Below are 144,179 nucleotides of genomic sequence, written 5' to 3'. Positions count from 1 at the left end.
ATCAGAAGCAGAACAGGAATAGATGCAATAAGTGTTCAGCAAGCACAAAATTTTTTTTTTTTTATTGCAAAAAAAACTCTATATTCTTAGTGTTGATAAGGAAATACATTAGAGTTCCTGTCAGGACAGTGTGAAATGCAAACATTTCTCTTATATATAGTCACAGCTCTTATTTCAAATGATGGAGAGATCTTGGTGAAAATTGTGGTGCCACAAAGTCCTTTTGTCTTGTTGATATAAGAACAGAGCCTAAGAACAAATACTAGCATCTAAAGATACACTTTTGTTATTTTCACCTGTATTTCTGGTCAAACAGGTGCCTCTTTGGGAAGCCATGAAAACACATGCATCCAGAGGTATAGACATAAATCCATACATATTTTTAACTTGTGTAAGATGTTTCTTCAGACAAACATGAGAGAACAGGAACTTTTCCTATTCATATTTTCAGGCAGCAGTTCTGTAAAACATAGGACTGCCTAAAAGTGAACACAGAAACCGATTTCATAAATATTTTCAGATCTGATTTAGAGATTGAAATTAAGAACAAAGTAGTGCAGTATGTAACTAGAGATTTAAGAATTGCTGATACCTTTTGTTTTCAAAGTGCAGTATTTAGTTTTTCTTTACTTCTTTGTATTTACCTGCAAAGAAGCAAATTCACATTTTCCCTGAAACAATTGACCACTGAGCCCTAAGACTCTATGTAAAATGGTAAAGGGAACTAAACCTCTTTATTCTTGTGTAACTCATTAGCTGAAATCAGACGATTAGAGCTAATGTTTCCATCTAAAACAATTCAAGTGCCTCATTAAGGGGGATAGATTTCCTTTGATCTAATTAATTCATGTCCCAGATATATGGGAAATTCAGAGATCAGTGCTGAGAAATCTCTGCAGGCCTGGTCACATCCAGAAACATGAATTTACATGTAGCCTTCAGAAATGTCATTTAAAATGTTAATGAGCCTTGTTTAGTCTGCTGGCAATGCTTGGCTAAATGCTTAATGAAATCACATTGATGATAGCCAGAGAATGAAGATGATGGCTGTTTGCTGAGTATGATTTAATCTCCATTATTATAGGCAAGTGGATTGCAAATTTCCATAATTAAACATCCAGTGCACTGGTCAGATTCTGTTGTAAAGTTTGGTAATTGCTGTTGTTGGGAAAACAGTCCAGCGGGGTGTTGCTGTCACATGATGAGCTTTTGAGGCTGAGCTAATGGGATGCCCTTTTAAAGTGTTCTCCATGTTTTCTGCTTTAGAGGCAGAGGATACCATCATGGAGGTTTCATCCAAGGAAAATACTCACTTTTTCTCAAACAACACAATCTTGCCCGTGGACCGATCTTCATTCAAATCCGAATCATCTGCATCCAAGGAAAAACAGTCATGTTGTGGAGGTATAAAGGTAGAGTAAGAGCTTTTGCATATTCCAGTAGGGACTTAGAAAATTTCTCTTTTTATTTTATTTTTTATTAATGATCCTGTTATAAATTCTGATTATGTCATGCTGAGTCAGGAGAAATTATTAGATACATTTCTAAGTCACAAAAAAATCTACAGATCTGTATTTGGCTAATGTTTGGCAATCATCAAATATTATTTTTTGGCTGAGACTTGCATATTGTGAGATCTTCAAGACCCATCCTAAAAAGTCCTTCTGTCTTCCTTATTGCTCCACCTGAAGTTGAGAGCAGGACAGATAGACAGCACAGGCAGCTGTCAGTGCAGATTGCTTTTTTAAGATAGTTGCTTTTTTAAAATAGTTGGTTTTTTAAGGTAGTAGCCATGGCAGTCTGCTGGGCTCTCCAAACTAATATTGTGTTATGGTCTGTGTGTTTTGAGTGCTGTATTATTAAAGCATGATTGTAATGCTCCTTGTTCAAGGGAACTCCTCATGAGGTGACTTTGAAATGAAACTGCAGAAGTGTTACTTCTTTTTTACCACTTTTTCCACACCTCTCTCACCCCCAAGAAGTTTTTCCTGCTCTGAGCCTCGGGATGTGGCTGTGCCTGCCTGGTGGGAGCTGCTTGGGACAGGGGGGCACAGCAGCCAGCACAAAGCTCTGCCTGCTGCCTCTGCCTCTTTTCCTGACACTCTCCTGGGTGAGGTCTCAACATCACCATGCAATGGTGAGATGATTTGAGTTACATGGAAAATGAGTCTTTGGCCTTGGCCCATTCTTTTCATGGTGCACGGTCTTTGTTTCTGTTGTTTTTTCCACTCACTCAAACACACGTCTACTTTCAGGAGTTAATCCAGCTCCAGCCAGTGAAATGAGCAATAGTTACCCTGAAGTCTATAAATTTTGAATGGTTTTGTTTTGAAATGGAAGATGAGTTGTTATTAAATAAATTTTGTACCATTCTATTGCTTCTCCATTTGCTACAATGATAATCCAATCCCCTCAATGAATAAAACTTCAGTCACACATTAGCCAGTCAGGAATCAGTTTATTAGCTCCGGAAAGAGAAAAGCAATATTATTTCAGCTCAGTTTCTTTCTCCTTAAAGTTGTGTCTTCTAGGAACCCAGACTGATATTACTAATGTATTTCTGTAGGAACTTAGAAAACCTCTCTCTTTTTTTGGTGAACTAACCCTTTTTAAGTTCTGATTAGGTCTTGCTGAGTCAAAATGAAATTACTAAAGATATCTCAGAGTCATAAAAAAGTCTGCTTTGGGTTTTGCCTAAAGTGTTGAAAAAACAATATACAGATACAACAGGTTGTTTTTACCAATTATCAACCTTCCTATGTCTTAAAATTGCCTTCATTAACCAGAAAGATGTGGTGAAATATCTGTTTACAAGCACTGACAAACCAGAGAAGAATGTGAAATCATGTGTACCCTCCTGTCCCAGCTCTAGCTGAGGAGTGTCTTTCCACTACTGCACACCTGGGACAGAAGCAAACCCAGTAAAAAAATTTGTTCCAAAGACATTTAGAAGCATTTCAAGTTGTAGTTTACCTATGCAATTTTCCTGTAAAAAAACCCAAAACTATGTGCTGTCACATTGCTTTTTAAAATCCAAGGGCATAAAAACACGGAAAATGTAAAGTATTATGATAATATTTGTACTGGAGAGTCTTTTGAGAGATGCTGCTGTAGGAAAAAAAGACCCAGAGAGGGTTTGTAAATGTTTATTTACCCACAACTGTTTCTGAAGGAGGGATAACCAGCCCTGGATAAAGTGACACAGAGATATCTTTGAATATACGTGAATTTGCATCCAGCAGTGATGTTGTTGCCACTGTGCCTTGTCAAATGAGATGTTGTGAGATTTGCACTGGAGGTGAGTACATTGCTCAGAACACCTGGTTGCTGGGAGTGTGATTGTCAGAGAGGATTGAGGAGCTGCACAATGTTCTAGACTCCTATTCAAATAAAACCTTAATGTATCTCTTAACTTCTGGGACTGGGTTTTATACAAAGCATCCATATTTGTATTCATTTTGGGTCAACACCACAAAATTAACCTGGAAGATGAGGGCTGGTCTGAAGGTAGAAACCAAAGTTATGGTTTTCATGACCAATTCCACTGTGTGTGATTATCTATGGAGCACACAAATTCAACTGGGCTGCATTCAGTGAGGGCAGATTTAGGCAATAGATCTGCGGGAACAGAGTTCACTCTGAGGACCCTGCATTCCCACCACAGGCACTTCAGACCAGCCCTCATCTTCCAGGTTAATTTTGTGGGAAAGGGGCTCAGTCTGTACCTTTGAAGTACAAACCAAAACACTGTGAAGGGAGATGGAGTTTAATTTCCAAAGCCCACTCCTGATTCAGAAGGACATACTAAATCAGATGCAGTGATAGCCAAGAGAAAACTGTCTCTGCAAAATAAAGGGAGGGGAGAAGATGCAAAATGCAGGGTGCACTCTGAGAAAAATGCATGTATTAGTAGAAGAGAGTTGCCTGGCAGGTTCATCTTACAGAACATGTAACATTTAAAAATGTTCAAAAACTCACCTCCCCACCAAGCCACACTTAGCATTTACCCATATGGTCACTGTGTAAGAAAAAAAATCACAGGTTTCTGTCTTTCAACAGAGCAGTAGCTTTGGCATCTACCTGAAATTAGCAATGGTTGAGGGTCAATTCAGTTTTTATCAATATTGCTTATAAGAGATTAACAAATCAGCAATCTAGCATTTACTAAGAAGTAGGAGGAATATTGGTTTGGCTACTTGGCAAAAGAAGAAGTAGGAATGCAGAACATCTTTAAAAATAATTCATATATCTTCTGTACTGCCTGATTTTAATCACTGTCTTTTTTTTTCCCAGATATTTCTTGGCGCATTGTCTTTTGTTTATTTTGCTAAAGCACTGTCAGGAAGTTATCTAAAAAGTACTATCACACAAATAGAAAGAAGATTTGACATCCCTTCCTCTTTGGTTGGTGTTATTGATGGAAGTTTTGAAATTGGTATGTGCTGTAGAAACACATTTTTATTTTCAGAAAAAAAAAAAAAGAGTGATGCAGTTTGTTCTGAAGAATGATTGCATGAATCTCCTTGAAACTTAAAACTGAGCAAGATTCACCTGGTAAAAATAAGTGGGGCTATCAGTATGATTGTGTTCAATAGGATAAGGTTGCTAATACAAGCAATCAGCATAGACATAAAAAAAAAATTGATAAGTTAAGCGCGTGGCTAATTCATACTAATAGATATTTTGAGTGTTGAATGAGAATTTTCCTGCACGGATTTCTGCAGGCAGAAATCCACCTCCCCCACAGGTGTTTGTCCTTTGTGATCTCCATTATTATTGGAGCATGTTATTAAGGACTATTAAGCATTATTTTTATTAAGCATTATTATTATTAAGCATTATGGCTATTACTAAAGAGCAGGAGGACAAACCTCTAACAGTAATCTACATTTCCTGTCCAGTCCCTCTCCTTCCCTCTTACACTAAGGTTTCCAGCATGTCATTGTCTCTTACAATTTCAGGTTACTGAATTTGTCTCATGGATGTTCTGTGGACTGTGACACTCACAGGAATGAAATCTTAGCCTAAGTGTGTACAACTCAGTTTGATTCCTCCTTTTTCTGCCTTTCTGGTTATTTGCTCTCTTCAGCTGGCACAGGCTTTCTCCTCTTTTCCAGCTGTTTATCCACAGCTTTATAGTTTTCCTAGCACAGGAGGCATTGGGCTCCTGCAGAATGCCTGGAAAAGGGAGAAAGTCCAACCCCACCAGCCCTGTCTCCCTGAAATCTGTGCCTGTGTTACATACTGGGAATTGTGATTTTAGGGGATCTCTTATCAACAAGCAGTAAAACTCAGTTTTCCTTTTCTACTCTCAAAGGGAACCTCCTAATCATAATTCTAGTGAGCTACTTTGGAGCAAAGCTTCACAGGCCAAGGATAATTGGAGCAGGCTGCTTAATTATGTCAGCTGGAACATTCCTAATTGCAATGCCCCAGTTCTTCATGGGAAGGTAAGTGCAGAGTGATCCCTGTTTTCCAGCTGGGCTGTGCTCACTGAATGGCACTCACTAAAACATTTAGGCATTGGTTATGATGATATAAATAGGCATATGGGGATGTGGTTCCTTAATTTAATTTTTTTTTGGTGAAAAGATTTATTACTGTAGAGCAAATAATTATTTCTTTTATAATTTTTAAAAATATTGTTTATCATTAAAAATAATTCTTTATTTTATAATTTATTACTGTAGAGCAAATAATTTAACATGTATACTCTTTTCAGTTGTAATCAGCTTTTTTTAAAATTAGTCTCTGATTTTGACTGGCCACATTTTGTTGTGGTTTAGGAATTGTTGAAATGACAGTAAAGAAGTCATGACTAAACTCAGAAAGACAATCTCAGCACAAGCCAGAGTATACACCAGTGTTTGATAATCTCTTAGTCCAAATTCATGTATCATAGTAGAGCAAAGTGCCTGTTAAACTGAAATTAATCACTGATGCAAAAAGAACCAACAGGACAATATTCATGTACAGCTGCAGTACAAATAGAGCTCTGTTCATCCCTTGAAAAGCACCACTGGCAATGGATCCAGATGGATTCTTATGGATGCAGATGAAATTTGCATTTAAGTGCTATAGGCCTATCTGGTAGTTACAGATCTGCTTGCTTTTTCTTATCAGTACTTACGGATAAATACAACTTTGTTTTCCAAACAGATACAGGTATGAAAGATTCCCTTCCACCATAAATTCCACTGTCAGCCTCTCTCCATGTCTGCAGGATAAAAGCCAAACTCCACTCTCAGCCCTGGAGAAATCTCAAGCAAAAATAAATGCAGGTGAGAATTGTCTCTGTTAAATCCTGGGGCTGGTAGTGCTTGCTGTCATTAATGGTCCCCAAATCCTTCTGTCAGGAGATCCCAGTTTTGATTAGTAGGAAGTGAAAGACTTTTCTAAAAAGAGTTGTGGTGGCAAATTTATAAAACCAGCAAAATTGTCCTGTCTTTGAGGCAGCTCATGCTAAAAATTTTTCTACCTTAAGCTATTTCACAGTTTTCCTACTGTTTCTCCCACAACAGAAGTATTTTAGGAGCCCTGGGCTTTCAGTGTCAAACTGCTACTACAAACACATGGTTGCTGTCTCTTGCTGTGCCCACAGGGTGTGAGAAGGAAGCAGGCTCTTCCATGTGGATCTATGTTTTACTTGGAAACCTCCTGCGTGGAATAGGTGAAACCCCCATCCAGCCCCTGGGAATTGCATACATTGATGATTATGCTGTTGAAGAGAATGCTGCCTTATATATTGGTAAAATAAATATAATTTCTTTTTCCTCATAGATTTCTCCCCAGAGGAGAGAACTGAATAGTTTTGAATAATGGAATGAATGTTATTGAATTAACTTGCCCTCATTGTTTTGTGTGCATGATTTCCAATATTAAAGTTTATTTAACAGTCATGTACACCCAAGGGACCAAGTTCCCATTTAATTATACCAGCACAGTTCCATTATCTTAATTTGGTGAAAGAATTTGACCTTGGGTTCCTGCTGTTACCCTAATCTTCCTAATTCTTCTGGATGTGGGCTGCTGAGCCTCTGTGCACATTCAGTTCTCTGGAAAGTGATACAAGCAGGCTCTCTTTTAAGCATTTAAAATAGAATTTCAGTGGGCACGCAAAACATTCCTCCAGATTCATGTAGGATTATAAACAATAGTACTGAAGCTTTAGGAAGTTGGGATCACCCTTTTTTTGTGTTCATTGTCTGATGGCTGTACCTGAAATATTACCAAAAAGTCCTATCTCACCTGCTCTTGACAAGTTTCCAATCAGGCAAAAGGCAAAAAATCGGATTCTCTCTGTAGAAGATTCCCTCTTCCCAGATTTCCAGGTGAATTTTTCAAATTCAAAGTATTCAGAAAGTTTGGCTCAGGGTATAGTGAAACATATTAACAGTGGAAACCAAAGTAAAGGGATTTCTCAGCCTGTTCAAGGCCAACCTCAACTAAAAGTGATCAGTTAACTTAAAAAAAATTACATTTGCTCCCCAGTTACTGTGATCCTGTCAGCTAAAGCATTTCTAGCAATTGTAGGTTGATGCTGCTGTTGAGTTCAGGCCATTCCATTTGGTGACATTTTTTCCTTCAGGCTGAATGTAACTCTTTAATTGGATAACAATAAAAAGTGTCATCATAGTGGGGAAAATGACTTTTTTTCTTCTTGGAAATATTTCAATTTGTGTAACTGTATCTTTCAACACTTCAATGTGTGTCTCCTGCTGCCTATCACATTCCATAATCTGCTGTCAGATGCAGAAGAACCAGTGCCCTTTTTTAGCTCAGGAATGTAACAGTGCCCTGTTTTCCCTTCCAGGCTGTGTGCAGACAGTGGCAATTATAGGGCCAATATTTGGCTTTCTCCTGGGATCCCTGTGTGCCAAACTTTACGTTGACATTGGCTTTGTGGATCTGGGTAAGTCAGAACACTCAGGCTTTAAAAACCCAGTCAGGGTTTTTAAACATAGGCTCCAAAATGCCTAAAAATAGGCTCCAAAATGCCTATTTTTGGCCAAGAACTCTCTGGTTATCCTCTAGGCATGAGGGGCTAGCAGGGGTAGAGTGAGCACTCTGTGAAATGAGAAGGATGACAGCAGTGTAGGGGACAGATGACAGCAGAATAGGCTGGCAAGGAGGATGGGGGTTGAGGAAGAAGGAGCTCTGACTCTTCCTCAGCCCCAGCAGATCTGCAGCTGGTGCATTCAAGAGATGCTCTGCTAAGAGGTTCTGGGGAGATCATAGGAGCCAGGAGGAAAGAGGACTGAGGCTCAGGATCCTGCATGTGCCTTTTTAATATTTATTGCCTAGAAACGTGGTTTGGCAGGGGGCACCACCTGATTGCTCTTCTTCAGAGAAAGCAATAATAAAAAAATAGGAGGAAAACAAGTTTTTTCCTGAGGTTTTTGTGAAGAACAGCCTGGCTGGGAGCAGGTGAGTGGCCACCTGGACTGCCACAAGTGCTGGTGCTGGCAGCATCTCTGGGGAGGTGCAGGTGGCACAGCAGTGTCAGGGCCAGACTGCTGCTCTGCCCCAGCAATTAGTGAGTCCTCAGCATGTCCCCACAGCTGCTCCTGTAAAACACCCACAGTGACACAGAGCACAGCTGGACCTGGATGGAAAAGCCACCCTGCAAACCCACCTTCCTTATCAGCAGCACATATCCTCCAGATGCGTTTATTTGATATAAAGTTCTCCTCGAGCCAGGTCTCATAAGCTCTTGGAGATCTATGTCACACCCAAGATAGCTCAGCCACCTCAGATGGCATAAAATCAGCTGGATGGCTTCTGTGGCAGTGTTGGCAACAGAAAAATTTTAATAAAAGGCAAAATAACAAAGTTCTTTACAGAGAAAAACCGAGCCTGGTGCAAGAGGTTCTTGCTCCTGGTAAAACACCTCACAAAAGCCATTAGTTTCTTTGTTTTCTTCTTTTTCTAGTGAATTGCTTAGGCAGGACTTTTTGGTTTCTGTCCAGTTGGCTATCCTTAATTTTGAGGTGACTCCCAGGTGCTATGATTGTCTTATTTACCCAATTGAGGAGAGAAACTTCTGGGCTTTTTTTCCTTTTTTAGGAGACAAAGGGCAGTTTTGTCACTCCATAAACTGGGTGCACATTCCTACATTTATTTGTTTCTTCTCTTCCCCTTTTGCAGACAGCGTCACCATCAGCCCCAAGGACGTGCAGTGGGTGGGAGCGTGGTGGCTGGGCTACCTGATAGCTGGGCTGATCAGCATCCTGGCTGGCATCCCCTTCTGGTTCCTGCCCAGGCACCTCCCCAAGCCCGAGGGCAGGAAGGACTCCAGCACCTCCTCTGAGCACTCCAGGTTCATCACTGAGGACAACAAGGACCAAGGCACATCCTCCTGGCAGCAGGCGAAGATTGCAGAGATGGCAAAAGGCAATTCACTTGATTTTCTTGCTGATTGATCTGTTTTTCTCTCAGAGGCTTTTAGACTTAAAAATTTTATACTTTCTGAGTCCTTATTTTAATGGTCTCAGAATTCTATTTTTCCCCTTTCACTCTCCAACTCCATAGTACACACAAAAAGGTCTTGTCAATGTTCCCTGGATTTGCTATTGCATGAGAAATGGCTGAGATTCGTAAAATTACAATAGTGGCCCAGCACATATCATGAAGCTCTGCAAAAATGTTAGTGATTGTTGCAGAAGCGGTGCTCAAAAAAACCCATCCCTTTTTTTTTTGCTAATTATTTTTTTCCTGTAAGTTCATGCGTTAGGAAAACAAGTACAATATCTGACTGGAATATAGATGGGCACAGAGCAGCTACAGTTTTAGAGGAGGCTGTCTGGATTTAGACAGGAGCTGGTTTGCACAATTGCATTTGCTTGGCCATGCTTTGCCAAATGCATTTTCCCTCAGAACTTGAATCTGCACCTCAATATTTCTGTGCTTACTGTCAGCTGTGCTGAGCACTCTTTGCCCCAAATTAAGCTAAACACTGCTGTGGCTGTTGAGGACACAGAGGAACCAAATCATTCCTGGTTTATGGTGGAAAGAAGGTATTTAAAACAAGATATCTCTTCTGGGGAATTGATGCTTAGTGTTTTGCTCCACTGTTCCTCCGTCCAGAAATGAGGGAGCTGTTAGGAGCATCAGGGAACTTAACAGATTCCCTCTGAAATGTTTTGCAGTTTTGGGGTTTTTTGGAAGGGGCACACATGTTACAAAGCATTATTCCAGCAGTTATTCTCTCTCTGGCCTGCTTGTTATTTCTGCTCTTTTGTCTTGCAGACTTCTTGCCATCACTGAAGAACCTCTTTGGGAATCCAGTTTACATTCTGTATTTGTGTGCAAGTATTATTCAGTTCAATTCTTTGATTGGCATGGTGACATATAAGCCAAAGTATATTGAGCAACAGTATGGGCAGACATCTTCAAAAACTAACTTTGTTATAGGTAATGCTCTATCTGCATCTTGATATCTTTAAAATGGACATTTTAGGAGTGGCATATACATATAGGAAAAATCATATTTGTTTTAGGGTATGATCATTTCTTCTTCCTTGTCTGACTTTAAGTAATAGTTCATAGAAGGTAAGTTATTTCATTTCTGCTTCAGCACCAATTAACTCTGAGTTTATCTATGCAAGAGTTACTGTAAAAGTTTACATGATTTGATCTTAATTCCCATTTCACTGGAAATTTGAAAAGTCCTTCCCCTTCCTTTCCCTTCCCCTTTCCCTCTACATCATATGTACATACATAATGTATGTACAATGCAAGAAAATAACGAGGAAATAATTTTAAAACAGTTTACATAAATTTATCAGAGAGATCTACTGCCTTGGTGGCTTCCCATTTATTTCAACAAAACAAAGATCTGTTCAGTGAGTGCTATGGATGACACTCTGAAGAGATTTGTGTTAAATGAAAGGAAGACAAGTCATATCCCTTAGAGCACAAGAGAGAGAAGCTTCTTCAGCCTTTGGGTACAGAAATCAACATTTTTATAGCTGACTTCAAGAGGGTGGACTGGACTGCCCAGCTGCTGAACCTGCATGTGGGGTTCAGCTCCAGAAGTCCAGGGCTTCAATAGCATTAGCAGCAAAGAGGTTTACATCTCCCCAGCCCAGAGGGAACTGCCTTGTTCCAGAGCAGCATTAGTTGCGCAGCAACAGAGGTCTATATGTGCAGAAAAGCTGATATGATCCATTGTGCTATGTTAATTCCATTCAACATAGAAGCTGGAATTTCTGGCACCAAACTCGTCAAAGCAAGGAGAAATCTTCAAATATAGTTGATGGCCAAAGAAAGTCCAGAAAACAATCCCTACATTCAGTGTAGTACTTCTCTTTGTATTTAAAGATTTTCTGGAGCTAAGCTTTCAGGTATGTGCAGAGTGAGGATTAAGAACCATTGGATTTCTCTGAGCGCAGGGACTATATCCAACAGGGAGTGTGTGATGGCTTGGTTAGGGGAGGATCCTGCTGAGTAGCTGTCCCTGCAATAAGGTGATTTTAATTCCTCCTTCTTCTTTCTCTCCAAATCCACCCCTCCTAAGGAGCCTGAGGGCTGACTCAAACTCACAGTGCTTATTTCTTTTTCAAACATCTTTTACTCTTTCTTCTTCTTTTTTAAAAAACAGTTTCTGTCACAATCTCTGATAGATATCAAAAATTTCAGAGCAATTTGAAGCACTGAAAAAAATTTAAAAGGCAGATCTTGCTCTGGCTTTTGTAACATTAGATAAAACTAAATTTGTCCTCTAGGAATCAGCAGATGACTCCACTGACAAACTAATTGTGGAAAAAAACACCTAGCTTAAGGAATTGGAAGAGCATTATCTAAACTTTAGCCATAATCTCTCTGTCAACAAACCGGCAAAGAAGCATGTCCTTGAGAGTAAGTTTTTCAAAGCTGTCCCAGCACCTTTGTAAGACTCCAAGGATCAGTCTAAGTCTGGACAAAATAAAATGCCCTGACTGACGATCTTTTATGTTTTGTTCCTTCATCTGATTGCTGCAGCTGTTTTTGTGGCTGACAAGGTTTGTCCATCAAGCTGGGGTCTTCATTAATACAGATTTTTCTGTTTGATTTCAGGTCTTATTAACATTCCTGCTGTAGCCTTTGGCATATTCTCTGGAGGACTGATCATGAAGAGATTTGGAGTCGGTGTTGTGGGGGCTGCAAAGCTTTCCCTGGGATCATCTTTCTTTGGTTACCTTTTGCTGCTCTCCTTGTTTGCCATGGGCTGTGGGAACTCGGAGGTGGCTGGACTGACTGTGTCCTACCATGGGTACGCTGGCAGGGAAGAAAGGGCTTCTGCAAACCCAACTCCTTCCTCATTTTGTTTCACAAAGCAGATCTTGTTGAAAAGAGAGTGGCTGACCTGAATGTGCTTCCCAAAAATTTGATTCAAATCAATGGAAACCACTCCATTCCAGTGGGTGTTGTGTCATGACCCTCTCATGATTGTGGCATAAACCAGTGGGGCTTTTGTCACAAGTGCACAATTTTTCTGATTACTTTTTAATTATTATTGCCATGGGACCCATCCTATTAGCCCAGTGATTCCTGGAAATGTGAGTAGCTCAGTAGGGGGGGAAGAGATTCAATTAATTGTTTCTTGCCTTTGTGTGCCACTGAACAATGAATGGCATTTAAGAGCCTTTGAACTCAAAACTTAAGGATTCATGGATTAATCATAAGGTACACCTGAGGCTAGCATTTTACCCATGCTATTACTCTGTAAAACTAACTTTTTGGGAGGAGTTTCCAGCACTGACTCACAGCAGCTGCTCCACTAGTGTCTGATGACTGAATTTGACAGAGAGCTGTCATGCAAGGTATCAGACACTCAGTTTGGATGAATCCCATTCTGATCAGCTCCTTATTAACTTCTACAGAGACCATTTCCCCTGAGTAACTCACTCCCTTCTGTGCCACTTGGGTAGTTGTGTTAAAGCTGCACAACCAAAACCTTAGAAAATCTGAGAAAATGTGTGAATATAAATTGGTAGCTGTCCCTGTAATGAAGTACATACTGTCTCACAGTAGGTGGTGAGATAGTGTGAAAACCTTTGGATAACAGAGAAATGAGGATTTACACTGCCGTGTGGGTGTGAAGAGATAACCTTTAATGGGCTACAGAGGGAAGGGGTGGCCAGGTGCTCCTGGCAGAGAGCATCACCCCGCAGGTGATTGTGGTTTCCTCCACATCTGCTGGGCAGCTCCTCTGCAGCTTCTCTTTTTTCCACAGAGCTAAACCAATGAGTGACCACGAGCAAGCCCTGTTTTCAGAGTGCAACTCAGGCTGCTCCTGTTCCAGGAACGACTGGGACCCCATCTGTGGGGAGAATGGAGTTACCTACGTGTCCCCCTGCCTGGCCGGCTGCCGCGCGTCCAGCGGCACCGGGAAAAACACCGTAAGGCAACCCTGCATTGCTGTGTGGGGTGGGATCTTTATATCTGATACAGGGTGTGAGAAAATCCTTCATTTCTGTGTGACATGGGGTCTTTAAATCTGATACAGGGTGTGAGAAAATCCTTCATTTATGTGTGAGGTGGGATCTTTGTATCTGATAGAGGGAGTAAGGCAACCTTCCATTTCTGTGTGAGGTGGGATCTTTATTTCTGATACAGGGTGTAAGACAATCCTTCATTTCCATGTAAGGTGGGACCTTTCTTTCTGATACAAGGCACCGGGAAAAATACCATAAAATCCTTCATTTCTGTGTGAGGTGGGATCATTCTTTCTGATATAACCAGGTCAGTCAAAGTGGATTTAAACTGAGCACAGCACATCCTCTTCAGCCCTGAACTCCTTTTTAGCAATCTGGCACTTACATTTAAAAGTTTTTCACTTTGCTGTTGCCAGCAGAAATCACAAGCAGAGAATGTTGGAGGCTTTTTTTTTTTTTTTTGAGCTTTTGGCTACCAAGACTGTTGGAAGAAACCCTAATAACTAGATTCATCAACAGTAGATACTTTATAATTTTCTCCTTCATTGCATATGCCTTTTCCTTTCGTAAAATATTTCCCACTTTGGACTTAAACTTTCAGCCATCCAGAATGTGCAATTCCTGAACATCCACTTCCCCACCATTTAGGTTTTAATACACTTTTGCCTGCTCTCTTCCAGGTATTTTTTAACTGCAGCTGTGTGGTGGGAACCTTTGAATCTTCACAAAGCTCCTCAGCTGTGGTGGGACCGTGTCAAAAAGGAAATGAGTGCCCCAAAATGTTTCTGTATTTTCTAGTAATATCAGTTATCACTTCATACACTTTGTCAGTAGGTGGCACACCTGGATACATACTGCTCCTAAGGTAAGGAATAATTCCTGCTGGCATTGCAAAGTGTTTTCAAAGTGTTTTGACACGTCACTGGTACTCCCTCCCCTCCTGCTATTCCTAGTATTGGGAAATGTTTTGCAGCTATGCAAGATGGCATATTCCATATAATTGTAGCTCCCAGATTTTTCTCCTTGTTTTAACAATTGTTTTAGCATGAGATTTTTTTTTTCCTATTTCCCAATCACAGATTTATTGAATGCTTGTCCCAGTGCATATTTAACTGCTGGAACTATTTGTCCATCACTGTAAGCTTTGAAGCTAATTTTAGCAAGTGCAAAAAGCATTTAATACTACAAGTGCCTAATCTGGATTTTTGTCAGCTACTTGCAATGTTTGGATTCCAAGTCCTGCTTTGCTCTGTTTTGGAAACCTTTTTTTCTCAGTTCCTTTTTCCAAATTATTTCCAGATGGGCACATTCTACTTCTCAAACAAAACAAAGAGTAAATCCAGTTTAACTAATCTTTAATATTATAGCTGTGTTTTCTTGCTCCCAAATTCTCCTTGGTTTTGAATTCAATTTTCTGGACCAGGCCCTGTCTCATTGCTGGTATCTTTATAGCATATGGACAATGCCAGTATTAGAACTGGTTGAACATAAGCTTTGTGGAAAAACCTAAATAAAGAAATGTGACTTCAGCTAGGGTTCCATCACAGTCCTTGAAGCAGAATAAATATTCACACAGAGACTTTCAGAAATGGCTGAGGTGAGGATCCTTCTCCACTGCCCTGCACAAACCCTGCCAGTGAGGTGTGCAGAAGCTGCACAGCTTTCCTCACACAACTTGCAGGGTTACCACTGAGTGCTGCAAAACCTCACAGCATCTCTCTCTCTCCCCAAGGTCTCTCTCCAAGAACAATCACACTGTAATCCATTTGACACCATTTTTATTGAAGCTCCTGCATAGCTGAGCTGTCCCTGTGCCAGGATGAGGATGATTCATTGTGGTGGTGTTCACAGGGGTCCCAGGACGAGGGAAGAGATGAGAATCTTGACTCCATGTTTCAGAAGGCTGATTAATTATTTTATTATATATATTGTATGAAAAGAAAATTATATATTAAAACTGTACTAAAGAAAGAGAAAGAAGGCATCAGAAGGCTAGCAAAGAAAAGAATGGAATGATAATAAAATCTTGTGACTGACCAGAGTCCCAACACAGCTGGACTTGTGATTGGTCATCAAGTAGAAACAACTCACATGAGACCAATCAAAGATGCACCTGTTGCATTCCACAGCAGCAGATAATTACTGTTTTTCTTTTCCTCTGAGGCTTCTCAGCTTCTCAGGAGAAAAAATCCTAGCAAAGGATTTTTCAGAAAATATGTCTGTGACAGTTCATGAGTGGAGGGCTTGCAGCAAAGCCTTCAGGATTTGTGCCAGATTTCTCTCTGTGGTTGCTTCTGCCATGTTGGATAAATATGGGCATAAGGCTGCGCAGGAGTGCAGTTCCTTTCCCCTTTCCCTCCACATGAAATCTTCCTTCTATCCATAAGGCACATAGTGGAAAATGTGCAAATCTGGTACCACACAGGGCCTCAAAATTGTGGTAGTGAAGCTCAACCTTCTGCTTTCTTCTTGTCTCCACTGCATAAAAAATGGAGTGTTTGGGAGATGTTAATTACTGAGCACATGCAAGCTCAAATCTCACAGAGCTGCCCGCCCTTCTCAGCCATAAGAACCTGCTCTTGGGGATCTTACTGCTTAATCAATTCAGTCAGAAAAGCTTAGAAAGATTTTCAGTTACAATACTACACCACATTGTTATATGAAATCAGTAAAACAGTTTATTGGTTCTGCTTCAATGCTTTTATTGCTGTTGAAAATCATTTTACTTTGAGAGACATTTAAGAGAAACTGAGAAGTGATGTGTTTTCCTGCTGGATTGGAGGCATCCACCTTTGATGTGCAGCTAAGTTTCAATTTCAGTAAGTTCAATCCTTTTTTTACTTTTTTTTTTCTGCACTGCAAATGACCTGTGGGCACAACTCCACTTTAAGCTCATGCTTACTTTTGTCTTTTTTGAAATCCATCACTGACTGTCTTTCTCAAAAAATCTGGCTGAATTGAAAGTGTGCTTCTGTTACCAGAAGGAAAATAAATTTTCCTTGACACAAATAGTCCCAAGGTCAAGTTGCAGGCTTCATTAAGTATTTTTTTCCAATGATCACTTTTAAAAATTATTCAGCATTCAGTCATCTCTGTTAAGATTCCAGCACTTAAGCAAGCTGATGTTTTCAGATGAGCAGCTATCACTGCACCTGCCATGGAGGACAAATACAGCTAAATCCCTAAATGCCTGTAAGATTTAGTGACATTTACTCTGATGGTTTGCACACTGAAGTCATTGAAACATGCTTACAGCTGGTGACCAAGTCATTTCTGAAATGTCATTTTGGTGATATTAGTGTAATTACAGCAGCCAGGGAATTTGGAAAGCCCTGAGGTTTTTGGGAAAAAAGCCCTGCAGTTCAGATAGCTGTTGTTCAAGCACCAGCTATTAATAGCAGGACATTAGGCAGTGAAAAGGAAGTCTCAGATCTCCCTAAGAGGTCTGGCTATCACTCAGCTTCACAAAGAGCTCCTGTTTCCTTGCAAAGACAATACAAAGAATAAAATAATTTTTTTTCATCTGAGAGTGAATATTTTTTTGCAGGATATAAATCCTGTGAAACACATATCAAATATCCAGTTATTGGTTTTATTTTCCACTTTTTGCTTTCTATGCCCTCAGATTAGTTTAGGAGGACTCTAGGCTGAGGAGTGCTTGTGTAGCAGGTGTCTAGTAGGGGAGCAAGACACTGTTCTTCCAGCTCAAAATCATTTTACAGGCATGCCCTCATAGATAGCAGTGCTTGTATAAACCACAATCAACAGACTGTGTGATGACAATCCATGGCCAGGGCATTAGAGAATAATGTGTGGAAAACCACCCCTGGTGAGAAGCAATAAAGTTTGTTCTGAAATGTCTTTATTTTTTTTTATACATATTCCAAATTACATTAATTTTTGCAGGAGCTGAGACTGTATCTCCAGAGTGCTATGTTCATCCACAGTGACAAATTGAATTTCAGCCCAGTTCATTTTTTATTATTTGAATATTTATTTAAATATATTTATTATTGAATAGAATGACTGTGACAGAAGTTTTATTAATCACCATATTGATGTACATGTTACCTCACATACCAAGAATTCCTTGTTTGACCATGTGACTCGCACTACCCACTTGCCAAAATCAAACATATATCCCGATTTGTGCTGTAATAGTCAGTCTGGTAGGTGCAGGAGGAGCAGCAGGTTTGAGCAGCTGCTGGGGCAGAGGTGATTCCTACAAATCTGAGAGGCTCCATACACACCCTGCTGCCAGCGGGGTGGGAAAGGCAGCTTTTCCCCTGCCCATCACCTCTCCCTCCCTCCAGGAGCCAGGATGATGATCCAAGGCTGGAGCAAGGCTCATCTGGAGCCAGAAGAGTTGGATGTGTGTGTAGGACTCACCCTGCAATCTCAGCAGGCTCCAAATGCAGATGGTCTGCCCTGTGAGAGAGTGGCCTGGAGGATTTGCCTTTCCAGGAGGTGTGATCCTCATCTAGAAAGGGTGCAAGGAAAAGTGAGTGCCTGAGTACCTTAGACTAGCCTGGGACTTGATCCTGAATTTCAGGGAGTGTCTAACTGAATAAAGCCATCCAGTGGATGCATATTTCACTAGCAGTTTTCTTGTCAACTGTGTTAGTAACACCTAAGTGCTGATATCATCTGAAAATCCACAACCATCTTAAAATGTGATGTTGAATATAGATGTTCAGAATTCCTAGATGCTGTTCTGGTTTTATCACCTTTTTTACATATTTCTGCAGTTTGCTCAAAGTCCATGACATGAAGGAGGAAAAGGTCACATTTCTTTCCTTTCTCTTGCTTTCGATTTGTGTTCTAATTAGATACACCTGATGCTTTATTTCTAGTTAACACCTCTTTTATTATTATTATTTTCAGGTGTATTAAACCCCACTTGAAATCATTTGCACTTGGTATCTATACCCTGGCAATAAGAGTACTTGGTAAGTCCATTTGTACTCCTGAGTCAGTTTTAATTCACTCCTCACTAATCATTTATCTTAGAATTAAACTTTGGTTGTTGGAAAGAACAATGTCTATCTGCAAATAGATATCATATGTTTTTTTTAAAAAAGTTGGAAAAAGGAAACTGCTTTGTACTTCATAAATCAGATTATTATATCTTAGGTATAATTAAAATACACAAGGACAATATTTATAGAGATGTGATCCTGTAGACTATGAAGCCAACATTAAAATTACATCTTGTCTCCTTACTCAGCAACAAGTGTAATAGAACAGCTGTGGCTGAGAATTTGTGATTGCTTTTCAGGAATACATTCATAAGTTTCTAAGGGAATTAATGTTACTGACTACAGGTGTGCCTGGGGGTGGGGTTCACTGCAGCCTTGCGGCAGAGCCATCTGAAATCAAGGGTAACATGAGATGCCAATGAAATGGAAATTCTAAAATCCTCTAGGTCTTCATGAAAAAAAAAAATCAGCAAGAAGCAGGTCACCTATTTACATGAGCAGAGTTAGATGAACTGGAAATTATATCAAAGCAAGCTGTTGGCTTCTTTCTTACACCTTTGCAGGCCAGGATTTTCTCTCCAGGGTTACATTCTCCTCCAGCACCCCAAGTGACACAGAATGCAGGGTGTCCCCATCAGACATGAAAAAGGCTTTTCATTTCCATCAGCCCCAAGAACTGCAGTAGGTTTGCCCCTGCCACAGTAGGATCTCAAGATACTTGGGGGATTCCTGCAGCCCTACTGCAGGCTCCAAACCCCACTGTCTCTGTCCCTTCTCATCCCCACCCTACACCTAGGCTGAACAGGCTCCATTGCTCTCAAGAAAGGAGAATTATCTCCTACTTTTTTTCCCCAGAGATGTCCCGCAGGGTGAGGAAACCAAACCGTGGCCAGAACTCCTTCCAGGGACTTCCAGAGGCTTTTTGATGTTTTGTCATGTTTTCCTGGCTTCCCACAGGGAGGAAAGGGTGGTGTGTGCCTGGGCAGCATAAGGCACGTCTTCCCCAGCCAGCGTGCAACTGTCCTTGCTGTTGGAATATACTATTGAATGTTCTGTGTGAACCTGCTTCTAGATCGAAACTGATCACCCTGGACAGTAAATTTCTCACCTCTGTTTGTTTGTTCAATACACCCAGCGGGTATTCCAGCCCCAGTGTATTTTGGAGTAGCCATAGACACCACTTGCCTGAAATGGGGCAGCAAAAGATGTGGGGGAAGAGGAGCGTGCAGACTCTATGATGCCAGTGCACTCAGGTAATGCTCTTTTCCATTCCTTCCTTACCTTTTGTTCTTAAAGTACATCTAAACCTGGCACTGGTAGCAGAATTTCTGTTGGAAAATTTGAGTGAAAGATCTGAAACTGAATGAAAAATTCTGACTAACAATATTAACAATAATGCTCACATTTCGCTCCTTTGATTCAATCTCTTTTTGGATAGAAGGGGTGGATCATCTTGTTTCAGTATCAGCTGTAAATAATTGTCTTTTAATAATTCACAAAAAAAAAGTTGTGTTGAAACCTCAGTTTTATGCTAAAGCTTCCCTCGGCTTTCAATATCTCTGCTGTCATAGTGTATGTGTAAATAAGTTATTAAAGCTAATTTTTCTCCATGCTGGAGCTGGATCTAAAAATGGAAGGCAAAGGTGCCACAAAACATGCTTGGCTTATCTAGAGGCTTAAGTGCAGAATTATCTTTATCAATTTATTGTTAGAGGAAAGTAATTGCCTAAACTGCATTTGTGAAAGGTTTCTCCAGAAATGAAGAATGGAATAACAGTGGTTAGAGGAAAATGGGAGAACAGGTTGTCCCTTCTCCCACCACAAGGAAAATAAACATGAGAGAAGGGTACATCTTGTTTTGAAAACTTGAAGGAAAGAGCAAAATCTCAGCTGGGACTCTTTTTGCTAATAAAACATTATGATGCTATTGTTGCTGCTGTTGTTGCTGTCATTATGCCTGCAAAGCAAAAATGCCATCAAATGGTCTTGTCATCACTGGTACTGTTTATATATTAAAAAATAGAGTAACTACCCCAAAAATATTAGTGCTATTCTTACTGAGGCACATTGGGGTGGAGGTCAGTCAATGCCTGAGATGCTTTCTGGAGCACAGAGCACTCTCCACCTGACCTGGGTGAGCTGACAAACTCCCCTCTCCAGGGTCATCCCCTTGACTGAAGTGTCCTTACCCAGCCTTACCTGATGAAAAGATGAATGTGTCCTTGATGCCTTCTGGTCGTGTGCTGGCTCTGATCAATCATTTCTCTCTCAGGTATGTGTACCTGGGGCTGACTTTGGTCTTGGGCACGGTGTCCATTTTCTTCAGTGTTGCTGTCCTTTGGGTTCTCCGAAAAAAGTCATCTCCACAAGATGAGACCCTCTCAGCCAACGGGGAGAGAGGCGCCTGTGGGACAAAGAGCAGAAAAGATAATTTTGTCAATAGTGACCAGTTTATTCAGTCAACCTACTGGCCAGAAAAGGAGACCAGGCTTTAGGAAAACTCGGATCTCCACCGTGCTTTTACCCAGTGAGTGGTGTTCCGGGCAAAAATCCATCATCAGTGAAGCAGTATCTTAGTAGCCGCCCTGAAAATGTTCACCCTCTTGAAATTTTCACTGTGAACCCCAAAAGCAAAGAGCACCAATATTTTTTAGCACGTGAACAGCTCTGAAAACACTGCTCACCCTTTTTTTTCTGCTGAGTGTGGGGATTTCCTACGGCTGGGGAGGTGCATTGTGCCTTCCCCCAGACCCAGTTTTTGCAGCTGCCCCTCAGCTCCCTCCCTCCTCGGGAAGCTGCCAGAGCTGCTGCTGCCCCTCGGTGTCCCCCTGGGTGTGAGGGGCAGTGGGGAGGCTGCCCTGCAGCTCCCTCTGCCATGGCACCAGCCAAGGGGGGCACAAAACCTGACTTGGCCGCCTGGAAGGTGCAGGGATCTCCGGCACAGAGCCTGTCCTGGCCAGCAGCAAGGCATGGGGCAGGAGGAAGGTTTGCTGGGAGGAAAAATCAGCCACGGGCTCTGGGCACCTCATGGGTTCCATCCATAACACCTGGGATGTCAGTGTTGTGGTTAGGAATCCATTTTCCAGTAGCTTTTGTTGCAGCACAATGATCGGCAATAGAAGTTGTGGTTAACCATCAGCAATAGCAGTTGTCCTTACAAAGAGGCCACAAGAGTACCATCCAAAGGAAACTGGGATGAAAATACAGCTTTTTTTAGATCTCCAGCAGTTTCTTGCTACTTGCTAGTACTCAGTGTACTAAATAATTCCATGCACTTTATGATGTAATAACAAAATTATGCAAGATACGTATGATTTATATTTTAAAAAGCTATGACAAGACAGCTTGGGAAAAATAAAATTAAATTTAATTAAAAGACCAGGTGACTTGGGGCTTTTCCTTTTAATTTATTGTATTTTCCAGCTGAAACTAAGACATTTTTGGGGCTTTGTCAATATATGATATTAATTATATTTGGGGTGGAGAGTGCAAAGGATAGCTGTTTAATGTGAAAAAAATCTCAGGAAAGCTTGCACTGGAAAAGATGATGGTGGGTCCACAGGGATATCCTTTAAAGCAACCAGAATTTTTGAGCACATGGTGAAAGGTAGGCTTCATCCTTCACCACAATATTGGCCGAACAAACCCTCATCCCATCATTTGTGTCCAAGCAGTGACTGTAGGTACCCTGCTGCCTCTCCTATGGGGTGCATGAGGAGGGGCACTGCATAAGAGTGGGATTCACTGGGCTTTATCAATGATCAGTCATCAATGTCTGTCCTGTGCCATCAGGGACCTACCTAATCCACTCAATAGCAGCACCAAGAAGGATGGTGCTTAAGCACCAAAAATCTGCAGAAGGTAAGGCTTTAAACCCATTACTGGGGAAAATGCATTTGTCAGAGGAAAAGCCAATGTCACCCAGATTTGCCTCATGGGTGAGTGTTTGACAGTGGCCTGGAATTTGGAGAGCCAGTCTCCTGTCCCAGATCTTTGTCCTCCCAGGTGAGTATCAGAGGTTATGGGCACTGAGGTCCTGCACATTTGTGGCTGTTCACACTGGGCTCAATACCACTGGATATTGAACTAAACATAATTAAAATAATCTGAAGATTTATGAATATGGGACTAAGGCAAGAGTTGTGGTTGGGGTGAATCACAAAGAATGGCATTCCTATCTCAGGTGTCATTCATATTACATCATCATAAAAAGAGCACAAAATGTCAAACTGCACCAGCGCCCAGGAGTAAAAACAATGCTGGGAGCCTCCCTTAGCCCCCCAAGGAGGGCACTTCTCATAGAACTGAGCTGTCACATCCCATGAGAGAAAGGAGGAACCCATCTAAAGTGCACACTGGGGTAAAAAAGGAGAGATATCTGCATTTCACTCAGTGCTTAATGTTGTATGAGTGTCAAAGCAATGGGGACAATTCCTGCTTTGTGGATCAGTGCTGGTGAGGACACTGCCACTCACCATCTATGAAGCTGTCACAGGGCCAGGAAAATTCATTGATTTCACCTGGGAGAGAGAAAATTTTCTTCTCAGGAGCTGGAAAAGTGCTGTGTGTGGATTCAGTAGGAGAATGATGTTGATAACACACTGTTGTTTTGATTGTTGCTGAATTGTGTTTACCCCAAGTCAAGGACTTTCCAGCTTCCCATTCTCTGCCAGTGAGAAGCTGCACAAGAACTGGGAGGGAGCATGGTCAGGGCAGCTGGCCCAGACTAGCCAAAGGGATATTCCCTACCCTGGAATGCCATTTCCAGTGTATAAACTGGAGGGAATTGGCCAGGAGGAACCAGTGGTTGTTAAGGAACAGACTGGATATCAGTCAGCAACCATATCAGGCATCAAAAAGTTGTCTTTCTGAGGTTTTGTTTCTCTTTCTTTTTTTCTCCGTTTTCATTGCAATTATTATTATTCTATTTTATTTTATTCTAATTATTAAACTGTTCTTAACCCGTAGGGTTTACCTTTCTTTTTTTTCTTTTCAATTTTTTCAATTTTTTTCAATTCTCCTTCTCTGTGAGGGCAGGATAAGCAAGCAGCTGCATGATATTTAATTGTTGGCTGGGGTTAAATCACAACAGGAAAATAAAGAAATTAAGATAATAAACATATTCTACTCTAGTTCAGAAAGAAACAAGGACAGAAAAAATCAGCTTCATAGGTTATTTCCTAAGGCCATATATTAAGCCTGTAGTTGGTGAGTAATTCTATAAAATACGGGCTTTCTTTCTAGAACCCATTTTCTTTACACATAAGAATACCAGAAAATAATTTGTTTCAGTAACTCTTATTTGCATTATATTTTGAAAATGTCCATTTTTCTCCTCCCTTCCTTCAGCTATGATAATCCTGTAAATTAGCAAGCTAATAAGAAACCATTCCCACTTTGAACTATTTTCAAGTCTTTCTGTAAATTAGCAAGCTAATTTTCAAGTCTGCTGCTTTATTTTAGTGCTTTAAGTAGTAGCATGGATGCCTGGATGAGGGTCTGACCACAGATACACATTCTGGACTTGTTATAATACTTGAAAAAATGATCTCAGCACTATTTGGATCTGTGAGCATCTTCCTACCAGAATTCTTCATCTTAAACTGTATCTGCAACTTGGTGCTGTCTCACCAAAGTCCACAAACCTGGATCTTTTCTTTTCTTTTTAGAGCTAGAGACGCTAAATCACAGCCAAGAGACTTCAAAGAAGCAAACACCTTTCACTTTCAGAGGTGGGACTGTTAAAAGAGTTAGCTGAGGGGATTTCCCAACCTTTGCTATCAGCCTCAGAGGCCAGAGTGGGACTCACCCCCTTTTTAATAAGTTTTGTGTGCCATGTAAACGTGGGACATTATGGCAAGGTCCCCAGCTGTCACAGGCAGGATGAGGCTGGGGTAACCAGGCCATGCCACATAATAAAATCCCACAAGCCAAAAGCACATTTCCGCTCCTACCTCCCAGCAAAAAATGCAACTCTCAAATGAAATTACATGTCTTAGTTATAGGCACCCCATTTTTAACCATGTCAGGAGGGAATCTTCAAGAACTTCTAAAGGATAAAAAGGCAAAAAGGTGAGATCAGAAGACTGAGGGAACAATGCATTTTATATGGATATATATAAAAAACATATAAAATATAGCTAATACAGCTATATTAGCTATAGCTGATATATTAAATATAGTTATGGACCTCATGCCATCCCAGCATCAGAGGGAATTACCAAAAAACAGAGAGCAAGGGGTGTGGATATCTCACAAAGAGTAAACAGGCTGAATAAATATAGATTGCCTCATTGAAATGCTCAAAATAATGAGGAAGGTTGATGTATGAAAGCACTATTGCAATATTTTGAAATAACAGCACAATCGGTACAATCCGAGAGAAAACACTGACAGCACAACTTTGGCTGATGATGACACAACATGCAGCCTAATTCTGCAAAACATTAAAAGTTACTTAAAATTCTAGAAGCTCTGAAGTGCATAGACTTGCAAGCAGCTAGGTTGCAGGGGTATTTTAAAAGCACTTGCAAATAGATAAACATTATTAATAATTATTAATAATCTAGCCCAAAGGCTGTTGCTTAGAGGGATCACAGATCTGAAAACCAGTCTGGTTACCTTTTTTTGTGCCCTGGAGCATCAGGAAGCAGGTGGTGCATGAGGCAATTCCTCCTCCAGTGCTAGTCAACCCCTAGATGGCAAAAAGTCCATAACTGCTGTAAAAATGATGAGGGGCAATTTAAATGTGGGGCCCTTTAATGGTGATTTGAAGGGCACATTAAAAGGACCTTACTTAAGCAACATGTGGCTAATATCAGCAGGTTAGTTAACCAACAGCTCATCCCAGATTATTGCAGTTCATTGAATTTTGAAGAGAGTAAATAAGGAAAGGATTTAGTGGGCAGCACATGGAGCACATTCTCACAGCTGGATGGTGACCAGGCCAGGAAGCTCTCTCTCATGGCTGTTGAGCATGGTAAGTTTGAAAGGTTGTTGTGCACAACCAGAGCCCTCTTGTTGATCCTGTGATGTTGGCACTTCTAAAATAAGATGTGGGAAAACACAAACTTGTTTAAGTAAAAACCAACACGTGGTAAGATTATACAGTCAGCAAAAATCTGTTTATCTAACTGTGCAGACAAACTGTTTTTCAGTGTCTGGAAATCAAGCAGGATAAAACTATAATAGAAATATGTTTTTTTCCACTAGAACAGTCTATGGGCTGTTTCTGACATCTGATAGATTTTTCTGTCAGGAAAAATTAAAGACTCACCCATTCTTGTAAAAGATCTGCTCTAGTGTAACAAAACAGATGAGCAGTTTATGACAGTGGTTTTGTATATAATAACAGGTATTTAATTATGTGAGTCATATTAATTTTTTCAGTCCTGTTAGCTCAGTTAATATCCCAGACCATGTGAAGGTGTTGGGGGGTTTGTCCTGGGGTTTCACCTGAAGTCAGCATGGTTATTGTTTCTGCTGTTCTGTGATGCTGCTCACATTTGGATGAGTTACTAAAAAGGTCTAAGCACTCTCACCTGCCAGTGATTTACACTTAATTAATTCTGTGTCTGTAGTAACAGCTCCAGTCCAAGCTGCAGGGTAAGGTTGAATGCAAAGAGAAGCTGTACAACCAGCATCAATATCTACTCTTTATATTTTAAATAGGAAAAAAAAAAAAAGAAAAAATATCATTAAAACAGCATATCATGATCTACTTTTCCCCAGATAGATGCATGAGGCAAATCAATGAGAAAATTGTCAAGTTCTTTTGAAAGACAAATGCTCCACTGTGCGGTGGAAGGATAAATTCCCAGACACTGCCTAAGATGGAGACCACAGATCAGCTGTTTTCCTCACTTGTTAGCTCAACAGCACTAAAGAGAAACTAGACACAGGGACAGGAGCACCAAATAACCTTTTTCTGTTGTGGAAAAGTCTATTTTCACCCTCAGAGGATTCCTGTAGTAGCTTAACTACAGGAGTATTTGCTAACACTTGCTGTACACTGTCCCTTTTATTTAGTTTGTTAACAAAGAGTTAAATTTTAAAATACATCGATTTTCTGTATCTGGGGATTAGCATCCTGAGAATAAGAAGGGCTCTGATCAAAGCTGCCTGCTCCAGCTGGCCCCTGCCTGGGAGCAGCTCCTGCTCCTGCTGCCTGCCCCTACCAACTGTGCCTTGTCAGCTGCTCCTGGTGGGATCTGCTGCCACCCTCTGCCTGGAGGAGTCTGCAGCCAGCTAAAGGTGACTCAGGGAGCTAAAGGTGCTAAAAGTGACTCACTGTGGCTTTTGTAAGGACTGCTTTTAACCCTCAGCAGGAATCAGAAATTACTGATAGCTCAGTGTTCTTATTAAGGGGATGTTTTACTATCATAATCCTTTTTATTTATATTTTTCCTGCAAGTGTGAGTAATATAGAGGGGGGTCTGGGATGGAAAAAGAGATATTTTTCATTTTTTTAGGTGTAAGACCACAGTCTAATTTTACTTCAGTAGTTTCCCATTCTGGCAGTTTTAATCAACAGTTCAAGAGGTCAGCTTTGATTTCTGCTTTCACAGACAGCTTGGACAGCAGCAGTCTGAAGATAGAAAAATTCTTCTCAGTCATACTGAAAGCAAAGTATAAAAGATATTTTAATCTTGGAAAGTTATACATTAATGGTATATACAGGGCTAGGAAAAAATAGGAAGAAACTGATTTGTATTCACTTGTCAGAATGATGAAAACAAGGAAATGTTCTTTATCATATAAGGGAAACAAAGAATGTTTCCCTTTTATGAAAAAGAAAGTAGCATCTTTTTCTACAGGTTCTACTGCTCCAAAGTAAGAGAGTAATTTTTGCTCTATCCCTTTCCAGATGTTTAGGATTAAAAGGCCAAAAACCCACTTGGGTAGGTCTGTTAATACATCTGAAGACAACCTGAAAATGAAACCTTGGGAATGCAAAGCTTCACCATAAAACTTTGTAAAACAGGGAATACATGCTTGTCTTGGGACTAGAAGTGGGTAGTTGGTGTTTTATGCCACAGCAGGACATGAAGGATCACTAACTGAAAAAAAGAGGCCCATGAATTTCCACTTCTTGCATGTATTTAATGCTCAGTAATGCTCTGACTGTGAGGACAACTCTTTTAGAAAAATTGCAGTGATGGCAATGTTGGTTGTGTTAGGTTTTTATTCATTCAGACTTAAATATAATGGATGCAATCGTAACCTAACACCATGGATTTTCTCTGCACTGATGAATGAAGTGATCACATTATTGATCACTTAGTCATGGAAAACTAAAAATTGTTCTGCACAAAAAGTTACAGCCAAAATGAATCAATAAAATAGCAGCAGAGGTTTATGGAAGATTATAGAGCAAGTTAAGTGGCCTTGAAGCCACTATAGGACACAATGGGCTGTGATTTGGAAGAGTCAGCATGGATTTATCAAGGGTACATCAAGGTCTGACTGAGCTGGTTGATTTCTGTGAGGAAATCACACTGGGGACGTGGTGAGAGTGCTGGCAGGGAAGGGACAGGAGCTACCAGGAATGGGATATTTTGGTGTAACATCCAGGCAGACACCTGCCTCAAGAGTAACTTACCTTTTAAGTACAATTACTCTCAGGAATCAGGCAGAAGGCACAGCAGGGACACAACCAAATAAACCTGTCTGGGTTTCCTTGAACTAGGACTGTAAGTGATAAAGGGCTGCTCCAAAGTACACAGAGCCCTAATAAACGTTCATATTTCACCTGCCTCTGCTGCTAATAGCAATAAACAATAAATATGAACAATCTTCTAAGTGTAAATGATTATTGAACACCCTCTTTATTCCATATATCCAAGGCATTACATTTTCTCTTCCTGCAAGTTGGCTGGCTCTAGCGGATCTGAACTGAATAGATTTTAGCCACAGACTATGAAAATAAGCCTTCATAACAAAATGCATTAGAAAAAGGAATATTTCTAAAGTTGGGACACCATATTTTTAAACACCAGGAAGGTGTGAACCATTATAATCTAGACAATTTCAGGAAAAAAAAAAAAAGATGCTTCACAAAAATTTACAAAAGGAGCACACTTGCACGTCTTCTTCCTAATTAACTTTTGACCTCTGTGGACAAACATGGATTTTGGGACCTTTAACAGAGGGCAGAACTGGGAGGAGACAAGATTAAAACATTGGTTTGAGTTGGAAGTTAATGATTCTTCTACCATATACCAGCAGAGCTTTGCTTAAGGAGAGAATTCTCAGACTTTTGAGCATTTGTCTAGTAGCATAACTGCTGTTGTTGTGGATGCAGAACCTAGGTAGGAACCTCTTCAATACTCTTTCTGTTTAGGAACCTCTTCAATACTCTTTCTGTTTGTCTTTAAAATGTTGTTAGTGATTGCAGCTATCAAAAAGGACCTGTGTGGTTTCCAGTAGCTGTAATTTGCTGTAATTGGCAGCAGCAGAACCAGTCCTGGTGGAAGTGTCAGTGCTTTAATGGTGGCATCCTGCACTGTGTGTGTGTCTCTGAGCTGTCAGCATGGTGTGTCTTGAGCAATGAGCATTGGGGTCTGCACAGCTCTCTGATACTCATTTTTCATGTTAGCTGAACTTCAAAGGTGTATTTAAAAATCAGACAGTTGGATTAGCACTGCAGTTAGTGTAAATCATTGCAGTTCCATAAATTACTGGAGGAAATGTGGCTCTTGATTTGTGATTTGCTCTTCTGATGGGTGATGGCAAGTCTCTGAGAGTGCAACTGTGGTGACAATCAGCCCAAAGACCTAAAGTGTCTTTGCTGCCTTCTCAAAAGTCCTCAAATATCACTATATTTCTCTTTTGTAAGACTCTACAAGGCCTGCAGCAAACCATTGTCTTGACCTTTGTAAACTTATTACCCGTTATTCATGTGGAGGTTTTTTTTAGTTGATGTTCTTATTCATTATAATTTGATTGTAATTACAGGGTATAAAACAAAGCTGTTTTTTTTCTTATCCAATAAGGAACATATCTACTAGAGTTAGGCTGTGGCCCCTATCAGATCATGTCCCCTGAAGCACTGAAGAGATCTCTCCTTTGCAGGGCTGACTGCATTCCCTCTGCAACTGAGCTGCAATTGCTGCATGAATTCCTGTGGTGTCCTGGAAGCTGTCAGCTCCCAGCAGCACAAACAATGCACAAACTATAACAAATAACATAACAAACTAACTGATTGTTAGTTGGGAGCCTTGCTTTGCTCCCATCCAAAGTGGTTCTCAGAAGAGACTGTACTGAGCATAAAATCTAGTGAATTTTTCAGATGTTCCAAAAAGTGAACTGAGTGTTAAATTTCATCTGTCTGTACTGCTTAGAACTTTTTAGTGGATTTTTTTCCCTTGGTTTTTTGGGAAAGGTCTGTTTTCTTCCCCTAGGAAGAAAGATGGGTTAATTTATGTTTAGGCTCATTGACTACCTAAACAATACCAATTATTTACTTGCCTCATCCTGTCTTTCTGCAAATGCAACTCTCTCTTATCACCATTACAAAAGAGTAGCTTGTGCAGGCCAAGAGTGATAGTTTTAGAGAACTCATATTAGTGAAAGGACACATTTGGTGCAGAAAGCTTCCTACTTTTGCTTTCATACTTCATATTTTTAACCAGACCCTTTATTTATTAAACATGAAAAAAATGCTAATGAAAAAAATCTAAAATAACGACTTTATCAATACTTATAATTACTAGGCTCAGCAGCTACTGTATGTTGTCATCAATTGTCAATTGACCTTTTATCATTTTTTTCCTAATGTTCTTGTGGCCTGGAATTTCCCCAGCCTTCATCTCTTCCATCTGCAGCTGATATCTGTGTAGGTCAGGGTCATCTGAGGGTGGGAGGACATACTGTCACCAGATTCTAAGGCATGTTGTACCTTTAAACTCTCAAAAAAAAAAATCCACTTCTCCAATCCTGCAATGATATGCTCCCCCAGCATATTATTGTGGTCATCAATGTATCATAATTTCAAGGAGAAGTTTGTATCTTCAGGCTGCACAAAGACAGGTGAATTTCAGAGGAGAAGCTGCTCAGAAGTATTTGTGTACTAGCTTTTCCTGAGCATCAGGAATTTTATTTCATAACATTTTTGTTCTAGCTGTGCAGTCTTGGAGAAATACTTTCTCTACTTCTTGTTCCTATCTGTCTGAGTAGCCAAGAGGAAGGAGAAGCCAATTCTTTTGTCCTAGTACATGTGCTGACCCAGCCTCATAGCATAGCCACAAAAGTGTTTGGGAAGTAGATATTAGCAGTGGGAAAGAAGATGGCCCTTTTCCAGCATTGGAAAAGTTCATCCAACTTTTTTCAGCTGCATTCAAGCATATAAAACCTCTCTTTGTGTGATTTGTTTCCCCTCTCTCTCTTTTTCGCTGTTTTCTCAAATGAGGAGAGTATTGTGAAAGGTGAAACAAATCAGATCATGTGAGCTGTGATTTCTGAGTTCTGATTTGAGGGCATTAATTGCAATACTCTTATCTGCAGATCTGAACATGCCTTGTTTCAAGTGACCCATTTTTTTCTGAGGGGCTCTGCAGTGGCTTCTGGATCGTCCTTGAGAAATCTGTTCTGATTGTAGAGGGAGTTGCACAAACAGGCAAGTGTTTTCATTCTTTAAATAAACTTTGGAAACAGATATATAGGCTTCCTTTACAGCTTTTCTCTCAAGTTTCCTTTTGTAGCTGTTGTCCATCTCTCAGATACAGAGTTTTAAAAAGCGGAGGAAAAAAAAAGGTGAAGTATTGAACTATCCATTGCAATAAACCAAAATACAACTTAATAACCAAACAAGGCTTTCAGCACTAAAACATTATGATGTGTCAAAGGATATACATTGTCTATGGCCACAGGATGTTCCTGGGGGAACTGGAGCATTTCTGCTGATCATTTCAAGCATTTGGGCATATAGACAGCAGTCTGCAAACAGAAAGAGATCGGGGATACCCTGCATATTATTGCAAGGAAAAAAAAAAAGTAATATCCTTACAGAAGGTCAGCTAGGTGAAAGAATAAACTCTTTTGTCACTAAGAATTGTTTCCAACAAGCCAGTGTAAAGGAATAAATTGGATGTCACAGTGTTGCTACAGATTTTACCAAATCAAAGCCTGAGTGGTAAGCCACATGACCTGCAAATTTAGAGCTTCCTGGGACTCCCTGTGCTTCAGCACTACTGCTTTGTTAACCCTTGTAGTTTATTTTTGGACAGAAACTTTTTCTCTTACTCCTCCATCCAAACTGCCTTTTTAGCACTAAAGGACAGGACAAGGTAGAAAGGTGGGTGTTCATGTCTTTTAAAAAAACAAAAGTTGTCAAAACTAGATGTTTCAGAATTTAAACAAATATACGCTTTGAAACATGCAAGTCATGCCACATTGTTTTAAGTAGCAAGGTTCAGTTTCAACATCTCAGCATTTTCCTGTAATTAGTTTCACCAGATTCACCAGAGAGGTTCTTGAGCAACTCCATGGTGGCAAATGTGCTTTGCTGTTTTCTCTTGAGTTCAGATCACTCAGTAAAGAAATCAGCCATGACTGTGGAAACCAAACCCAGCAACACCAGTGACTCAAACCAGGAGGCAGAGCCTGACCAGCTTTTGGATGATGAAGGAAACAAAAACCCACCAGTCAAAAAGACTTCCTCTCGCACTGGATTGAAGGTTTGGTGCCTTAGGAATATCACCATGAATTACCTTTTTTTGGTTTTTTTTGTTAAGAAATATTGTTCAGATGTGACATTTGTGACATGCCAAATTCCTTCATTCCTATCCCTATCCTTGGAGGAGCTGGATATGCACTACAGGTCCAGGGGACAGTCAGATATTATATTTTCCCCAAAGAAAATAAAAATTCACGATCTACCATATTTATTCACAAGTTACTTGTAGGTGAATCCTCTTCTTGGTCATTAAAAAGAGGCAGCAGCTTCAAGTGGAAAACTTGAAGCAGCCTCAGTTGGGTGCCTACAATGCATTTGTCTGGAGGTTGTTGTCTCATAGGGTCAGAACAAGGTGAGGTGAACCACATTTCATTAAATGTTTTGTCACTGACTTGAGGATTGCATTGTAAACCCCAAACGACCCCAGTGATTTTTGTTGTTGTTTTCATGCTTATCAGCAGGTTGAGATTTCAGCCAAACCCTCTGAGAATACTGCTGGCATCTGGCAAAATGGTGATTCTCAGAAATTTTGCCAGTCAAGCTCAGAAAATATAGAACATACCAGGACAAACCCCAGACTTGGAAGATTTTTCTCTTCCTTCCTGACAAAAAGAGAGTAAATATACCAATTTTCAAGCTTTTGCTTCCTGGATTGGCTTCATTTCTTATAGTAGATAGCATTGCGGTGTCTAAACCTATATTTACTTTATTTATTTACCCAAGTTTCTGTTGTATTAGAACTCTTGCCCAGTGAGCAAGAAATCTATTTGGTTTTTAGACTATGTGGAAATCACTGGATAATTTTTAAACAAACTTAAATATTTTTCCAAATCTATCTCTATTTGCAAAAGCCACCAGTTGTGTTGGTGGAAGCAACAGTCAAACTACAAAAGACTATTAAGCTTTTCCTTGTGAGATATATGGTATACAAGCAACATTTCAGATTATATTGTATGACACAGAGATGAGCTCAACCTGTTACATCAGTATGAGGAATGTGGTACTATTATAAAAGCTTGCTTAAAGCATCAAAATGGTGCCATATGATTGAGTTAGAAGCAGTTATGAATTGGCCTAAAATAAGGGACATGTGACCCAAGCAAGAGGTAATTTGGGTTCAGATTAACTTTGCCACTCCAATTCAAATCACAAATGTGTCATGATGATGATGGCTCTGCACCATTTTAAACATGTTTGATCCCTCTGTGACCAGTTCTCCTGCCTGTCCCTCCCCTTTCTCGTCTGAATCTTTCCCCAGGTGTTTCTGGCTGCTCTGTCCTTCAGCTACTTCAGTAAAGCCCTGTGTGGGACCATAATGAAGAGCTCCATCACTCAGATTGAGAGGAGGTTTGACCTGACCTCCTCTGTTGCAGGGCTCGTCGACGGGAGCTTTGAGATGGGTAATGGATGTTCCCTGACACACAGAGAGCTGCTCAGAGAGAGCACCTGGCACTCATTCTGGTTCTTTACCTTGCAGGCAACCTGCTGGTGATTGCATTTGTAAGCTATTTTGGAGCTAAGCTGCACAGGCCCAAAGTAATAGCTGTGGGATCCTTTGCAATGGCTTTGGGATGCTTTTTGTCAGCCATGCCTCATTTCTTCATGGGATAGTAAGTACTGATTGTGGTTTATTTGGGTGACCTCACGCTGGAGTTGCATTGTGCTTTCTGGTTTTTAAATGAAACTTGTTGTATATTTAGCCTTAGACTTCCAAAGGCCTGTGGAATCTCACTTCCAAGTGCAACAAACCCCACGTGACACACACACACCACTGTTGCGACAAAGAATGTTGATTTAAAAAATACAGCTGTTCTTAAGTGGAAGTTTAACTCCTCAAAAAAATGACAACATCCCAGTGCTTTAGTTTCCACTCAGGCTTGTTCAGAAAGGAGCCAAAGAATGCAATGGTGCTGGAGCCTGCAAATGGATGAGTGCTGGTAGAACTCATAACAGAATTTTTCTGTTCCAAATGCAGATGCCTTGTTAAACTGATTTTCTGTGTCTTGTTTATTTTTATTCACCTTCTCCAGGCTCAGGGAATTACTGCATTGTGCTTATGTGTGATAATGTTTCTAGCCATAGCTTGAGCACAGGGATGACCAATAGAGTAAGACATATTTCTGTTGATTCCTTAAATATATTAGAATAATTTTAGGTATACTACTGCAAAAAGAAAACTGAGGAATGCTTTCTTTCATGTTAGTGGATCTCACACTAGAACCAGATGTATTATCAGTTTTTCACTCTTTAAGACAGACCATGGATCATCCTCACCTACACTGGGCAACTCAAGAACCTGAGCCTGAGCATTTGTAAGGGAACTGCTCAGCACTGATGAGTGCTCTTTGTTCCAACCTGAAAAATAAGCCTGCCTGGTCTGACAGAGCCAGGGCAGTTCCTTGAAGCAGAATGTGTGCTTTGCCATGTTATTCTGCTAAAGCTAATTGTACTTTGCCCCTCAGCAGCACTCGTTTCTGGGAGAGGGATCATGTTGGAGCAGCTGAACAGACCAAACACATGTCTAAGACGGAAAGGGGTCCTTTGCTCAGACTCAAGACACTCATCTTTTTCTCCTTGGCTGTGGGGTCAACACAGGGAGATCACTTGGACCTGACCCTCAATTTAGATGCCAAAAATTCAATCCTATCTGAAATATTTTCACAATCCCTTTTGAATTTTCCAGCTTAAACCATTATGCCTTCCAGACAGAGAATTCCAAGTTTTATTTGTTCTTAACTTCAGGATTTTTGTTTTCTAGGATGTTCTTTAACAATCTTATTTGCTCCTTTGAACTGATATTTAACCAAAGATACCTTTCTCTTTAAGGAAACAGCAGCCAAGGTGGTTCCAGCCCTACCAAACTGGTGTTTCCCTAGTGAGCACTGCTTCTAAACCTCCTGTTGTGTGTTTGCAGCTACAAGTATGAGACAACATCACACACAGCTGCTTCAGCCAGCCTAAATTCCAGCATAAATCCCTGCTCCTTGCATCAGGATGTGAATGACACTGTCCATGAACTCTCACGAGCAGGTATGGAACTGGAAATGATACAGGAGCTTGTTTTGTCCTTGGTTGCAAGGACTCAGTTACCTGGACCTGGAGTTGGGGACAGGACAAGAAACTGTATGGAGATTAACAGAAGTAAATGATGATTGCTCTAATCCTCCTTAAAATATGGAATACAACTGTTTCATGTGTTGTTTGTATGGGACACAGGTAGAGAAGAGCCAAGCTCTGCACCAAAAACCATCTGAAACTTCTCACATTAAAGACACATGATATATTCCAAGTAATATATTTATGAAAATAGCAGTAAGTTATTTTTTTAATGAGCTTTTTTTCTGATGGGTGATACTTACCTGTGCTTTTAGAAATCAAATGCAATGGAGGTGGAAGAACGTGTTATTAAAAGATCATAAAAATTTATAATGGGATTGACAGCGTTTCATTTATCTTCTATAAGGAAATGTTCTTAATACCTTGATTTCTAATCTATAATCATTTAATGTGCTATATTTCCTGTGGTTTTTCCCCAGTTTCCCATTCAAATATTTTATTACAAAATAATATGGGGGGTTTTTTTGTTTTTGTTTTTGGGGTTTTTTTATTTTATATATAATATTATATCCTCTGCAGGCTGTGAGAAGGAGCCAACATCATATATGTGGATCTATATTTTACTGGGGAACATGTTACGTGGGATTGGTGAGACACCAATAACACCCCTGGGCATCTCTTACCTCGATGATTTTGCTAAAGAAGAGAATGTTCCTCTGTATGTAGGTAATCTCAACATGAATAAACTGAGACATTCCCAGTGTGGGAGGTGGAGCACCCTCTGCAGAAGACAGCATTCAGCCATCAGAGGGTACTAGCACGTGCATCATTGTATTTTCAGGCTTTTTGCACACCATAGCCATGATGGGCCCCATGTTTGGCTTCCTGCTGGGATCTCTGTGTGCAAAGCTGTACGTGGATATTGGATTTGTGGATCCAGGTAAGCAAAAGAGAGGAAAAGTGAAAGTGAGCTGATGCTTGTTCACAAGAATTGCCTATAAATGGTTTCATATGTATGCATTATATTAATTATATTATATATGTTATGTTTGAATTATATTTATTTGGTTTTAGTGTAGAATTGATTGATTTTTTTATTTTAATTGAATTATAAATATTATTAGATATATAACATACATAATATATATTATGTATACTATAATTATAATTATATGTATTATTATAATATATAATATTATATTATGTATAATATATATTATATTATTCTGTATATAATACATATCATATATTATATATAATGTATACCATAACATATATAGTATATATACCATATATGTTGTATATATACTATATATGTTATATATATAATATATAACATATATAGTATATATACAACATATATAGTATATATATGTTGTATATAATTGTATATATAAATGTATATAGTATATAATATATAATTATATACATTATATATAATGTATATAATATTATATATTATTATGGTTTATTATAAGTAAATTATTTCAATTAGAATAATAAATTATTATTGAAATAAATTATTAATTTTTATTTATTGAATTACTGAAAGCTTTTAGAGTAAAAGCAGAGTTAGACTGGGAGAATATTTTAGAACTGTGCTTTAATATTAAAGGGTTGTAATACACACTTAAGCCTAAGAATTAGTACCAAGAACTCTCACAGAACCAAGATTTTTTCTAAACTGGAATTTTAACAAAAAAAATTCTGCTAGTACAGCAGGTTTACACTTTGGGGGAATGACCCACCCTTTCCACTGAGTATTTTACATTACATTACATTTCACATAATTTTGCAGCACAAAATACATATTTTCTCAGCCCTTGCTTATTCAGATGAAATGAAAACACATGTATGTGCTCACATCTGCACAATGCCAGAGGGGACACAATCCCTGTAAGTGGTGGCTGTTCCTTGTTTTTCTAGCAGGACAGAGAAGTTTTCAGATCTTCAGAATTCTGTAGCTAGATAGGTGAACTATTTTGTCTTTGCCCTTTGTTAAGCCAATGTTTGATTTTATTTAGGAGTAAAGACACTGAGCCAATTCTGGTCATGCAGTGAAAAGTCTTAAAATCTTGCTTACCCACCAAACATGCCAGAATTAAAAACCATAAAGATAGAACTAGCTACTCTCATCTCCCTTGCAGTACATTTAAAGCCATAGGTAATTTCACTGACAGAGAATTGGACATTCACTACAGAGAATGTCCAATTGCTTAATAGCAATCTACACAATTTAGGAAAGCAGAGCAAGGTCTCAGGAGCCAAAAAGCACACCACGCTTGAAGCCTGTGTGGTTTCCCATGTGCTGGGGAAGGACCTTGGTGTTGCTGTGTCTGCCACAAAACATCAGTCAGTGGAAGGTGTAGAATGGCAGATAAAATAACACTGGACAAACAGGAATGGCTTCAAACCAAAAGAGAGTAAGGTTGGATTAGACGTTAGGAAGAAGTTCTTCCGTGCAAGGATGGTAAGGCATGGGAACCAGTTGTCCAGAGAAGCTGTGGGTGCCCCATCCCTGGAAGTGTCCAAGGCCAGGCTGGAGGGTCTCAGACCATCCTGGTCACCCCTGAGGTGTCCCTGCCCACAGGACACCTTCCAATCCGAAGCAATCCATGATTCTATAACACAATCCAGGGTATGATTCCTGATGCCTTCACTGCATGGATGGCCCCTCACTAGATGTTTATTGCTGGAAGTCAGGCACTATAAAATGTAGCAGAAAAAGGCTGGGAAGGTTCAGCTTCTCCACTGGGGTGACTTGTGCCTGTTTCCCTCATTTCCAGGGAGCATCACCATCACCCCACAGGATTCCCGCTGGGTGGGTGCATGGTGGCTTGGCTTTTTGATAGGTGGAGCAGCCAGTTTCCTATCTGCTATTCCATTTTGCTTCCTGCCAAAGAGCCTGAAAAAGCCAGAGGGAGCCAAGAAGGACAAAGCTTCACATGGGCTCTTGGAAAACATGGGTGCCATGGGGAATAAACTTTCTCCTGAAAAAACCAAGCCAAGGAAGTGGTCAGTGATGCTGAAAGGCAAGTGTTTCTCATGTCGTATAAATGTGAAAAGCAATAGGCACAGCACACATAGGAAATGTAACAGTTCTGCAAAATATTTTGCCTCCCTGCACTTCCATCTAAACCAGGCAGCTATCCCCAGGAAAGAAAGGTCCACCAAAAATTATTAGAAGTATTCAGGACTCTGAGGTTCTGCATGCATCACCTGAAATAAATCATCACCTGAGTGGCACCTACCTCTAACATTTTGCACTGGAAGAAATTTGAACAGTGGAAAAGTGTTCCTGTATCTGAATCTAAAGGAAATATTCAAAGGCTCCCTTTGCCACATGGAAAGACAAATTATTTATTTGAGAGAGTTCATGGAGACTCTGAAGTACATTGGTGCCTGATGAAAATACTTTGGTCTTGAATAGTTCTGGTTGTGCAGTCCTTAGGCCAAAAAAAGTGATGGAAAGGTGATGGAAAGAAGTGGCTTTGCTTCATTTGTCAAATTTTTTGTTCAGATCCCAGTGGAAGACACTGAGACAACCCCACTGAGGCAGCTCTCACTTAGCCTTGAACCTGTGATAATATTCATGCAAGCTGAACAAAGTCTGGGCTATGTGGAGCCCCTTAGTCTTCATGTGCATATCTCAACAGAGCAGCCAGACCTTAACCCATACTTCTGTCTCCTTTTAGGATTCTCTTCCTGTATCTCAACCTTTGGTGTTTTTCAAGAACCTGATTTTGCTTTCAGGTACCCTCATGCAAATGAAGATCAGTACAGCTTGCCCTTGGACAGCTGAGAGCAGGACCTTGCCCTAAGTTTTGCAGGTTACTCACCAGTAATTATGCCATGCATCTTTCAATGCCAATTCATATGTCCCTTTCTTTCAGATTTCTATAACTCCCTGAAAAAGGTATTGGGTAATCGAATGTACTTTACATTTTTGTGTTGCTCACTGTTACAGTTCAGTAGTTTTATTGGTTTCGTGACTTACAAACCAAAGTACATGGAACAGCAGTATGGACAATCTACATCCAAATCCAACTTCCTAATAGGTGAGAAGAGCTGCTTCTGCTGCCAGCAGTCCATGGGGATAGGTTCTGGTGGGCTTTATCTGGGGCTCAATTCCATGCAGAGCAGGTGGATGTAAATGGTGGTCTGACCTGAACCTGAATTATTAAAAATACGGGGTTTGTGCCTATGGGACCATAAGAAATTTTAAGGTTGTATTAAATTACATTGCATTTATATTATATTTATAGGAAGGGCACCCCAAATATGCAATGAGTGGGGAGTGGAAGTTTTAGTTGCTGCAGCATCTGGCAAGTTGCTTGCAATGGGAGTGGATTTGGAGGGTTAGGCACTTCACAAACAGCAACCCCCAGGGGTTGGAGTGAACACAAACCGACCATAAAGCTGACAGGAACAAAAAACTAAGGACAGACTTTGGCTCTTAGGACTATAATGATCCTTGAATTCTAACATTCCCCTTCTATAATCTCTTTCAGGAATTACAACCTTACCTCCTGTAGGTCTTGGGATTTTCCTAGGAGGGCTTATAATGAAAAAGTATAAAATGGGCATCATTGCAGCGACCAAGTTTTCATTTATCATGTCATTTTTGTCCTATGCCATGAGCTTGTTACACTTTTTTGTTGGCTGTGATAACTACATGGTGGCAGGAATGACAGTGTCCTATGAAGGGTGAGTATAAAACAGAAAAAAAGATTGTTTTTTTCTCCATAGTTCTCAAAAAAATGTACTGTGGCATCAAGGCTAAAGGAGAAACATGCTTTTGCAATGCTTGAGAGAAAGTGAGCACTGCCACATGTCACTGGGGTAGTTTTGTTGGTCAGCCTGACAAAACCCAAGGCTGGTTAAAGATTAATTAGGAATTGCTTCATTAGCAATGCAGGTTGTTTTGCTGGGGGAGGGTGGGAATATTGCTGTGCAAGGTTTTCACTAGGAATGTAAATGGTGGACCAGGGAATATGCTAAGGGAGCACTGGGATGAAAAAATGGCAAGCACATCAGTTTCATTTTCCTAGGAAGGAGAAGATGAGTGAAGACATATCTTTTTGTTCAATACACAGGGGATGTCTGAAAGCAAAAGATAATACTGCATTCTTCATATCCTTGATGAAAAGTTAGGCTAGGCTTTAACAGAGGAGTATTTTTTAACTACAGATAGCAGGAGATTTGGTTTCTGCCACTCGTGCATTTTTACCAACTGATATATTGATAAGACTGTGATAACTCCTGCCAGCTCTAAATTCAGTTAGGGGTGAGCCCAAATGACCTCTCCCTCCTTTCTCTTTTCTGTCTACATCTGTGAAATCAGTAGCAAGGCTTAATTTGTTTTAAATTTCACTGTAATCTATCAATGGCTTTAATATCAGTGCAAGTAGGATGGAATCTCAAACAGACCAATAGAGATGTGGAAACTCAGTTGTAAAACATGTTCTGGGCGTGTGAGGTGGGGTTCAGAGCAGCAACACTGTCACACAGAAGGGACTTCACTGACTCCAACACTGAATTAAAAATGCCTTACACTTGTCTGAATTTAATTTCCAAGCAACCCCATTCCGTACCACAACAATTCCCTATTTTCGGAATGCAACTCTCACTGCAAGTGTGCCTCCAACGTGTGGGATCCTGTGTGTGGAGCCAATGGCATCACCTACGTCTCTGCATGTCTGGCTGGCTGTGGCACTTCTGTGGGACATGGAAAGAACACAGTAAGAGACTCTGCTTTGGTTCCCTACCAGCCTATTTGCCATGTACCATCAGGGATTTGGTAGGATAAAGCATTTCAGGAAAGCCAATGTTACTGGGGACTGGTCAGTAAGGGATTTTTGATTTCTGGCTACTTACAGCACAGAAAAGAGAGATTTCTCTGAGTTATTGCACAATAGGCAAAAGGCCCTAGGTCCCTGTTCTAGATATTAACTTTCGTCTTCTGTAGGTTGAGCACAAAAGGGGGAAACACACAAATCAAATTGGTTTCATGTTGCCTGAAGGTTTTCCACAGGCTTTGCCTTTCACAAATGTCATTTTGGCTGCTCTGAGGCTTTACCTGACAATTGACATACACTAAGATAGAGTAGTATCTTCCCTGCTAGTTATCATTAATGTTTAAATATGAAAAATGGATTAAGGCAAGGCAGCTTGTTTCCTCCATGTGAGGGATGTCAGAAACTGCTTGTTTCTCTGGGTGACTGATTTTTGCTTGGCATGGAGATAATGCCCAGAGTTCCAGAGACAAATCTCCAGTCCATGGATGTAAACCTTCATTGGGCTGTGCCTTTTGCATGTTTCCTGATCACTCCAGAATATAAATGGTCTGGAGCCATCTCTTTACTCTGTTTTCTCTCCTCCAGAATCTCCATTTCATGAGCAGTGTCCTACCAAACCTGTTTTGTGTCTTCCAGGTCTTCCATAACTGCAGATGTCTTGAAATCAGCAGTTCATGGACAGGAAACAATTCTGCCACCTTGGGGCAATGTCCAAAAAGTGATGATTGCTCGAGGAATTTCATTTATTACACAGTAATACAAGTCATAGGTGGATTTTTCTATGCCCTGGGAGCCACTCCTTCATACATGCTGACGTTTAGGTGAGTACAGCTGGCTGCTGTCCAAAGGCTCTCTAGGGAGGGTTTCAAAGTCATGTTTGGTTTCTTATCTTAGAAAAGAAAGGAGTTTCTTGCTGATCAGGAGCTGTAGTGGTAGGACAAGGAGTAATGGGTTCAGACTGAAGAGAGAAAGTTTAGGTTAGAGGAAATTCCTCCCTGTGAGGGCGCTGAGGCCCTGGCCCAGAGAAGCTGTGGCTGCCCCTGGATTCCTGGAAATGTCCAAGGCCAGGCTGGATGGGGCTTGGAGCAACCTGGGACAGAGAAAGGTGTCCCTGCCCATGGTTTTGGAACAAGACAATTCTTTAACATCCCTTCCAAACCAAACCATTTTGTGATTCTCTGGTTCTGTAATCAGGTTTTCCAGAACATGTCCTCTTTTCTGCTTGGATTTTGAAAGTGCCATGCAGTTGCCAGGATTTCTGGATGTGCAAGGAGATGGCAGAGGCTGGAGATAGAATGAATTCAAGACCAGTGCCCATTTCTGATGCCTGCAGTACAATTCCCCAGAAAACAGATGAGCCAAGAGGCTTTGTGAGGTCCAAGATGTGTCCTTGCACAGAGGAATTCTGTTCAAGCACAGAAAGATGCTGCACTGACCCTTCTACCTGCAACTCTTTTGTCTTAAGGCAGTAGGATATTTCCCATGAAATATTCCATCAAGTAGGGAAATGTATGCCCAAGAGGGAAGTTGGAGAGCTCATTTCCAAAAGGTCAGGACGCATCTGGTTATGGCTTTAAAACTTCAATTCCTCAGTTATGCATAGGGAATGGAATTACCAGGAGCTATTTGATGAAAATCAGTAGATTAATTCACCTTTTTCATACCACTGAACACACCTCAGCAGATGAAGGAAGCACTCTTCTTCCAACAAGGATATTAAATTCAGGTTATTTAACAGCATTTAATAGGCATGTCTAAGCACTAAATAAGCCATCACTTCTTACTTATCCCTCTTTTTTGCAGATGTGTCCAGCCAGAGCTCAAAGCTCTTGCAGTTGGTCTCTTCACACTGGTTATGAGAATGCTGGGTAAGAGAAACCATTGCAGGGTCCAGCCCCCCTGGTGCTGCTCTGGGAGCCTGTAACCAGCCCTAAGGGAATATAAATCTGATTTCTAAGAGGATGTCCTCTCCTGTGAAGCCCTGTCCTATTTTCTGCTGTCTCCTTGCAGCTGGGATCCCAGCACCAGTTTATTTTGGTGCAGCCATTGACAGGACCTGCCTGAAGTGGGGCAGCACCAGCTGTGGGAAGAGAGGGGCTTGCAGGCTCTACGACTCCAATGCAAACAGGTAAAGAAAATTAGGCCAAAAAACACCTCCCTGTGGAAATGTGGTGGTGTTTGTGGGTCCCCAGGACTGAGGACAATCTGATTGTCTGATGACAATCTGATTGAAATTAAACTACTGATAAATTTGTGACAATATGAGGTATTCTGAATCCAAGCTTAAACTCTCACATGCACATGAGAAAGCAAAATAATAGCTGAAGAATTTTGGAGGGAACGAAGTGGAAATTTATTTACTGAAAATTAAATCCTGACTAACATTGTTTATTTGCCTTATGTGGTGAAATGCTGCTTATGTGCTAAGAGAGCACATAGAGAGCACTAGAAAGAGAGGGAGGATAAAACAGATGCATGTACAGCAATGGACACAAAAGGAGGCACAGGAGAGATGAGAATCTTGACTCCATGTTTCAGAAGGCTGATATATTATATTATATTATATTATATTATATTATATTATATTATATTATATTATATTATATTATATTATATTATATTATATTATATTATATTATATTATATTATATTATATTATATTATATTATATTATATTATATTATATTATGGAAATACTAAAACTACGCTAAAGAATAGAAGAATGGAGACATTAGAAGGCTAGAAAAGAATGAAAATAAAAAACCTGTGACAGACTCAGAGCCTCCACAGAGTGGACCACGGTTGGTCAACAAGTGAAAACAATCCACCTGTGACCAGTCAAAGATGGTAAACCATCTCCAGACCACATTCCACAAGATAATTATTGTTTACATTTCTTTTCTGAGGCTTCTCAGGAGAAAAATCCTAGTGAAAGGATTTCGATAAAATATGTCAGTGAAATGGAAAGGCATGCTCTGTTCTCTTACACTGAAGGGTGTGATCCAAAATCATGGTCAGATATTAACTCTGGGCTCAGCTTAAAGTCGGTCCAGAATTTCTGAAACTGAAAAATCTTGAGATCAAATGTTAAGCTCCCAATTTTTAGTCAGTTTTAATGTTGTAAAAAAGAAATTTAATATCCATGACAGGGATTTCTGGAATGAATTGTGTATTTTTAATATACTTATATTAAAATTATTTATTATTTTATTTTTAAAATTTATTTATTATTTATTTATTTTATTTATACTTATGTAACATTTTTATTGAAATTTTTAATATACTTATATTAAAAATACACAATATTATACTTATACTAAAATATATATTATATACTTTTATATATAGTACTTTATTATATACTTTATATATATACTTTTATTATAGTATTATATTTTTAGTATACTTATATTAAAAATACCTCAGACCTTAGGGCTTTAAAGAGGAAAGTTACCCAAATTTACCTTATTTGCAGGTAGTTTCTTCACACTGGCAATAAAGTTAACTCTGTGCATTGGCCACTTTTGAGGAAAAGTCCATGGAGAATATTGTACTGAGTAGCTGGAGGTGTTGAGGAAACTCAAACACTATCAGTCTCCTGGAGGAATGCTCCATAGATTTTTCTCAATTTCACTCAAATCTTGGCTACTTCTGACGTGTTTTTTATTTTTAATTCCAATAGACCACTGTGGTGGTGACCATAATATATTTCTAGCCCTAAAGAGTCTAAAGGCTTAAAGTGATCCAAAAATCTTGGGAAAAAAAAAAAGGCAAGATGATGGAAGTTTCACTTTGAAATTATCTTCATAAGCAAAAAGAATATTACCAGTTCTTTAAGAGAAGTTTTTGCAAGGAAAAATGTCCAGTTTTTGGTATCATTCACAAACAATGTGTTTTAATGTCTTCCCCTAAGTTGGTTTTTTTTTGGTTTTTTTTTTGGGGTTTGTTTTTTTTTTTTTTTTTGGTATATATGAGAGCCTTAAAAGCCATTAAAGTGATTTTCTTTAGTGTTTTTGAAAAATTCAACACCTGGCCTAATTTTCTGTGCTCTGTCCCAGAGGTATGTCTACCTTGGTTTAGGAGCACTTTTAAGAGGTCCTTCCTTTTTGGTTGCAATAATTTTTTATACATTGATAAAGAAACACTTTCAAAATAAGAACTCCAGGCCTGTAGAGAATGGACAAGAAGATGCTGCTGTGAATAAAGAAGACAACTGCAAGATCAAAGAACGTTTGCCAGGTTCTTCTGATGCAGAGAATGAATCCTCTATTTAGAAAGAAATTTAGACATGTGAATCAGGTCAGCTTCTTTTAGAAACACCATTCAAAACGCTGTGAGTAACTAAAAAATAAATATGTACAGAGAGCATAACTAATAAATAATAAATATGTACAGAAAGCATAACTAATATAAAAACTGCAAACAACAGCAATAAACACTAACAAACAAGAATGAAAGTGCCTGATGTGTACCTGATTAACAGTAATAACAGAATGAGTTACACAACTGAAAAATTAAAACCTCCTTGGCAGTTCTGACAGAGCCAGTCTGGGGTTTTTTTGTGGGATCAAAGAGCTGCCAAAACATCCACGTGCCAAAGGCTCACAAAAAGTGATCCTGACCCCTCCAGGGGATTAACACAGCAGAGACAAGCTCAAGGCTGGGACAGGCTTTCTGACTCCATCAAATTCAACCAAAATTCACGATAAGCCAAAGCATTTAAGCCAAACACCTCACCTAATTGCATCATTGCACCTGGTTTTTATCTCAAAATGGGCAAAAGCAGTATTTTTCCAAGAAGCATTTTGTCTTACCTCAGCTGAAAATGTTACACCTGCTTAAAAATACACCCACGTTTTCATAAAGACAATTATGGGCTTTTTTAAAGTCCTCGAGTCATGGAATTTTATTCAAAAATACTTTTTTTTTTTTTTTTTTTTTTTTTTTTTTTTAAAGAGATTCTGAAGCACAGGAAATACTCGTGGCTGGGTTGCGATGCCCTCAGTGTCCGGCAGAGGACACCCAAACGCCAGCGTTACTCCCCATTGCCATGACAATTATCGATCTTTTATTATCAGCTTTGGTTTTCCCGGGAAAAATTCATCAGCAGCCAGAAAAAACACTCATCCCTGTTCCCACACACCTTAACATTCCCTCAGCTCGTACACCTCGGCTCGTATACTCAAAGCTGCCTCTGTGTATTTGTTGGTTTGCCTTCACTGTGTTCGCCTCACTTGGAGCTTGACAACTTGTTATGACTTTAAATAAAAAGAAGAGCACTTGAGAACCATTTCACAACAGGAAGGTTGACACTTTAAAATAGATGCTCAAGGCTCAGTGGGAGATGTTTAATAGACATATTAGATATAAAAATATATATATATATGTGTTGAGCAAAATGCTGAATTGTTCTGAAATGTGTTGTCTGTCACGACAGTCACTTAGCAGTGATGTAGCAGCTGAAGGGAGAAAAATGGGACTTTTTTTCCAAATAAAGTGATATTTACTGAAGGTAGAGATTCTCCATCCATCAAAACTAGAGAAGTTCTTTATACTTCTTTAGCCTGGGGAAAATGAGGCTCAGGGAACCCGGTGGCTCTCTACCACTCCCTGCCAGGATCCAGGGGGGGTCAGGCTCTTCTCCTGGGTTATCAGCAAGAGGAGAGGGGAAAAGGCCTCAAGCTGGGCTAGGAGAGGCTCAGCTTGGCCATCAGGAATATTTTCTTGACAGAAATGCTTGGAATAGAGTGCCCAGAGAAGTGGTGGAGTCACCACTCCAGAAGAAACACACCAAAGGTGACATGATGCGAACTGCAAAATAAATTTACATTGTTCAGTGCATGCACAATGGGCAGGAGAAAAACATAGGAAAAGAAGAAAAGTCTTTTCCCATCTTGCTACTTTCTGTGCCTAAAGCAGGTGAGGGAATTATTTTTGTCTTTTTTATTAGTGCTCAGGAAAATAACTGTGCGGAATCTTTCCCCCTTTTTAAGAAGTACCTGATGTCCAAAATCAATACAGAAATACTTTTTAGCAAAGCATGCTTTGCTTAAGATGTTTCCACTTTTTTTTTTTTTGAGTATCTCCTCTTCAAGACAAAGCTGGAACACCTTAAAAAAAAAAGAAGTGTTTTTCCAAGTCTGTGTGCAAAGCTTTATGTCTGAACCAATGCAAGACATGAGAAAGGCTCATTCTGTTTTTATGTGGTGCACACCATCCCATGGATGCTGCTACAGGTTTATTCTGTAGTAGAGTCTACAGGCAATAAAATGCATCACAGACATATGACACAAAGACAAAAAAATCTTTCAGTTTTATTTTGGTGACAACGGCCTCTACTGATGCAAATCCAGCAGGTGTGAATAATTTCACATTGTTCAAACTGGGAGGTGTCATCTAAAGCAGTGTTAAATGTTATCACTATTCTTTTTTTGAATTTCAGAATTTATCAAATCAATTTTTGGCAAAATGCCCATCTGAAAAGCATTATATCTATATCTATATCTATATCTATATCTATATCTATATCTATATCTATATCTATATCTATATTATCTATCTTTATCTCTATAAATCCATATATCTATGTCTATATATCTAGATATCTAGATATATAGATATAGATGGATAGATAGATATAGATATAGATTAGATATCTAGATATATATTAGATATAGATAGATTAGATATAGATATAGGTATAGATTTAGATATAGATAGAGATTATATAGATGATATAGATATCTCCAGTGCAGCAGAACAACAGAACTGACTTTAGTTTCAAACAAACATATGCATTTTCCTTTCTAATAAAACTCTTGGGATTTGAGAGAAAACATAAATTTAATGCGTCAGTGTGAAATATGAAAATATAAGGGGAAGCCTGGAGTTCTGTGCAGGCCCACCCTGAGTGGGATTAGGGTCACAGACTGACCAGAGATGGATTCTGTGTTCAACTCCCTTCAAGGATAAATGTCCTACATGCAGTCAGATCTCTCGAGTCTTTCAAAATGTCAAATTGTTTGCTGCATTCACCTGAAATCCTGGCAGTTATCAATTATTTTTAAAAGGTACCTGCAGTAAGAGCACTGGTTTGTTTTCTTGGTGTTCCTTCTTGTGTATGCTTTCTGGAATTCCTTAGTTACACTAAGTAGCTGCAAGTATTTACTTGGAAAAGCTCCTTAGTTTCCAATTATTCATACTATTCTTTTTTTTTCCCCTTCTTGAAAACAGATTTTTGAAGGAGAATTCAATAGCTGACTCACTTCTGAATCATCATTAATTTCAGCCCACCAGTCTTTTTTTAATCCTCATTTTAATACACAGGATTTAAAGTTGTTTGTTGTTTTCCTTGGCTTCAGGAATGCATTGAGTTGGTTAAAAAGAAGCATTATGGAGAGCAAGAAATGCTTTTGCCATCCAGGTCTCACAAATGCCCTCATTCCTGCCCTGTTTGACAAATCCTCCAGCGATATAGGAATTCAACAGCTACTTCTTAAGGTCACCCGAGAATTAGTAGGGCTGGAAAACCTCGTTTTGGGTCAGTTTTTTACCTCTATATTAATGACACTGATGGGATGCACTTAGCGATCAATTTGAACTTGCAAAAAATGTCAATACTGGCATGGAAAGAAACAGCAGGCAATTTATTGAACAAATACACTCCTGTTGATCCTTAAAATGTTCGGGAGGACGGAACATTTCAACAAATGTGGAACTGCAGAAAACTGATGTGGCAGCACGTACGTAAGGAGGTATGGATGGGCCAAAAATCAAAATAAAAATGTGTCACCTAAATTATTCTAAAAAGAGATGAAATGGTGAAAACAGTTATCAAAACAGTGCAGAGAGCACACGTGGGCAGTCTCTGCAAGACATCAGCTCTCAGGTGTTATTTTGAAAGCCAAATTAAGAGAGCAAGGAAAAAGGACTAGAAATACAAGAAACAGAACTGATTACAGCAACGAGACGAAATTAGCCCAAAGTTTGGTATTAACAATGAAAATCTGCAAATAATCCAGGCCAGCTGATTCAAAAAAAGAGAACCTCTGGGTAGGGACTGCAGGGTTGTTTGTGTTGCTGCTGGAGTGAGCTCCTGCACACTGCAGCTTGAAGGGAAAACCCTGGGAAGGAATTACTGCTCTGCTTGTGATCATTTCTTTCTAAATTGCTGCCACTTACCCTCTGCAGTGATCAGCATCAACTATTTGTGTTCCTTTCTGCTCCTCAGTTTTTATCTCAGAGGATGTCTTCTAGGATATATAAAAAAAAACCAAACCATAGAAGTGGAAATCATGGTATTTCCACCAAACTTTCCATTTGTATCTTTAGGTCTGAGGTCTCCATCAACAGTATGGAGTCAGAGAAGAGAGAAAAACTGAGCTGGAAATAGCAATTATATATTACATAAACTTTTATATAGTACCTAAACAATTATATCCATGTATAAAAATTATAAAATATATAACAATTAGAACAATATATAAATATAAACATAGTTATATAATTTATAATATATAATATTTTAACAAAGTATTTATACATATAATATTTTATAATATATTATATTATAATAATATATAAATATATAACAACATAACAACATATAAATGTAAAGCAATTATATATTACATAACCATTTATATTTTACATAAGCAATTATATGTATACATAACAATCATAAAACATATAACAATTATAACAATATATAAACATTATATATAATTTATAACATATAACATTAAAACAAAGTATTTACATAAATGAAAAAATTTATAATATACAATATCATAGGAATATATAAATATATAACAATATTGCAATATATAAAATATATAACAATTATATGTTACATAAACATTTATATTTTATGTAAACAATTATATGTATATATAAAAATTATAAAACATATAAAAATTATAACAATATATAAACATTTTATATATAATTTATATAATATTATAACAAAGTGTTTATATATAATAATTTATAATATATACATATATAACAATATATAAATATATAACAATATATAAAATATAAGACAATTATATATTACAAAAGCATTTATATTTTACATAAACAATTATATATATAAAAATTATAAAACATATAACATATATGTAATATATAATGTTTAATATTATAACAAAGTATTTGTATATAATATTTCTAATATATAATATTATAACACTATATAAATATATAGAATATAACAATAAATAAAATATATAAGAATTCTATATTACATAAGCATTTGAATTATCTGACATGAGCTTCAAAAATCAGGATGTTATGTGATTTATTAATAATTATTGATATTCTATAGATCAATATTAAATATTATATTTAATATAATATAAAATGATATAATTATTATATTAATATTACAATTATTTATTGAAATATTATTATTGTTATAAAATTTTATATATAACTATATATAATATGGTAATCTTAGTCCTATCTATAATATAATAATAGAAAAATATTTTATATTAAATATTATATTAATATTTATTCTGAGTGAGCTTTGCATGTCTGAAAAATTGTACTACACATAGCTCATAAGTATTTTAGAAACATTCTTTTATCTGAAGCTCCCACCCTTTCATTTCTTGACCAAAGAGGAATTTTGCCTGGAGAGATCAGTTCTGGAGCTGAAGTTTGCTTTGATTCCTTTAGCTTCCAATAACAGGAGTTATGAACACGCCTTTGCCTTTCCAGCACAGGGTTTGGTTTTTGTGCCATCACTTCCCAGGATGTGCAGCAGGTGTAGCTGGGCTCAGCAGGGCCAGCTCACCCAGCTCTGAGCACACCTTTGGCTGCAGTGTAAATCTCCTCATATATTCGTTTATAATTTTATGATCCAGCCATTTTTCCAACCAAAAGAAGGGCAGGTCTTGGCAGGCTACAGCAAATATGAGATTGGAATTGTCAGGGATTGGCAAACATTCCTTATCTTCAGGAAGGTTGGACCTGTTTGTGTGCTTGCTCTGAAATTAGTCCCCAAAAACACCCTGAAAATGAAAGTTAAAATGTTTTGGGGGTGTCCTGATTTTTTTTAAGAAATATTTATTCAGTTACCCTGGTACTAGATTTTTTCAGACTTCTGAGTACTAATGATTTTAAATTCAAAATCCTTATCCAAATTACCTAAAATAGGACACCTAAAAATGAAAACCTTCCTCTAAACTCATTATCATATTTTTAAGATGCAGATCCACCCTTATAGTCATTGATGGGAAAATTTTATGTCTCCTAAATTCTTCTCTTCATTTGCAATTTTATTTGTGTGCTCATGTGTTCGACTCTGCAAAGGGGGTACCCTCATGAGCCATTCTCCAAATGAGATACTGACATTATATTTGGCAAAATATTATATATATAAAATGTTATAGATATATGATATATATTATATGTAATATTAAATTTAATATCTTATATATAAATAAAATAATAATATATTATTGTATATTATGAGATAATTATTATATTAATTATATTATAAAAATTATCATATCCATTATTATTAAATTATATATATAATATATATATACTTATATATGTAGCTAAAATATAAAATGTATTATATATCATATATATTACAATTACTTATAAATCTTCAGGCAATTATAACTTATTCATGATTGTAATTATTAAATTATAATATTGTTATAATTATATCTTATATATAATACATAATATAATGTATATAACTATATTCTAAAATTAATATATAATTTTATAATATTTTTAAATTGTATACTAATATATAATTATTACACTTGTAATATATAAGAAATAATTATATTATAAATAACAAAATCATATATAAGATAAAATAATTATGTCTAATATAATTATATGCATATTTTACATATTATATATTATATATTATATATATTATATAATAATATATTCAAAATAATTTAAATGTCTAATATATGTGATAATACTTATAATAATAATATTATAATAATATTATAATATATAATAATATCATTATAACAATTATATTCATATTATATAAATATTAACTATAGTATCATAATAAAATAGTATATTTAATATATTATATTATTACAATACATAAAATTAAATATATACTATAGTACACATATATAATAAAAGTATAAATAATAAAATATTAATATAGAAAATAGTATTATATTAATATATTATTAATATATACTATTATATACAATGTTACAGATATATTTTCTATAAACTATATATAATATATATTGGTACTATTATACTATATGTAATGAATATATTTATTTCAATTATGTTCTCCTATTATATAATTATTATAATTATTACAATATCTATTATGAATATAAATTATTATTATATGTGTTATATTATTTTGTATATATAATTATTAAATATAGCATATATTATACATTACATATTATTATTAATTGGGTATTTATTATTATAGTAATAACTATGATAAATAAAATATATAATATCTAATATAATCAGATATATTTTAATGTAATAATATTACATATAATATTATATATATGACATATAATACATAAATACTCTATATTATAACATATATTATTATATAGAATATATATAATGTATTATATATATTAAATAGGAATTTATTAGCTGATATCTTAATAAGTAATATTATAAAAATATCATAATCGCGTAATAATTATAGAATAACATTATATTTTGGATAGTTATAGTAATTATATTAATAATATATAAAATCTAATTCTAATATTGTAGTACTTTATTATACTCGTATAATATTGCACTATAAAATACAATAGGTATTATAGCGAATAAAATAGTATAACATATATAATAATGCTATCTATCACATTATATAATAATATATACAATGTTATATCAACATTGTATATGATATGTAATATTTTTATTGTATTATATTATATTATATTATATTATATTATATTATATTATATTATATTATATTATATTATATTATATATAATAATATAGTTATTACAATTATATTACACTATTATGTATTATTGTATGATTATTATAATAATCATTATATATGTTATAAATGAAAAATAATTATTGTATTATTGTGATATTATTACTTTATTGATAATAATTAATATTTAATAATAAGTATAATATACATTATATGTATTATAGAAGTATATATTATATAATAATTTTAATAACAATTAGAATATATAAATGTATATAATACAAATATATATTATATAATATTTATAGATAACATATTATATATCTCTATAATATTATACATGTATCATAATATCTTAATATAATACCTATATTTACTTATATTAATTAGAAATATATAACAGTTATCTATTATATGATGATTATTTTATCATTATATATTTTATATTTATTTAGGTTTATTGTATTTATTATGGTACATATGCTATAAATATTATATATATTATTTTAGATATATAATAAAATATCATATATGTCTAGTTTAATCTTCTACTTGGCCATTATAATCTTGTGATTCATACCTTGTGAAGAATAACATTTTATATAATAATCTATTTATGTGTTATGTTTAGGAGATGATTTGTGACTCATGTACCTGTTGCTTTAAGAAAAATGTTGAAGGAATCAATACAGAAAACCTGGCAGGACCTCTGAACTATTTCAGATCATAATATTGTCATTATTATTATTATTCTAATTACTATAACCTGTTATTAGTAGAGGAATAATATCTCAAGTTTCATTGATCTTGTCAGCTAAGTCTGTGATGATGTGACCCACGTAATACTAATTTTAGAGTTAATAATATGGAACATCAGTGTTGCAGTGATAAGATTATATTAAAATAAATATGCATTTCAGTGAGATAGAGTCATTTATGGTTTTTGCAGATAACAAGAGCACTCATTTATTTGGCAGCAATATTTCCTTCTGAGAAACGTGAAACTCTTCTGATTATTTCCTGCCTGCTGACTTCAGAGAAGGAAATGCTGCATTTTATAGAAACGCCTCATAGTGAGACACAGCTGAGGAGAGGAATTATTAAGGTTTGACATCACTGCCTCAGAATATCTCTGGTTTAAGATGCAGATCTATAATAAGAATTTCAGTAATACTTCCCAGGGTTTTTTTCCTGCAAAATGCAATTTGTTTTTCTGAGCAAATCTCAAGGATTCCAACAGAATATTTTGTAAAGACCTGTATTTCTCCTGTAACAATATCTTATTAAAGGTCAATTACTCTTTATAAAGTTCAATTATAAACATATACAATATATTCAATTCAAATTCAATTATATACATACAATTACTCATTAATTGACCTGTTGCTTTCTGATATTCTCAATCAAGACTTGCTTAGTTTTTCACTAAAAGTGGTAATCACATTACAGCATGTTTAGAACTAACTAAAAAAAAAACCCAGCATTTAGTCCCATTGCAAAAAAATCCTCAGCTTGAACTGTGTTTAGGTACTTCAGAATAAATACATTAATTAAATAGAAATTAACACTGGAAAAAGAGTTATATTTTTCAGATCTTTATTAAGAGTTTCAGCTGGAAAAAACTTTCAGCATATTTCAAACTTGAGGAAGGCAAAATGGCAATATACTCCACAGTGAAAACTGGTAGACTAAATCTAATGTTACCTACGTTAGAAAAACATTTTGAATGCTTTAAATTTAAGTTGACAGCCTGAGGTATTTTCTGTTTATTCTACAACAACTAGTACTTTATTCCCAATTTATTTTAGTGCCAGGATAGACAGGAGTTGTTGATAATAGGGACACAAAATCCATAGGAGGGCTTGGTTTTTGTAGACTACATGATCCTAATGCATATAGAAAACTGTGGGTTTAGGGATGCTGGGTTTTCCGGTTTTTTTTTGGTTTTTTTTTTGGTAAAGAGCTAAAAAACATCACAAAACCAGGTAATCAGAGGTCATTATGTCTGCTCAATTGTATATTTAAAAGCAAAGAAATGCCAGATAACTGAGCTGTCTCCTGTCTTGTGTAGTTATTCTGGCAGAAGGACTTTGAAAATGCCATTAAAGAGCTTTTTGATATCCTCAAGGAAGAGTTGGGTAAACACAAGGCTCATGCCCTTAAATCTCCCACAGTCTGATGAAAACTCACTGCCTTTTTTATTTGTTTATTTTGATTTCACTGGACTTACCATGATTTCTATATAAGGATCTCTAAACTGTAAGTTTGTAGTCTCTATTTGAAAGCACGCCTGCCTTGGAAGAGTTGTAAATTTGCCTCCAAAATGGCTTTCTTGGTTAACAATTTCTCTTATGAACTTGGAAAACAACAGGTTTTTCTTCTTTCCTGGAGGATTTTCCCAGTGATGGGGCTCAGACACAGGATGCCAGTTTTAATCGCAGAGTCAGTAATGTGATTTTGCAATGAAACCAGAGCCCCAGGGCCCCCTCTGCCTCTCAGGCTGGCCTTTGGAGCAGGAGGAATTAAAAGGGAGAGTGTCTACTTCTTCTCTGGTATGAGAAGCAAGGAGATAAAAAACTTTTGCAAAAATCCCACTTGGTTGATCACCTCTTTAATTTTTTCATGTTCTGTACTAGCTGGTTGTTGAAATACAAGCTGTAACCTTGATGAAACTTCTACTTTCTGAATGATGTTAATTCTTATTTGTTTGAAAAACCTCGCTTTACTTTCATCTGGGGTAAATGTCTGGGCATGAATCATCAGACCTGACCAGAATTTCATTTCCAGTCTGACATCAATTATCAAAGCACCTTTGCTAAAACATGGGAAAATCAAGATGCTCCCATCAAAAAACACCCTATAATATAAAAAAAACCAAACCCCAGTGTACAGAAATAAATACCCAAACAACAGAAGTAAAGGGAAATGATGTTAGTATGAGTCACCTGACTGACTCTGTGTCTGGCGTAGATCAGGAGTGTTTCTAGAGCTGCCAGGGCATTTATTTAATGTTAAAATTCTCCTTACAGAAGGAGAATGACACACCATTATTTTCTCCGTGTACAGTTCCTGAGGTTTCTGGAACTTGGATTTTTCTTTAATAATTTCCAGACCTAGATGTACTACTGATATCTTCTGTATTAGAGAAGTTTATTATCAGAATTTATAATCAGTTTATAGTCAGAGCTGTAAATGGAAAAAACATGTGCTGCTCATTGTCTTTAAGCAATAAAATGCAATCAAATCCACCCCCAAAGGCCAGGATGTGAGGAGCTTCCTTTCAGTGAGTATCCAACCCTTTCCCCATCCCATCTGGGGCAGATGGTAGAAGAAAGGTCAGAAAATCATTTAATACAAACAATCTCTTTAGCCCTCTGATCTGCTCCTTTCTCAGCTAAAGTGTGCTAGATTTTCTTTATGTCCATTGTCTCTATTCCATATCCTAAGCAAGTTTAAAATTTGGAAAGAAATTTGGTTTCCTAGATTTAGGTTTCTGTACAGCACTGCAGAAGAAGAAAATAAAGCAAAATTGTCAGCATCACCACAAAATGTGTGTGGTGATGGAGAAAAAATCTACAGTGATCTTCCTAAGTAGGTTTGATCCTATTGCAAAGGTACTTTCTGAGAGCTGTCAACAAAAAAATCACACTAGTAATATTTTTAGAGATTTCTTTCCTCTTTTAATAACTGTTGGGATCGTCCTTTAATAAAGCTTTTATCTGGACAAGGGTGCCTGTGGAAAGCTGTGAATTTTCAAGTATTCAGTGTTTCAAGGTTTACTGAAGGCTCCTTCAACAAGGAAGGAAATTTATATATATGTGGTACAAAAACAGGGGTCCTTTGGATAAAAATGCCCTCCCTTCCCTCCACACAAACACCAAAAAAAACCCCAAATCAAACAAACCTTAACACCTATCACTTTATTGCATCAATTCAGAGTAATCTTTCTCAAATCCATTACTGAGATGTGCTGCAAAAATGAATACACACTTTCTTCATTTGCTCTCCACTTTGACTGTTGAACACATTCTGCTTCAAGACTTCATTTGCAAACTTCATTTCCTCTCCACTTTGACTATTTTTCAAGCCAAACCCCAGAGTTGCAGTGCAGTTTGAGTTCTGAGGGTGCTCAGTGACAGCCCTGGGGTCTCACCTGGCCATGGCTCAGAGGACCAAGCCTGGAACAATGAGCTCAGCTCATGAAAGGCCATCAGAGAAGCCCAAGTGAAACTTGATTGTCCATGTAGAGCTGTAGGACTAAATACAGAGCAAGAGGACTTGAAAATAAAGTCAGTGAAAAATGTCAAAGCAGCTTATTGTGGATTTCTTCTTCTTAATTTTTCAATCATAATCAAATTTAAGACAAAATTGCAAAATTTTGGCTTGTCCTACTGTTGGTCTAGAGAAGGACTGAGAGCAAGAGGATGGGAGAGTTCCCCAAAATTTTGAACACCTTTTCCCCTTATTGTTGTTTCAGATGAGGAAAGGAAGAAGATAGGGTAAAGCAAATAAAAGCCAATGATCAAAGACACTTTTTTGAACTCCCAAAATGTAAACTAGTTGTTGAAGTCTAATTAGACCCCTTTTGTGCTCAGAAAAACAGGAGCACAGGCAAAGTTACAAAAGACCTGGGGGTTTTTTTACATATAAGTTTCCTCACTCTCCTCTGAGGTTCTTAAACCAGGAAGAATTTCTCTCTTGTTGGCAGTTTCTGGTTCTTTGCTGGTGGATCTTTCTGCATTTTTAATATCTGTCATCTCTTTGCCATCTGGTTTGAAGCGTTTGATAATTAAAACAGAGAGTACTATGTACAAGAGACAGCATCCTGCCCGTAGTCCTGCAATGAGGCCAAGATATACATTCCTGGGGAAATAAAAGGGACAAAATGCATTTATATTAATAAAACTTTCCAATTCTGTATGGAACCAAGTAGGATATAAAGAGCAGTTTGACAAAACCATCTATTCTCAGCTAGGTATTGCTTCACATTTGAAAATAAGAAATAACGGGCAGAAAGTAAACGACCTTGTGATATTTAGCCCCAGACAGGCTCTAATCAGGTATCAGACTCACAGCAGAAATGTCTGGAGTGTGCTGCCATCCAGCAGACTCTATTTTAGGGCTGACAAAAGAGGAGCTGCACCTGCTGGGCCTTTTTGCCTGTTGTCCCTGCCCTTCCCCAGCAGAGTCAGTGCTCCTGGCCACAGCTCCCCAGTCACTTGTATCCTCCCTCCAAGGGGATTTTGTGAAATTTCTTACACAATAAGAAGGAAATAAATGAGGGAGAGAATCTGCAGAGCTACACACATTCCACAGTTTTTCAGCACCCCACAAAGCCAAAGTGTCACAGAGTTACTCAGTGCATTTATTTCATTATTCAGTGCAGACTACAACCAAAGAACCAATTCTAATGACTTCAGGCAGTACCCTGCAATTTTAGATGTCAGACTGAATAAAAATTATTTGGTTTATTTACCTATTAAGGTCTAGTAAGGAAGAGTGGTGCTGTCAGACCCTAATCAGACAGCAGGCATGAGGAAAGCCCACCCTGGTTACTGCTCCCAGATGGCCAAACCCCAAAGAGGATTACCTGAACTCTTTTGTGTCGTACACTCTGCAGGACCCTGATCCCCCACAGCTTTTTGTCCCCCATTTCAAGCAGGTCTCATCTATCAAGGCACCAAAATAAATAGGGGCTGGGAGTCCTCCTGCAAAGAAAATTCTCATTACATGATCTCAAACATGGAGATCCCATTATTTAACTTCACGTAAAGAAATGAGGAAGTCAATCTATGCCTGTATAGAATGGGACTAAACATCCAGTTCCAGCTTTGAGATGACAAGATTTACTTAAGTAAAAGTACTTAAAGGGAGTTGAAACAATGGACTTAAAACAATAGCTTAAAAATATCCAGAAGGGAAACGTTAGCAATTCTCTTTAATGGTATTTTTCTTAGAAGTTTAACTTCCTTTGTTTAAAGAAATAATATAACCAACATTTCGTTTACAATCCCTGGTGTGGAATTACATGCCATGACATATGAATATTTATGTATGTTGATGTCTATATTCCGGTCTTGCTGTTAAAAGGGGATTAGTGCAGTGCAAAGGGATGAAATTAAGCACTTGCTCCATAGAAACTGCGTAATAAGTGTACTATTTATGTAGTACTGGAAGAATTTCTTTTAGACAGACAATTATGTTTTAATAGCATCAGTATGAGGGAGATTATGCAATTTTCTGAAGTTAACTGTCCTATAAAAATAGAAGATTGATTCTCTGCAAAATATGGACATTGAAAAAGAGATCCAAATAAATGACTACTTGGGCTTTCCTGAAAGGCAGAGTTTTCAAAATCAGCAAACAAGGGAAGATGAGGAGAGGTTCATTTGAGGCAGGGCAGATTATGTATCTGAACAATTAAATTATTATTTATTGCAGATAAACTCAAGAAACAAAAACATAGGCAAAGTACATGGGAACTTTAGGGGAATAATGGTCAGCAAAAGGGAGGATGGGTGTTAGGGCTATGCAGACTGATCAAGCTCAGGTACTTGTGTCCACAATAAAAAAAAAGAGAAACTCAAAAGTAAAATGAAATTTCCTTCCTTTGCCTCATTTATTTTCAGTGTAGAGAAAAAATCTGAAGAGATAATCATAATATGTAAATACATAATAATAATATGTAAATACCAGGTAATCATCATATGTAAATAGCAGGAAATATGTAGTAAGCTCCTCCAAACATTTTGAAATGTATAGTCTGCTTACAAAGAACAATTTTGGAAAATTTCTTTTGTTTTTCTCTGGAGCAAGGGCACTGCAATGGCTACCTCTGGTCTACCTCTTTGGCTTCTTTGTCTACCCACTTGAAAATCCCAAAGAAATTCAATCTTACCTAGTACTCTACCACCCAAAGCTTCTATCCCAACAGCAAAGGATTTCAGGTCTGGTGAAACAGATCTGGAAAAGAAATAAAAAGAGTGTTGAGGAGCAGAGAAATGGATCTGCAACCATGCTGAGAACACCTGCCCTTGCCTCACTGCAGCAGTGCTGTGGCTTACCCAGCACAGCCCCCTGGAACCCTGACTGAAAACATCCACCAAGTTAAAATTCACATGTAGAGTCTCCTTCCACAGAACAACACCCACTGAATTAAATGCAAGAATCTACAGAAACTCATCTTGAACCAAAGTTCCGGTTGTGAATACTTCTGGGAGATGATGCACAGGGATATGAAAGTGAACCCACCAAAAGAAGGCAGTTCAGGCCCATAAATTAAGCTCAAGCCTGGCTTTATTCACTGTGCAGTGATGACCAGAGGGAACAAGGGTGTGCAGTCCTTGTTGACTTAACCACCTCTGCCTCGAGCATTTTACAGAGAGACAGCAAATGTGAGTGACCTGGCTGTAAAAACACCTCATTGCCACCAGTGGAAAGCAGCCTGTGTCCATCAGGTGAGCTGGAGAATTGACAAAACCCAGGGGGGAGCACTGAGCTGGCACAGGGGCGGGAGGGAGCCTGGCTGTGCCCAGCCTGCCCTGCTCTGCAGTTTGTACACCGTGCTGTCTCTTCAGCAGCACCACCCAAGGCTTCTCACCACACAAATTAGGGCTCTGAAAACTGGCCAACAATTTTTATGCACACCTGTCCATAACCCAGGTGTGCCCTGCACTTAGAAGGAACTCAGCACTGCAGGAAATCAGCAGCTTAGCCAAGTTATTTAGTCATGTACAGTGACATTGTGATTCACCCATGAGCAGGAGGAGAACGACACTTCCATGTGACAGGCACAAAACATTGTCTTTTCTTCTGAATGTAAAATGCTTTCCAACTGAAGGAATGAAAATTTTAAAAAATATTGCTGCTATAATTCTGTGCCTATCAGCTGACCAAAAAAATGTGAGTATCAGACTTCTCCCAACACAGAAGATATTGTGAGGCCACAAGGCTTAACAAAGGTACCTGTTTTTCTCTGAGTAATGTGAACAGCACTGGCTATGGCTTAGCAATGCATCTCATTTCAAGTCCAATGCTTTGGTAAAAACATCCCTATCACTGGAATTGAAACCCAGCATTCAGGATCAGCATAATGCCCCCCCTTTCATCACCAAAGTATCCACTCAACATCAAACTAGAATTAAATTTCTGGACAGATATTTTGCTCTGCCTCTGAAAAGAGTTGGATTTCAGAGCACAGGTAAATAAATCCTCAGGAGTACAATTTGATCCACATGCCATTCCTCACAGCAGGAATGAAATAGTAGATGGCATTTTCTGTTTCTCTTTCCCCAAGCGTTATGGTCAAGGTAAGGTAAAGTATTTCACCTAAACATAATCATGTACGTAGGAGTGCCTCCTAAGGCTAAAATAAATGCACATGCAGTCTGTAATGCTAAAAAATAGGGAAAGGCTTTGGCACAGCTTTCTCTTTGGCACTGTCCCAAAACTGCAGAGGAATTGCCAAGCCCGAGCCCTTGTCCTTCCACACAGCTGCAGTTGTGAAACACCTGAAAGGAGAAGATGAGAAGAAGAATTTATATATTCAGAATTCAGCATCAATAAACAACTAGCTAGATTTTTCACTCCCCACACCAGCCAGGCTGTTGTTGATGCTGAAAAATCCTCTGCAATCATCTCTGCAGACTGATTGCCAGGTCACTGATATGCTCCAGCCTCTCTGAGCTGCTCCAGAGACACAAAGCAGCTGGAGTTCTAGTTTCAGCCATGCCACTGCTAGAACACAAGGTGCTCTGTGTGGGTTTAAAGTGGGTCAAAACTAAAAAAATCAGATGTGAACTGCTATCCAGCCATTCTGCTCAGGTATGCCATGAAGAATATGTGTAACAACAAGAAAAAATAGAGGTGTGGACCAAATATGCATCATTCACATAGGTCATTATGTGCTTAAACAGCATTTGGATTGATAATGGGCTTTGAAGTCAGCAGGACACATGGGTTTGGAGGCAAATTTTCCTGAAGTGAAGCCAGACAATATTGATGGGATGTTTAAATACAAGCCTGATAATGCTGCTTGTCTTTTTCAGTATTGTCAGTGAAGACAATTCTGCTTCTGCCAGAAGATATAAGCATTTGCACACTCTTCTGCAAACATGGTGTTTTTAACAGTCTTGCTCAGGCAGGATTATTTGATTTCCTGGAAATGGCTTTGCTGCTGGTAAAAATATCTTCCCTATATCTGGTCTAAAGCTGCCCTCTTCTAACTTAGAACCCTTGCTCCTTGTCCTATTGCAGAGTCATCTATCCCCTGGATATTTACCATATTTTTCCCTGTCCCAGATGATGATTTGCACCCTGCAAAGCAGGCTGTCATGTATGTGATGCCATCGTCCCCACAGACAGGGTCCCACTGGTCCAGCTTGCAGCTGCACTCAGCATTACAGCTGGCCACGTAGATGTGCTTGCTGGAGGAAAGGTGCTTCATTCTGGGGGACAACAGGAGGAAATTAAGGAATTATTTATTGGAATTATATATTTTAAAAAATTATATATATTAAGGAGTAGGCAGGAAAAACACGGAGAAAGTGAATTAATCAAAATAAACAGATATCTCCACTGTGAAGTTGTCATATTGACACTAAGGTGATTTCAGCTAAAATAAAGTTCTCTTGGGATTTTTCATCAGCAATAACATTTCTATGGATTGCCACTGAAAAGGCATGGAAATGAAAAGGCTGGGTGGGAATATGTGGCATTAATTTTGCATTTGAAAGCTCACCCTAAGAAAAAGAAAATCATACCTAGAATAGAGATTCTACATGGCCCAAGGAAAAACCATCATCTCCTCAGCAGTAGGGTATCATACCATATCCAGGTGATAGACGTAGGGTGTGAAAGTACAGAAAAAAATAAAACCAAAACAGCAATTGACATTTTTTCACTGGTTCCAGGTCACGGTACCAGGACACTCTGAGCACATGTCAGCAGTGCTCACTTTCCAGAAAGAAAATGTTAGGAGCATACCAGCTACAAATCATCCTAGCTGTGAGGTCAAATATAAGGTAAAAAATGTTCAAAAATTGACTTTTTTTCCTCCTTCTCCCTTCCCTCAGCCAAGAGCACACATTATGTAGGCTACATTTCCCCTAAGTCTCTTAGAAGGGAAGATCACTGAGGGATTTAGCCCTCATTAGGCTGTTGCTTGTCTTCAAAATACAAATTGTTAAATAGGTAAAAAACTAAGTGGGTCACTTAACCAGAAACACCTCTGGCATGTGCCAAATTCTCCAGACTCAGTTCTCCTGGAGAAACTCTAAATGCTCTTTATATATATATATTCTCTCATGCTCTTGATGCTTTTTTTAAATTCACTCTGTGGCATCAGATGTTGCACTCAACCAGGTCATAAAATCTATAAAAATATATAGATTATATTTCTATAGCATATTTATTTATTTTCATATAATGTAAACAAAAAAAACCCTTCTACTTAATCATATTAGTCAATTATACAAGAGTCCTACATTTCCCACAACACCTTAAATTGAAGCTTTGAAATAGAAGAAATTTAATTTGACCTGAATAACAAAAAAATATAAAACATCTGAACTGTAACCAATCACAAATGCTAAGAAATGGAAACAAAAAAAGCAAAAAACCCAAAAAACACCAATCAAAAAGTATATACTTATTTGTTTATAAAATCTATAAAAATATATAAAGAATAAACCAAAAAAAGAAAAAAAATTAAAAGCATGTACTTAATATTTTATAGAATCTATAAAAATATCTATATAATGTAAACAATAACAGACTTCTACTTAATCATATGAGTCAATTATACTTCTACTTAATCATATGAGTCAATTATACAAGAGTCCTACATTTCCCACAATACCTTAAACTAAAGCTTTGAAATAGAATATAGAAATTCAATTTGCCTGTAATAAATGTCATCTTTTTAAGCAATTTGCCAGAATATGTAGGTATATTGTCAGAAACAGAAAAATTTAGGAAAAAGAAATGTCCAGTTTAAACAAATTCAGAAAATAAAATTGGTATATTTTCCCCATCCCCAGCTTTAGGCATGACTTCAGGCTGACAATTGTGTCTCAAAACCTTGGATTTTTTTCTGTGCATCCCCCCAAAGCAGCAGCTGTGACAAGTGACCCTGGCAGCCCGAGGTGAGGGGTACAAACCCAGAGTAGGGCGCTGTCAGCCCGGCCACCTGCAGCACCTCACAGCTGCACGTGAAGTACAGGAGGTTCACCAAATATGCCACTATGAAGGTGATGCAGGCAAACTTGGCCATTTCAGCTATGTGAAGCTTGAATTTCTTGATCAGGAAGCCTCCTAGAAACATGCCCAGGATTGTGACAGGTAGAAGTATCACACCTGCAAAGAGACAGTAAAAAAAATGTTAACTGCTCTCACTTGCACTGGCTCTACATTTCTAAAATAAATAGGTATATTTCATTCTATTTCTAGAATAAATAGGTATCAGATACCTATTTTTGGGCAGATTCTTTGAGGTTCTATATTATCTTCTGGTAATTTCACATCCCCATTTTCTTTTGCAAATCATATTATGACTTTAGAAAGCTCAATAATAATTTGTGCTATATTGTTTGTATGTAGATATAAAAAAACCTGTACAGGTGCCTGTTAGAAGCTGGAGTAAATTTCTTAGCTCATACACACTTCATATGAAATAAAACATAAAACTTTATGAAAGCTACAAAAAAGTCTCCAAAATGGAACATAAAAGGAAGTTACATCTGGTTCTGCACTGGATTCCATTTTGACCTGAGAGTGAATAATGAGATTATTTGCATTTAGATTTAATCTGTTCAGTATTTCACAAACACCAGCCCTTACTTGCTAAACAAAGAGGTTTGACAAGGTGTTACTGGCAGGGGTTTGCCTTTCTGTGCTTTTACTGTTGATTAGTTTTCTTGGTCATTTCTGCCAAATTTTCTAAGCATTCAGGAAAAAAAAGATGGGAAAAAGAAAGTTCTCCCCACATTTGAGGTTGACAAAGGCATTATGTCTTCAGATTAAAGTAATTCAATATCAGTTCTACAATGACTTCACATAGCCTGGTTTTCCTTTCAGACTATGAGACCATATCAATCACTGTAAGATTAATATAATTTCAGCGGTCTTTTTTTGTAGAACACTATTAAGTACTTATTTCTGAAGGAACTGGCAAATAGAAAAACAGCCTTGAAATTAATGGAGTGACTCAAACTTTTATATTTTGGTTTCTTATTGCTTATAAAATTTGGATTTGTAATCAAAAGGAAAGAAGATTTATACCAATATGTTACTCTGAAAAGAAAAAAAATCACATATTTCATTAAACATTTTAAAATTTCTTTTCTATTAGTTTTTACTAAGTTGCAGCTGATGTCTGATGTGTGGTTTTTACTCATGAAAACAGACACAGCCTAAATCTCACTATGAAAAAACCTTCCACCCAGTTTTAATAATCCTCTAGCTCAGTGAATTAGGAGCACTAGGAAAGTTAACACTAAAATTAACATCCATTTTCAAAATACAGTAAGAAAGTTAGGAAACCACTACATGCTTTCTTTTTAACTAAAAAAAGTTCACATAAACTCCTTCTAAAACAGAAGGCAAGATAATAAATAAAAGCTTCCTTTTCGACACTGGAATTTGAGAAGAAGTCAGGTACCTACCAATTAAGAAGATGGCTTTTGCCACTGACACATTAAATTGCTGCTCCATAAACTTTGTCTCATAGGTTATTATCCCAACAAGGGAGTTGTACTGCAGAATGGTGAGGAAGATGAACACCACAAAAATTGGATTTCCAAACAGCTTCCTGAGTGCTGGCAAGAAATCTGCAATAGAGAGCAAATAGTGCACACCCTGCTAAACGCAGAGAGGAGTTGTTTTGGCATCCTTTAGATAGTGAAATTAACTTGGATTTAATTGCTGGCTGCCTTGAAGGTTATAATTCTGTGCTTATTACAGCACCTGGTTGCTCAGGTGAGAGTTCTCATTACCAACACGTGCCTGGTGTGAAAGGAGGAGCAGCACAGAGGATGCTGAGCTGGGAATCAGCATCCTGGATTATTTTATTATATTATTATGTGTGTGGCACAGGGCTCCTCACTCACAGCACACCTCCTCAATGCCTGCACAGAGCATCAACACCCTCCACCAAGAGTAAAATGTGGTTCCCAAAGCAGGAGCCTTCACCAACCACACAAGGACCCCACAAGAGGGTGATGTTTAGAAATCAGAAGCACCTGGCCTCAAAAAAAGGCTGGAATCATTCCTGGGACCTTTGGTTAGAATATTAAAATCCATTAAAACAAAGTGAACATAAACATCTGCATTTAGACTGTAGTCTGGCTCTTGGCACAGCTGCCTAAAACACATCTGTTGTAGGTGTGCACATATATACAAACAAAACCTTGGGTCTAATAATAAAAATATAAAAATAATAGCAATGGATGGTTGGATCTGGTGGTTACTATGTGGGATGAATTCAGCTTCCCTGAGCTCAAACACAGTAGCTACAAATCCAGGGAGTCTCCAACATCTAATGTAGTCATAATGAGCTCCATGTTTCCTTCCCAAACATTTGCCTCAGTTTCCTTGCCCAACACTTGCCAATCCTAGCTTGCCCACTATGGATTGCTCATCAATGAGGGATGGGATGTTTTCCCCACTCTCTCTTCATAACCATGGGATTGTAGCTGTCATACATCACCTCACAACTACCAACTGAGCATCTCTGGTGCTCAGAAAAACAGCACAGTTTTTTCTCAGCTGTCTGACATCAGAGGAGGACTGAAACTCACCCTTAGCATGTAATTATAATAGCACAAACTGAAGACATTTTTGCCCATAGTTTGCACTGCAGAAACCTGCATTTTGCTGAAGGTTGTGTGAGTCCATGCTCAGCTCACAATGAATCCATGAGACAGAATTGATATGCAAATATTTGGGCAATAATATTTCACCTTTTACTGCCTCTGAGAACTTTAATTGTGGCTGAGCTGGGGGTTCTATTTTACAGGGCTCTCCTTGAACAGACAAGTGACTAATCTTCCAGTTTTCATTCTCTCCTTCCTTTGGTAAGGAATAGGGCAAAAACCAGAAAGGCAATGAAGCAATGAAGTTGACAGCTCCACAGATAAGCAATCCAAGCCACCAGGCACCAACCCAGCGGCTGTCCTTAGGATTTATGCTGATGGCATCTATAAAATACAGAAAGACATGAAAATAGGGTAAATATTATGCAGAGCAAATAGGGTAAATAATATGCAGATTATTATACATTACTCTATATCCTCATATACATAATCAAAAAAACAGAACAGAGGTTATCAATGTCCCATATTAAGAATTTAAATACAGTTTGTTTTAAATCATAGAATCATAAAATAGTTTATGGTGGAAGAAACCATTAAGATCACCTCACTCCAACCTCCCTGCTTTGGGCAGGGATACCTTCCACTATCCCAGGTTGCTCAGAGCCCCATCCCACCTGGCCTTGGACACTTCCAGGGATGGGGAAGCCAGAGCTTCTCTGTGTTTCCTAAGTTGTAAATGACTCATCCCTGGAAGGGAATCAGTCCCATGAGTCCCATGCAGTCAAAAATAGATGTATACCTTCAGACCCGTGGTGGCATTTCCTTGCCACTATCCTCCAATACTCTCTGGGGGAATGAGCAAAAGGATCTTTACCACCAAAAAAAAAAACCAACCAAACAAACAAACAAACAACAACAAAAAAAAACCAACCCTTCCCTTTCTCAATTTCCCAGAGTGTCCTCCTTCTCCATCCCCAAACTCTACAGTTTTTCTCCAAATTTCCTCAATTTTTCCCTGGGATTAGAGACTTTAAAGTGATTTGAACAACAGCACGAGTTTAGAGATGAATCTTTGCTGCATGCTTTTTAAGAGAACATACTTTTTGCTAAGTGTTGAGAGTATCCATGAGCCTTTCACTGTTCCCTCAACAGGGGGATGGCCTTTTAGTCAACCAATCATTTGTTGTCAGCTGCACAGCAAGGGTGTAACAAGTGTGTGTACATGCATTAAAAAAAAAACAGTGGGGGTTTTTCAAGGGCTATTCCAACCGTGCTACAACGCCTGATTTTAAACCCTCAATTTTTGAGCAGGAAAAACTCTCTAGAGAGCCCCTGTTTTTGGGACAGTGAGCTAGGAAGGTGCTTTTTGGCATGGGGGTTCCTACACCCAGACACCTTCTGGCTGGATGTGCCACCCCACAGTGGTGGTCATGGTCCCTCACCGATGTCCACGACGCCGACGTCAACCCAGAGGCTGGCACAGAAGGAGCCCAGCAGGAAGCCCAGCGTTGGCCCAAACATGCCTGAGGATCTCACCAGGCCTGCAGGAGAAGTAAGACAGCAAAAAACTGCATGGAAAAGACAAACCTTCCTCTCTGAGGGCAAGGAAATGAGAGAGGAAGGAGCAGGGCATTGCGGAATGTCCTGAGGTGCGAGCTGCCCTGACCATAGCTGGGGTGGAGATCAGAGGCTGGGATGCCCATAGGAGCAAATGAAGGCTGCCAGAAACCCCACTGCATTTGCTGACCTGATGTGTAAATAAAGCACAATTTGATTTTGGTTACCACGAAAACTAATCAACAAAAAAAAAAAAAAAAAATCATCTAAATAATTCAGTCATAGGTTCTCACACTCCCTCGCCACTTTGTGTTGCTCTGTTGAAATTTAGTTGTGAGCAGGTAACAGGACCAAACTACAACTCAGTCATTTGGATTCCTGAATTCCAGTGCAGAACTGACACCTTGAAGTTGCAGAAGGATTAATTCCATTGGAAAAGAAGGAATTCTTTACCAAATGCCTGTAAGATCTTGCCCACATCCAGCACTGTGCTTTGTAAATCCTATTGCGTTCTACTGCAGAGATTTTCCTCCTCAGAGAGTTGGTTTTGCAAACTCTCTTCTGAATGTAGTGATTGCTCAGTTTATCACCCAGAACCTTTGTAATAAATTGTTACATCTTAACAAATATGCTAAATTTTCTGTTCCTTCCCATGGCGACTCTAGTATTATTACTGTCACCACAACTCTACCAAAATTATTTCAGTTCATTCTTTAAAGAAAATGCTGCCTCTGCCTCAAAATTACTTATGTTCTTACTCAACAAAATATTAAAGCACAAAGGAAAAAGGAGAGACAAAGCTGAGATTTCTTGTTCAAGGTAAAACAATGAGATTAATGCTCAAAATTCATCAGCAAGGCTTCACTGACCTTTTTATTATAGGACATTTTTTTTAAGTTTGTGCTTTAAAAGAATACTGATTATAAATTGATTCAGCCAGATGATGAAAAATAAGATACAGAAAATAATTAAAGTTAGCCAAGAAAAGAAAGACCTGTTCTATAGAAAACACTGTTTTAACTTCCACTTTTTTTACAAAGTGATTCAGTCCACCAAAATGGAATAAGTGACTGAAAACTGCTATTCTGAAAGTAAAAATGAAATATTTTAATAAACTGTTAACTAAATCTTTTATTTCTCTGCCATAAATTAATTTCCATTTTGGTTGAATCCATGTTTACTTTATCTTTTTGATCCCACTTGCCCAGTAGTCCCAACCTGTCTCACTCTCTCCCACATTAAATTCTGACAAGAAAAAATTCAGCTAAACTTTTTAAAATACCTTTAATCAGAACCTCAGGGGAGATTACAAATATTTTGCATAACTGCTGAGTGGAATGCTTGTTTTTGACACAATATTTCCATTTTTCTTCAACCTGCAGATTTCCTCATTCCCAAATTAAGACATTGGCTATGGCCTTACCCTGTAGCATCACATGCTGAGCTCTTCCTGAAACTGTGTCTTAATGTCTTTCTGACCAGCTCAGTTTCACCAACTTGACTTCAGGCCACACAAACATCCCATGCTAATAAATCAGTTTGCCAACAAATTAATTAGCTTGGGTGTAAGTCTCTCTGTCTTGGGCAATAGGTTATGTGCAGTCAAAACAAGATCAAAACCCCAATTAGAAAGGATTTGTTACAACACCCTGGCAAGGTGTTGTTTATCCTTCAGCAAAAAGTGGCTTTAAAAAGCTTTCAACTGGAAGTGAAATGTGAAATTCAAAAAGCCAGGTAAGAGCTCCTGAAACACATTCACATTGCTGTAGTTAATTGTGACTTCATTAGAGATCCTCATGTTAAGGATCATTCCCTTATCTGTGAAATAGTGATTAGGAAGAATTTGGTTCTCTGAAGATGTAGTACTAAAGTTGATATGCCAGATAAGACAGATATGACTTTGTACTTTGGGGAAATGAGTATTTGATTATGCTTCTCTTCATCACAGATGCTCCTCTGGGAAAGAAAAAGGCCATCCTGGAGTTATCCCTAGAAAATAAATATGAGAGCTCTTTTGCACTGCTTGGGGTTTTTTGTCTCTGTACAGCTCAAAGTTACCTAGATAATTTTTTTGTTGAGTATTTGCTTGACTATAGAAATGTTAAAGAACAGAATGTCTAGCATAAAAATGGCTCATTTGTACATTACCTATGTAAAATGCTGAGTTTTCTTCTTTAGAAAAATCATCAATATATGAAACTCCCAGAGGCATAATTGGTGCTTCCCCAATTCCACGTAGGAGGTTCCCCACCAACACAAAAAGCCACAGATAGGAATTTGTTGTTTTCTCACATCCTGCAGGCCATAAACATTTATATTTCTGTGAACATAATTCTGTCAATGCTTTACAGCAGCAGTAAAATAAGATAAAATATGAGGATTAACAATCATTATAGGGTGGGTTTATATACATCATGGTTTCTAGCAGGGATTTTACTGCTTTCCAGTAAAAAAGGGTTCACAACAGGGACAAGCTGAAGGGAATCCAGCATCAGAGCTTTATCTTACCATCATTTATCACTGTGCTGAGTGTTTCTGTAGCATCTGTGGCTGGAGGGCCCTCAGACCCTGGGGAGCAAGCTGACACACTCGTGGAGGAGTTGTCCACACTAACAGTTATCCTTTCATAATTGTAACTGGAAAACAACTGTGTGAAATACAACTGACACACGAAGGACTTTGCTCTGCAGGAAGCGTGTCTGAGCCCTGTTCACATGTGTTCATTCCTGTCTCACACACACAAAGTGCCGGGGAGGCCCATTCCCAGTGCTTTGCTTAAAAACAAATGGGTATCTCCATACCATTCTCAAATGTTCTGATGATTCTAACCCCAATATTTTCCTGAAATAAAGAGCAACAAATCTGCTCCCACAGATCATTCTTTAGACTGCAGGACAGAGTGAGAGTTCATACACATCTGTGTTTTTCCATAATGGCACCTCTTTCTTACCTTTCTGACAGATGCAAGAATGCCAAAGGATTGGAAAGGTAGGACCTACATCTGACAATTATGTGTTATAGCTTAAATGTGAATGGGGTATTTAGACATTTAATTCTTCCCAAGTTTAGATTAAAATATTCAGCATTTTAAAGAGCTTATCATGAGTAGCCACTATGAAGAAAGAAACCTTTTCCACCAAGATCTAAGTACAGTTCACTTAAATATAAAAAAGGAAACACAGTTAAAAAATTATATTTATATTTATATTTATATTTATATTTATATTTACATTTATATTTATATCCATCCCAGGTGAAAAATTCAATCCAATTTATCCTTAGTTATGCATAAGTTCTGTAGAAATCTGAGGTTTCTCTCCTGCTTACCTGTAGCAAAAGGTAAACTTTCAGAGAGGAAATCAGAAAGCCAATATTTAAAAATCCGCCCATTTTCCTGTCAGAATAGCTGGAAGAAACTAATACTGCCAGGCTTTTAACTCAGATGTATGCTTTAAAAACCACTTTGTATGATCAGGTTCAATTAGTGCACAACATAAAAAGTCTCCATATTTACCGTCCCATTAGGAACTGAGGCATCACTGACAAAAAAGCTCCTACAGACATGATGAGACACCCAACAGCAATTATTTTTGGCCTATGAACTCTTGGTCCAAGGTAGCTCACCAACACCATCACCATCAAGTTACCTGCATCAACAGGAGAGAGAGCAAGCACAAAAAATAGGTTTTTTGGGAGTGAAAGAGTACTAAGAAGCACTGATCCACTTTTGAAGTACATATACCTATCTCAAAGCTGCCATCAATAATGCCAACAATTGATGATGAGATTTCAAATCTCCTTTCAATTTGACTGGACATGCTCTTCATGTAGCTTCCAGACAATCCTTTGGCAAAAAAGGAAAAAGCTAGAGCTCCAAGAAATATCTGAAGAGAGAAAATAATTAAGTTTGCAAAGTAACAGTTTTTGCTTTACAGCTGGATGCCTGAGCAACCCAGTCAAGAAGCAGAAAAATCCTATGCTTTGCTTTCTAATTCTCTGTGAGAACCTGCCTATTGTTATCATTAAAACAGATTTTACTTTCTTTTTCAGGGTGGCCTCCAAAACCTCTGCTACTTCAAAGAAAAGGAATATTGATATTGATGGTGTGCATCTTCTAACTTTCTAGTACATTGGTTCAGCTGTTTCCTTCCTTAGGAAAAACTTGCAATTTTTCCATAGGAAAAACTTCTTCCTTAGGAAAAACTTGTTGCTTAATTCTGATATTCATATCTCATACTCATATCTGGTACTTATATCTTATTCCCTCTCCTTCTCCTGTTCTAAAACACATTAATAAAAAGATATATCTGCAACTACCACTGTGACTCTAGCACACCTCTAAATGAATTGTTAGCAAAATATGACCTCATTTTTCTACTTCTGAGCATATTTAACTTCTGTATGCTTGGAATCACAACCACAGAATAAGAATGGTTTGGGTAGGAAGGGATCTTAAAGGTCATCTTTAGATCATCTTTAACATCATCTTTAGATCACCTTTAGATCTTTAGATCATCTTAAAGATCATCCCCTGCCATGGGCAGAGACACCTTCTACCAGACCAGGTAGCTCAGAGCCCCATCCAACCTGGCCTTGGACTCTTCCAGGGATGGGGCATCCATAGATTCTGTGGGCAGCCTGTGCCAGGGCCTCACCACCCTCACAATGAAGAATTTCTCCCTAATATCCCATCTAAATCCACTCTCTGTCAGTTTGAAGCCATTCCTCCTTGTCAATATTCTCTCTTCATCTTCCTTGTTGGCTCCTTCAGGTACTGGAGGGCCACAAGGAGGTCAGCCCTGAGCCTTCTCCTCTCCAGCCCCAATTCTCCAGCCTTTCCCTCTGTGTCCCTCCTCTGGGCTAGCTCCAGCAGCTCCCTGTCCTTCCTGTGCTGGGGCCCCAGAGCTGGAGGCAGCTCTGCAGGTGGAGTTTCAGCAGGGCAGGGCAGAACCTCTCCCTCCCCTGCTGTCAAAATCCCTTCCATCCCCCTATGGATGCAGCCCAGGTCATTTTTCCCACCACATATAGCACCAAACAGTGCCATACATAACTGACTGAATTTTGAAAGGACTTCAAATGAAAATTCAGTGTTCCAGAGAAAATATGTGGTGAGGGCTCTTCCATACCTTTAGCTTTGAACAGTTATGGCATAGAGTCTTGGCAGGAGCTGCACTGCCGTCACTGTCCTGGAACAGGGATTTTTCTTTAAGCTGGCCAGCAGTGATTGGTCTGTCCATGGTTTTCCTTCTCCAGGTCTTCCTGTTTGAAAAATATTGCTATGTTTAACTATTATTGGCATAAGAATTGCATGTTCCAAAGTTTTTCAGACATACTCAGTGGTGAGACACTACTTGAGATATCTGCACATTCAATCTTTTCTCATCTTTGAGCACTCATTAAAGACTTCTCAAAGTAACTACTACTGCAACTAATTAAGGACTGATGCACCTGATTTGTGACACCTGCTTTCTAAAAGGCTCCAGGACTTTCTTGGCCAGATGGAAAAGTTATAGGTAACTCACTGAAGATTTTTAGAAATCTCTGTGGAAAAGGAAAGTCCCCAGGCAGCTGGAGGCTGGGACAGTTGGTCAGAAAAACATCTTCACCACACTTGAGACAATCCTTTCTGAGATATGCATTTTTGATCACTGTTCCAGAATAAATGGACCTTTGGTGTGATCCAGTAGGCTTCTGCTATTATATTTCTGAGGATTTTCTCAGTGAACACTACCATTCTGTCAGCATTTGAATGAATAACATTATTTATTGGATAAATCTTTGTAGAATCAGACCACAAATGATGACAGAAGAGAAAATAGGGTTAGCAGTAGGGGAGATAAAGATATATTAAGGGGAAAGAGAGCACTGATTAAAAGAAACAAATAATGACTATCTGTAAGCCCACAAGCCTTCACAAGTTCCTGCAGGACAGATGATAAATGTAGATATTTTAATAAGACTGATAAAGTTTTAAGTTTAAAAGTTAGCTCTGATTCAAGGAGTCAGCTATATTGGCTTGTGTAGATTAAGCTGATCAGGGGAAAGCAGCTAATACTGAGGCATCTGGAATGATAATAAGTTTGAAAAAAAAATTTCCAAGTTTGTCTGTTGGAAAACTGGTGCCACAGTACCAAAATCAACCAGTTAGCTCCTATATACACATACACATATATACTAAAAGATACAGAGTATATCAAGAAATTGGCCTGTAACATTTTCCCCTCAAGACACTGGAATCTCAAACATGCCACACTGTTTCAGCCACATGAGACCTTTCCAGGTTTCCCTCCTGCAGGCCCCTGAGGCCAACTGACCCCTGAGTGGAGCCCACCTAAGTGTCGTGGGGGATTTTTGACACCGGGGTTGTGGGGATGAGGCAGGGTCCCAGGAAGCCCCACAAAAATCACTGGGTTCCTCCGAGGAGTTCCTCTCTCCCAAGAAAGATGCCCAGGGCTACCTGGGTTCCCTGGGAAATGCCCACCTATGCCAGAAAGGACAACAAGCTTAGAAACCCAACAATCCCCTAGAAGTTCCTCCTAAGCACTGAAAATAGGCACTAATGTCTCATAAAAAGATATAAAGCCTCATAAGGACTCTAACTTGATTTTTGTAAATTTTAGTTCCAAACCCTACTCCAGTAGGAGGGGACTGTGAAAAGCAAGCTTGTATATTTCAGACTAAGCCCCATATGAAATTTCTAAAGGGACCTAAGCTACCTCAGACCACCTTCAGCAGCTTCTAAATTTAAAAAAAAGTTTCAAAAGTAAGCTATAGATAATTAAAGCATGGTGAAGTCAGACTTACCCCAGTCTTTAAAGGATTGGAGCTGAAAGACAGAGTTCTCTAAAGCAAATACATTATTTATATGTATTTTGCTGATGATTAACTTTGTGAAACATCTGACTCTGGTAAATAAAGAGTATGTCAATCAGTGACATGGTTTTCTTTTCAATATTTCAAATTTTAAATATAAAATTTTATTTGTGGTGCCAGACTGATAATCTACCTGAAACTCATAGAAAATGTTAAATTGTAGAAACACTTCTCTTACACCTAATCGAGCAATCACATTTTCCATAACGACTCTATGAGAATCTGAACTTTGGCAAACCAGTGAGTCATTGACACCAGTGGTATTTAAAGTTAAGCAAGAAAAATGATAAAAGATTTAATTAATGAATTAGGGGTAATGGATAGTTTTTCTACGGAGGGATAAAATACACTGCTCCCGATGGGAGTGACAGCACTTATCCTTAAAAAAAAGAAAATAATTGAATTTGCAGAAGTGTACTTTAAAGCTTTTCAAGTTTAGTGACAACGAGATGTGCAGAAAGGCTGCACTGGGAGCTCACAACTGAACAAACAACCGAGGTAAACAGCAAATGGAAGGGAGCAGGGAGGAGGGACAGAGCAGTCACTTACTTTGTGTCAGAGCGGTGTCAGGCTGGTTCTCTCCCATGCCCTGGGCTCCAGGCTCGGAGCCAGCGCAGCGTCACAGCCAAAGCTGCAAAGCTGTGACACAGCCTGCTCCCACAAGTGGAGCACCTCACCACATGGCTCTTAAACCTTGGATCCTTGGATTTCCTTCTTATGGTGATTGCAAAACTTTCCCCCAGTCAGCACTGCCAGAGCTGTGCAGGAGGCAGGTCTGGTGCTGCCACTGCTCTGGCAGCCTACCTGCAGCAGTGCCAGCCTCTCCCGGCTGCTGGAACAACTTGTTTTCTTCACTCTTTCTTTCTTTCTTTTTCTTTTTTTTTTCTTTTTTTTTTTTTTTTTCTGATGTCTAAACATTGGGGCTGCATCAAGCACCTCTCAAAGGGAAGTCCCTGCCATCCACCCAACGAGCAAGGAATGGTTCAGCTCAGGCACAAGAGCCCTGGGAGTGCAGGCTCAGCTTCTCCAAGCACCTGGAGCCTCCCAGCTCACTCTTTAGTGCCTTGGAGGAGGGTCACAGAGACACCAAGGGGTGGCTGAGCTCCTGGGAGGCCATGAACAGCTCATGGACATCTGCCAGTTTTGGGGATGAGCCCTCTGTGCCACAACTCCGATACAGTGACATGCAATTCACCCCAATCCAGTGGTTTGCATGCAGAGCCTTGATTATCTTCTTCTGTATAAAAATACAATACGGGATTTGCTAAAGACTAAATGAACTCAATTATTTATGAGTTATGGAATCATAAAATTTAGTCAGAACTAAAAAAAGAACATTATTAAAGCTAAAAGAAGTTATAAACTTGCTAAGTATATAAATATGCAAGCTCTCTCTCATTGCCTCCTGAAACTTGCAGGTTAACTGCAGACAGTCATTTTTTCTGTCATGTTTGCACTTGTTAATGGATTTGGCGTGATAGAATTTTACACATTTTACTGTGATCATTATATATATATATATATATATTTATGTATATATATGGGTCTTAATTAAAAGTTTCAATTTTTCTGTTTTACCAGCACAACTATATGCTCTCTATATTTGCCCTCAATGAGCAAATGAAAACACAACTTATTTCCACCATTTCATAAGAATAATTGCAAGAGGACAAAATGTTATTTTCTATGATCATTTTAGTGCAGTGTTCCTGCATTACTATTTAATGCTGATTTCTTGTTTAATTAATTTAGCTTTAATGCAAGGAAACATTGTCCATGTTGAAACTCACTTTCTCTTAAGAGAGTTCAGAATATGGGAAATCCATCAAACCTATTCTTTAGATAAATTGATTCTCATTTGCATACTTTTACTCAGGTGAAGAACATTTATCTTTGCCTACTTCTTAATGCCTTAATTATTTTAATTTTTTTAATCTTTAAAAAGCTTAGATTCATTTACCAGAATATCATTAGAATGAAGCAGCTTTTGCGTCATCTGACATTGTCAAATTTATACATACTGCAACATGTATTTGAACTGCTTTTAACTATTACAATATCGCAAAGCTAGCAGGGGAAAAAGGTATGAACATTAGCAATGAGTTCCCTATTTATTCTTGTCAGTCTGAACCCAGGTGGAAAAAGTGAAGTGTGTTGGAAAGGCCCCTGCAAGCCCACTGTCTGTCAGGAGAGCAGGCTCTGAAACACAGCTCCCAAGATGAGACACCCACAAGAAATGTGTTTAAAAGTTGAATACACAGAAGTTTGTCTCTAGGGGACGTGATTCCTGTGATCCTGGCATATACAAGGCAATATCCACTCACAAGGCCGCCCCACATGGATTCAGTGTAGACACATCCAGATGAGCCACTCAGCCAGGCTCACCTTACAGTCAGAGGAGGGAAAAGAAGCATTTCCAAAGAAGTGGGTCCTCTGATCTATTCTAGGTACTTACTTTAGGTAGGAGATGGGATGAGCTCCAGATATGACTGGGAAAGGCCAAGAGCAGTTTTGGCAACAGAAAGTCAGGAGAGATGAATCCCACTGTAAAAGATTTCATAAAAACAGTCTTCTGCAGCCTTTGCAAGCTGAGCTGCAGTGCCTGTGGCAGCGTTTGCCGTCATGCCTTGTCCAAAGCAGTTGTGATGCAGCAGCTGCTGGAAGGCGAGGAACTTCCTTCCTTGCTATGGAAGGGCAGTCCTGGAGGGCCAAGGCACATCTGCAGGTGCTGGCCAGCCCAGGGGAGCGTGCTGGAGGAGCACAGCACCAGCAGCACACACCAGAGCCAACATTTAAAAAAAAAAAAAAAAAAAAGAATAGGAGAAAGAAAAGGATATCTGAACATGCAACACTGTGGGCTGTTGTGTCAGCCACCAGCCTGACAAGTGGCTGTACTGGGAACCTGTTCTGCAAGGCTCATGGCAGCCCAGAAACTCAAAATCAGGAGAGCAGTTCAGCAATGAGGAAGTGTTTGCTGCTGCTGCTGCTTCCAGCATCACCAGGGCTGGCTGTGACAGGCTGTGTGCCCAGGGTGGGCTGCAAGAGCCCCCTGCAAACAGCTCCAGGAGCTGCCCCCTGCCAGCCAGGCTGTGCAGCACCACCTTCCACCTTCCCAAAGTAGGAGGGAGTGTCCCTGCTGGGATGTGCCTGGCTGGCTGCACGCAGCACCCGTGTGTGCTGAACCGCATCTAAAGGGTGCAGGATGCTCTGCAGCCAGGGACACCCAGGGAGACAGTGCTCAGCCATCTCCTTCCCCCAGGAGGTTATTTTGTGTGGCAGACACCTCAGAAACTGCAGAATTTTTAGCCCTAGCCTCCTGCCACACTGAGGTAAAGCAGATGGCAGCTTCCACAGCTTCCACTCTGGAGCTGCCTTTTGTTCATCGGCGGAGGAAGCTCTGCACGAGGGGACCCACTTGTCACTGCTTTAGCTGTGCTTGGCTGCACTGATGGAGCTTTCCTGCCAAGCACAGCCCCGGCCTGCAGCAGCACAAGCACAAGTGCCAAGCTGGCAGCCAGAACAGTGGGGCTGCAAGGGCAAGGCTCAGGGAGCTCGGTCTGCAAGGCACACCACGAGTTCTCAGTCACACAGGGAGGAGGAACATGAATTCTGACAGATTGTACCCTACTCCTGCTGAAATACTGAAGGACAACACGTGCAAAAAGAGAGGATAAAACCAGTGAATCCTCTGCTTCAATACAAAAAGAGTTCTTAGAGGTATGATTTGTACATGAGTTGTTCAGTCTTTTTCCTGACACCAATTTTTCACCTCTGGAAAAGTACACAGAGGATTTGGGATTGCTAAGCCAAGCAATCATTTGATCTTATTTTACTAATTCCAGCCACTTTAGGTCCCAAAGAAAACTCACAAAAGACAAAGATACAAGTGGCAAAAATGATTTCAAAGTGCTCTTCTATGAGAATTTTCTCTTGTAGAACTTAATTTGGCAACTCCTCATGGGCATCCTGAAAAATTGATGCCATCTAAATCTGCAGTAAGGGAATTTTCTCCCCAGAGACTGAGTACCCTACTGAGTATTCTTGTGTAAAAACCTCCAGCAATAATAGTAGTAGATGAGAAGTGTTATGATCTCTTCAAACTGTAAGACAGGTATTACATGTATGCTTATATGGGAAACAATATTATTAATCTTGGAGAAATAGACATCAAAAATTATTCCAACCCATACCATTTCTTAGCAAGTTGTGCCTTTGCATTTAGATATAATTTGTGCTTGAATTAATTAGGCTTCTGAAAAATAAAAGGATATCTGAAAAAATCAAGTTTTTGTCAGAATTGATGTAAGAGTTCCAGTCTGAATCTCCAGCACATGCTGGAACAATGCCTTAACCTGAATAAAGAAATTATTGTTTAGATACACCCTAGTCTTAGAAATAAAAAGCAGCCCAAAGAGGGGATGCTTTCAAAGCTGAAAAGAAGAATTTAAACTGCCACTGACAACCTTTGGAAAAGGGATTCCCACTTCAATGTATTCCATTGGAAATTACCTTTTTTTACAAGTGTTTTATGTGCAAGCTGAATTAAAAATGAACCTAATTAGCTCTGGAGAAATTTAGCTTCTAAAAATCACAGCTCTTTTTTCCACAGAAAGTTTGTATCAAAAGAAAATAGACAAGCAAGTCTAAATAAACAAGTGGAATGCAACCCAAAGGAAATCATCTTCAGCATGTCACTAGTGATAGTAACAAGATCTCTGATGACCTCTCCAAACTCCAGCCCAGAGTGGGAGCTGCCCACTGCCTGTGCCAGCCCTGTGGGAATGGAAATTGTGCCTGAGCCAGGGGGAAAGGAGCAGGGAGCTGATCACAAAGTGGAGCAGTGCCTCCTGAGCAGAGCAGCAGTGGAGAGCTGTGAACAGCTGGCTCTGTGGCACACCTGGGCAAGGAGGGCACTTTCAATCTCCTCCCTCTGGATGGTAACCTAAGGGCACAGAAGGAATTCCCTGCTGCTAGAGGAGGGCAAACCCCCTGGATTCCAGTAAATTTGGCCAAAGCCACAGGAAGAACCCTTGTGAGCATTAGAATGGGCCCCCACAGCTGTGGTTTATCGAGGTGGTGAATGTGTAAGTGCTGGCCAGCTCTTGTATTCAAAAGTAGAATTATTAAAGAATTCTCAAAAAGTTTTCATCATGTCCTTGGTGGGAAACATAGAAGGAACATCTCAATTCCAATTTGTTTGTATATTTGGATGTTATAGACTTACCTTTGCTTTTTTTAAAATATGAAGAAATCCTAAAGTACTTTTATATGCAAGACTATTATTACTTATGCAACCTAGAGCTGTTTTTCTACTAAATGGTGTTTGAAAAGTCATTAAAGAAAACTTAAAACTGTGCTTTCACTTAAAAAGAGATGGATGCGGGAAGCTTCAAGGAAAACATTTCCTAAATTATTCTCAGATCAGTTCTTCCCTTTGCAGTTCCAAAGAAGGCTGCTTTTCTTTCAGTCACTTTTTGAAAAAAAACCCCAACATTTTAGTTAGAGTTTTGTTTTTCAATAGAACTATGCATTAGGAATTTTTTAAGCATTAGTTTCAGTAATTGGTTTTGAGCAAGCTGGGTTTTTACATGAGAAATATCTGAAGCAAACATATTGTGAGCTATCATTAACATTGTTGAGCAGCATAAACTTAGACAAACATCCCATGAGAATTTCTTTCTGAGGAATGCAAACAGATCACCCTCCATGATCTGGAAGAAAAGTCAGAGGTATCACTGATACAGCTAGAGCTGTTCCATCCAGGAAGCAGCATGGCTCTTTTTCACTCATCTTTCTCTGTTACAGAAGTTCTGTAAAGCAAAAAAAAGTCCCTGAGACAAGCTTCTGACACTCAGCTACACAGGAGCAGTGACAACCCAATTTGCTAGAAATACTTCTTTCCTTTTTGTTTTGTTAGTGTCCCAAATTCTTGAAAAATAATCAAAATAATCAATGAAAATAATCTCAAAGGTAAAAAATTCACACAGTATCAAAATATTGAAGCAATAAACAGTATATATAGGCATCTTTCAAGGAAGCAAAATAAAATGCCACCAAGCAGCAGTTTTCAGGGCAATAGGATTTTGAGCATGACACAAATTTCATGCATTCTTGGGACAAATCATAATGCACCTAGTACACATAGGGAAGGCACAGCCTTACTTTAGGGAGATTGACACTAGCAAATATCTGAAGAATGTAAAAATATCAAAGAGATAAAAAATTAATGTTAAATTGGATGAGAAACTTTGTATTAAAATTTAAAAAATGAACACAACAGGGTGCCTGTGACACACTGGGAAAGGTTCCAAGGGAGCAAAATTAACAGGGTATAAAACAATCTCCAGAGAAGCAATAGAAGTCATGCCACCTCTACTTTTAAATTTGACTTGGCAAACACCAATAAATATGTGCCAAGAAATAATCTTTTACTGATGGTAAGGAATGGGATTTATTTACTGTACTCAATTTATAAAGTCAAAAGTGTTAAACCAACTCAGTCAGGACTAGAATTAGAAGCCTGGGACATTGAATTGTTCCCATCTGCTCATTACCATCCCTGTCTGCATTCTCCAGCAGGAGTACTTTATAAAGGGACTTTATAAAGGGATATTTGAATCCCCTTTGACAGTCCCTGAGCTCCCATTGCAGCTCTCAGCAATTGTTGCACCAAGGCAGATGTACCTGATGTTTTTTCTGCTGCTGGGGTGTCAGTGCCAGGGGTGTCAGCCACAGCACCCTCTGCTTATTGCTCTCCCCTCCCAGGGACCACAGGCACCATCTTTTATCCCAGAGAATAATGACTCCATATTCTTAGAAGTCCTATTTATTATTTTATGATACTACATTAAAAGAAAATGATATACTATAACTATACTAGACCATAGAGAAAGGATACATCAGAAGGCCAGACAAGAATGATAATAAAACCTGTGACAGACTCAGAGAGTCCAACACAGCTGGACCATGATTGGTCATTAAGAAAAATTAAAACAATTCACATGCTGGGTAAACAATTCTCCAAAACACATTCCAAAGCAGCAAAGCAGGGAGAAGCTGAAGCTTCCCAGCTTCCCAGGAGAAGAAATCCTGGCGAAGAAATTTGTCATAAAATATCACAGTGACACCAGCCCAAAACTCTGGGGGAACAGTTTTTCCTCCCTGTGCATGAGGGAGTAATCCAGATCCCTTTACATGCAAACACAACCCAATGGATCCTCTTGCTACCTCTTCTCCTACTGATTACTTTTTTTTGCACTAAAGGCATATTCAGACTAACCTCAATCTTGGTACTATCTCTTCCTGTCTCTTTATTTAAATCTGTTATTGTGAGTTTGTGATAAAATCATGCAAATGAGCACTGAGAGCTCAGCTCAGCTGTCATTTAGGGCACTCAGGCCTTTGAATTTCACAGGGTGATTCCCTGGAAGACTGAACTGCAGCCCTGTCTTGGCTTCTGTGAAAAATTCACATATCAGAAAAGGGGAGGGGGGAAGGTACCAATTACACCCCCTACACTGAAAGATTGCAATGGCTTACCCCCAGAACCAGAAAGGTTTCTGTGTGAAATGGATTTCTTTGGGATTTATCAGCCTGCAATACTGAAGGAAAGCAGCTTTCCCACACCCACCACTCTTTATGTCTCCAGGTGTTTACTGAAGTCATAATTCTTTTTGTTTAACAATACCACTGGCTGACTCTGTGTGTGTATAATACCAAGTTCATGGTGTTCATACAGAAATAAGATTTGGAGAAGTACCAGCTCGTCTCTTATCTACATAGACTTGCTTAATTAACACAAGAAAATCCCATAGTGGCCCTTAAAGTCTCTGAGAACAGTGAATAAGTGAATCCAGTCTCTGCTGCTCAGGCCTTCCTCACCTGAAAACATAGCAGGATAAATTAACAGAAGAACTTGGAAACAGTGAACAGTTTTGTCTTTCCTACATTTGAACTTAGAAATGACTTCTCCAGCACCCAGGATGGGATTTCAAAGGCCAGACTTCTACAGAAAAGGGATCCAAATGAAAAGGGAAGTCCTTTACTAAACTCCATCTGTTAAATTGCTTGAAAATTGACAGAGAGCATAAAAAAGTTGTCTATGTCTAAAACAAGTTGTCTGTGTGCACATACATATATAAGTATATGTATTTTTATATATTTTTATATATAAATATATGTATTTAAATATATACATATATAAATATATAATATATATATAATAACTTGCAGGAATATTCCTTTCAGATATCTATGTGTGTATAAATATATAAATTTATATATATATAGAGAGATATATATGGATATATACATATATACATATATATTTATATAAAATATATAAACATAAATATTTATATATATATATATATACATATCTATTTTTATATATAATCATATATATTTATACACACATAGATATCTGAAAGGAATATTCCTGCAAGATTCTGGTCATGGAAGTAGAACTCACAAAGCTGCAGCAGCAGCATTGCAAATGCTGCTGTCCTCTTATGCAAACTCACCAGGAAGAGCATTCAGAGTTACCATGGGAGGTAAAAAACTACATCACCACCAGCACTAAAAGTAAAGCAAAACAAACCAAAAATCAAACAAAACAAAAGGAATAACAAAAAAAAAACCCACAAGTCTTGTGCTCTCTAGGGAATTTTTTTTTAAATTCTGAACATTTCTGCAGCACCTGAAGCTGGCTTTCCCCATGATTGTGTGTTTATATCAGGAAGTTTCCTGGAGCAGAAGGAGCAGCCATGGTGTGCCAGCAGCCTGCAGCTGTGCCATGCAGAGAGCTGCCCTGGAACAATGGAACAGCACAGGTACAGCATGAACTGCGCTCTTTGTGTCTCATTAACCTCACCTGAGGAGTTTGTGTTCTCAAAGCTGCTTTTGGAGCCATTCAGCCTCACAAAGCCAGGCAGCCTTTCCTCCAACACAGGGGGACAAGGCCTTTTAAAACGCAAAACCTCTGGAATGATCTCCTTCTTTTAAACCCCCATTTCCCACCTGTACTGGGGATTTCTGCCCCTTCCTCTTGCTCTCCTCTGTAAGGATCCTGCAAGGATCTGCCACCCAAGGTCACACACCTGAGCAAAAGCCCTGAGCACCTCTCCTGGAAATTAATAGGCACAAATGTGGTGGTTTTGGTTTGCTAATTTAAATTTTTTTTGGTTGATGTACTAATGAGTGTGATGGGTTTTGTGTTGGCTAATTACCAGTGCACTTATTGGAATGTATTTACTTATTTCTTGTTGTGATATAGGATTAGGAGAAAGGTTTAAAACTTTAAAAGGAAATAAAGAAAAATTTATTAACAGTAACTAAAAGAGAGAGTAATAAGAATTAGAATAAAACTTTTAAGATAGTTCTCTTTTTCTTACCATTTTTTCTTTCTTAATGATAATGTAAAGAAACAAAACATTTTAGTTAGTTTACTACTTTTAAAATAGTCAAACCTCTGGCCTGGAGCTACAGCATGGTCTCTTCTAGAAGGGAAGTCAGGCATTGCAATACCTTAAATTTCACCTCCCAAAGGGATCCTGTGTGATTTTAGCCTGCTGTGATTTAAGAAATGTATGCCCTTGATTCCCTGGACAAAGCAAGAGAGGGGCAATTACCAGGTAATTTTCTACATTCTCAGAGAAATTAAGAAAGTTCAAAATCCCAAGCATCATAACTGGGAACACTTCATGCCTTGTTAAGAAAGGAAAAGACTAACAATTCTGTATGAAAAAAAAAAAAAAAGGAAAGCAGCAGTATCCAGCCAAGAAGGGGTTGCTGGATATATCCAGTTTGTGTCACATGACCAGACTTACATAAACTAAAAAGTGATTTTGCTTCTTTGCATGCCAGATCCCATCCCAGGTATTCCCAGGGTGTTCCTCCCACAGCCACAGGCTGAACTAACTTCTGGTACCATGGTTTGCTGGGATGAGAAAAGTCTGCAGGGAAGAGCCAGCTGCTAAAACTCCACTTGAGAGAGAAAGGTTACAAAGCCTGTAAAACACTGTTCACCACAGATGAAATTACAGAAAAAGGAAATAAACTTAAGCTGCCAGTAATAATTACCCTAAATTATTAATGTTAATTGAATAGGTTTGTATCACAAACACAAAGCCAGCATCACATCACAATCAGACATCACCTCAACCAAATTACAGTGTAAGGATGCAGCTTTGGTCATCACACCTCCCTTCTGTCCATTAATTAAAATCAGCCTGTCAGGTAACATATTTTCCTCCCAAATTAGTAATTTTCTCTCAAGGAAAAAAAAAAAACCAACATGATCATAGCTTGGGCAATATGCATAATCAGAAGTGTTTATCACGTGCATCAGGAATAGGTTTCATTTCTTTAAAGCTGGAAGCAGCAGGGCAACAATGAAGTTTATACCAGACACAGGATTTTTTAGGATACAGATAAGACTGTAAAATGAGAGACTTGACAATTAAGTAGATGATGAAATTAAAATACAGATAAAATAGTGAAAACAAACAAAAAAACCCACATAGCCTGCTCATGCACAGAGATGTGCATTTTGCAAAGCAGTGACATTTTTCAGTGAGACTGAGGATTTGTTATTTCTTTGAAAATGATGGCTCAACAGCTGGTCACAGTCAAAAAAACCCCCAATGGATCATCAAAGATCATCACGAAAAACCTTGAGTACAAAATGCTAGATAAATACATGTTAGAAATTCTAGATAAACACTTGTGTGCACAGTTTGTGTATCATTGCCTTTAAAATACCTCCAAGTTCATCACATTGCCTGAAAAGCTTCAAGTGTTTGTTTCTCAGTGTTTAATAGCTCCCATATCCAGGCACCACCACCCAGCACTGCCTGTCTGGACACACAGACTGGGGCTTTTTCACTGCTATATTCTCAGGCAGGTGAAGCAGAACAATTAAACACAGTGTTAATATATCCACTAAAATGCTAAATTTAAGACTTTCCTACAGAAATGCTAATTTTAGAACTTGGAAACATTCCTATCTGCTTCCTCTCACTTCAACACACAGAGTTATCCAGGTCTGACCCTTTGGCAGTGCTCCCTGTAAGTGGCACAGATTTGCCTACTTAACAAAGCCCTTTTGTTTCTCACAGCTGTGAAATTCTGCTGCTGTGTAACTTTTCCTGTTTCCCAGGTTACTCTGGCACCAAGCTGTGACTAAATGTCTGCAAAGGGTTTTTAACTCCAGCTTTGGAGGAATATGACCACAGGGAAGAACGATGGCTCCCAGTGAGTGCCCCATGCTAGCAAGAACAATGCTCAAAATCAGCTTCAAATGTCCACAAAGCCTCTGGGATATCTGTGTGCTGCTTTGATTTTTTAAAGTTTTGGGGGTTTTTTTTAAGTTTTTTGATTACATTTTTGTAACAAACTTTCTCACACACTTTATGTAAGTAACTTACTGTTTTGCATTTTTTATGGAGGAAGAGAAATTTAATAGACTGTTAGTTTGTCCAGTGTCATTGGAGAGGTGGCCCTGTCACCCTCCAATCCACTGTCACTTTTGGAAATCTATCAATGTTAGAGTCAAAATTAAACTTCCCTATTTTTTACCTTAAAAAATCCAGTGTCCACATCTTTCTGTTTCATGTCCTAGAGTGACAATCTGGGAGCTGAATTCTCTGCTCTGCTCTGTTCCTGACTGCATCATATTTGTATTTCTTCCATTCCCCTTCCTCCTTCCTCATGTTCAGCTCCATCATCCAATACAAAGGGAGACAGGGGAAAGGACAGATATTTTCAAAAGAATCACCTTAAAGAATCACTTGTATTTGAAGAAACTTTAAATTTCTGTGCTGATTTCCTGCTCTGGGGGAGGAAATGGATCTTTTCTCACTGGCCCCACAAGGACAGGAAGCAATTTCAGGCACACACACTTATGATGTCAATAAGACAACCTTAAAGTATTACTTACAATCTGAAGTAATCAGATTGTAACTGAACTAATGAACTACTGTGGCAAAATATCCTTCCCACTTCTTGGTGACTGCAGAAGGTCCCAGGTGTTTTAAATGGGAGCAGGTTTGTGCCATATAGAATAAATTAGTAGGAAATATTTGCAGGTCTGTGGTAGTTCCACAAACTCCCTCCATGCCTTATGCAGTAGGATAACCAGGACCTGTAATAAGATAAATAAAATAAAATAACCAGGACCTGTAATAAAAAGCCTCAAGAAGTTATTGCATGGGAACTGGAAGACAGACCTAAGGGTGCTCTGCACTGGGACCAAACATGAGGCAGTGCCAAATTAGATGCTAAACATGGATGCATCAAACCACAGAGACACCTTGTATGACTCATATCAGCAGGGTTTTCTTTCATTTTTGTTACCTGAGACATTTAGGGTTTTATTTCCTTAGCTATTTCAGACATCCCAGGGCAGCAGGTAACTGGAGTAATCATTCCTGATGACTTTTCCTTGTCAATGATCTGTGCAAATCTTAAAACATCACCATAACACAGCACTTTTTAAAAATGTATTTTTTAAAATTTATTGTTATTACCACAACACCCAGACCATATCATAAACCAATATATTGACCACCTATACTACGCAGAATAACAAATAATCCCTGCCTGAAAGGACTAATAATATCATTAAATAAATTTATGGAAAACTGGGGCCCAAAGAAGCCACAAATGCTGTCCACAGTCAGTGACACTCTGACAGAAACCATGTGAGAATTCCTAGATGAAATCTGGCATCACTTGGAGTCAAATACAAAATTCTCCCTATTTTCAGTGAAACAGGGCTGAACACATATGTTCCTGCTCCAGGGCCCTTTGCTCAGACAACTCAAACCCAGCATTTCATAAGTTTTCTTATTTCTAGTCCTTATTCTTTTGCACCAAACATATTTTCCCATACCTTGTGTTTATAAACTGATACTTTTATAATGTAAGTAGAATACAACTATGTGTAATTCTATTCATCTCTGTCCAAGTGTTCCTTACTTAAAGTAAAAAATTTTTCACAAGGATATATCCAATATTTACACTGCAATGGTTTTTTCCCAACATGTCCTTCTGTGAAATGCTATTTCACTGCTTCTTGTCCTTTATCCTGCATTTCTATTGGTTCATTTAATAAGACTGGCTTTTCAGATTTCAGTTTCTTCTTTAAAATGAGGAGAACAAGTGTGCTTGGGATGTAGGACACTCCACGTAACACTGCTGGCAGGCCGAGATAGAGCCACCTGAAATAAATTATAAGTTTCATTAAATATATGCATTTGTAAAGAAAGGCCAAAACTATTCAGCAAACATTGCTTTGTGAAGGTTACAAAGCCACTCTAAAGCTTGTGCCCTGGTGCTTTTGGGTCTCACAGAAGATGAGAATGTGAGAATGTGAGAATATGAAAAGGTAAAATGGCCTTTTACCTATCCCAATTTCAGGCAAATGATTTAGCCAGTGAAGTCAGGCACCTGGTACTCCTATGGTTTTATCCATAGGGAAAAGAGAGAGTCCTGAAAGGGCTCAGACTGCCTTGTTAAAATTTCTAATTATTCATAAGAATATCCTTACAAACCAACCTCAACACAGTATTACAAGGAATTAGTATGAGGCCATAAGTTCAACAAGATTTTTCTTTAAAAATTGCACATCAGTCCTTGAAGGACTATAAAAACATGAAGTGCAGTATTCTGGGCCAATTTCCAACTTAAGTAGCTGTATCTTTTCCATAAAATTCTTCTTTTTGAAATTCAAGTACTGTTTCAACCATTTCCTGTTCAAAGATATTGCCGTCACCCATTGAACCTTTTTCCCACATAAGCTAAGTGCTTTTCAGTATTTTTCTCATAATTCAGAGTTTTCCAAGCTTGTTCTCATGAGAGGTTATTCGTGAATATTCTGGCACCAGAACATTTCTGTTCAAAGGTTTTTCCAATGTCTGTGTAAAAGGTTGCACTTTGCAAATAAAGCCAATGCCAGAGAAAATTGTGTCATACCTCTAACACAGGAGCAGTTTGTCTGCTAGGGAGACTTAAAGTGCATAAAATTACCTCTCTATGCATGCAATAATAGAATAAGAAGGAGAAATTAAAATAAAGTAGAAAACATACCTGTATGTGACAACATCATACATCCTACATGCTCCTTCTCCACCACAAGTCATGCTACCCCACTTCAAGCAAGTGGTGTCTATCAAAGCTCCAAAATAAATGGGAGATGGAATTCCAGCTAAAAAGAATATGAGCAAAATTTCTGTGATTTCCTTCTGGTTATCAGATCCACCACAGAGCCTAAGCTGTTTGTCACCCACTCCATCTGTCCTGTCCTCTTGCAGCTCATAGCCTCATTCTCTATCTTGTGCTCCCTCTTCTTCCTACCCTCAGCCAAAGATTTTCTTCCCTGCTGCCTGTTAAAAAACATCCACATGCAGCAGCATGGACAGTGCTTCCTATTCAGAACTCAAGATTTTCTCTCATCTGTGAGGCAATGCTGCCTTCAATAAACATAAACTATAAGAGTGAAGGAATGCCAAATGGCTTTCCAGTGAGCAGCAGATGTAGTCCTGGGTCCTGCTTTCTGCAATATACAGTTAATACAGTTAATTTTCTTCTTAGCAGCTGGTACAGTGCTGTGGTTTGGATTTAATCTCAAAATAATGTTGAGAACACACCAATGTTTTGGTTGCTGCTAAGGAGGGCTGACATCAAGGAGTTCTCTGTGTCTCATGCTCTGTTTGTGAGGAGCTGCAAGGGAAACCAGGGAGGGAGCATGGCCCAAACTGACCAAAGGGAAATTCTACAACCTGCAGTGTCATGTTTAGTACACAGAGTGGAGAGAAGTGGCAGGGAGGGACGGACTGCTGCTTGGGAGTGCGATGGGTATTGGTCAACAGATCACAAACAATTTTATTCTGTATCACTTTTCTTTCTTTTGTTTTATCCCTCTCTCTATTTTTCCTATTATTATTACTATATTTTACTTTCTTTCATTCTAAACTATTCTTTACGTCACCTGCATGCTCTACCTTTTTTCCAGCTCTCCCCCCTATTCCATGTGGGAGGAGAATAAGTGGATGCACGGTACTTAGATCCTGACTGGGGTTAACCAAGATACCAGCCTATTATCCATTAAAAAAATTGCAAACTGCAAGCAGTTCTACTTTGCCATGCTCTGAGAGCTATAAAAAAAAAAAAAAATCCTAAATGCTTCCTGATCAAAGGGACTCCACAGAAGCAATGACTGCTGTGTCATGCCCATAGCCCTGATGGGATCCTTCTCTAGCTCTAGGTCAGCCCTAACTGCTCTTCTGAAGTGTGTGAGATATTTTCTTACCAAATACTCTTGAAGCCAGCCCATGGATACCCACTCCAAATGACTTCTCTTCAGGCTTTAGAGACCTGTATGATAATTGCATTTTACACTTAATCATAGAGGTGACATTAATAAGAGATGTTTAAACTTTTTTTAAAATCAAGTTCTTCATCACATTAGGCCCAAACCATTCTAATAATGAGCTCATTACGCTCATTAGATGATGTTTGCTGAAAAGTTCCTTATCCAGGACTGCCAAATCACAAAAGGAAAAGCTACTGTCAGGGTATGGTACCAGGGCCAACACAAAGTGCAGGGTAGTTGTGCCTAAATCAACATCATAAATTATGATTTGATTAAAATGATTGATAAACTCACAGGTATCACACACCACTCAATATCCCAGTGCCCTGACTCAGGGCTCCTGCATTCATTCAGGATAAATCTGAAGCTTTATGTGGAGAAGCTGCATCAGATTATAAAGGTGACATGACACTGAACCTTAAGAGAAATGATACCATATTTCTCTGCTCTTTCTCCTTCCATATGCAAACTAAACACCTTTTCATTCCCTGGAGAATTAAAACCTCACAATAAAAAGTCTGGTACGTTTCATAAGACAAGGAAATTTTACTGTACCTTATTAAGACCATGTATCCAGGCATGGCTGCTAAGGAAAAAATGAAGCTGCAGACTAATGTCAGGATTAAAAAATAATGGAGCATCTTGTCACAGCTTTCATGTCCATCACAGTGGCCCAGAGTTGCAGAGATGTTTTGAGATGAAAACCCTGAGGCTGCAACACAGGTGCAGTTTTCAAATACCTATCAAAAGAATATTTTGATCACACAGATTGTCCAAACTCACACTCTGAAGGCAAACCCATATCACTGTCTCCTGCTCTCAAACCTGTTACTCATGAGCAGCACTGCACTGAGCGTCCCTCCCAGGCTGCCAGGCATAGGTCCAGCCATCCCCAGTCTTTGGGAATAAAATTCTATAATGCCTGGTTACCTGTTTAAATCTACAGGGTAAAAGAGATTATTAAGTCTATGCTATAGACTTTCATTTTGGCTAAAATGTTCTTGGGCACTCAGGTTTCCACTTGGCAGCACCTTCAGAATAATTTTTCACTCCTTGTTAAGCATTTTATATTACTTTAGTTCTTAATAGAGAAGAATTCTCCTTCATTATATTTTTTAATTTAAACTTAAATTTAAAAAAACCCCAATTTTCCTATACAGTTTGAAATTTATGGTGCTACTCAATGAATTTTTTAAAATCTTTTACCTTATATATTCAATGTACATGAATCTATAAGGTATAAGGTAAAAATATATTAATATATATTAAATGTACATGAATGATGTACATGATCTGCCACCCTATATTGGTATAAATATTTGCCACCTATTTTATTTCATAGTTACAATACAATAAAATGTATGCTTTACCAAACTCCTTCCAGTTCCTCTCGAGGATTTACACCCAGCAAGACAAGGTGATACATAAGTGATTCCATTGCTCCCACAAACTGGGTCCCAGATTTTAAGTGGGCAATCGCAATCCACGTTGCAGCCAGCCAGGAGAGTATTTTCTGCATATGAGACCTGCTCTATTCTGAAACACATTTAGGAGATTAATAAATATTTCAGTAATGAGATACCCACAGTAACCCTGTGAAATGCTTAAGATTCTATTCTAGCTCAAGTGTTGAATCAGGACCCAATCCTACATGCTTCTGCCCTGAATCATGCCTTTTTATCTTTCTATAGGACCCTAAATTGTATTGTATTACATTAATATTGTAAATTAGGTATGAATACCCCACAGCTTTTTTCTCATCTATGGCCTGTATGTTCTTAGTTGTCCATGTCCATTTTACAGACACAAAGCACAACCTGGCCTAGTGGAAAGTGCCCCTGCCATGGTGCAGGGAGGTTGGAGATAGAGGCTCTTTAAGATCTCTTCCAACCCAAACCATTCTGTGATTCCCAATGATCAATGGCAGGTTTCAAATCAAGAAGCTGCAGATAAAACATCCTCTGATAACTTGATAGTAATCAAATTCTAGTAAACCAGTGTAAGATCAAGAAGGGAATTTTTTCCTGTCTTATTCTGAAATTGCACTCACATAAGCCTGATTTGAGCAAAAATTTTTATTTTCACCTGCAGTTAAATTATTTCACTAATTGTATTAGTGAAAGAATTAATATGGACATGCAATTGCATGAGTCTTGACATGGATATCTTTTTTAATACACTTTTGTTGTTTGAAACAGGCATGACAGACCTAATGTCTAATGCAAGCAAAAAGCCTTGAGAATTTAAAACAGGGAACTGCAGTGGAGCTCCTGGCTGATTCTTGACATGAAAAATCATCCTGGTGTCTTAAGACTGAAGTCCTGCTGAGTCCCAAAGAACATACCCTTGATAGGAAACTGTTAGACCAGCAACTGGTGAGGTATCACAGACAGTCCAATAGGCAGCAAAGTAGAGAAGGTATTCCAGTAAAGATACCCAAAATGCTATGCTCGCAGCCTGATAGATATTTATCTTGAATTTCTTCATGAACAAGCCTCCAGAAAAATACCCAACGCATAGAACTGGCAAGTTGTAAACACCTAGTTAAACAAGTGAAACTTCCATGTTAAAATAAAGGAGACCATCAAAGCTACTCTACTACAGGGCAGCTAGAGAGGGAGCTATATAGCTGCTGTGAGGGAAGGTTGTGTTTGGCAAAGACTCAAAGAGTGCCTGGGCCTGAATAATTTAACTACAATCAGAAATGGGTCTCTGCTAATTTCCTTTCACAGCCAAAACCTCTGCCAAAGTCAACAGCAGGTGAGAACTGCTTGGGGAGTGAGCTACATGGTAGGGCTAAAATTACCAATCGGAAAATGGCAATCTAGAGTTGTACTCTAGGTCCAACTCAAAAACAAAAACAACAACAAAAAAACCCAACCAAAACAAACAAACAAAAAACCACCCCAAAAAACAAAAACAAACAAACAAACAAAAAAAAAAAGAAAAAAAAAAGGAAAAAAAAAGAAAAAAAAAGGAAAAAAAAAAGAAAAAAATTATATGGTTTCAATCCAGTCTCTCCAGCTGAGAAACTCAACAGAAATGTCTGTGCACTCTAAGCATGACAGAAAGGAGGAACAGGCTTTCAGTTTTGAGATGAGATTACTGAATGTGCTCTCACATCATTCTTTGATGACTGATGCTTAAAAGAAGCAAATTTTGACTGAAAGACACGTTGGAAGTGGTTTTACACAAGCATCACATGGCTTAGTTTCATATCAGCTGAATTTTCTGAGCCAATTCAAAAGATGGGAATTAGAATAGAAAATTGTGCACAAAAAATTAGATATTTAGCAGAAAATGTATTGTCATTTAGATATGCTTTGTAATGTGATATCCCTCACCTGTAGAAGCATTTAACCTTAGTATGTATATATAAATACACATGAACATATGTATATATGTGAAAATATAGATAATTTGAATAGAGACATCGCTAATTGATAGAACAAAGCAAAATGCAAACATACCAATCAAAAAGATGGCATCTGATGCAGATTTCCCAAACTGCTGTTCCAGATACTTGGGCATGAAGGATATCATGCCATCAAAGGCACTGAACTGTAGCACAGTTATGCATATAAATAACATATACACAGGGTTGTGGAACAGAGCCTTGAGGAATGGGATGAAATCTGCAAGGAAATAATGCCATGAGTTAGTGTGATGCTTTATGAAAACAGCATGTCTGTGGGGGAAAGAGGGGAACAAAAATGATCCTGAGCTGGATTGGGATAAACCTTGTGCTTTGCGAGACACCACAGGCCAAAGATTCCTCGCTTAGCCCAGGGTCCCCTCTACCCAAAGATACTCTCACACACGCACATGCACACCAGTGCAGCTGTTCCTTATTTAAAAATAATAAATCACAGTAGCAGCAGCAGCTACTGCCCCATCTTCCCTCACTTTTCTCTCATCTCATGCCCCAGAGCACTCAGCAAAACCTCTGTCCTGCAGCTGGCATCCACAGGGGTGCAAAAAAAGAGCTGTGACAAGCTGCCCCAGAGAGCTGAACTCTGGTTTGGGGGTTTGCTGCTGAGGCAGAAGAGGCCTGAAGAGAGCTGTGAGCACAGTTATTCCCATCATCCTCCCAAAATCTGCATTAGCCAGTTTTCAGCCAAGTAAGCATCTGAGAAACTGATTTACACAGGTCTTTCCTCTGAGTAATGCCCATTAAGTCAGGATTTGAACCGTTAAAAAAGCCCCACAATTCCCCTTTGTCTAATGTTCTCTGTTAATCAATGTGCTGAGCTATTGTTAAGAAACTCTGCAGATAAATTTAAGCATCTACAAAACAATGAGTGGGCCTGACTGAAAGTGGGCACCACTTAGGATGGGTGTATATCTTCCAGAGCTAAGCAAGTACCTTACTAGAAGTAGATCTGTATGCAAATCTTTCAAAAATTAGTCAAGCTGCATTATTTACAGATGCAGTGACATTTTTAATCAAAGCTTCTCAAGGAAATTTTATTGTCCTTAAATTAATTTTATTTTAGGTTATTTTTAAATATAAAAATGTCAGGTTTTGACTTGAAATCCCTTAAAAAGTTGTCTGAATATGTCCTGGTTGAACAGGGGTTGGACAAGGTGACCTCCACAAGTCCCTTGCAACCACAACTATCCTGTGGAATGAAAAACTTCTACATTCAGGATATTCAGGGACAGTGAACATTGCCACCAACACAGGCAGGGAATGACCATGAAAACATCAGCTCTGAAGAGACCCTGTGAAATAGAAGTTTCCTTGAGCCAGGTCTCATAAGCTCTTGGAGATCTATTTCACACCCAAGATAGCTCAGCTATCTTAGAAGGCATAAAATCAGCAGGATGGCTTCTGTGGTAGTGTTGGAAACAGAAAAGTTTTAATAAAAGGCAAAATAACAAACTCTTTAGAGAGAAAACTGATCTAGGTGCAAGAGGCCCTTCTGCCCTTGGTAAATTGCTTTAGCAAAACTTTTTAGCTCTTATCCAATTAGCTATCTTTAAGTTTGAAGTGAAGTCTTCTAAGTCCTATGAGATGCCTTTTTTACTTAATTGAGAAGATAAACTTCTAGACTTATTTCTTTTTTAAGGAGACAAAAGATAGTTTTGTCACTTTGTCAACAAAGAGCACATTCCTATAACCCTGGAGCACTAAGGAGCCACACCTGAGCTGGGAGAACAGTATTTTATTCATTAGTTCATTTTAGGCTAGGTGACTGCAGAAAGAGATGCTCTGTTTATCAAGATGAAGCTGCAATATCAGCCAAGACCTAAGGATTCACTCTGGGTGTGGTGAATCTGCAGGACCCAGCTGGAAACAGCACAGAGAGGTAGCTGCCACTTGGAATTTACTTGCTGAAAATTTCTGAGGTCCTGTCAGAGGGCCCTGAGCAGGACAGGCTGCTCTGAAGATCATAGCCTTTGACATAGTTTATTCACTTACATTTCCAACCAGGAAATGTAGGAAGGATTTTTTTCCTTTAAATAAGGAAGGAAAAAAACATGCTCCTACAAGAACATAGATTTGAAAGACCCCAGGTGTGAAAGTTGCCAGGTGAATAATTGTGAGTGGAATACATCTTTGTTGAGCAGTAATTAAATGTTTATGAGACACTTAAGCACCTGTCAATTCCCTTTTAGGGATTTCAGCTGGACTCAAGAAATGCACAAGATTTTTGTTGGGCTTCTGCTTTTCTGCCCAGTGAATGTGGGGTACAAACAATCAATATCTGCACCTCATGCCCAGCTCACTGAGCTGTAATATTCCTACCCAGATTTCAGAGCTTCAGCCCTCTCTTGGGAAGAAGAGATCTACATACACCAGAATTGCAGGAGGGGAAAAGGAAGGATCCAGATCCCAGATCTAGGAAATCAGCTTTCTTCCTCTGCAAGGAGCCATTCTAAAATCCTGCACAAATCCCTTGAACTACACAGACACCAAAACAGAGCAGGCACTGCTATCTTGGACCCACCTTTAATTACAAAGTACACAGAGTTCACACCTTAGGACTAAAGTTAGAAGGGAATAAAATGCAATACAACTTGCCTTTAGCAATTTCATACATGGTCTGTTTGGTTTCATTCTTTTCATTTTCTTGCAATGGTGTTGCAGTTTTTTCACTTGTCTCCTCAGGTTCATTGGTTTCACCTTCCTTCACAAGGGACTTGGGCAAGAACCAGAATGGAATTGCCACCAGGAGATTGAGCAGTGCACAGATCAAAATGCCCAGCCACCAGGCTCCAACCCAGCGGGCATCAGTGGCTGCTATAGTTATCTCATCTGGAATAAAGCACAAAAACAGACCCCTTGATCACTTCAGAAACATTCTTTGCTGTCATTTTGGGCTTTCCCAGTCACCTCTGACATAAAAGCATTTTAATGATTCTTAAAATGAGGCTCATGAGGGAGCATATGCTCCAGTTTTCTTTTCTAATGTTGCTAATTTTCTGGCAAATTTCAGTGGCTTGTATCAAGTTAATTCTAGTCCTTTCCTCTGTTAAGCCAGATGACACAATTTTTCATCAAATAATTTGTAAGCAGATTGATTTATGTATCTATAAACTGAATATTATACACAGATCTTCCATTCTAAAATAAACACCAATGAACTCAGGTGGGATTAACCCATATTAGCAAGAAAACATCTTTTAGCTCTGAAAAATTCACCAACTACAGACTTAAAAATAAGGTTTATATGTTCACCCATTACCTGCACCTACTGATCCAATGTCAACAAACAGCTCTGCACAGAATGAAGCCAACAGCAAACCAAGGAAGGGGCCAATTACAGTCGCTGTATGTAGACATGCTAGAGTGGGAAAAAGAGAAAACATTCTAAATTAGAACCCAGTCACAATTATCTTCTTGGATTTGTTACATATGGCTAGGACAGCTCTACTGGAAAAGCATTTGCACCTAAAAATGGCCTGAAAAATTCCAACAAGTTTCTCTCTGGTTAAATTACAAGTTCTAAAATACTATTGTTTTGATAAGGCAATCATTAATTTTCTGCATTCCTTTATTGGGCTGAAGGGCATCACAATAATCCTTTATTTTGCTTTGGTTTGTCTGTGTGTTTGGAGAAGGGGAATTACCACAACAGGGTGGATTTACCCAGGTAGAAAGGTGAATTCTCTGTTTTGGCAAAATCCTCCAAATAGGAAATTCCCAAAGGCATGATGGGAGTTTCACCCATTCCTCTCACAATGTTTCCAACCATCACAAAAATCCACAGCAGGGACCCAGGCTCCTGTTCACATTCTGTGGATAAAACAAAAAAAATAAGAATGAATGTTTTAGTCCCGACTATTAATGAAAATCTAGAGACAAAGAATTCACCAATAGCTTAAGCTTTGGTGGGTAAGCCTGTCCTATAAAAAGAAAAGATGAATAACTGGTCACAATACTTTTTTACTTCCTTTTTCTCCTTGAACTGGGATTTCTTCATCCCATAGTCGGCTTCAGATTCCTCTGCTCTCTCCCCCTTTTTCATGCTGAGATTTCTCAGTGCAAATTCATTAACCAATAAAAACCAGCTTTGTTAGCAGCAGCTGCTGCCTTTCTGGGTGTCTGACCACCGATGAAACCCAGATCTCCTGGTTTAATTATAAATTGCTGCCACCAAACACAGGTGAAGCAATCCACATGCATATGGGGTCACATTCAGTCCAGTTTTCCCTTCGCACAGGAAATGGACTCAGATATATGAATATCACAGCCTTGCTTGTCCATAAACCAATAAAGAAACAATCATCTTACCCAAGTATATCCAAAGACATGAGGATTTTGGGGTTCTATGTACATATTGAGTGGCTGTACATCATTTAATTGAAAATTATTTAATAAAGAAACAATCTTCTTACCCAAGCATATTCACAAGCATGAGGGTCTTTGGGATGTATGTAGCTGTACATCACTTAGATGAAAATTATTTAATAAACAATCACCTTACCCAAGTATAGTCACAGGCATGAGGATTTTTGGGTTCTATGTGCATATTCAGTGGCTGTACATCATTTAGAGGAAAATTATTTAATAAACAATCACCATTATTTAATAAACAAGTGATTGCTAATAAAAACAAAAATCCATTTATTTAGACACTATAGACATAGAAAAAACCATTAACAGACATAGGAAAAGTCCTACGTGTTGATGGTTCCTCTGTAGGCAAAGAGGACAAGTTGTGATTAACAAGGCACAGAGGCATCACTGAAACATTTTCCCTTTGTGAAATGCTGCTTTCAATGTGATACCTGTTGGGAAGAAAGGAAAGAAAGCAAGTACAGGTCAAGAAGATATTCATAAGAACCATCTCATTTGTCTGTGCTGGAGTCATGGAGCTACCTATAAGAGTAGGTAGCCAGAGCCATTCCACACTGGACACAAGATTGAAGGATCAAGAAGCACCTTGCTGATTAAAGCCCACACAATCTTACTTTTTTTTTTTTTTAAGCCAAGCAAAAAATCATTTCAAAGGAGTTGAACGATCATTATGGTCAGTACTAAATTTGCTTTTAGCTATTCTTTTAGTTAGAACAGGTAGACAACATATCTGCACTGTGGACATAGAAATCAATTTGGCAGTGAAAATAGCTTGAGAAACATCTATTTCTTATCCTATGGTAGGTGTCTTTCTCTGAATAAATTCCTAGAAGTGTGGAGAAGACAGAGACCCAATTTTCACTCTGCATCATTCAGGTTAAAAAAGATTTACATAACAGGGTCATTTTGTTGTGTCAGGTTGTGATGATTGATAATACCCAATTTCATTCTTGCCAACACAGTGACCCGGTATGATCTCTCATCCAGGTTCCAGACCAAGAGATCTTTAAAAATCACAATTTCTATTGCCCATCCAAGCAGATAAGAGCTAGTAGTGTAAAGGGACAGCATCACAGCTGTTACCTGGGAGAGCCATGCAAGGGGGAGCAAGAGGATGAAGGCAAAGGCAGGTGCCCAGCAGAAGGGTGACTCTCCTCAGGAGGTGGTGACTGACTTTTAGAGCCATCTCAGGAGCAAACCCCAAGAATCTGCAATGATCAGACTGAATCCATGCTTAGCAATATCTCTCCTCACAAGCAGCACCCTCAGTGGAAGGATGAAAGGGTTAATGCCAGCAAGGACCACAGAAGCTGCTGTGAGTTAAGCACAACACTCACCTCCCAAACAGAAAATGAGGAAGTGATATCAAAAGACATCCAAAGGACAGAACTGTGCAGCCCAAAGCAATTATTCTGGGTCTGTGAAGCTTTGCTCCAAAGTAACTCACAAATGCTATCAGCAGCAAGTTACCTGCAAAGAGAACCTGGGTCACCATCTGCAAACCAAGGCATCCCATAATAGTTACAAACCTGAGCATGTCTTGTGAGCTTCTGTTTCTTTTTTTGTCTTTAAAAAGTGTCACTAGACAGGGAACTGCCTACATGGTGCAGTAATTCCCTGCTATGATCTTTTTTTGGAAGAGTTACATCACATGAAAAGAACATGAGAATAAAAGGCAGGATGGTAAAGAGATGACAGTGAGAGAGATTTTTGAATGCACCTTTATAGAGGAGAAATTTCCCACTACTTGGCATAGAGACCAAGGCCCAGGGACTGCAGAATAATATAGGAATATTATTAGGAATATTCCCCTAGGATACTTTGTTTGGTGATGTGTAGGAAAATACAGAAGTCTATATCATAATGTTTTTGTAGTGAAAATAATAAACACAAGAGGACCATCATACAAAAAAAAAAGGAATAATAATTTAATATTAATTTTATTAATTGCTTAATAATAAGAAAACACAGGTTTTTATACCTAGTACCATTTAAAAACAAAAATGCACTAAAAATCTTCATTTTCCTCACCTCCACTTTCACTCAGAAGCAGTTGATTTTCTCCATTTATTGCTATGCAACTAAGAAAAGAATCAAGCTTCATGTTATGAATCAGGCCCTATAAAAATAGCAATTTAATAATTTTACACCTACTAATTTTATGATCTTTTTGTCAGAAGAACAAAATCATGTCTCTGAATGATGAGCATCATGCTCTGAAAGAAAATAATGCCTTTTTTATGTATCATTTCTAAACAGGCTGTGCTGAATCAGTGGCTTCAATGACACAAAGATAAACATTTAAGTTTATCACTGGACAATAAAATTTACTGACAGGCAAGGTAAGGAGCACTAAAAGTAGAACTGGAAATTTTCTTTGCAAGGACAGTTGTACAGGTACAAAAACTTAAAATATTATTGAGTTTAGATAAGGATTCACAGCCCACTCCAACCAAGTTTAATTAAAGGAACTACAAAATTCTAAATATGACCTTAAATACAAACAAAGATTACATAGTTGGTTTGTTTTTTGTATTGAATATTTCTGAGGAAAACATCTCATAAACTAGTTCTGTTTTGTCAGTTGCTCTGTCATATCTTATGATAGTGCAGACATTAGCTGAACCAGTTTTTAAACCTAAATTTTCCTATTCTAGTGGTCCTACTCATTTCCAAGATATGACATGGTTACATATCAGCTCAAAACAATGACAGAGTTGGCCACTATTGTCACACAGAGTAATTGAGAGCAGATGAGGAACACTAAGACATGCTCAGACCACATATTACATTTTCAAAGAATCAGGAATATCAAAATGAGAGATTACCAATTTCAAAACTTCCATTAATGATGCCCACTAAAGAAGCTGGGATATTAAATTGTTTCTCTATCTGTGTGTACATGCTGTTCATGTAAGCACCCGACATGGTTTTCCCAAGGAAGGCAAGTGACAGTGCCAGCAGAAATACCTAGGGAGGGAAGGGAAGGGAAGAATGCATAAACCATTCAAAATTACATATTTATGAATATTTCTTGGTTATTTCCTCCAGTGAAGGTGTGCTTCCAGTTAAAAAAGTGAGCAGTTCTGTTCCACTGATGTATGTGTAAATCCCATCATCTATTCCTTTCTAGAGTTAGGGCTTTGCCAAACAAACACACAAAAAAACCCCAAACCCAAAACAAAACACACCAAAAAAAAAAAAAAAAAAAAAAAACAAACCCCAAAAAAAAAAAAAAAAACCCAAACCAAACAAACTTTGTTCTTCATCTTCTCTAATTGACCAAGACTGCCTTCAGAAACCCCAGGTCCCATTTAGCCGGCCAAGGCAGCAGTGCCTGCTGCAAGGTTGCCACCTGCAGGACCTTCCCACCCCCTGTTCACCCAAATGACAAATTGCTTGCAGAACTGAGATCCTTTCCTTTGGCAGAATGACTCCATCCAGGATCTGCTCTCCCATCTCAGCAGAGATCACGAGGCCAGAACAAGTAATTTCAACCAAAAGGAGTAAATAATATGTCCTTTTTACAAGAAAATTAGTAGCAACTGACAGCTAAAAGGTTAAACTTAATAAGTGCAGCAGTATTCAAATCCTTTTTCACTTCAGGCTTCTTTATAATCAGCATTTATGAAATGAAATCAATATTATTTTTAAACACATCTGCTGCAAAAGCTAAAAAGCAAAAGAAATACGTTTGGGTTTTTAATTACTATTTTTAAAAAATTTATTTTACAAGATCTTCTAGCATTTCTTGACAACTTGAATTACCATTCAAGATCAACAGGCAGTTTTTCTGCCACATCCCAGTCAATAAAGCTCATTTCACAACTTTAAGAAGGAAGGGTAAATGTGTTAGACTGGAGGGTTATACAAAGTCAGTGGTGAAGCTTCAAAGCAGCAATCAATCAATACCTCCAACATATCACAGAGTGGAAAGTTCAGGGAGAGCAAAAACCAGCAAGCACAGCTGTTTACAAACTTTTATAAGGGCATTAAGAGTAAAAAAGAACAGCTAATCTATGAATTTAATCTAGGCTGTAACTCCTACCAAAATACTGTAAATACAAGTAATTACAATTGTATTTTCCTACAAAATTGCTACGATTTTGTTGTACCTTCAGCTTGGAAATGCAGCAGAATTTGTCCTCTGCACGTGGCTTCTCGGGCTCCTTCATGTTGCCTTTTTTAATTGACACTGGTGTCTGTTTCTGAGTCTGTCAGCCATCCCATTACAGTGTTGAAAAAAGATGAGAGACAAGAACAAAAGTTTTTGTCCTATGTTTGCAAAAATATGATATTCTTTCTAAGAGATTTGATATTTCAGCATTTTCCTTCAATAATTGCAAACTGGATTGCAACAAAGCCTAGCAGCTGATGGATTTTATTCTAAATTAAGTAACTTGGTTAGAGACATTAATCTCTTGGCATTAAAATTAGATGAAAACAAAATCAAACCAAAACCACCAGACCAACTCGAGCTCTAAATGGACACAAAACAGACTGCATTCTTCTTCCCCTCCCAAGATTGTCAAAAATGTTCCTCTTTATTTATCTGCCTACTTTTGCTTATCTCCATTTCAACTTGATGATTAGAGTGTCTCACAATGCTAAGCTGCCTGCTCTCTTAACATTTTACATGTATTCCTAAAGTGTGTTCAAAGAAGGAGCAATATATTCCAGGGATTGGATATACTGACTGTAAAGGCCCCGAGACATCTGAGGGTTTGCACAATGAATCAAAATTTTATTCTATTCATTCCAAGGGCTCCTACAGAGACTCCATTAAATAAAGTTATGCAATACAGTTCCCTGGGGCCTGATGGAGAAAGGTGAAAAAACGAGGGCAAGGCAGAGCCCTACCTGATAGGCAGGATGGACACAGGTGAATTTCCTCTTTTTGGTCTGGGGTACACTTCTCAAGGGATCCTGCAGCACCTGCTCTGCTCTGTGCTTTCCCCCTCATGGGTCCAATGATGGGGAGAAGCTTGACCTGCCCACCAACAGGACTCAGCTGCCTTTCAAATTCTTCACCTCAGCACCCTCCTGGCCAATCTCTCCAAACATTCATTTCTACAACAATGTTAATCCTCTCAAATGTGTTTCCTAACTAACTTGATTCCTAGCAAGTCCACAGGCATTAACTCCTTCTGTAGCTGCCTTCTCACTTTCAGCTTTTAAAAGCACAATGCATTATTACAGCATTCCTGGAAATACCTTACAATTAGCTGTAGGTGCTCAGCACTCAGACAATTATCTGTGATAGATACAGAGATTTTATCTCTGCTTTGCTCACAGATACTTCTACAAATTGTGTACAATTATCTGTGATAGATACAGAGATTTTATTTCTGCTTTGCTCACAGATACTTCTACAAACTGTCTTCAATCACAGGACTAAACTGTGCTATTACAGTTTTTTTTGGTTGGTTTTTTTTTTGTTTTTTTTTTTTTGTTTTGTTTTGTTTGGTTGGTTTTGGTTTTTTTGCAATTTGAAATAAAATTTATATCCCAGGGAATCATTTATACTTTATCTAAATACTCCTTTTCTCTGAAGCCCACCAGCAATACCAAAAGCAATACCAAAACATGACAGCAATACCCTGTATTTGTCCTCTTCTAGGAGCTAGCAAAGGGATTCTTTCCCTTTCTGTACAAGTTTCACTGTATTTCCCTGCATTTCACTGTCACACACAGGGAACATCATCTGGCTAATTGCAGGTTTTCTCTCCTGGTGCTACAAGACACCAGACAGCACCCTGTTACGCAGCTTGGGGAATCAGACACATCACACTGCTTCTCATGCAATTACAGCAGACAAAACAGCATTGTTTGCCTTTAATTATTCATACCTTCCCTCAGAGCATAAATTATGATCCAGAAGAAAAAGCATTTCAACCAATTTTTTACTGGAAAGATTATTAAGATTATTAATTGAATAACCAAGTAGACAGAATCATTATTTCCAGCTCTGTTTCTGAAATTCCTTTCCCCAGCTTTATAATATTTTGTGGTCACACTTCATCAAATGTTACTGATGCCAACACAGACTAACAGCCTGAATTATCAGAAAGACACAGGTGCATAACTCACTCAGTTCAGGTGCACTCACACTACACTTTAAGTCCAGGTTAGAATTTAAATTACCATTTCTGTGCCTATGAACACACATTTCTTGGTCCCATGAACCAAGTGTGCTCACACTCCTCACACTCCCTTCTCCATCTACTGCTCTCCACTGCACATTCCTCTAGCATACCTTGTTTACACTCTTGGGCTCTTCAGACTCACCAGCAGATCCCTTTAGCTCATTAAACAGGCCAAAATATAGCTCTATTAAAATACAGTTATATTAAAATGGGTATGCAAAAGATTGCCCTCAGGTTCTTAGTTACCTACAAGAACCTGAATCCACTCATGTGAGCACCTGCACCTGAATCCCACTCATAAGCCTGCAATGCTCACTGAAATTTCAGGGAACAGGACAGGAAAATTCCTCCCTCCACTTCTGCACTGAGCTGGTGACACATTTATGACAGTCTAGGAAGTTGGCAATGCTCCAGAACTGCCTCTTCCAGTCTTCTCCACTGTCTGAGTGAATCTGCAGGGGCAGCCAGAAGGACAGACAGGTGATCAGAAGACACCCACCCTGCACATGCACAATCATTTCTCACTGTGGGGGCAGCTCAAAGCAGCTGGAGGACGCAGAGCACCTAGGGTGACCTGGGCTGAACAAGGCTGGCTTAAAACCAAAGCTGAGCCTTCCAGCAAGGACCAAAAGAGGCTGGTTTGGTGCAGCTGCCAGCAGCAGGCAGGCAAGCACTGAGACATCACTTAGGACCCACTTGTCCCACACAAACCATCACATTAAATCACATTTCACTGACGCCTCAGGTTTTATTTTTTCAAATTCTGTGCTACTATAGTGTGTAGTTCTGAGCTTCACATCAGGGGATGGTAAGCTCTCTGCACAGAGCAGGGAGACAAAACAATTCCTGCTCCAGCTGGGGACCAAGGACAAATGATCCAAATCTCAGCCCAAGAACACAAACACCGTGGGCTGGAGAGAGAAAAACAAGCAGGGTGGGACTGCAGGGGCTAAAGCTGGAATGGGACAATGAACTGCAAGATGCAAATGGAGCAGAACTGATCCAAGGGAGAGACCCCGGGAGCGCTCGTGCATTTTGGGGCCATTTTGGTTCATCTTGGGCGCAGCCCTGGCTGGGCTCTTGTGCTGCCCAAGGTGGATCCATGGAGGAGATGCTTTGAATAAATCCCTGCTTTATTCTGGAACTCTGTCCAGCCTCTGCTCTAGGGCAGCCTTCCCAAGGCATCATCACTCTAGCTAACTAATAAAAAGGAAGAAAGCACCAAAATATCTGGATTGAAAGTTGATGATGCAATGTTTTGCAAGTTGCCTTGCCTAAGTCACAGGAGGATTTGCTACTTTCAAAGTACAATTAATCTTCCATTTAGCTCAGCTTAGTCATAGAGATAAACTGCCACATCTTTATTTTGTTTGCAGGGCTAAAAATCACAAAACATAGCGATTCAGAAAGCAATTATGGTGGCAGGATTTTTAACTAATTTATTTTTCTGGTTGCAAAAAGCTTTTTGAAATCTTGTTTTACCAGGTACAGTTCAAACTGTTACTCAAATGCAATTACACGAATGTTAGACTGAGACAACGGAAAATCTCCTCATGGCAAACAATGAGGTACTTACAGTTCTGAAAAGGTTTCTGCAAGAAATCACTGATATGGCACACTTGAACTTTGAGTTTAAATCTACATTGTTGAAAATTAACCAAGTATGGGGCAACTTGTTTTTTTGCCAAATTTCAGTTGTGCATTTTGGAGTGCTCAGATGTGACAGACATGGACTGAATTCTCAGAAGGAAAATTAAGCCCATCTCTTTCTCTTCCCTGCAAAAAAAATAGGCCAAAGGGCTACATCTGTGTCAGATCTCTGAGTGTGAGGTGCTGACACTCCTGAGAGATATCCAGAGAGCACCCACAAGCAAGAGAGGAACTTTGGGAGTGCACCTAAGTGTGCAAATTTACAGGCTGGGTGGACTTTAGGAAAGGGCGGCACAGGGTCAGAAGGGAAGAGGGGAATGAGATTAGCTTACTGATTACTGGACATTGCAAAATTTGACCAAGCACAAATAGTTCTGGTTAACACAAGAAGAGATCATTTGACTTCAATTAAGTCCATCAGACATCTCATCTAACAATCAGCAGATACACCTTCAAATCCTCAGTGAAAAATGCAGAGTACAATCCATTATGGGTCCTAGTCTCAATGTTATATGTCATGATGATTTACCTACCAAAAGGACATTTCTGCTCTCGCTTTAAACACAACACCTTATTTTAAAACCACTAAGGTCCAATAGCTCTTTCCCAGCACTGCAGCTGTAAGCAGCCACTTCTAATCCATGAAAAGCTGGGAATGTGAGCTGCATCTGCACAGAGCCACAGCACCAGGGGCTGCATCCCACAGGACCATGGCATGGCAAAACAGGTGAGGATGTCATGACACAGAGGAGGTTCACCATCACTTCCCCCATCAGTTCAGATCCAGGGCAATGTTTAAAACCATTTTATTTCTCAAAAGTGTTTGCTGGGAGCTGCTTCTCTGGCAATCCATGCACCTCCCAGTCAAATGGAGGTTAACAGGGAGAGTTTCTTACAAAGACAACACAGAATTTGCTTCTCAGGGTTGTGTACCGATCTGGGTCCACACTCCAAAACTTCTCTGCAAACTTCAGCCTTTCAACAGACCAGCAGAACTGATCATAGGAACCTCACAACAAAGACTCTTTCACTCCTTTTACCTGCTCATAGGGGTCCCAGCATCTGCACAAATGAAAAAAAAACCCTGCTCAAGATATTTTGGGAGCCTACTTCCTCAAAAGAAATAGAAGAAGGGTGCAAAATAAGGAAAGATATAATAATTTAACTGATTCTCCATTAATCAAAAATGGATTTATATAGGCAGTGTTTATGCCAAACTAATCAAGAGGAGCCACAAGGTCTTATTGTAGTGACTAGAGAAGAGACTCAGAGATAAGACCTTGATCTACTCAAACCAGGTAGAAAAGCATCCATCTGCATTTAGTAAAAAAAGGAGGGTGATGTTTTCCCCTCTATATGCAGAAACACAGACAGGCACACTTTCTGCCCAGTTTGAGCCTGAATTCAGATTTACTTTGACCATCCAGTAAGATTTTCTTCCCTTTCACCTCAGTGGAACTCATGTCAGCTACAGGCTATGTGAAAATTCAGATCTGTCTTCTGTCCTCAGCTCTGACATCCACTCTACTCATCCCTTTCAAGTCATGATTGCCTCAATTTTTTACCATGTAACACAATAAAAAAATAAAAATAATAAAAAAACAAAATAAAAATAAAAACAATAAGCAGACTTTTCTAAAAAGCATTCAGACCCATTCCTTGGAGACAATACTGCATAGGTGCAAAGTATTATTGCTGTCTGGCTTCATTACTAGTTATTTATTTAAACCAGTGACACTACCATAACAATTTCTGCCTTGAGAAAGCAGTTTAGCCCATTGATTTGCACTTGTATGGATTTGGAGGCTTTGCTTTTGTTTTGGCAAAGCATATTCATGTCTTCTAGCCTTGCAGCAAAATCTATAAGGACATAAAATTCCTCATTCTTCATAAAGTTTGCTGCAAGTCTGGAAGATATTCTGTTGTACAAACCTCTGGTTTAAAATGTTAGGAAACATAAATGTTTCAATTGTCAAAACAGCTTTTCAGAACGTTGAAAACCTAATTATATACTTTTGGGCAGTGCTTCCTTGCTGAAGTACAAAGGGATTTGTTGTGTGATCAGCTTAGAGGCAAATTGTCTCAGGAACATACTCTGAGAAAAGTTGAAGGAACAAACTGCAGGTTGACTGGCAGCTCAAAGCTTCAAAGTCTCCCTGGAGCCTTTTCCTCTGGAAAAAATGACATTACCTGTGATTCATCCATCAGTGGTTTATGTAACCTGATAGCATTTCACTTCACTTGACTATCCATCACTCCAGGAGGATTTGGTGTGTGACAATGTGCTTTGTGTGCGGAGATGCCACCAGGCTGAGGTTAAAGGTGACAGTCCGGGCCTTTCTTGGCACTCTGGACTCAGGTCAGTCCTAAAGGGTGTGAAACATCCAAGGGGAAGTTCCAGGATCTTTTGGCCTAGAAAAGCCTGTGAGCATGGCTTTTCTACAAACATCTCATTCTTAAACATGGGAAATTTTCCTAGGATCCCCTGAAATAGATATTCTTTCTCAGAAAAGTTAAAGTTGCATGAAATATACATCCTCTTTTGGCAACAAAAATTAAAGTGCTTCAAATAACAGTGTCGCTTTAAGAGTTTCTGATAAAAAATACCTCACCTCTATGGTGATAATTTCTACAGCTCTTTCAACAGTGGCTTTTTTAACTTCTACAAATTGTTATGAGTATGATAAAAGGCAGGATAAAAGCAGGATAATGTATGACTTAAAGCAGTGGGCTGTAGTGATCCACAGCACCATGAAGATTATGCCTGCTTATGACAACATGCTAAAAATGGCTTAAGAATGTGTTAACCCCTCATTTACATGAAGTATGAAATGTACTGCTGACATGAAATTATATATGACATTGTCAACATTGCTCATTTTTAAACACAATATCCTCAGCATGAACACAATTCCAATAAGCATGTGGGGATGTGGGAGCTCCCTAAAATGAAAAGAGCCATTTGCAGCCCATGGGAACTCTAAAAAATGAAAGTTAGTTAAAACTAACAAAAACTAGTTAGAAAAACTCCCAAAAACTTTCACTTTTGTTAGTGAAAACTAACAAAATCAAGCCTACAGTCACTAGAATCATGGTCACTAGCCAGAGTGGAAATGTGTAGGAATCCTGCAAATCAAGAAAAACAATAATAATAAAAAAGACTACCTGTGCAGACAGTAGTTTATGTAACAGAAAATACTCTAAAATCAAAAGCAGAATTTGAGATACCCACTCTAAATGAACAGTGTCTTTAAAACCTGTGGATTTTAAAGACACTTCTCCTGAGGTCTGTGCCTCTCTGTTGCTCTGCACAAGGCTCTTTTCTCAATCAAATGCTTTCCTAAGGTGACTTTTCAGCTTTTTCCCATTGAAATGTTATCATTCATTGGTACAATGTGTCAATATGAAATTATTTCAATATGTTAATGACTGAAAGGTTCCAGAGCATCATTTCCCCCCCCGCCACAATAATGCCATGCTTTCAATTTTCCACTGAGTGTTTGGCTCAATAACCATCTATTGCAAAAAAACACCACCTTTTGGCCTAGCCATGTCACTTGTAGCTCCTAAATTATTTGTGAGAGCTCACATTTAAGTACTGACTTATTCACACCATTCCTGAATTCTGTTATCAAGGAATAGCTCAGCCAAAAGTGGATTTGCTGCTAAATGGAAGGAAACAGCAATATTTGGTGTAAAAGAAATTCCCCAAAACAGACCAAAAATCCACTACATGTTTTCAGATGCATATGCTAAACTTCTAATGAATTTTTAGTGACCTCTTACAGACTGTTCCAGGTACCTCTTCATGTTCCTTGGGCTTATCAAAGGCTTTTCTCGTCTCCAAGTAGAAAGAAAAGGTCAGGTCTTGAACTCACACACAAGGATTCAGGCATGCTGTAAATCCAGCCCTACTGCACTTCACCTTGAAGCAGGGCTATGTTATTTTGCAGCTAGGTGTGCTGATGTGCCATAAATAAATTAATTAATGTTTCATGGTATTGGCAACGTAAATTCTCCTACGTCAGCTCACAGACTGCACCTACCCTTGGTGAAAAATTATTATGAACATGACTGATCCTCAGTTCAGCACAAGCCTCCTTTTTAAACAGCAGGGAAAATGCCACTATTAATAGCAGAGCTGTCAAGACTCAAGCATTATCTAAAAGACTCAGAGTGTTTCAAGACAAAGCCAGATTGTCATTCTCTTGTGGCAGTTTGCAGAGAAGAAAAAAAAAATCTGATTTTTTAAAAGTGGGATAGTTTAAAAGAAAACTTAGTTAAAAGTTATGCACTGCCTCAGGTATGGAGGGCTGGCATGAATCTGTGTGGAATTCTTTTGGAAACCAGCAGTTTCTCTAAGAGGTGACTGATTTCTTTTGCTTTGCATTTCCCAGTGATTCACCTGCAGTGGAATAAGTCTGGGGAGCACAGAGGGTGGCTCCTGGTATCACTGCACCTTCTGCAGATGTCATTGTTCTTTATCACAGATGCTGGGGTGGGGAGGAAGGGGTGGAGAGTTCTCACAGTTACTAAATCAGAAGCAGCACTTCCACACATGCCTAATTCCTCTCTTTTTTCCCCTAACAGGAGCATTTGGGAGACTTCATTCTGTCATTTAATAGCTATAGGGTGGCCAAATTGAGGCCTTCCAGGACCTGGAGGGAGCTCACAAGAAAGACGGAGAGAGACTATTGACAAAAGTATGGAATGACAGAACATGGGGGAATGGCTTCACACTGACAGAGAGTGGGTTTAGGTGGGATACTGGGAAGAAATTCTTCCCATTGAGGGTAGTGATGCCCTGGCACAGGGTGCCCAGAGAAGTTATGGATGCTCCATCCCTGGAAGTGTCCAAGACCTGGCTGGATGGGGCTCTGAGCACCCTGAGATAGTGGAAGATGTTCCTGCCCATGGCAGAGGGTTGGAATTGGATGAATTTTAATGTCTCTTCCAGCCCAGGCCATTCTATGGTTCTATAATTCAATATATTCACCCTGCCCTTCCTTTCAGCAAGGCTTTTTGCTCTGCTTTGAAATACACATGAATCCAACACGTTAGAGAACTCCTTGCACTATGGCAGAAGTGGCAGGTGTACATTCCAGCAAGATCTTGGAAACCTGAACACCTTTTTCTACATTAGTTGCTATAGAAAGTGACTGAGGATAATTAGCACAGCAGGAAGCAATGGATGACTTGGTTTACCAGAAAGGAAGAACAGTAATTCTATTGCATATTCACATGTACCATCAGCACTGTTTAGAACCCTTGTGAGTGACATTGGTAACCAAAAGGGAGTCCTGCTTTTGCTTTTAACTTCTGGAAACAGGTTGCAGGAGAGACAGGGGAAAAGAAAATCAAAAGGTAAACCTTTTGTTGTATTCAGAGGTAAATTGTTGGATGCAACTAAAACTCTATAAACTATAAGAATGGCATAACCACTGGTCTATCAGTTCTGCCTTTTCTGATCTAAACATGGAGTTTATTTCCCCTGTTGAGGGATTCCCAGCTACAGGCACTGATTCAGCACAGGCTGCTGAGCTCATTCTCACAGCAATCATTAGTCCTTGCAGGCTACGTCATTGCCCTGTCAATGGCGTGAGCTGAGTAACAAAATACATCATAAAAGTTGGTTTAAAATACTCCTGACTACCTAAATTACTCCTTTTCATTTGCTCATCAATCCCATGGATGGACACTGTTTATTTCTGAATCATCTTTTTTTGCTCTGGGGGAGAAATGAGTAACTTTCCACCTCTTACCTCTCAGCTGCTTCTTACATATTTCTTCCTCAGGTTTAACATCACTTTTGGGATCAACAGGAACAGCTCTGTATTTTTATCAGCACTGGAATGGCCCACATGCAACAGGGGTAACAAAGAAAGTTGTGCTACCAAAAGCATATTTGATAAAACACTATTTGAACAAAGCAGTTACAGCTTAAGTCCTAACAGTAGAAAATCCCAATTCCACACATACCAGAAAGTACAAACATTGTGGTATTCAACAACACAGCATCAAGCAAGAAATACTGGGAAGAGAACATTATAGCCAAAATTTTCAGGCTTTGCCATCCAACTGTAAAAATTTAGGGAGCAACCAACGTTCCTATCATTATCACTTGTCTAGAGTGATTTTACACTCCCTCTGATGTTCCACATAGTTTTTAGTTCACATAATTCACAGAATGACTAGGTTGGAAGAGACCAACTAGTTACAATAGTGCTGCAATAGTGTCCTGATAGCCAGGACAATCCTGGATATTTTAGGACTTATAAAATGACAGCAGAAACCTGATTTACTCTTACAATTTCAGATTTGGCCATATAGGGTACTTGGACTTTTTCAGAGGTGCTGGCACTATCAATGAAACCTCTTTTTTATGCTTAACTTTTTGTTTTTATGAATTTTTTTTTTTTGCTTTACTTTTGCAGCTTAATTAAAAAAGATTGAAAGGCTACTAAAATGGCTATAAACAATTGCATTAAACATTGTGCTCAGCTCACGTAGCAGCTACAAGCTGTGACACAGGCACAGCTCTGTGTCATTACTGGGAATGTTTACACTGGTAATGCTGCTGCTGTTCTAATTGCTGGTTTATTCCAAAAACTGAAATAAGTATTGAAATAGTTGAAATTTAAATTGCAAGTTAATGACTAAACCTTTCCTTTCTCCATTTTGGTACAACAGGCCAACTAATCCATGAGTTATTCCCACACTTCCAGCTCCTGGTAACTGAGCAACAGGGTAATTTACTGGAGACCTCTGCCTCACACAGCTGTGCAGCAGCTGGGGAAGTGCCTGCACCAGGGAATGTGTCTCTGACACTCCCAAATGGGGGAGACACATCCATTAGCAAGAGTCTTAACGTGTCTTATTAATGTTATTAAGCAAATGTAGAACTCAGCCATTAAAAGTGGGAACCATCTGCTCAGCAGGTGCCAAAAGCAGCCTAAGAAAAAGTTGTGAGAAAGAGGGAGACAGCCTTCAATCTCTCTCAGTAAGAGAGTTGAAGCACTCCTGGTGAAATTAATTTAATTTGCATTTAGGCACCCACAATGTAAATATCTGCACCTGAGGAGTCACCCAAGGCTGATTTTGTAGGCAGGAAGGATAAACAGGCACAGACATCTAGGCTGGTTTAGACTTCTGCATAGAAAACAGGTTCTAGGATGGTCTCTGCTCACCTGGCATTGAGTGACACAGGTCCCACATGTCCTGAGGGGGACAGGAGAACAGGAGACCCTTGAGACAGGGCTGCTCCCTGTTCTTCTGCTGCCAGTGCAGGGCATGGGCAGCATTTTGCAGTTCCAGACACTGTGTAGGCAGCTTCCAGAAGGAATCAGGGAGCTGGGAAAGCATGTCTGCTGGGTTGTTTCTGAACCTCAGCTCTGGTGTCACCCTCTTATAGGCACAGTTCTTCAAACAAATCTTTGCATAAAGACTTAAACAGCAGTATAAATATCTAAAATTACCATTACTACTCAGAATAGAAGTGATCACAGATTTCTTTAATAAGAACACTTGATTTTCTTTGATTCTCTTTTTGCTCAGGCTGATACAACACATGTCAGAGAACTCTATGTTGTCAACAGCTATATATTGTCATGCAGAGGAATAAAGGGTTTTTTCTAAGATCAAGGTTAAGGAACTTTGTCAGTGGTAAAAATAGTTTTCCAACCACTCATTGAATGGCACTGACTGTAAAGTATTTCTTGCCTGCATCTTGAAATTCTAGTTATGAGCTGTTCTGCTGTCAAAGAGATTCCACAATTTAAAATTCCAATCCTGTTTGTGTAGGAAAACACTACTCCTGCTTAAGTGAACTTGTAGCAGGAGCTGCAAAACCTTACTTTTGTTAACTTTACATGTGACTAATTGCTGGAGAGACTTCTTGCTCACCCTGCCAAGACACTGTGCAGCCCAGGAGGCTGGCAATGCTCCTGGGACATCATGAGCCCACTTTCATTTCCACAATGCACTCAAGAAGCAGCCTTTCTGTTCTTCTCTCAAAGCATAAGTGGCTCCCCCCCAGTCTGCTTTGCAGGACAACTACAATTGGAATTTGAGATCAATATTTATTCGAAAATTGGTATTTTATTTCTCTCGAGCTATAGCTTTTTTCAAGTTTGATAAAGAAACCACTCACTTAAATGTCTTAAAACAGAAGAGATTTTGAGTATTGAGTGAAGTCTTTTAAAATCTTAAACACAAACTTATCTACCCATTGTTTTTCAGGATTTGAAACAACATCTCTCACACAGGCTGAGCATAAAGACCTCTGCTGAGTGTCAGTGGCACACAGATCTCTTTCCACCCAGGAAAAAGCATAATAAGGCATTTTCAAGTTCAACATCCAAACAGGGAAGATTGGCTGATGTCAATCCCCAGGCAGAGTACCTGTATAATTGTTTTTCAGCACAATACACCCTCTGTAAAAGGGGTTTAATCATGCCTTCATTTCAGAGGAGTGAAACTGCCACAGTGAAATTAACACCAGAATGTTATTTCATCATAGTCAAATTCCACAGTGAGTCTTTGGAGAGATAAACTTGTTTCAGATGTGGCACAGAACTTACTGTCTTGGTAAAAATAAAATACTGCACTTACTTCTCTTACACTGGGACTGTCCATCCAGAGAGGGAAGAACAGGAACCTGGTGAAAAGAAGTATATGATCATATAAAAACAGAAAAAAAATCCAGCAGTGGCACCCTTAAAAAAAAAAAAAAAACAAAAAACAAAAAACAACAAAACAACCACAACTCACCAAAAAACCCCAAAGCAACATCTACAACAATCAACAAAATATTTTGTCACTTTCTAGAGCCTCATTTGCAGACTGTTGTAATCAAGCTGAGAAGTTACTATCCCAGCTAAATATTCCTTCTGCGTTCACCTCGAGTAGCCTGAAGTGAGCCAGCACTGGAACTTGAGCCATTGCAAGGAAAAGCTGTTACTACAGACTAAACCAACAAAGAAGGGGGTTTCCAGCTCAGGCAATGCTCTTGGCACTGTAGCAGCTCTGAACTCTGAATTTGTGTTCTTGGGGGTAGAAAAGATGCACATGAGAACTTCTTATCACACAGAACTTTTGCTCAGCTTTTGTGCCAGAACCTTATCCTTTATTAAAATTAAATACCTGTTTTCCAAAGGCATTGGAGTACCTAGCAAAACCTAAGGAAATAGAGGGTGAAAAAATTGATTTGCCTAATTTCCACTGAAATCAGAGATAAATGGTTCTAATCTGTATCCTTGAAAAGATGCAATTAGGTAATCCATTGACACTGGATTTAGTCTATTAAAATCTGTACATTTTTCCCTGAACCATACTCAATGCATACTAGAGAAATTAATTTCCACAGGTAGTTTTATTCTGACATTTCCTGGCTTTTCAATCCTAGTCTTTGCCTCCTGAAAAGTATTGATTGACTCAATTTTCACATACGACAAAGAATACACCTGTGTTAGTAAAACATGAGATTTTACATTCATAGTGACAGAATTTTCATTCACATTTAGACCTGACTGTAAAAATGTACATGATTTCTACCATGTGTAGACTGTAAAAATGTACATGATTTCTACCCTGAATGAGAACTCTAGCTGTCAATTTAAACAACTTTCACTCTTTTCTTATTCGTCATACAGCTTCTCTCCCTTCAGACACCTTTTCCTCCTGATCTATATTCTGCAGCAAACCTCCACAATTTTAACTCTTCCATCTTTCCTGAAATATGTTTTCCTGCATTTCAATTACCAGTGGCCTGGAGTTTCATTTGCTCTGTAACTTTTGTTACCTTATTTAGCCCTCGAAAACACCCACAGGGAATATTACCTCAGCAGCTCATGAGAGCTGTAAAACTGAGGCTACATTTGTGATGTGCAGGATGCTACTGCAGCACCTTCAGCAGGGCATTCTGCACAGCCCAGGTGAATATTTCCTGATGCTCTAGTGCAATAATGACCCACCTGCCTCTGCTCCTCTCTGGGGCACTTTCTGTCTACGGGCACTGGAACTAACGACAGTCTCTCTGTGCTGCCTGATGTCAGAGCTGAGAAAGGTGTCAAGGATATATAAGAGGCAGAAAGGAAGAGGGAAAAGGATCCTCCAGAGCTAGGTGCAAGCGTGGAATTGTTGCATGCACACTTCTTGCTAACCCAGAGGGCTCGCTGGCTTCTCCAGTTGGATCTGTGGCCACAAAAAGGTAAATAATTTCCCTTTTCTCTTACTTTACCTGCAGTGCAACAGATGTGCTTTAAAAAGCACAATATTATTAATCAAGAGCATTTTTCAGGAAAAGGCAACTAAGACAACTTTAAAGTAAACTGCACTGGGGACCAGAATTTGAGACTGGGAAGTGTCAGGAAATGCAAACCAGAGGTAAGGGATAGGATTGAAACTACTGGGTGGAAAATGAGCATTTATTCCTGAGAGCTGTATTTCTGAGACTGAGTTGTGTCACTAAACTTGAGGGGATCATTTTTCTCACTCCAGCCAGTGAAAAAGACTAGCTGATCTTGATTTAGAACAGAATGGGCATCAATAACAGGACATGCTGAGGAGTATTTGGGTCAGCTTTCAGTTTTGAATCATTGTTCTTTGCAGAAAGTTTGGCAGGAAAGATGTGCAACCTAAAGCTGACAGTTTTCTTCATTGCACTTTCTGTCACTCTGAGCTGTTTGGAAGCTACACCTATTGAGAGGTGAGTAACAAATAATCATGTTTATTTCCCTTTAGGGAAATAAACATGATTATTTGCATGAGTTGCTTTTGCTTTCATGTCTCAAATATTATAAAAATAGAGTTATTCAAGCTCACAGTTTTATTGTTGCTCAAAGATTACTGTCTGTGGCTGATGATCTATCTGATGGTACTTCCAAGAGACAAGGATGGATGTTGCCTGTAATGTCACAGAATACGCTCCCAGGACTTAGTGAGGAGATGCCAGAACAACCAGCAGCAAAGACAAAAAGGTATTGATTTTCCCTTGTTTCTTCCAGCCATATCAGATTGAACCACGGACCAAACTTTGTCCCAGTGATATTCTGCAACTTGTGAGACTTCAGCTGTTTTTCTCAAAAAAAAATTATTTATTAATGATATTATTATTATATATTTTAATTATTATTTTTAACTTATTATTAATTATTTAATTATTAAAATACTAAATATTTCTAACTAGATAGAGTTTACTAATACTAAAATACTTCTGCTAAGTAGAGTTTGCCTGTAAGCATAAAGATTAGCTTTTCTGTAACATGAAGATCAAAGCATTCAGGGTAGAAAGTGAAATCCGGGGACAAAGTTACAAATCATTTCATTACTGTGCAATTATAACACTTTCATAAATTAAAAAGGCTGAAAATACTGCATTACCTTGAGAAGAAAGGTGTATTTTGCAAGTGCCTTCCTTTTTAAAAAATTGTCAGATTTCCAAGCCTGAAGAGGGAAAGAAAAAGAAAACATACCCTTCTTAATAATACTACTGCTCTGCCATAATGGAATTATTTTAGAGCATAAATGCTTTCAGTAATTAAGCAATTTTTAAATCACAGGATTAAACATTAATTTAATTAATCACGGGAAGAAGGAAAAGAAGAAATTGGTTCTGATAGAATTTTACTTGTCTGAAACACATTCTCATTTATAAATTAATAAATTCAATTTCAGGCAACTTTTTTTATGAATAAAAATCATGTCAAGATTTTTTAGCAATTTGTACTAAAAGATAAGCAGCACTGAACTATTCCACTTTTCACAGAATCATCAAGGTGGGAAGAGAGCTTCAAGTTCATCTAGTTTTGTCAAGCTTTTGAGTGAATTTCTTTCAATGACAATTCTGTTATAGATTAATTCAGTAAATACATACATATATATATGTTACCTGTTCCTCTCTCTTTGAATATATATTTTAAAAATACTATTATATGAAAAATTTTATACTGTCAAAAGTATTTTTATAACAGAGATGAAGTTCTCACATTTTTACAGCTATCACTTAAAAAATAAATACAAACCTCCCCAAAACAACTGTAATATTCAAACACAAGGCATCACCTGGAGGAGCGTGGTGTGCCTTATCTGCTTTTCTGGGGCCTTGAACCATCTCTCATGGGGGGAATTGTCTCCTGGCAGCAAATATTCATTTAAAGCTAAAGGGCTGGTGGGTTCAGCCAGGCTGGACCTGAGATAGAAACCCAGCAGCTCCAGGAAGAGCTGGAATTTTCAACTTGATTTTGTAGCTTTAATGGAAAAGAGAATTCTGTCTCCACAAACAAAGCAGGATCTCTGGGAAAACCAGCTGTGGTTGGAACCTTGTATGTTAAAGGCTTGACAAAACCAGTAGAAAGTCAATTAGAGGTTATATAAAGCCCTGTCCAACAATTTTCTTTTAATGCAATGACACATTTAAAATATTAATTGCTTAAAAATTGCTGCATATCTACTAATGAAGAACCAGTATAATACAGACATTCCTTTCACAGCTGCAATTCCACTTGGATTCTCAGATCAACACAAATAACTTCAAAGGTTATATGACATTTTAGATGATAGATTTAATAATCAGTAAGCAAAGGAGTATATTGGTAACTGCTCAGAGCTTGAAACTGGGATATTGTTGCTCTTCACAGTAAATTTTAGCCACAAACTGGTGTCCAACTCATGCCATATCAGCATGAAGAAGTCCAATAAAATAAGCAGTAACTCAGTAGGCAATCTCAGCAAGCAAGTATTTCTGTCTGAAGGAACAACACAGCAGTCTAAGGAACAAATTTGATAACTCAAGCTCTCTCAAGCTAACAATTTCATTACAATTAAAAAAAAAAACCCTCAGGCTACATAAATTTCACATGGAGTTCTGTAAATGGTCTGTTGTTTCAGATCATAAAATGTTATTTTTAGGTACGGAGTCCTCCTTGGACACTCTTTTAAAGTATCATTCAGCAAAGGAATCTCTCTCACCACAACAGAACTTTCAAGTTGCTTTTTTGTTCCAAAAAAGATGTGGCAGTTTAGTCAGAACTAAGTGCTAGACACAGAGCTAAAAATCATCCTAAGTGGTACTGCTGCCTGTCACCGTGATATTTTCTGAAAAATCCCTTCACCAGGATTTCTTTTCCTGGGAAGCTTCAGCTTCTCCCTGTTTTGCTGCTTTGGAATGTGATTTGGAGATTGTTTATCCAACATGTGAATTGTTTTAATTTAATGACCAATCATGGTCCAGCTGTATCGAGGCTTGAGGAGTCACAGGTTTTTATTATTCATTCTTGTGAAGCCTTCTGATGTATTCTTTCTCTTTCTTTAGTATAGTTTTAGTATAGCATTCTTTAATATAATATATTATCATATCATATCACAAAATAATAAATCAGCCTCCTGAGAACTTGGAGTCAGATTCTCATCTCTCACCTCGTCCTGGGGACCCTCACAAACACCACAACTACCTCTCACGAGATGTGGTGCAGATGGGAGAAAGCCTTGGGGGTTAGCCCACTTGGTCTGGACTGGAATAGTACCAGTCCCTTCAGGGAGAGCAGGGTATGATTCTGTGGAAACACGAGAACTAAATGAATGTTAGTGATCATCATTATGTTAGTAATCCTCATGATATCAGCAAGAGCTCTAAATAGATTTAGATGTTCAGCTGCAAGTTAAACATTTAGTCATTGCTTTCACTTAGTGTCTTACCTATACTATCATTACAGGTTTTCTGGCTGTCATAAACTGCTGTGCAGGATATCAATAAAAACGGCATATGACTGTTCAGGTCTCTGCATTTGAATAACCCCCATCATTAAAACTGATAATAGCACCCAGCACAAGGATTTTTTTCAGGCACAAAGTAGGTGGTGGGAAGATTCTAATGTTCCTGTATTTGTGCACACATTAAAAGAACTCCCACATTAGCAGAGCTGAAGTGGCTGTGAGAAGCAGTGCACATGATTATCACATTCATATTTTCTCAAAAATCCCTTCACCCAGGATTTTCCTCCTGGGAAGCTGAGAAGCCTCAGAGAAAAAAGAAAACAATAATTATCTGATTTGCTTCTCCTGTCTTTTGCTGCTTTGGATTGTGTTTGGAGATTGTTTATCCAAGTGGTCATTTTTTCATTGGTTTCATGTGAATTGTTTTGACTCGGTGGCCAGTCAGGGCCAAGATGTGTAAGGGTTCTGGAAAGAATCACGAATTTTCATTATTATCTTTTTAGCCTTCAGTAAGTATCCTTTCTGTATTCTTTAGTATAGCATTCTTTAATATAATATAGTATCATAAACAATAAATTAACCTTCTGAGAACATGGAGTCATGTGGGAATCCATAAAATCAGAGGGTTTTGGGAAAGCTGTGAAAGGCAGGCCTCAGAGACAGCAGAACTGTGATTAGAGCTAAGCAGTAGCGATGAGATAGGTGAGCAGAAAAATTATGTGAAATGTAGAAAAGTAAAGACAAATAGAACAATGGTCTGTGTATTAACGCTTGTCTGGAATGACTCCCTAAGCTACAGAAAAGTTTATCTAGCAAGATATTAGGAAGTTTTAAGCTTAATAATGGAGCTCTGTGCATTGTGTTTTAAGGCTTACAAGCAGGTATTTTATTTGAAATAAGCAAGCATTGTTTAACCAAAGGTACATGTGCTTATAGTGGTTGGATGGAACTACTGTCAATGTGCTTTTGCTTTGTATGATTGGTCAAAAAACTTTTAAAGTGAGTTGTAACATTAAGTTCTTTGTCTGCTGCCTGGGATGTGAGCTGCTGGCATCTTCCTATTGTCACAACCATGTAATGAGGCTGATGCTGGAAAATAAAACAGCTCAAGGCACGTTCCTCAGCAGTCCCATCCCGTTTGTGATTTGTGCACAGGCCCTGGCTGGCAATAGAGTCAGATTCATCATTTCTCCCTTCATCTGGGGGGAACACAAATCCACTCCATTGCTCATCCCTTGGCTTAACCCTGGCTCTCTGTGCCCACCCTGGCAGCCACCAGCTGGAGAAGAGGAAGTGCAACACAGCCACATGCGTGACCCAGCGCCTGGCCGATTTCCTGGTGCGCTCCAGCGGCAGCGCGGGCGCCCTGTACCCCCCCACCAACGTGGGCTCCAACACCTACGGCAAGAGGGACACACCAGGGCTGCCAGACACACAGCCCCACAGCCATGCACTGCTCTAGGGGCTGCTGAGAAGTTCACTTTTTAATGTGTCAACAACCTCTTGGTGGTTTGTTACTTGTACAGTCTTAGCAGTGCCTTGTTTTCTCTGTGTGGTTGGTTTATGTTCACCATTCTGCTGTGCAGGTGCCATGACATGCATAGGCTGCTCTTTCAACTCCATTAGAGCTCCAGAAATCTGCTTGGGAAATCCCTTTGTAAAAATTCACCATGAAAATAAATGGAAAAGTAATTGCAACAAGGTTTTTTAATCATTATTATTATTAAAAGGATGAAAAAATAAACCATGATGTGTATGTCTTTATAAAGTTCCTAATTAAAGAACAACCAATGCTCCTGATTAACAAGAACAAAATCATCAACAACAAATATGTTCTTAATAAAGAACAACAAGTATCAGAATAGTAGCAAAAGTGATGTCCTAATGAAAGTAAAACAGAGGAATCTTCTGGTTCTGAAAGATCTACAGCATCTTGTTTTGTACAGCTGCAGGAACAGCTAGATGAGGAAAGATGCTGCATTGTGGACCATGATCATGCAATTAATGCAGTTTCCTGACTGCTCTGTGTTCACTGTAACTTATGCAATAAGCAAAGAAACTGGTCTTGCAGCACAGACTTCTGTACCTGCTTTAAAGGATTTGCAGTTCTTATGTAAAGATGGTATCAGTAAAATGTAAGCATAATGAGTATGAGTGCTTTTAAATATGACTAAGATAAAGCTCTGATAACAATCTAGCAGAAGCTCCAGTCCCTGGCTATTCCTTTCCTTGAACCAGAGTAACAAAGGGAAAAGAAAAAAAGCAATGAGTAGTTCAAGAACCAAAATGCTTCATAGAAACTCAGTAATTTTTTCCACTGGCATGCTTACATTGCTACCAAAATCCAGGGAAAATATTTCACAGATGGGCAGACCTCAATGAGAATCTGACAGTGTTATTTTCTCCTATCTCAGCCCAGGATCAGTGCAGGCTTAAAAAACATTAAAATCATTTAAATTGTTAAGCAAATTTTCATAGAGGTGACATCCTATATCCCAGAAATGCCTGGTTTGCCCACACTTCCTCATTGTCATCTGAAAAATATTGTTGTCCAATTATGAAAAACATTCAGCAGAACCTTAGTTCTGGAGAGGCAAATTAAAGTCTACTTACTGCCTTCAACTGGCTTGTTTCTATTTTAAAGTATACCTCCAAACAGAAACATTTTCGCTGAATTTAATGTTAAATGGCATATTCACTTCATTTCACAAAAAACCCATGGAAATAAAAATTACTGTACAGGATTCCTACTGTAAAAGTGTTACTAATTACTCTCTTTTATTGAGGAAAGTTTCAACCTTCATTAGTGTTCTAATCAATGATATCAATCCTGAATTTTATTGAGAAAACCATTTATATGGTATTAAAGTTGTCTAATGTTTCTGCCAGCTTGAGATGCTTTCCATCCCAGTTACTTTTGAGTTATGTTGCACACACACTGTGTGCTTAATTTGTGTTTCAGTTAGAATATCCATGTTCCAGAACACAAAAAAAGTGAGAGAAGGGTTCTGAAGTGTCACTGTGACACTGTTGGTGCAGAGGAACCACCAAGTGGAGCCTTCCCTGGGGGTGGATGCTGATTCCTGGCTGATCCCAGCCTGGAATTTGGGCAAAGCTTTTGTATTTTCAGCCACCATTAGACAAACCCAGCAAAGCTCAGGCTGCCCATGCACAGGGCCTGTGCAACTGGGGACATCAATTTCTGCCTTCTGCACTCCTGAATCTGCTGGATTGGATACCAGCATCTGTTTCACATGGCCAAACTCTTCCAGAAACACTGAAAGATGGAACTCTATCACAAATTCAGTGAAAGCACAGAGAGAGAGAGAAGAGGGGACCATCTCACCTGTCCCCAGAGCCTGTGTCTAACCAGTTGTCAGTGCTCTCCTGCTATTTGGTGGAGGAAGAAGCTTCTTCCAATTCATCCCAGCTTAGACATCTATTTTAGGATGGGATTAATCACTCCTGAAGTGCCTCTATTTCTTCCTCAGTGATAGTGTCTAGACAATTAGCTGAAAACGAGCACTTAACTTTCAGATAGCTGGAGTTAGGCGACAGGAATCTCATCTGCATTTGGTATCAACTGCTCAAACTAAAATCAAAGGGAAAAAAATTGGTAAAAAAAACCCCACACCACCAACACCCCAGACTCCAAACCACCTTTTACTCTGAGCTATGTTAGTTAATTCATCAGTCAGAGCAGCTTGAGAAACTCCCCCAGATTCCCTGGAGAACACAGCTCTGCTCCCCTTCCTCTGAGAAGAAGGATCTAGCCATAACAAGCCTGGATACAAGCACAGTCCTGAGCAAATGAGCCAGGAAAAGAAGGGATTGAAAAAATACAAATTAATAATTAATTTATAAAATAAAAAATAATGTTAATAATAATTTCTTAAATTATTAAGAAAGGAATTATTAATTAATTAATACTAAGCATTTAAGCATCGCTTCATCAGCTCTGCAAACAGCATAACCAGAATTTTGAGAATATTTAAGAAAAGAAAATAAGTGCCTCTGTGCATTTTTTTAAATCCCAGTATGTATTTCTCAGCTTCCTCAGGGATATAAATATTACTTGAGAATCCAGCCTTACATAGCTTGGGTTCTTTTTCAACTCATCTTTCAGAGAACATTCAAGCAAACAAAAATGCAAAAGAAGAAAATTAAGAATACAGACAATGTGATAAACATGGCTATATTCCCTTTAAAAAACTAAAATACTAAACCTCTGCTTTTTAGTATGTTCTATGAAGTTGTGTTTGAAAACAAACCAGAATAAGGACATAACATTGAATTTCATTAAATGAGAAGGGGAAGAGTAAAAGTCATCCAACAAGCAAAAGGATTGTTAAAAAAAAGATTGTAGGAACATGAAGAATGTTTCAAATGGAGTAGTGGGCCCTAGGGTCTAATATTTCTTAGGAACTATGACAGCTTCATAAAAGACAGGATTTATATTTTCTCATTATGAACACAGTTGAGGAAAGGAATTTATTTCACTTGTAAAAGCTTAGGCTAAAACTAAGAAAGCACACAATATTCATGAAGCATAAAATATATTTTACTGAATGCAAATTTGGAATTAATAGTTTCAATTCCTATTCAAGAAATTTTTCAAATAAATAAGTCTCTTGATGAGAGTTTTAAACACTAGGCTGACAAAGCTTCCATTTATTGGGAAGCTTTAATTTAACAGAATTAGTTATTAGAAAGTCTGAATTTTACTGAATGGCTTTCACTATTTGAAAGGTAATATATTGATACCCTGAATAAAATCCTTTTCCTGTACTGGATATCTTCAGCAGCTGCCATCTTCAGCCCCCAGATTTATGCTGGCTTTGAGCCAAGGAGCTCATTTACAAATACAGCTTGGCAGGTGTGGTGGATTCTTTGTTCCCAGTTACAAGGTTTTTTTACAATTTTACAATTTTTACAATTTTAAAATTTTACAATTTTGTAGTCTGAGCTGGTTATCCCACAGAACAGGGCCAGCTCTGCATCCTCCTGCAGTGCAATGAGCAAAAAGCTGGGTTTAGGAATGGCACATCTCCCTGCCCTACACAGGGTAATGGCTGAAGTCACACAAAACTGAATGTCTCCATGGGATGTGACAACTTCTGTCCAAATCATCCTGCTCTGTTTTTCTGTTATCTCTGGTTTCCCAAACTCAGAAAAAAATCCCACACTGAAAAACAAAATATTTTTGTGGAGCTGTGTAAGGTTCCAGAGCCAGACTCAAACTCAGAGCTGAATTCACTATTTAAACTCAGCTTCTGTTTAGGAACACAAATCTAGATGCTCTAGTTTTCCTTAAAACTTTAGACAAATTGGTTCCAGCTGCAATTGCAATGAAAACTATTTACCCTTTATTAGATTCAGTTAAGAATACTTTCTCTAACTAAAACCCATCTTAAAATCTTAACCAAAAAAAAAAAAATCTTAAAATGTTAACAAAAAAGTCTCAAACTAGGAATCATACATGCCATGAATACTAAAAGTCATGTCATCAAGAGCTCACTAAAGAACAAGGCAGTGATGATAAAACAATAGTTAAAATTGCTGATCATTGTGCAAAAAATTATCTCCTTGGATGCTAAAACATCTGAATAAAAAGAAAAACTCAAATGCATTTTAATCCTAACAATAGGGCTCACTTGAGTAACAATCATGCCATAAAGTCACTTTTTCCTAGAAATGCTTTTAAAAATACAATAGGTTTAATCATTAAAATTAAGAATCTTAGATCTTTCCATACTATAATAACTTTTTTCCTCTCCACCTTACAAGACTCTCTTTGATCCTGCATTGGAGACAATGAAACTGTTTCTTGTAGGCTCATTTACAATATCCTTAATGTAAATAATTATAGCACAAGTAATCTAAGATCTGCTGTAGAACAACTAGTGGCATTTATTATTTTGCTTTTCAAAAGGGATTAATATCCTGGGATGCATCAAAATAATTGGAGTTATAATAAATAAGTCATTACCCAAGTGAATTTAAATAGCTGAAATTAACTTTAAATGAAGTGCTCCTTGATAGGATTACAATAGCATTAAACCCAGAACGTGCTTATTATTATTTACACTCCCAACAGAGGCAGATCAGGTTTTTTCAAACAGAACCAGTCCTTATTCATTGAGCAGCCCCTTTGGAAGGAGCCAAAGTGGGACTTGCTTTCACTGGGGAAATTGTGCTAAAATTTCAGCAGCCTGTGATTGAACGTCAGTCCAGCACTGAGGAAGCTGAGCTGTTAACTCTCAGAATATGTGGCATTTTTAAATATCATTCATTTTAAATATCATTCTGTGTTATATGTCAAACTAGCCATGTAACAGAGAAAAGGATTTTTTGTAATTTGTCTCTTTGCTTGTTTTACAGAAGGAAGAAAGAAAAGGGTGATGAAACTGGAGGAGGGGATGCATAATGTTAAGGTTGAAAAATACACAAATTCGTTGTCCATGATCAGTAAGCAACTGGCAGAAATTTTCTTATTTCTAAATTGCCTGCTGCACTATGATACAGGAAGGAGAGAGGAAAAACCAAGATTGTGGGGCAGAGTATTCTTTGTCTCGGAGAAAATACAAATCTGAAGCAGCCTCATACAGGAGGGGATGGTCAAGAGAACCTTCAGAGGAAAGATTTTTTTCCTTTTTTTCCTCTCCCCTTCTTGTTTTGGGAAAGTTTGAAGGGAGGACAGAATCAGTGAACTAAACATTGCTGTGAAGGGAGCAGAGCACAGACAGGAAGAGATAACAGAATGTTTTCTAAATCTGCACACAGGCCCAGCTTCACACAGACTCTCAGTCACAAAAACAGCCTGACCTGAATTTACAACTCAAGCACAAACAACATGGATTCATCTAGTGACCAACATGGCACAAAAGAGTTTTCCAACACTGAGGCCAAAAACAAAAGAAGAGGGTGAACACAATTTTGTTGCTTAAAAACAAAATTTTTGGCCGAAAGTCACAGAGACTTTCAGGCTTGTATCAGAGTTTTCAGCCTTAATGAATCTGTACTCTCCTACAAAAGCATTCTACCACATGTTCAGGCAGGTATTTCATAATTCCTTTAACAAACTGGAGGGCACATATTTCTGGTGTGATTTCTTATAAAAGTAATAATTATGTTAAGATCACTATCAAGCCATGCAGTACAAATCAGAATCATGGGTTATCCTGAGTTGGAAGGGACTCACAAGTATCACTTGAGTCCAACTCCTAGACCTGCACAGGGCAGCTCCAAGAATCCCAGAGCATTTTCCAAATGCTTCTTTCTACAAAACCTGGCTAGAATAAAACACTTGTAAACGAGGAAAAAACTTGAGTCAATTTAAAGCCCCAAAGCAGAGTGATTTCAGCTCCCTTGCATCACTAATAAAAGCAAACCTGACATTTGTGGGAGTTCTGCAGCAAAAGGACCTTGGCACTCAGACATTTCCTGCACACCCTATGTATATCTGTGTGCATGCACAGGGTTAAACACAGCACAGCACAAAATCCTGCAGCTTCAGGCAAATAGGAATCCCCTCTTTGCATTTCATTTATGGGAAAACACACTGAAGTTCCCAGGTTCTGCTGGGCCTCAGCTGACTAACCCAACATTTTATTATTTATAAATAATAAATAAAAATATTATTTTATAATAAATATTTTAAAATAGTATTTTATTTATTATTGTTTAATAATAAAAATAAAGCTTATTGTTTATAAATAATAAATTTCTAAAACTCTGCCAGAACTAATATTAAAATTTATTTTATATATTTTTGACAAATTCTTTTTGTCAAAATTCTCTACGATCAGTGCCAAAAAAATAAGAATATCAGAAGAGTTTTAAAGCAGGATGCATGTTATTTCCTGCTTTGGGAGACGGTGAAGAGCAAGATAAGAATAATTTATTAATCTATCAATATCGTCATCACTGGCCTTGCAGGTAAAGTAGGATAAAATGGAGGATAACATGATTCAGCTCAGGAGGCACCTAATCAGCAGCCTGGAAAATATGCCAGAGATGAAGTGAAAACAGAGAACAGCTAAGGTAAAGGGATGACTATGGGTGGTAGAGCTAACTTTGGCATTTTTGAGACCAAAATGCATCTCAGGGGCTCACCAGATGAAGAAATAACTCTTGGGTCTGACTCTCAGGACTCAAAGAAGAGCATAAGCTTTGGACAGGTTTTCTACACAGGAACTAGCTTAATTCTAGAGGTGAAAATCTCATTTTCTTCATTCAATCACCATATTAGGTAACAAGTTTAAGTAAAGGCTGCAGGATTTAGCCTACTGCTGCTAAATATTTACAGAAAGAATCAAGACTGTGCATGTTTAAAGAAATTGTTTTCTTTACCCTCAATTCAGCATGGCAAGAAAGTGACACAAGTGACATCAACCAATGGCCATAAATGTCACTGCTTGTATATTACACCATATTTACTGATATATCCTGGGAGGGACTGGAGATTGGGTGGGTGACTAATGCTTAGGGTATAAATTGCTGAGAGGAGAAAACCAAATATAACTGTGAACTTCCTCCTCACACAAACACATCTGTCACATTCTGATAATATGAACTGCAGTTCTAATCAAAACTGAGCTGAACAATGGTTTTTAATCCAGATATCTGCATCCAGTGTGTGCTCCCTCACCAAGTAAGACTCCTGAGTGTGTTGGGTTGTATTTCCACAGAATTAAAGAATTACAGAACTAGCATTAATCTCCATGGCATCAGCTTCTCTTGTATCTGCCATGTCCCATAAAATCTCTTTTTTCCCCTCAAAGTTTGCCTAATATCTGATGACTGGGATCAAAACATCCATCAAAGGAGTTGCCACAGACTGTGAACTTGGTATTTTACAAGATGAGTGCCACTCTGTGCCTCACAATCTCTCTCTGAAATACCTGTTTGAAAATTCCCTGGTGTTTCAAACTGAAAAAGATAAGCTAAAGACCTACAGAAATTGTGTATCTGCCTCATCGTTTTCCATGGTGTTTCAGTCTCAAACCTAATAAACACTGCTTAATAAACACTGTTAATAAAGAAACACTGTGGCTGTAAGCAGGCAAGAATGTAGATATAAAAGTTACAATGGTGCTGTGAATATGCTTATAAAGCTATTTTCTTTGGGTAAAATGTTTTGCTATCACTACCACCTTGGATTTTTAGAGTACTGTGGAATTCTTCTCTCAAAACAGCAAGTTTGATAGTGAAATTCACATAAATCTTCAGACTTTTCAAAGCAAAGCTGAGTACCAAAGTCACACACACCACATATCAGACAATGTTTGAATACAAAGTCAGCCCCAACAAAGCCTGAGTGCACAAGCAAAAGATAAAGCAGGAATGTTTTCTCTAAGGATATTTCACTGAATATCACCCATTATCATTCTGTTTAACCCTTTAGTGCATCTGCTTGTGTCAGTCACTTATACACTCTTTAAACCTCTGTTATTTCCCTCCACTTTATTGTATATATATATATATATATATATATAATATAATGCTTTTATTTTTCAATGCATTATTTTTGCATTATTATTATGCACTTTTCAATGCTATTGCTGCAGCCACAGAGCATTTCCATTGCACTTATCTATGCTGTTCCAAATATGCAACAAATAGATGTAAGAGAGCTTTTCCTGCTGGAATTTTCCCTGCTCTCCTGGCCTGATGGGTTTCTCTTATGACCTCTGAGAACTTCTCACACCCCAGATAGCTCAGCTACTCTGAATGGCATAAAATTAGTAGGATGGTTTTTGAGATAGTGTTGGAAATAGAAAAGGATTTAATACTAGATAAAATACTAAAGACCTTATACACAAAACCTGAGTTAGGGGCAAGAGGTTTTTGCTCCTGCTAAAACACACCACAAAATTAATTTTTGTTGTTGTTGTTCTTCTTCTTCTTCTTCTCTTTTTTCTAGTGAATTACCTCGGTGGGACTTCTTGGCCTCTGTCTAATTGCACAGCCTAAGGTCTTAGCTGAAGTCTAAAAGGTCCTATGACCTTTTTGTACTTTTGTACCTTTATGACATATTTGTACAAAATTGGGAGAGAAATTTGGGGGCTTTTTGCCTTTTTAAGCAGACAAAGAATAATTTATTTACTCAAAATTAACAGAGAGCACTTTCCTACACTGGCCCTGCACCCTCCTGCCCCAATCCCTTCTAGAGAGCCATGGCCGCTGTCCTGCTATGGTACATCTCAGCATAGCCCTGCCATCTGAAATCCATAAATCACCTGAAATCCATAAATCAGGGCCACCTGGAATAGCATCCTGCAGCTGCTGCTGCCCAGGGAATCACAGAAAACAGAGCTGGCCAGACTGGCTGCACACCTGAATACAATCACACAGCTGAATCCCCACACAAGTGAAATACAACCCGAAGGAAAGGAAAATAGCATTTTTCTAGTGAAACCCAGACCAGCATCGATTTCCACAAATGAGGCTCAGCCTGAGCTGCCCAGGGAATGATTGCCCTGAGCTGTGCTGTGACAGGAACATGAAAAGTCACTTCTGGTGGGACCCCAGTGCCCTTTTCACCTCCCCACTACCAAAACTGATCCCTTCCCCCCTTCTACCTCCACAGCAGCAGTTCCTCAGTGCAAGCCATGGGTCACTCACACTCACCCCTGCTCCAGCTGGCTCAGAACTGGCTGAGGAAGAGCTGCAGCCCCTCCTGAGGAAGAGCTGCAGCCCCTCACTGCCCCGAGTTCCTCCCTCCCTCCACACCCAGGTCCTCTCTCTCCAGCAGAGCAGCTCAGTGCTCCAGCTGCTCATCTCTCTTTCAAAGAAAACTTAGGAATAAAAGCAGCTGGGAGGCAGGAAAACGGCCAAGTTTGTTTGCCCTTGAAAGGAGGTGGTCACACACAGAGAAAGGCAAAATGTACAGAGAACTCCGAAGGAAATAAATCCACACTGCTATCTCCTCTGCATCAGTCACAAGCGGCACAAGCTGGGCAGTAAGAGACCATGGTCACAATCCTGAGGTACATTTCTTTTGTGCTTTTTCAACATGCAAAGGAAGCCCCAGCCTAAGGGCGCACACATTGCCGGAGGAAACACCTCACCCATGGGCCAGGGTTCCCTCTCACTGTGTGTAAAAGTCAAACTGAGAGTTTCACTTAGTGCCAGAAACCTCCTCAGAATATAATGGTAACTTCTATAAGCAACAGGGTCAGCAAAGAAGGCTTAAAATAAGTTTCAGAGACAGAAACTGTGACCATACATATATGTGTACATTTACAATAATACCCACAGGTGACTCCTGCAAGCCAGCAGGAGTGTATTTCTACAGAATGAAACTTTTGGGAAACAGAGAAGACAAGGCCTAAATACTTGCTGAGCAGCAAAAATGTTTTGTTTTTTTCCTGAGGTCACCCCTAAAGTGTGAAAACCAGAGCCAGAGAGCCTGGTTACCCAGCACTTTCTCTTGAAAATCTCAGATGCTGGCAGTGCTGGAGGCTGTGAAGTGAAAGGCAGGGACAGCCCCACACTGTGAACCCTCTGGCTGAGGGGGGAAAACCTCCAGAGAAAGAGAGGAGGAAAAAAGCAGAGAAGGAAGCACATTTTAATTCTCAGCTTGCCTGTGCTTCATCTAGCAGGGCTCTGAGATACTCTTCCATTTTTGTGTAAGCGAATTGAATCATTAAGTTTTCTTACTTAACTAAGAATCCAGTTAATAACAGATTTGCTACAGGTCAAAGGACTGATTCCCTGAATGAAATACCAGCAATGAGAGTCAACATAACTGATTTAAAGGGTCAAGGTGTACTAAATACAATAACTCTACAGATTTTTGTATCTTATGGCTACAGTTTTCAGAGGGGCACAAACCAGCACAATTAGTGGAAAGGCTGAGCTGGGGAAGAGGAGGTAGGAAATTATCAAAATACCATCAAAACAAAAATAAAAGCCTCTGTGAATGTAAAAATAGGGCGAGAAAAAAGGGGAAAGAAAGGGGAAAGAAAGGAGAGGAAAGGAAGAAAGGAAGAAAGGAAGAAAGGAAGAAAGGAAGAAAGGAAGAAAGGAAGAAAGGAAGAAAGGAAGAAAGGAAGAAAGGAAGAAAGGAAGAAAGGAAGAAAGGAAGAAAGGAAGAAAGAGGAAAAAGAAAAAAAAAGAAAAAATAGAAGGAAAAAAGAAAAGAGAAGACAACAGCTACTCAGCCCATCAAGAATCTCCTGAAGTGCCATTGAGATCAAACAGGAAGAAGGGCTGAAGGGTTCTCAATATTGTGATGTGCATCATTTCTGGGACATGTGAAGAATTAAAATACCTCCTAATATTGTTTAGGTTCAGAGCTTACATTAGGCATAGGAAAAGAAGGCAAAGAAGAAGAAAAAGCACTGGGCAATGAAATGCTAACAGAAGTTATATATAGCTCTTAATAGAAAGAAGAAAATCATATTAAAAGAAAGTGAGCTAGAGAAAGGAGAAATTAATATAGGGAAGAAAAAAAGAAAAAGGAAAACAGGCTGAAATTGAGAACAGTAATCTAATTCTTCAGCACACAATCTGGAGAACAGAAAGATACCCCAGAGGCTGTTTTTGTACCCTGAATACCCACAGTAAGGGCAAGAAATTTAAACTGGACAAGACATTCAATTGATAAAGAAAGTGCTAATCAGAAAACTCATGAGCAATTAACTAAGGCAAAAAAAAATCTATTCACACTGAGCTCTAGAAACAAACAAACAAAAAAAATGGTGTATGTAGCAGTCCGGTTCTACTGGAGTGGGTTTGGAAATAAATAGAAATATTTCTACCATGGCCCAGCATACACATTCCTCAGCCTTTCCTCACAGTAGCAGTGCTCCATCCTCTGATTCCCTTGGTGCCTTCCCTGGACTTGTTCCTGCTTTAGCAGGTGCTCCTTCCTCTTTCTATCCCAAAAACCATGAAAAATCTACATGATGCATCAGCACTCCTGCGACCCACCACTCTGACAGTCTGCAGTCCCTTGCTGCAAAAAATACTGCAGTCACTTGCTGCAAATAATAAATAAATAAACTCTTTCCTGCCTGAGATTTGGAGCAGGATTCAGGCACCCAGGGTTCAGGCACCTGGGCTGCAGGACATTAAGAAAATTTTCATCACTGAATGTATTATTATAATGATAATATCATTTATTATGATGTTTGATCTTCAGTTACCTTTGAGTAACCTTTTTCTAGACATACACCTGGAATTTTAAGCCTCCAATCCATACAGTCAATAATAAGCAATTATTTGGTTTATATTGTTTTGTTAATACTTTTCAAATTTTCAGAAACAGTATCAGCATATTTAATTCATCAGCAGTACTGTCTGGCTATACACTTTATTGCTATACAATATGCTATATGCTTATTTTCTAACACAAACTATTTAAGAAATACTCCTGTGATGGTATGCTATGGTAAATCACATTTCTAAATTGACCTGTACTTAAACTGTGATGAAACTTTTATAAAATGTGAATGCTTCTTCCTCTGAAAAATGTGATTATTAAGCAAGGGCCTTAGGGTGCCCAACAAAGTCAACAAGTGTTTTGCTTTTGCTTTAAGCCACACAATTCTCTTATTATTCTCTGCACTGAAAAGAACAGTGTTTGCTGTGTCAACATAGCAAATGTCCAACAGTAAATACTGGAGCATATGAAATAGCAGATTTATTTGTCAAAATACTTTTGGAGAGAAAGGCTTGTTTGTGGATGTGAAAAGACCAAGGGACACTTTCCAGTTTCTCACTTTTGGTGGTAATTTTAAAGAACAATACCTAAATCAGGTAAGCACTCTCAGAATCAGGTTGCAAAAGATGTGCTATTTAACACCCTTGTATTTTTTTGAAAATAATATATTGAGAAGAAAGGAAGATTACAGACCATTTAAAAGCAGAAATCTGATCCTTGACTGTGTAAACGAAGGTGGCATGCAGCCAGAACTGTGATGCTTACATTCCTGACTCACTCCTTCATTTTGCCACCAGTAAATCCACAGGAATTCTGTGTTTACTGGAGAATCTTTTCCAAAAATTATAAAAAACAAATGTAAAAGTTGTCTTCTGAAAGAAGCTTTCTAAATGTGGATTTTGCAAAGTTAATGCCCATATTATTCATACTTACATAAGCCTCCATGTTCAGATCCCAACAAGGTGATTGTTAAGGTCAGGCTTTTTCTGTCAAAAAATATTTTGATTTTAAAACTAGATGAACATATTTATAATTTCATGAATTCTGCCCAGAAGATAGGGTCATGCTGACCTTTTCAGAGAAATTATATGACAAAGGAGAAAGTGATCCTGATAGCATCGTGCTACTGGAAAAAAAATCATGTTCCAAAAACTTCATCAAGTTCAACCTCTGATGCACCAGCAGAGTTAAATGATAGGAAAATGAATCATCAAAAGGGACTGATGGAAAAAATATTGCAGAAGAGTTTCTCCCTCTGCAAATGACAGAGAGAGAGAGAAAGGAGAGAGAGAAAGGAGAGAGAGGAGTTATGCAGTCAGAAAGCAAGAGGCCAGAAGACAAGAAATGTGCTTTTCTTTATGTGCAGCATTTTGATGGTTAGATTTATACTGGCCACACTTGCTCAGAAAAGGAAAATTTGTTTACTTTGTTGGTTACTGCAAAGCTTTACGATAAATTAATTTAATTTGCAACATTCTTTCTTCCACTTCAGTACTATTTACAGATCAGCCCAAGCAGAACTCATCTTAAAATGCCACACCTCAAAATGTGCTTCCTACAAAACATTCTGTAAATTAATTTTCTATAAACACCAGAGAAACATTTGCCATTTTCCTGTACATCAGACTGGTCAGAGGCTCAGGGCAGGCAATACTCAGCCATCATCATGCCAGAATCACAATCCCTGTCCCTCTGCTGTTATTCACATGGGAATTGGTAAGGCACTCCTGCAGGAGTACATTTAGATTAGATAAAAGGAGGAAATTCTTCTCTGTGAGGGGGTGAGGCCCTGGCACAAGCTGCCCAGAGCAGCTGTGGCTGCCCCTGGATCCTGGCAGTGTCCAAGGCCAGGTGGGATGGGGCTCTGAGACGTGGTCTAGTTAAAAGGTGACCCTGACCATGGCAGGGGGTTGGAACAAGATTAATTTTAAGGTCCCTTCTAACCCAAGTTATTCTATAATTCTAAATATTTTTATGAAGTTGCTAAATGCAATTTTCCTTCCAGCCTGCCCTGTGCTGTTGGAATTATGATTTGTCAGATATTCAATTTTTTTTAAAATAAGAGCCTTAAAATGTTGTAGGGTTTTTGTGTCTGTTTGTTTCATTCTGTGTGTGGGAGTACACCATTTTTCTAATGGGATGTCTATGCTAAAGACAAAGATGCCACAAGTGATTTAAAGCCCTAAGTCACCAGGTGTTTCCAATAACTGATAGTTAAACCACTAGATTTTCTAAGCCCATTGCTCTGACAAGTCATGGTGATACCTGAATTTATCTCCAGCTGCAAAGCCCTCTTGATCAGTATGCCTCCTGAGCAAACTCTGGGTCTGCATGTGTTAAAAACATCAATAATTATACTTTTTTACTCAATTTTTTTCCACAAGGGATTCCTTCTGGGGCTATTCCATTCTGCAAGAATGAGATCTGAGTTGCACATGACACTTGCAGAAGTCTCATATCCATGATATTTCTCCATTATGCAGTATTTAAACTGTCACTGCTGTAAGAAATCAAGGTCAGGGGAGAAGGATCAACTTCCAGGTAGGAGGAACAAATAATTGAAGTTTTGGATTTTAAAATATATTTCTATGTATCTCCTTAGCAGTGGAGCAGCACTTTCCCCTTGCTAGCAACCTTTGTTGAGTTTGGTCTGAATTCCACATCAGCCAGTGCTGCTTTTTCAGGTGCAAGCATTGTATTTATCCAGAGACACATGTTGGCAAACAGATATGTTTGGTGGGAAAACATGCAGAGCCATCAAACCATGCAAAACTTGGTAACATTCCAGGAAAAATTTTGTATTGTGGAGTGGAAGAGGTGACCCCACAAAGGAAAGAATAAATTTGTCAAAAATGAGTTTGTCAAAAGGAAAGAAGAATGTGGCCTACAAAGATCCTGAAAGAAAAGTACAGTCACTGCAGAATATCCTTATCTCTTCAAATGATAGATTTTTTACTCTTTTCATTAAGTCCTCAGTTAGAGCAACCTGAGATAGGCTTATCACTTCTGTACAGTCAAAATAAAGTTACACAGAAAAACAGTAGATTATCTTGGTTCCATTCCTTACTCGGAATGATCAAGCTCCATTTCCAGAACTACAAATCACAGCATGACTTTTTGCCATCCCTTGCTTACCTGTGAAACATGGAAAGCATTTGGAGATCCTGAGATGAAAGTGGTCTTAGCACACCACAAAAATGAATGACACAGAACAAAAAAAAAAAAAAAAACAAACCACCAAACCACCAAGAAAACAAAAACAAACAAAAAACTCCACAGAAAAATAAATTGTTTAAGCAAATATGTTTAAAGTAAATCTAGTTTATAGTCACAATGCTACTAAATCCCCTGGTTTAGAATGCAACTTCTTACATATGGAAAAACTACAGCCAGAGTTTTAAAACACTACATAGAAACCATGTACTGAGTGAAATTCTTAATGGCAAGGCACCTGTGGCAGAAAAGCAGGAAATAACCTAATGTACAATAAAACACTACAGTTGTTCATCATAAGCCCCTGAAGAAATGACAGAAAAATAAATCAGTTCACAGAGGAAGTTTCTGTCTCAGTTCTGAGAGTTTTATTTATCAACAAACAAGTTGAGCTCTGTGACAAGACTACATTAAGGGAACTATTAAGCTAAATGTGCCCAAATGTTGTTTGTTTTACCTATCAAAAGTTATTAGTGTCAGAACCAAGGCCAACATACAGGCTTGGAAAGAGAGACACAAAAGCTGGTTGTTTTAGGCTGTTCTTTTAAATCACAGCTAAGACTCTGCATGGATAGCAGCTTTTTTTCCTAAAAGCTAACACAAGTCAGGAGACAGCACAAAACCTCAAAAATTTAAAGGTTAAATCTTTATCTTAGATGAAAATCACCCTGGGGGGAATTACGTGTACATAACTAAATAACCAGTGAACATAACATATATATACATTTATATTTATATTTATATATAAAACGTGTGGATACCCTGGCTGCCTGGCCACATCAACACAGAGACATTGCTTGGCCCAGCTGGCCACAATGGATACCCAAATATGTTCTGCAGATATAAGGTGTGTGATGCACCTGCTTTAGAATCATCCACAATATTCACTTACATCATATTTCTTCCAGAGGTAGATGATTCAAATCTTGGCCCACAAGCAGAGGAACGAGGGGCATCTCTGACCACATCTAAACTGCCAGCTCCCTCCTGCATTGATGGTGTGTTGAAACTTTGCAGGGAGAGGCAGCAAAACCATTTGAAGGGTGGCTCCTAACAACTTTTGGCAGCAGCCCCTGAATCAAAATACACCCAGCATTGCACCGGGGATGGATCTCAGCTGGAACTTGTTGCCCAAATCCAGGAGGCAGCCCAGGGGCAATCTTCTACACAATGAGCATGAGCAGAGCACCAGGAGATGGATGAGAAGTGCAAAGAACTGGAGATGTACAAAAACCTGCAGATAAAGAGATTTCTGGCAGGCACTCACAGGCTGGAATTCCCTGGTGGTCCCTCCCTCACCTGGGAGCTCCACTGCTGCCAGCCTGGGAGCCCTGGAAGCTCTGCCTGTCCCTGTCCATCTGTGGCCTTCCCTGGAGCTGTGGGAGCCCTGTGGAAGCTCTGGCTGTCCCTGTTCCTGTCCCTGTCCCTGTCCCTGGTGGGTCTGTGCCCTTCCCTGGAGCCTCTTGGTGAGATTCCCTGGATGCACCTGACTCACCACATGCCATACCTGGGTCTGCTGACCAGCCCCTTAGCCAGGTCCCACAGGAGAGGCACAAACTGCATGAGGTCACCCCAACTCCCGGTTTGTTCCCCCCTGAGCGCAGCTCTGCTTCCACAGCCCCCTCAAGCAAGACTGCTCTCCTCACATGCTCCTGCCCTGCCAAAAAGTGTTACTATCACCTTAGAAAATCTAGACTCTTTTATTAATAGTGCAGAGGAAGCATTGTTCTGGGAACAGCATCTGTGAGTGGTCAGGACAGCAGGAAATAAGCAGATGAAGTGACGCTGGCTGTGGCAAGGATGCTAGAGTGGAGAGGAGGGAGGGAGGGAGGGGAAAACACTTATACAAATATAAAGCTATATGGAGAAAAACAAATTTTCTATCCTATCCTGAAAGCTAATCACTTCCCAAAGCTGAATTGCCAGCCAGATGCTGAGGTGGCTCTGTGCTTGACCTAGCTGGAGCCAGGCTTCTCTTCACTGTGCCCATCTGTCCAGGGGCAGTGCAGGTGACAGGAGAAGAGGGTGCCTGCAAAGGGAGCAGTGTCACAACCCCTAATACTGTAAATTTCCCTAGCAGAACTAATCCAGGCTGCCATGGGCAGTGGCAATTAATGGGAAGTGACACAACTGTGTGGTCTGAAAATGAGGTAATAGAATAGAAGTGTCACTGTGCTTCCCAGGGCAATGATAAATGATGTCACCTCTGTTTCAGGATGTTCCAGGTGAGACGCAAGCTTTAACCACACAAATTAGAGAAGGAGAATGAAAAGGTATTACACCCAAGAATAAAAAAAAATAGGTTACTGTTGTATTGCTTGCATTCTTGCTATGCACCACCTCACTGCGCACACTGAGAATCTCTGTGCTCTTCTCCCTGAGCAAACAGGACTTGCTCCATATCTAAGAACACATCCATTCCAGCTATTATTTTGCTCTCCACATGGTTGACTCACAATGGGTGGGCTACAGAGTGGCTACAAGGCTCAGGTAATCCTTAAATGTTATTCACAGAATTCCTCATTTCTGGGGAAACTATATTGGCTTCCCTCAGCAGTCAGTTGATCCAATTATACTTTTCATATGTCTTTCAACCTCTTTCTAAAATCTGGGTTTGTTTAGGTATTTGTTTTTGTCCAGACAATCTTAAAGAAATGGGGAGCTATCCAGATTTCATTTTGAAAAGCTAGCACTAACACAAGCCACACAAAGGGTTTTACATTAATATTTTATTTGGCAAATACACCAATCCCAGAACAAATCATAGTATTCATAAAGTAAAATATTCTCCATGCAGATTAGCAGTCCCTTCACACCAGGAGGTTAAAAAATGAGTACATTGTCTGCTTCCAAGAAAAAAAGGCCTGCAAAATGGTATGAGAATTGAAAAATGCAGAATTTGCATTTTTCTCCCAGCCAGCTACTCACATACAGGTGCCTTACAAAAAACAATTAGAAGGGCTTCATATGGCATGCTTAGGTGTATACAGGGCAATACTGATTTCTCTTGTTTTAACTGAAGCACTTTCTGACTGTGAATTAACTAAAGAGACCATCAGAATCACAGGTCATCTCAGACATGTGAAGTCTCATGAAAAGTGTTCATGAATGAGGTACTCTTCAGAAGCTCACATCTTTTCTGCTTTCCCCTAACAAAGGCAAGCTTAAAGATTAATGTTCCACTAAGAGCCAAAGCAAAATAAACTGCTCACAGATCCATGGTAATAATGTTTACTCGCACTCACAGAAATGAAAGCAGAACCCAGTCAACATATTTTCACTGGCAAACTCCTGAATGTTTTTGCTAACTGCTGTAGTTTCAACTAACAAAAATATTATGACAGCACAAAACATTCATTTAGCTGGTATTTAACTAGGCATTAATTTATTTTCAAGTCCAATGTGTCAAAATTACAATGCTTGGCACACAAATGTTTCTAGAGGGAAAATCCTAGTGGTAATCATTGCAGAAATAAAGAAAACGTACTAATCTCTGGATATCTTGTTGAAGAATACACCAAAAGCAGCTAAATTCTGCTTTTGAATGCACTGAAATGACAATAGAATGCATGAGCATATTGTAGGGGCATTTCCAAGCAGCCTAGTGAACATTTAGGAGTCAGCATTGCACAGAGCAGCTCAGCAGGTTCAGGTGTGTGCTGCAGTGGGGGTACAGCCTGGTCTTCTCCATCCTGCACACATCCCTTGGCCTCAGGATGAATTGTAGCTCGAAAATGTAGAAAATGCAGTGAGGAGTCTGTGGTCAGCTCCCACTCAGCACAGGCGATTACACCACCTGCATGGCCTTGCCTTTATCTAACGCTGCAGCGAGTTCTCATGAGAACATCTCTTTGTTTGACAGCAGAAATGATTAATAGAAATGTTTTCAGCCAGGAGAACCCTATAAGAGCCCCAAAGACCGCGGCGCCGGGTACCCCTTCCACCGAGCAGCACAGCACAGCACGCTGCGCCCCGGCTCCACGGCACCGGGACTGAGCCTGCACCGCCCGGCATCCCAGCTCCCGCCCGGCGTTCCCAGCTCCCGCAGAGCCGTAAGATCATCCCCACTTCTCCCCTCCTAGCTCTGCCCATGGGGGTTTGCTCGGCACTGCAGCTCCTGGGGGGACCATAGCTCCAGGCATTCCTCCCGGCCCGCTGGAGGCTGGATTCCCTGGGAACAGCGCTCCGGAACGGGATAGGGCACAGGGATCCCTTGGGAACAGCTCCGGAGCGGGATAGGGAGGGATCCCATGGAATCGCCGCTGCGGAACGGGCACAGGGAAGGATCCCTCTGGAAAGAGCGCTCCGGAGTGGGATAGGGCACAGGGATCACCTGGAATCACCGCTCCGGGGCGGGTACGGGGAGGGATCCCCTGGGAACAGCGCTCCGGAGTGGGATGGGGAGGGATCCCCTGGAATCGCCGCTCTGGATCGGACATGGGGAAGGATCCGTCTGGAAACAGCGTTCCGGAGTGGATACGGGGAGGGATCGACTGAAAACAGCGCTCCGGAGCGGGACAGGGAGAGATCCCCTGGAAAAAGCGCTCCTGAGCGGGACAGGGAGGGATACCCTGGAAAGAGCGGTCAGGGGTGGGCACAGGGAGGGATCACCTGGAATCGCCGCTCCGGAGCGGGCACAGGGCACAGGGATCTCCTGGAAACAGCATTCCGAAGCGGGACAGGGAGGAGCCCCTCTGGAAAGAGCGCTCCGGAGCGGGATAGGGCACAGGGATCCCCTGGAAAGAGTGCTCCGGAGCGGGCACCGGGAGGGATCTCTCTGGAAAGAGCAGTCCGTAGCGGGACAGGGAGGGATCCGCTAGAAACAGCGCTCCGGAGCGGGACAGGGAGGGATCCCCTAGAAACAGCGCTCCGGAACGGGATAGGGATACAGGGAGGGATCCCCTTCAATCGCCGCTCCGGAGCGAGCACAGGGAGGGATGCCCTTTGGAATCACCGCTCCGGAACAGGCACAGGGTACAGGGATCCCCCTGCAATCGCCGCTCCGGAGCGGGCAGGGGGCCCCGGGCGGGCTGGGACTTTGGTGCGGGTGATGTCCCCGGGCTGTCCCCGGCTGTCCCCGTGGTTGGGGACAGTGACACCGCAGCCCGACAGAGCCCGGCTCAGGGCGGCCCTGGCGGCCGGGCCCGAGCGGCGCTGACCCGAACACGGGCCGGCTTCATCCTCCCCGGCCGGCAGCCGCTCCCCGTGGCTTGGGAAGCTCCCGGCCCGGCGGTGTCCCCTCCATGGGGGCTGTCCGGGGGGAGCAGTGCGGGATGCGCCCATCGCCCCGGGCCGCTCGCAGAGCACTGCTGCGGGGAGAAGGGGGGGTGCGCCGGCGGGAAGGACACGGCGGTCATTCGGGAAAGGAATGGGAAAGGAGGGTGGGTTTGGGTGTGGGGAGGTGCCTCTTTAGCCTCCCAGCCTCTCCCGGCTGCGCCGCAGTGGGAAGGGGATGAGCGGCCCCGTCCCGGGATGGCTGCTGCTGGAATATCGGCAGTGGGCTGTGCCTCTCCTGCAGCTCATCTCTCGAGGGTATCCAGACCCTGAGGGATGGAAATACGTGGCCATTGCACCAAGAATGAAGGGATGAATATTAACCTGTGGGTGGCGGGGCGGGGGGAGCAGAAAAATTGGATTAAGAAGTTTCTCGCAGCCTGAAGGCTGCCCAATTTATCGTGGGTGATGATCATCACTGGTGAGAAATGCCTGATTTACTGCTTAATAGTATTTAACTAGGCCTAGGGAAAATAGTCCTTCAGGGTGTCAGGAAAAATCAGGAAAATCCACAAAATCCAGAGATTTATGTCCAAAAAAGAGACAGAGGATCCCTGCAACTTTATTTGAATAAAGGGAGAGAGCCCACTGGGGCAAGGTTTTGGAGGGCACAGCCTCCTTTAATCCTAAAGTCCCGGCAGCATGTTGCCCTCTTCCTTTCCCCATTGGCTGAGGTGTAAGGAAGGTACAGCCCACCCGAACCACCTACCACATATCCCGCCTTCAACCTGTCATTTCACCCCGAAGTTCGGAAATTCAAGCTTTTGCACACCCTTATCTGCTTCAGGAGCCAAGCTTTGCAACAAACCTGCTGCACTAGAGACACTCAGACCCATTTCAAAGCCATTAACACCCATAGCTTCACCCATGGAATTGTTTGTAAAGACATTAGCTCTCCTCTCAAGGGCATCACCCTCTCAAACCCGGGTGCTGGCTGTGGGAGACATGAGGGTGCTGTGTTGGAAAATCCCAGCTCTACAGAGACTGAGAGGTATTTTAAAAGACTTTATTCCATTATCAGTCTCGTAGAAGGGTGAGACATAACACTCATCACCATTCTATCAGAAGCCACCCTATTTCCTTGGGGCAGAGTGATCATGAAATAATAGAGTTCTCAATATTTGGTGAATATTTGGCACCAGTAAGACTCTTACATAGAACTTCTGGACGGCAGACTTTGGCCTGTTTAGGAGACTTATTCAGAGTGTCCCTTGGGAAACAGCCCTTGAAAACAAAGGAGTTCAGGAAAGGTGGGCATGCCTCAAAACAGAGATCTTGAGGGCACAGGAACAGACTGTCCCTGTGTGCCAAAAGATCAGTCAACGGGGTAAACGTCCAGCCTGGCTGGGCAAGGAGGTTTTGGAGGAACTTAGGAATAAAAAGAGGATGTATCAGCGTTGGAAGGAGGGTCAGGTCTCTAAGGAAGTATTCAAGAAGACTGCTGGAGCATGCAGAAAAAAAATTAGGGAGGCCAAAGCTCATTTTGAACTTAGAATGGCAACTTCTGTAAAGGATAATAAAAAAATGTTTTTACAAATACATCAATGCTAGAAGGAAGGGTAAGACCAGCCTTTGTTCTTTATTGGACAAGGGAGGGAACTTAGTATCTGCAGATGTGGAGAAGGCAGAAGTGCTTAATGTCTACTTTGCCTCAGTTTTTAGTGGTAAGATGACTTGCCCTCAGGACACCTGCCCGCCTGGAATAGTTGATGGTGTCAGGGAGCAGAATGGTCCCCCCATTATCCAAGAAGAGGCAGTCAAAGAACTACTGAAATGCTTGGATGTTCATAAATCTATGGGACCTGACGGGATCCACCCCAGGGTAATGAGAGAGTTGGCAAATGAGCTTGCAAAGCCACTCTCCATCATTTACCAACAGTCCTGGCTCACTGCTGAGGTTCCAGATGACTGGAAGCTGGCCAATGTGATACCCATTCACAAAAAGGGTGCAAAGGAGGATCCTGGTAATTATAGACCAGTCAGCCTGACCTCAGTACCTGGCAAGATAATGGAACAGTTTATATTAAGTGCCATCACACAGAATTTACAGGATGGCCAGGGTATCAGACCCAGTCAGCATGGGTTTAGGAGGGGTAGGTCATGTTTGACCAACCTGGTCACCTTTTATGACCAGGTAACCCACCTAGTGGATACAGGGAAGGCTGTAGATGTTGTTTATTTGGATTTCAGCAAGGCCTTTGACACTGTCTCCCACAGCATACTCCTAGACAAGCTGGCAGCCCGTGGCTTGGACAGGAGCACTCTGTGCTGGGTTAGGAACTGGCTGGATGGCCGGGCCCAGAGAGTGCTGGTGAATGGTGCCGAATCCAGCTGGGGCCAGTCACCAATGGTGTCCCTCAGGGCTCTGTGCTGGGGCCAGTTCTGTTTAATATTTTTATTGATGACATGGATGAGGGTTTAGAGTCTTTCATTAGCAAATTTGCAGATGACACTAAGCTGGGAGCATGTGTCGATCTGTTAGAGGGACGGAGGGCTTTGCAGAGGGACTTGGAACGGTTGGATGGATGGGCAGAATCCAATGGGATGAAGTTCAATAAGTCCAAGTGCCGAGTCCTGCTCTTTGGCCACAATAACCCCCTGCAACGTTATAGGCTGGGGATAGTGTGGCTGGACAGTGCTCAGGAGGAAAGGGACCTGGGCGTGCTGGTTGACAGTCGGCTGAACATGAGCCAGCAGTGTGCCCAGGTGGCCAAGGAGGCCAATGGCATCCTGGCTAG

At 39.2% G+C, this 144,179-nt stretch overlaps 5 protein-coding genes across 10 annotated transcripts; 3 read left to right on the top strand and 2 right to left on the bottom strand.

Moving 5' to 3' along the window:
* The first annotated feature begins 1,268 nt into the window (after positions 1-1,268).
* Positions 1,269-21,773, top strand: LOC136556450 (solute carrier organic anion transporter family member 1C1-like). 2 transcript variants are annotated; one of them, XM_066549670.1, is made up of 14 exons: positions 1,269-1,412; positions 4,294-4,435; positions 5,318-5,450; positions 6,160-6,281; positions 6,602-6,748; positions 7,814-7,912; positions 9,148-9,393; positions 10,249-10,413; positions 12,058-12,253; positions 13,217-13,382; positions 14,099-14,283; positions 18,303-18,367; positions 19,533-19,650; positions 20,670-21,773. In XM_066549670.1, exons 1-14 carry the CDS (start codon positions 1,284-1,286, stop codon positions 20,890-20,892), a joined length of 2,136 nt encoding a protein of 711 aa, XP_066405767.1. In that variant the 5' UTR covers positions 1,269-1,283; the 3' UTR covers positions 20,893-21,773. The 2 variants fall into 2 exon arrangements, with proteins under 2 accessions (XP_066405767.1, XP_066405768.1); XM_066549671.1 differs by lacking the exon at positions 6,602-6,748 and having other exon boundaries at positions 1,284-1,412.
* Positions 21,774-31,944: 10,171 nt separating this feature from the next.
* Positions 31,945-45,384, top strand: LOC136556449 (solute carrier organic anion transporter family member 1B3-like). Its single transcript, XM_066549669.1, has 14 exons — positions 31,945-32,073; positions 33,331-33,472; positions 33,550-33,682; positions 34,987-35,102; positions 35,709-35,855; positions 35,971-36,069; positions 37,916-38,161; positions 39,023-39,187; positions 39,641-39,836; positions 40,708-40,870; positions 41,564-41,748; positions 42,731-42,795; positions 42,938-43,055; positions 44,988-45,384. The coding sequence occupies exons 1-14, from the start codon at positions 31,945-31,947 to the stop codon at positions 45,199-45,201; spliced, it is 2,118 nt and encodes a 705-aa protein (XP_066405766.1). The 3' UTR covers positions 45,202-45,384.
* Positions 45,385-56,761: 11,377 nt separating this feature from the next.
* LOC136556517 (solute carrier organic anion transporter family member 1C1-like) lies at positions 56,762-72,103 on the bottom strand. The gene is made up of 13 exons (XM_066549778.1): positions 71,967-72,103; positions 71,739-71,871; positions 70,733-70,860; positions 70,373-70,519; positions 68,110-68,208; positions 66,815-67,051; positions 65,519-65,683; positions 64,016-64,211; positions 62,137-62,302; positions 61,185-61,366; positions 59,755-59,819; positions 58,447-58,564; positions 56,762-57,719 (listed from the first exon to the last, which is right to left on the bottom strand). Exons 1-13 carry the CDS (start codon positions 72,049-72,051, stop codon positions 57,497-57,499), a joined length of 1,944 nt encoding a protein of 647 aa, XP_066405875.1. The 5' UTR covers positions 72,052-72,103; the 3' UTR covers positions 56,762-57,496.
* A 15,483-nt stretch (positions 72,104-87,586) lies between these two features.
* Positions 87,587-117,517, bottom strand: LOC136556638 (solute carrier organic anion transporter family member 1A2-like). Of its 4 annotated transcripts, XM_066549970.1 has the most exons (17): positions 114,843-114,986; positions 114,684-114,729; positions 111,836-111,920; positions 102,393-102,491; positions 101,106-101,247; positions 99,615-99,747; positions 98,602-98,708; positions 97,567-97,713; positions 97,163-97,261; positions 96,499-96,732; positions 93,941-94,105; positions 92,815-93,010; positions 91,841-92,006; positions 91,026-91,210; positions 90,408-90,472; positions 89,186-89,303; positions 87,587-88,317 (listed from the first exon to the last, which is right to left on the bottom strand). In XM_066549970.1, the coding sequence occupies exons 4-17, from the start codon at positions 102,450-102,452 to the stop codon at positions 88,158-88,160; spliced, it is 1,977 nt and encodes a 658-aa protein (XP_066406067.1). In that variant the 5' UTR covers positions 102,453-102,491; positions 111,836-111,920; positions 114,684-114,729; positions 114,843-114,986; the 3' UTR covers positions 87,587-88,157. The 4 variants fall into 4 exon arrangements, with proteins under 4 accessions (XP_066406067.1, XP_066406065.1, XP_066406066.1 ...); XM_066549968.1 differs by lacking the exons at positions 111,836-111,920; positions 114,843-114,986 and adding an exon at positions 117,453-117,517; XM_066549969.1 differs by lacking the exon at positions 111,836-111,920 and having other exon boundaries at positions 114,972-114,989.
* IAPP (islet amyloid polypeptide) lies at positions 115,935-121,527 on the top strand. 2 transcript variants are annotated; one of them, XM_066549971.1, is made up of 6 exons: positions 115,959-116,005; positions 116,126-116,280; positions 116,371-116,456; positions 116,682-116,778; positions 116,915-117,049; positions 121,056-121,527. In XM_066549971.1, exons 3-6 carry the CDS (start codon positions 116,444-116,446, stop codon positions 121,243-121,245), a joined length of 435 nt encoding a protein of 144 aa, XP_066406068.1. In that variant the 5' UTR covers positions 115,959-116,005; positions 116,126-116,280; positions 116,371-116,443; the 3' UTR covers positions 121,246-121,527. The 2 variants fall into 2 exon arrangements, with proteins under 2 accessions (XP_066406069.1, XP_066406068.1); XM_066549972.1 differs by lacking the exon at positions 116,371-116,456 and having other exon boundaries at positions 115,935-116,280.
* The last annotated feature ends 22,652 nt before the right edge of the window (positions 121,528-144,179 follow it).

Source organism: Molothrus aeneus, chromosome 5 (assembly GCF_037042795.1).
Source record: "Molothrus aeneus isolate 106 chromosome 5, BPBGC_Maene_1.0, whole genome shotgun sequence".
Taxonomy (NCBI): domain Eukaryota; kingdom Metazoa; phylum Chordata; class Aves; order Passeriformes; family Icteridae; genus Molothrus; species Molothrus aeneus.
Note: the sequence above shows the minus strand (reverse complement) of the source record. Positions and strands in the feature narration are given on the sequence as shown.

What these genes read in the sequence shown, in the direction of transcription:
- LOC136556450 (XM_066549670.1), top strand. Translation starts at nt 1,284, where the DNA reads ATGGAGGTTTCATCCAAGGAAAATACTCACTTTTTCTCAAACAACACA. An exon ending in TCAAGCAAAAATAAATGCAG is followed by an intron (nt 6,282 to 6,601) that starts GTGAGAATTGTC and finishes CTGTGCCCACAG; the next exon opens with GGTGTGAGAAGGAAGCAGGC. An exon ending in AAAAACTAACTTTGTTATAG is followed by an intron (nt 10,414 to 12,057) that starts GTAATGCTCTAT and finishes GTTTGATTTCAG; the next exon opens with GTCTTATTAACATTCCTGCT.
- LOC136556449 (XM_066549669.1), top strand. Translation starts at nt 31,945, where the DNA reads ATGACTGTGGAAACCAAACCCAGCAACACCAGTGACTCAAACCAGGAG. An exon ending in TGGGACATGGAAAGAACACA is followed by an intron (nt 40,871 to 41,563) that starts GTAAGAGACTCT and finishes TGTGTCTTCCAG; the next exon opens with GTCTTCCATAACTGCAGATG. An exon ending in TACGACTCCAATGCAAACAG is followed by an intron (nt 43,056 to 44,987) that starts GTAAAGAAAATT and finishes TCTGTCCCAGAG; the next exon opens with GTATGTCTACCTTGGTTTAG.
- LOC136556517 (XM_066549778.1), bottom strand. Translation starts at nt 72,051, where the DNA reads ATGAAGAGCATGTCCAGTCAAATTGAAAGGAGATTTGAAATCTCATCA. An exon ending in CGTCGGCGTCGTGGACATCG is followed by an intron (nt 67,052 to 68,109) that starts GTGAGGGACCAT and finishes TGTATTTTATAG; the next exon opens with ATGCCATCAGCATAAATCCT. An exon ending in CTGGGACAGGGAAAAATATG is followed by an intron (nt 61,367 to 62,136) that starts GTAAATATCCAG and finishes TTCTCCTTTCAG; the next exon opens with GTGTTTCACAACTGCAGCTG.
- LOC136556638 (XM_066549968.1), bottom strand. Translation starts at nt 114,707, where the DNA reads ATGGACAGTCCCAGTGTAAGAGAA. An exon ending in TAATGGAAGTTTTGAAATTG is followed by an intron (nt 99,748 to 101,105) that starts GTAATCTCTCAT and finishes TTCTCTTTGCAG; the next exon opens with GTAACTTGCTGCTGATAGCA. An exon ending in TATGATGTTGTCACATACAG is followed by an intron (nt 88,318 to 89,185) that starts GTATGTTTTCTA and finishes AATTTATTTCAG; the next exon opens with GTGGCTCTATCTCGGCCTGC.
- IAPP (XM_066549971.1), top strand. An exon ending in GAAGCTACACCTATTGAGAG is followed by an intron (nt 116,779 to 116,914) that starts GTGAGTAACAAA and finishes TGTTGCTCAAAG; the next exon opens with ATTACTGTCTGTGGCTGATG. An exon ending in CCAGCAGCAAAGACAAAAAG is followed by an intron (nt 117,050 to 121,055) that starts GTATTGATTTTC and finishes CCACCCTGGCAG; the next exon opens with CCACCAGCTGGAGAAGAGGA.